General features: G+C 41.2%; 5 protein-coding genes across 9 annotated transcripts in view; 3 read left to right on the top strand and 2 right to left on the bottom strand.

Moving 5' to 3' along the window:
- The window catches only part of BLTP1 (bridge-like lipid transfer protein family member 1), a 55,357-nt gene extending 16,113 nt beyond the window's left edge, over positions 1–39,244 (bottom strand). Inside the window, exons 1-28 of the mRNA XM_040065410.1 lie at positions 39,159–39,244; positions 31,520–31,649; positions 28,684–28,800; positions 27,229–27,307; positions 26,532–26,596; positions 23,197–23,383; positions 22,011–22,092; positions 21,133–21,326; positions 18,760–18,839; positions 18,212–18,362; positions 16,494–16,650; positions 15,659–15,737; positions 15,278–15,369; positions 14,303–14,420; positions 13,381–13,536; positions 12,869–12,966; positions 11,731–11,909; positions 11,468–11,574; positions 9,219–9,427; positions 6,629–6,856; positions 5,927–6,064; positions 5,489–5,665; positions 3,705–3,833; positions 3,417–3,536; positions 1,539–1,816; positions 1,172–1,422; positions 477–735; positions 1–85 (exon numbers count right to left, since the gene is read on the bottom strand). The exon at positions 1–85 is cut by the window's left edge and continues 759 nt beyond it. Coding sequence (XP_039921344.1) covers positions 1–85; positions 477–735; positions 1,172–1,422; positions 1,539–1,816; positions 3,417–3,536; positions 3,705–3,833; positions 5,489–5,665; positions 5,927–6,064; positions 6,629–6,856; positions 9,219–9,427; positions 11,468–11,574; positions 11,731–11,909; positions 12,869–12,966; positions 13,381–13,536; positions 14,303–14,420; positions 15,278–15,369; positions 15,659–15,737; positions 16,494–16,650; positions 18,212–18,362; positions 18,760–18,839; positions 21,133–21,326; positions 22,011–22,092; positions 23,197–23,383; positions 26,532–26,596; positions 27,229–27,307; positions 28,684–28,800; positions 31,520–31,616 — 3,912 coding nt within the window. The 5' untranslated portion in view covers positions 31,617–31,649; positions 39,159–39,244. The remainder of the gene's footprint in view (positions 86–476; positions 736–1,171; positions 1,423–1,538; positions 1,817–3,416; positions 3,537–3,704; positions 3,834–5,488; positions 5,666–5,926; positions 6,065–6,628; positions 6,857–9,218; positions 9,428–11,467; positions 11,575–11,730; positions 11,910–12,868; positions 12,967–13,380; positions 13,537–14,302; positions 14,421–15,277; positions 15,370–15,658; positions 15,738–16,493; positions 16,651–18,211; positions 18,363–18,759; positions 18,840–21,132; positions 21,327–22,010; positions 22,093–23,196; positions 23,384–26,531; positions 26,597–27,228; positions 27,308–28,683; positions 28,801–31,519; positions 31,650–39,158) is intronic.
- Positions 39,245–67,114: 27,870 nt separating this feature from the next.
- On the top strand, positions 67,115–101,988 carry TRPC3 (transient receptor potential cation channel subfamily C member 3). 4 transcript variants are annotated; one of them, XM_040065636.2, is made up of 12 exons: positions 67,115–67,151; positions 76,425–77,196; positions 84,993–85,178; positions 90,108–90,272; positions 92,336–92,552; positions 93,639–93,872; positions 94,979–95,243; positions 95,759–95,954; positions 97,043–97,252; positions 97,773–97,856; positions 98,353–98,428; positions 101,435–101,988. In XM_040065636.2, the coding sequence occupies exons 2-12, from the start codon at positions 76,429–76,431 to the stop codon at positions 101,575–101,577; spliced, it is 2,544 nt and encodes an 847-aa protein (XP_039921570.1). In that variant the 5' UTR covers positions 67,115–67,151; positions 76,425–76,428; the 3' UTR covers positions 101,578–101,988. The 4 variants fall into 4 exon arrangements, with proteins under 4 accessions (XP_039921570.1, XP_039921567.1, XP_039921568.1 ...); XM_040065633.1 differs by lacking the exon at positions 67,115–67,151 and adding an exon at positions 67,505–68,157; XM_040065634.2 differs by lacking the exons at positions 67,115–67,151; positions 101,435–101,988 and adding exons at positions 67,505–68,157; positions 100,978–101,401.
- Positions 101,989–102,420: 432 nt separating this feature from the next.
- Positions 102,421–118,707, top strand: BBS7 (Bardet-Biedl syndrome 7). Its single transcript, XM_040065434.2, has 19 exons — positions 102,421–102,529; positions 102,686–102,751; positions 104,013–104,075; positions 104,905–105,080; positions 105,633–105,819; positions 106,499–106,571; positions 107,455–107,571; positions 108,377–108,507; positions 109,081–109,165; positions 110,576–110,678; positions 111,253–111,445; positions 112,417–112,491; positions 113,548–113,613; positions 114,496–114,635; positions 115,603–115,767; positions 115,844–115,953; positions 116,060–116,163; positions 117,601–117,724; positions 118,036–118,707. The coding sequence occupies exons 1-19, from the start codon at positions 102,494–102,496 to the stop codon at positions 118,167–118,169; spliced, it is 2,148 nt and encodes a 715-aa protein (XP_039921368.1). The 5' UTR covers positions 102,421–102,493; the 3' UTR covers positions 118,170–118,707.
- Positions 118,708–119,667: 960 nt separating this feature from the next.
- CCNA2 (cyclin A2) lies at positions 119,668–125,169 on the top strand. Its single transcript, XM_040065264.2, has 8 exons — positions 119,668–119,808; positions 119,907–120,141; positions 120,938–121,053; positions 121,385–121,608; positions 122,119–122,323; positions 123,053–123,166; positions 123,433–123,566; positions 123,979–125,169. Exons 1-8 carry the CDS (start codon positions 119,668–119,670, stop codon positions 124,028–124,030), a joined length of 1,221 nt encoding a protein of 406 aa, XP_039921198.1. The 3' UTR covers positions 124,031–125,169.
- A 2,108-nt stretch (positions 125,170–127,277) lies between these two features.
- Positions 127,278–132,105, bottom strand: EXOSC9 (exosome component 9). Of its 2 annotated transcripts, none has more exons than XM_040065262.2 (12): positions 131,982–132,105; positions 131,724–131,818; positions 131,026–131,145; positions 130,837–130,939; positions 130,277–130,414; positions 130,075–130,157; positions 129,784–129,916; positions 129,239–129,327; positions 128,903–129,049; positions 128,393–128,583; positions 128,041–128,119; positions 127,278–127,535 (listed from the first exon to the last, which is right to left on the bottom strand). In XM_040065262.2, exons 1-12 carry the CDS (start codon positions 132,045–132,047, stop codon positions 127,454–127,456), a joined length of 1,326 nt encoding a protein of 441 aa, XP_039921196.1. In that variant the 5' UTR covers positions 132,048–132,105; the 3' UTR covers positions 127,278–127,453. The 2 variants fall into 2 exon arrangements, with proteins under 2 accessions (XP_039921196.1, XP_039921197.1); XM_040065263.1 differs by having other exon boundaries at positions 128,393–128,574; positions 131,982–132,090.
- Positions 132,106–142,228: the final 10,123 nt, after the last annotated feature.

Here is a 142,228-nt window from a genome sequence, read left to right as displayed (position 1 = left end):
CGGGGACCTCATGGGAGACTGGCCCAGCGGCCTCTCCTGGGGGCCGGGGGACGCGGACCGGCCCTCTGCTCCTTCCAGCGCCACGCTGGGGATGGAAACAAACACTTCACTCGCTTGTTTCCTTACTAACGCTTCTCCTCCTATGCTGTCGCAGCTGTCAAATGCAACAGTGATCCTGTGACTCTCTATTAGCATAGCCATTGTTTTCATAATGCTGGTTATATACTGAACTCTGCCACTTGTCTACACACACAGGATGTAAACCCAAACATTTAACAGCAAGTGTCTTTACATGCTGGATTTTCTGCCTTGCTCAGGTAACCTTCCCCTATTAGGGATCCAAATCACCATTCAAACTAGGAAACTTATTTCAGCAGCCCCATTAACGCTCTAAAAACTGCCAAATCAAAGGATTTTCTTATATCTTAAAGCATTCAGGAGTTGAATTATATGCTTACCTGGACAAGAGTACTAACCTTCCATGAGCATCTTCCCTTTTTGCACAGGGCAGGAACTCCTTCTGTCCCAGGTGATCCTCAGCAGTGGATGAGGGGCTGTCCTTCTCCCCTGCGAGCAAGGGCAGGGCAGCACTGGAGCTGCTCGTTTCCTCCGAAGAGGAGGAGGAGCTGTGGGAGCGCAGTGGCACTTGGAGGCTCAGGTGTTGTGCTTTCCTTTCCATTTCTATCCCCACAGATCTGCAATCCCAATCTTTTCTTTTGACACCATTTGCTTTACCTAGGAGCAAGGGAGGAATAGAAAAACTGAATATCTGATAACACAACTGCAGTGGACTCTTCCTTGCCTTCTGAAATAAAAGTAAATTAAATAAAAGCCCTAGTTTTGAAATGCATGCACATACTAGCATGTTGTCCTGACAAAAATTATCAAAATCACATCAGCAAAACATCAGATTGTCTCAGCTGGCTGCTTTCTATATTAGTAGAACAAGACAAAAATCTCCTTTTTACTTAGAAAGGAGGTGCATGTTAATATAAAAATCCAGCACAGGAAAGCTTGCTCAAGCTTTGTCCGCTCTTAGAATGGGTCAGGCCAGAAGAGCACAAGCGGCTGTACTTACTAAACAGATTCATAAACATTACAAATAGCAACACGTTAAGAAATTATACTTTGGGGCAAAATAGAATAAAAACACAGTACAATGCATTCTCACCATCTACAATTTTAGGAATCTCCTTAGTAATAATCCATTCTCCTGGCTGCAGTAAAGACTGCCCATAAAACATATCGGATTCTGCGCTTGTGCTTGAGAAAGCAGAGCTGCTTGAAGGTGTCAGCTCCTCAAGTTTGAAAAAATCCAGTCCCGTTAAGGTGCCACCGAAGAAGCGACAACCACCGAGACAGCCACACTTGTTCTTGCTTCTCTTATTTCTCAAATTATCATCGGGCCACAAAAACCACAACCTACAAAAGGCAGAAGAGCAGAAAACAAACCATAAACAGGACCACGCTGAAGCTCAGTGAAAGCAAGACTAACAAATATCCCTCTCAGATGCACCTCCCTCCACCGCGTGGCTCACCTCTTGGTTCGGTTATCGTGCGTTTCCAAGAAATGCCTCTGCACCTCGTGTTTAGAAGGATGATCTGCAGCTAAAGCAATGTCGGCAGTGATGAGGCCCAGGTTGACAGAGCCAGCCTCCAGCCAGTATGCCCTCCTCAGTATTGGCTGGAGGCCAGTTCTGCAGTTGTTCACTTGCTCGACGTACTGCCTGAGCTGCAGGTCCTGGATGGCAGCGCTGACGCCTTCCCCCACAGACTGGTTGTGGAGGTTGCAGTTTGCAATGCGTATGGCGCCCATCTGAAAACAGAATTTAAACAGAAGCTCTGACTATTTGTCAGCGAAACAAAGGAAGAGTGGCCTTAAACCAGTTAACACATCCCATACTACAGCCCCAAATGTCTCAGTAAAATTCTCTCTGGGGAAGTGGCTTCATTTGCGGGTCAGCACAGACACAAAAGGAGGCAAGCTCAGAAACCAGTATCATCCACTTTTTACATAACAAAAAAAAAAATTTACTTAGAAGCATCCTTTTGTAAACAGATCAAAACAGAAAACAGCTGTCAATAGACATCGTCACGAAACTTTAAAGAACTTAAATCATTAAGTTCTTCGTGGTCATCTAAAACCCAAAAATCTGAAACTTTCAAACTTGTTTATTCTTCAAACTTCATATAGTCTGAAGACATCAAACCAAGTTTCCTGCACAGCTTGAGTCCTCTCCAAAATGTCACCACGAAGCACCTGGAATTTCAGATGGAGTTTTCCAACTCTAAACCAAGAAAAGCTGAAAGATAACCCAGCCATGGAAGAGCTACCCAGAGGGTTAATATTAAATTATTGTTTCTCATCTCTGTCACAGATTATAAAGGATCACTGAAAGCCTTTTCTTTTTTTCCTTTTTTTAATTTGAATGAAACACATTCAGGATATAATTTCCTAGAGTGGTTCAGGTTATTAAGCTGCCTTTGAAAATACTGCCACTCATAGTTATGCCTGCAGATACTGTTAATATTTATGATGGCACTTTTTAATATTGGATTCAAAAGAACTTGGAGGCTCAAACATATTTGTTACTGCCATAGGGCAGCAAGCCATTCAAATGATGAGATACCACGTCATTAAAAAAATGTTTAAAATAATTACCAGTGGCCTTTAGTTAGATTCTTGCTCATAATGTGAAATTGTGCCCAAAACTTTTAATTTTAAGTCTACCATTTACAACTGCATTTATTAACTAACAGCACAATTACTACTCAGTTACGTATGGCGGTTTTCTTCTTTTCTGTTGCTACCATAACTGAACTGTATCTAAACTTGTATTTTGCTACAATGAGTAAATTATTCCTTTTTTCCTGTGCAGTAGGATAATGAGAGGGACTATCAGCTCTTCTCTGCATAACGTTTTTGAACAGAGTATTCAGTCAGGCAGCAGCACAAACACTTCTCCTTCCTCTACCAAAGACACACCTAAATTCACACAAGAGGATCATGAGTTATCCAGCACTGATCTGTACGTGATCCGTATCAATCACTTCAATTTGCTGAATTATTAATTCACAGCACAAGTTCTCATCAACTCTCAGGCACAAACACAGATTTATATTGCCCAGGGTGCTCTAAATTATTTTACACCAACCCTGCAGCTTCCACTTCTATTTTGGGAGACATATACTCCTCCTTACCATTTACCAACATAATTAATGGAATTATTACATAGAAGCCAAATTGACCTACTCCTGGCCCAGTCCATGACGACCTTTCATCACATAGAGTTTTAGAAATTCAGCTTAATCCATTGCATGCAAGCAAGCCATCAATTCAGGTAGATGTTCTATCAAGAAATACAAGTATCTCTATTGACAAAGCTTTTGAATTGCTGGTAAGAGAAATATTTTACCTTGATATTGGTGGCACAGCCATGTTCTACCACATACAGATCTGCTCCATCCATGGCTAAGCGTGTCATCGTGTACTTTAAGTCATCCGACGTCGGGCACGGCCCAGGCACAGAGTTCGTCTGAAGGAAAAAGGAAAGAATAAAGGAAAAAATATATAAACATCTATTAGGAGCTTAATTGGTGCCAATCCTTTTATTTGTGCTCTGGAAACATTAAGGGTGGATTTCTGAAGTGCTCCAGATAACCTGTGCATGCCCAGTGAGCAGTAGGGATGGATGAAAAGGTACCTTTGGGTCACAAAAGCGGCGATCGATGCCGTGCTGGCACAGGATGACGGATTTGGGCCTCTCCAGCTCAAACTCCCGGCACACCACATGGAACACGAAGGTCTGACCCCATTCCAGAAGACAGGCGAGCTGTAAGCAAACAACAGCACGCTCTCCATCACCACCCACACAAAATGCACTTGTGCTGTTCCATGGAGAACGGAGAACAACCCCAAGGGCTGGGATGTGAGCAGGAGGCCTCAGCACACCCTCCCGCCTGCGGCACCTTCCTGCTACATAAGGCTGATTTTCATTCTTGGATGTACCACAACATGCAAGTCTGTACTTTTTCATGGAAAAGCAGGGTGACATTAAACATTTTCCTAAATTATTTCTTAATAAAAGGCAGCAGCTTTTGCTCTTACAGTGAGCAGAGAACCTTATTGTAAAAGCAGAGCTCCCCCAACTTTATCACAAAGAATAGCTCAAGGTACTTCATTACCATTCATAATTTAAATATCAGATTTGCTTCTATAAAAGCAACAAAGTTACATTTAGAAGGCACAGGAGGAAACTGGCTCAAAAAAACACTCCTGATTCTTGCTAGACCTAGTAATTAGCCTATTGTTGATTTAAGTCTTTTATATAGTTAGCTCGCTCATAAAGGAAATGATTCATGACTGTCTGTCTCTGCTATGGGAAGGAAATGGGTTTTCTTTAGCTTGCCAAAGGAAAGAGCATTTAAAATCAGCAGTAATTTGAATGGAATTTAATCTAGCTATGACTGTCCTGCACAAAATCTCTCCTCTTCCTTTCAGCGTAGTCCCTTCACAAATTCTTGCAATACATCACACTATGAAAAGAAAAAAAGCCAATGAACTTGAAACAGCAAATTCAAGTGCTGACAACTCAAAAAAAAAACCCCTACATGACGCATACAATTGAGAATGGCTTTGTAAGGGAAGAAAATCCTTCGGTTGCATTAAGCCTTAAGAAATGTTCTTTCACCTTGGAGAACTTTGAATCAACTAAGTTTAATTTTGAACCATCCCACAGATCATCTGAATCAGTGGCAGCATTTTGGGAAGAACCACCACAAATGTCTGTATATGTAGCAAGAAAGCCTATTCTTTAGATTTACTGAACTTGCTTTAGTAAATCTTTAGATTTACCAAACTACGCCTTATTTTATTTGCTGCAGAAATCTCCCAATGAAATATGCACTCAATCCTAGAAAATAATGCCAATTTTTAGAGAAACAAGAAGATGTAGAAGTGTCTCAAAAAATTAAAAACAATTAAAGCAAATAGTAACTACTAAACAGGATGTATGTACTTTTCTTGTGCCTTCTCTAAAGATCTGGCAGACCACAGCAGAAATAAATCACAAAGATCTGCCTTGTTGTATACTTGGAGCCATTCACCTAGGTGGAAAGACAAATGTAACACAAATGGCAAAATTAAAAGGGGTTAGTGCTAAGACTGACCTAACAAAGTGCAATACTGGGAAAGCAAACTATGTTCCAGTGGGCCCAAGGAGCAGAATTTATGCAGTGAGCAGCTACTCCTGAGGCCTGTCCATACCACACTCCCACAAATGATCTCGTTTGCCTCCTACTTTAAAACATGACTACGACAATGGCTCATTTGGCATCTCCTGTCCCTTTACAGAAGCGATTAGATTTTAAAGCTATAAAGTAAAGGTTACGTAAGGCGCAGACCACGCGCCTGCCAGAAACCCACGCTACGCCAGTTTTAGAAGGAAGAAGAGCACTTCAGCACTTCAGATTGGTTTCTAGATGGTACCTGTGGCGCTGTCACTTTGGCTGTGAGGCTTCCAGCCTGCACATCTATCAGCCAGGCGTATTCCAACGTGTCACTTCCCAGGGGCAGCCCTTCCGCAGAAAACATGGCGTGGGCACGGAGCTGCAGGCCCGACAGGCTGATGTGACCCTCCCGGAGCACCTCGTCCACTGCAGGGCGCTGCCAAGCACAAGGAAGTGGGAGGCAATTCTTGGAAAAGATGCAACACTGGCCTAATTTAATCCTACTTCTATTACCGACAAAATGGCAAAAAAAAAAATCTGAACAAAAATAAAGATTTTTACGAAATACGCATCAGTTTTTTCTTTTGATTCACGAGCCTTAATAAAACCTTTGCACAACAGAAAAATTCCTACCAAAAGAGACTTCAATTTTAAACACAACTTCCACAACACAGCCACACAAACATGGACTGACTACCTGATAATTGTCGTTCAGAAACAGATTCACTGGAGACAGTACAAGCTGAAGCATTGTTTCTCTAAATCCTTTCTTCATCTCGAAACACAGCCTCTCCAAGAAAGCTGTAGGGCACTCCGGACCATCTGGACTGCAATGCTGAAATAAAAAAGAAACTATCTGTTTCAGAGGCTGAAAGTACATAACATGGTTGAAACTTTACTATCAGTTGCAAACCTGCAAGCAGGAACTACGCCAGTTCTCCTCTAAGTGGATACTCAAAAAGAAGCCTGTGCAACATCAAAAACCTTTTGACAACTGCATAAACTGCAAGATTTGGGTGAACCCAATGTTTTATCTGGATTTTTTTACTCCTGGGGCTCCCTCAGAAATCAGGAGCGCAGAGCAGACTGCACCACTGTTAAGACAAATTTGCTAATAAGCAGAGAAATCGTAATGGCCAGTCAAAAATACCACACAAATCAGGTTCTGGCAATAACAAACATATTAAAAAATTATCCAGTTCTGCCTCCCAGATAAGCAAAATAAATTCTGTCTCAAAGTTGTTTAGCAGAGAGTGTCTACACATTTTGGTAAGCACCACCGCAACTGAATATCCCAGGGAGTTAAATGTGGATCCAGATTATGAAACTAAAAAAAAAAAACAAAAAAACCCCAAAACATTACATGAAGCAAATTCTTTTATGATTATAAAGTACTTACCACTGGCAATCTCCCATGCACTTTGTACAAATTAACAAGCACAGTGATATCCCACGGGCGTAAAGTAAGAGGGTGAACGGGCTTGACTGAAACTTCATTTTCTTTTTTGTCATTTTCCACTCCTACAGCTGTCCAGCCAGAGCTTGAGGATGTCGACAGGGACAAAACAGGGCTCGAAATAACCTCTTCAAAATCAGTGTACATGTCATCCTCCCCAAAATAATTTTCCTAGGAAAAAGAATTGTTAAGATCATATGGAAAACAAATGAAAAACATGCAGGCAATGAACTGAAATACAAATCAAAGTTTCTGGTTTTAATCCTCCCTAAAATAAGTGGTATAGCTAAAGGAACATAGATACTTTTATTTTATGAACACTGGACAGCTTAAATGTGCAAATTCAGGCATTGTGCTTTGCAGGAAATGAAGTTTTCACAGTACTGCTATTTGAGACACGTGCAACACAAGTAACTGTTCTGAAATATTATAACTGACACTTTAAAACAGATTTTGTGCTTTTAAAGGTACATAACAGAGTAAGAACATAAAAATCCTACAGGAAGTCGCCCTCATCCAACTTTCTGAACCTTTTTTCTAGCAAGCTTAAAACTCTTAAACATGCTTCTAAAATATTAGGTCATAAACATTTCTTGCTCGAGTCTAAAAGCCACTTTGTGTCTAAGCAAATCCCCTTCAATTATCTAAAGCCAAAGTAACACTGCCAAATCCTCCTGGGAAACAGAAAATCCATCAGGTTTCTGGCAATTTATCACATCTTCTCCCTTAAAAGAAGAATTTTCTTACAGTGATTTTTAATAAGGCAGACCCAGCAGAGGTGCTTCAGTAACTGACTCCTCACAACTCCTGCTGAGAATGCCAGGACCTATAAATCACTAATTTCCAGAGAGTAAATCCTTAGCATGGTGTGCTACACCAAAAAACTGTCTCCCAAGATTAGAAGGGTTAACAAAGCTGCACGGGTAATGCGTGTCCAGGGATCTCTACACCTTGTATTGAAAAAAGTTCAATGAAAATAAACTTGAAAACAATTACAAGTCAGGAAAACAAACATTAAAAAGCCCTCCTAGAAATCTTTCAAGAGATAATCCCAGCACAGCTGGACAAAGAGTTCTAAACAGAGTCACAAAAATGCTAAAAAGAGCAATAAATGCACATTTGCATAACCAAGCTATTAATCTAAATTTTCTCTTGAGAATTAGAATAGAAAAGCTAAATTTCATCTGAGAAATCTGCACCTAAAAATGAAATCATTATGGAATCAGGGCTCTAATGTAGCACTGTTTGCATTTACCTCCAGAGGCAAAAAACACTGAAAAGGTGCTGCTTTGCTTGAAAAGCCATAATTCCCTCATGAATTTATGGGCTTCAAAAGGAGGGTTCAAACAATTAAAACATGGGCTCAATTTGCTCTGTAGCAGGAAAAATCAAGTCTTCAAGATGTAGTACTGGCCTGATTTTAATCCTATTTTATCTACAACATGAGAAAATAATGAGCCTATTTGCAAATCCTATACTCTACAAAACAGTGTTCTCTGCTATTCCTTGCTCACATGCTATACCTTATAGAAATTCATGAAAATTACTGTTTCAGTGAGTCCTGATATTAATCACCTGTCTCAGAAAATTCCTCAACCTCTGCTCCAAAATGCCAGCCTCCAGAAGCATTACCTTTGTCTAGATCTGCACAGGTTGAAACAGATCTTCAGAGAAAAACAAGCAAGCAAAACCCCACCAAATTTAAAAAAAAAAAACAAAAAAAACATACACACACAAAAAAACAAGCACAAAAAAATCAACCAAAGCCAAAGCATTTTGCTGTTCGTCAAACAGAATTGACACATTCAACTGCCTTGGCTTTTGTCACCACAAGGGAGGGTGAGGGAGATGGGAAGGAATTAAGCTTAGACACTCTAAAAAAATCAGTTATGGAAGAGAAGATAGCAAAAAACCCCAAATCAAACACAAATTCTAAAGCATAGATTAATGTCTAGATTAATGTCAAGAAAAGGATGCATAATTCTTCTCCAATATTTACTGAAGAAGCTTTTTAAATTAAGCTTATTCTTATGTCCATCCCCAGTCCCCTCCATGATCTTAACTCCAGAAATGTCATGGAATCTAATTAAGAAAACACACTGCAGAACTTAAAATGCACTAAAGGCATGGGTTCTGGTATAACTTTGCATAAAATTCACAGTTTAGATAAGCTCGAGTCCTAATCATGGAATATTTTTGTATTTTACTAATGGAAAACTGAAAGAAGACATTTACTGCATGTGTCCAGAACATGTAGTATATCTTGAAAGAAAAATTACTCTGATACGGAGATATAGATAGATAGATAGATATAGATATAATGTAAGAAGCCTTCTCCCAAGCCTGGGACAAAACTCATCCGAGCTATACCAGATCACCAAAGTAATTCTGAACTAGAACTAGTGCCTACCAAAAACTTTCATCCAAATTCACATATTCTTCCGAATTTGAATTTTCCATTTCAAAACGAATTATTTTCCATTCCTACAAAGTGGCCAACCGTGAATTTTACGAATCGTGCTCCTCTGCCTACCTTTATGGAGAGAAAGGCTTTGAGCAAGGGTCCATACAGGGTTATTTGGGAATCTGGGGAGAGCTCCAGCTCCACGTGGAGCTTATCTGGGGGCAGCTCCGAGGGGTCCAGGGGAAGGCGCGTGGAAGCTGTGGGAGATGAAATCACACTGTCGGTGGTTTTCTGCGACGGCCTGAGCACAGACAACATTGATTCTTCCATTTCTGATACTTGGGAGCAAAATAAGAGTGGAAAACACATTCTGATTACAACTCGGGCTTCTGTTGGACAAAGTTCAGCAAACAGGAGCATGTATTAAATATACAACTTTCGGCACCTAACTCGTATAATTACGTTAGCGTGTCTATGCTACAGAACTGGTTTGTCATCTCCAGTAACTATGGGAAGACAAGAAAATATTGAGTATTTTAGTCAATGTTAATTACGCAAGAGAAAAAACAACCCCTCAAGTTCTGAAAAAAAGTATTCCGTGTATTTATCTTGCTTTTGAAGTTAAACAGAGACATGCTCTCATTTCAGCAGAGCAGATTTCCCACAACCACACAGCTACAGCAGGATAAACAAGAGAGAATAAACAAGCAAAGTTGTACTAAAAATCTATTCTGAACTGGTAGCTCTGGAGGCCAAAATTTTGTCTCCAACAACGCAATTACTCTAGTCACAAAACAGTTTGGAAATTCAAATCAAATCAAATTTCCTACCCCTTCCATCTAGTTGAAGTTAGGAACAAGAGAGCCCAAAAACTCTTTCTTAAGTGAGGAAAGGCAATGAGAAGGCAGTGAGTAACTGGAAGTGTTCTGGGGATGTGAATTGATTGCTGAGGAGTAGAGAACTCTATGGGAAAACCATCAAAAATTGATGCTCCAGCTGGAGTAAGATTTTAGGTGCCAGTTTAACAGGAAGAACTGGCACGTACAGAATTACAGACACCTGCAGCCAGAAACCTCCAAGGCTTGAACTCCCCATTATTGTCTACACTTCTTGCTGAGAGCTTGCACCATCTTATAAGTTATACATCAGCCAAATGCTGCAGTGAGATGACCATTTTTTATGGAAACTACATCTTTTGTAATGCAACATATTTCTCAGTTTTATGGACTGACTCAAAATAAAACACAGACATTGCAACAAACAGATCCCATCAGCACCACAGAGTAGGAGCGAGGTGGACTGCAGAATTAATCACTAGAGGAAGCTGCAGATAATTTACCTGTGTATGTACAAACTTGCAAATGCATATTTCAATTGCTATGATTAGGAGGAAGTGTTCTCAGAATGTGAGGAACGCACATTTGACACAAGCTGACAGTCCCACAAGAGCATTTAATGAGCATCTGCAAAATCAATCTCACCTTTTCTGCTTCATCCTTGCAAATTAGAGTTCTTTTAGATGGGAATTGTTGGAACTAAAACCCTAAAAATGTCATCCAGGTGTCTTCTAACACCTGCTGATTGTGGCCCTTTCAAATTAGCCCTCATTATTCTTCTAACATCTCTCCTCCATCAGTTCTGCTTCTAGAGTCTCAACCTGAAAGAGTTTTATGTAACTCCATAACTTCCTGCATACCTCCCTCTGCATTTAAATTAACTTACTTTAATCTCCCTGTTTAACTTTTGTTTTTGCAAGCACATACCTATAGGATATTTGTTATCTAGAAATATTTAGACAGTTAAGTTGAAATAAATTCTTAAGATACTAGAATTTGACTGGCCAGTCCAACACTTATTTCTGATAGTTCACTTTAACAGTGAACAATGAAATCTCAGTTTGCTATCCATAAAAGGAAGAAATATTATTACATCTCATATATAAAGTATTTAAACACTTAAATCATAAGATGAGATCACAACATCCAAAAGAAAAAAAACTTAGAAAAGCTAAGGAACATGATATGGCCAAAAATACTGTACCCTCTATTTAATATACTGATATTTTATACACCAAGTGATATTTTATCTTGTGCAACAACCCATTTAGGAGATCCACTTTGTAAGGACAAGGAGAAGTCACCTGCAGACAGCATCCCCTTTTTTACACAAGGAACTGGGACACATCCTGAAATGTAGCAGCGTGGAATGTTGTCAGGTTTTAACTCAATCCCAGTGTATTCCTAATGATCACATTCCCCTGAGACATAAAACAGCAATTCGGTTCCAAGCTCATCTCTGCAGATGGAAGCAGTGTGATCCAAATTCCCAGCAGCTTCCCAAATGAACCATGCTAACAAGGAAAAGGTAGTGCCACTTACATGACTGCTTTAACTGCTCATCTGCCTTCTGAGGATAAATTGGGTGCCAGGAGTAGTCAATTGTAAACACAACACTTGGGACCGTCCAGCATTCCACCCATCCAGCCCTTTCAAAAGGAAACAGCACCTTTTAGTTCAAGCACAACGCTTCCTTTAAATACCTTAAAAGCACCCTCAAAAGCTCATGAATCACAAACAAAATAAATAAATAAGAAGAGTCAACATAAAGATATATATATAAAAAATATCTCAATAAAACTCACTCTTCTTGAGTAATGTTCCTCCATTTGGGCTTGCCTGTTTTCTGACCACTTTGACATTCTGCCGAAATGCAAGACTCAGGATTTATTTTATTGGGCTGACAATCTTTTACCAGCATAAAAATGGAATATTTACTAGGATGGCAATCAGGCAGGTACAAATGAAGATCAACATCTTCTCCCTAAAAATCAAATATCAACAGATCAACAGGAAAGTTAGTTTACATTCACTTTATGCACAACGCTCACAATATTTTCATGTTTGTACATGCCAACAGCTTCATTTTACAGGCAAAAATAGGCAAGAAATCTGTTTTCCACCAGGTTTTAGTACAGTGCCAAGAGCTCTAAAGTTCTTACAACTTGCACGTAACCAGAGCAATCTATAAAACACTGGACAGCTTTTAGCGAATTCTGTTCTTCTGTTGTTCAAACCACACTGCTGAAATTAAATAACTAAACCAAGCTTACTCCACAACTCAACTAAATCACACTTTAAAAAGAAACCTATAAACATTGATTTCTTTGCTGTCAAATTATACCAAATTAGCAACATCACCATCAACTAGTTTTTTATTTTTAGCAGCAGTAGACAGCTTCTATTTTAAGGAAGACAAAAAGTGCAGTAACTCAAAGAATTATCTGCATCTGTTAAAAATACTTTGTGATCATTATTTACGCTACAGAACCTCTTAAAAATCTAGAAGACAGCTTTCCAAAATGGTTTGGGGGTAGCCAGTACAGTATTTGATTCGATCTCTGAACATACATTAGATTTTCACATTTCACAAGTAAAGGGGAACAGAATTCCAAATGATAAAACACATACACAGACACACAATTTAAGTATATATAATGAATATACATACTAAATGTGTATATATATATATATATGTATGAAGCATATGCACATCTGTATTCTTCAGAAATATTTTTATGTATATATAAATAAAAACAGCCTATGATTAAATGTTTCACACAAGCAAACTGAAACCATTTACCTCTGGCTTACTTTAAAGAAAAATTCTATGAACCGGAAGTGAAAAAGACTATTTTTCTTTCAGGAAAGAGTTAATTCAAATTTTCCTGATTCAAGAAGGTAAGGGAAGCGCTCTCCCATTTACAACACAAAAGATCTTACCCTTAAGGAGAATCTAGTATTGCATGTGGTTGGAACAAAGTCAGTGAAAGGCAGAGAAAAAACAATGTTCAGGGTTTCTCCACAAGCTGCTAGGTAAACTAGAAGGGAAAAGGAAAAACAAGCAAACAAATTTGTCAAAATTACTCCATATTTTGCTCTTAGACAAAGTATCAAACATACAGGTAGAAATTACTAAAAGATATTAAAGAACTCATGTCGCAGAATATTACTATTTAACTACACTGTACTTGGAGTAATAAAAGACTGTAATCAATTACTCTGAAATATTTACTTCCTACAGCTTGTTATTTGTAGGAAGACACTGTACTTAGCACAAGGAAATTGCGGGCAAACATTAAAAAATAACTCTAATATGTTGGCGCTTTTCTTGACTCACCAGGTTTTGGGTGTAATTCCATTACTTTCTCTCTATATACATTTATATACACTGTATTTTGTTGATGATTTTTGTTGTATATGCGACTTCTTCCAAATAAAAAAAGTGATCTCACCATTCTCCTGTTGCTTGGTGGAACAGTCAATCCAGTTATGTTGATTTGCTGCCCAGATCATTTCAAACTGATGGAACATGACTTTGAAGTTCCACATATATGGAACAAATGAAAAAATATCAGGTGCGCTGTCACTGGACCAGTCTTGGATCAAATCTAGACACACACCAAGTAACAAAAGGTGAGTTAGCAGCTATCAGGTGAGCGCTTTCCTAGGATTTGTGTGTTGGAGAAGTTGGCGTTTGCTCTGACCACAGCCGCAGCTTACACCGGGCGCTGTCGCACAACCCAGACAATGGCTCTGGCCTCACTCAGGGAATAACTTTATTAGCATGGCACCATGCCTGCACTAATTAAACCTTCCTCCCAGCAGGGCTAATTAGCCCAGGCAGCACTGCAGTGATGGGGCTGCATTCTTTCCATCACTGCAGCTGGAGCTTCCAGCAACAGTTGGGTGGTGCCAGACCGCCTTGCATTGCCTTCTTCCTCACAGCCAGAATCCCGAGGAGCAGACTACTTTGCCCCATCATGTCAGCCACAGAGACACAATCCAAAGCCCAAGCAGTTGAAAATGAGCCAAGTAAAGAGAGATATCAAGAGAAATCAGCATCATGGGTGACAAATACTAAGCAAATCAGTAGCCGTGATAAGAGTTCTAGTAAGAAATAAATTTAGGATCACTTAACTGCAAATCAAGTTTATTTTGGTACTAGAAAATTATTTGTATTTCTACTCCAGTGTAAGAATATCATGTAGTTGGACATTCTATAGGCATCAGGAACTTTGTCCTCAGAAACAATTTGTTGCCTTAAATACATGAAATCAGAGAACCTGACCTTGGCACAACTCAGCGAAGTTCAAAAAGAAATTTCAAAGAAAGAATATTTAATTTGACGTGTAACTTATTTAGCAAAGAGCTTACCTGTAAAGAAGCTCTTCTGAGCAAAGATGAAATGATAGGTTGCTTTATAAACCTCCAGCTCACACTGCCATGTCTGTGGCATGTTCCATATCCGGGGATAGCTGGCATTAACGTGGAACTGCGGAGAAGAAATTCAAGCATCAAGATTACCTGAAAAGATGACAATGCCCTACACCCTGTCTCCCAGCAGTTTTCACATATGTACCCCGCTGAATAATTAAAACTGTTTTCCTGCTGGGATGAACAGACGCTCCTTCCAGTTCCTTAATAATTTAATCTCTGTCTCTCCTTCTATGTTTGAAGGTCAAGTGTTAGTGTACTCATTTATTTGGAAAGGAATACTATGAGTTTCAGATACATCTGCTGCTGTAGAGGTACAAAGCAATTTAAAAAGCAAAGTTTCCATCCAAAGCATCGCTGTTCACAATACACCAAAAGAAAATCCCCCAGAACAGAGTAGTTTTTAACCTTTGATGTATTGTTCAAATTCAAACATTAAAAATATCACTTGAATAAGATCATTTAAAAACCAATAAGAAGGGTAATCTGCAGTACTGCAGAAGTGAAATATTAGGCAAACAAAAGAATAATGCGGCATTAAATCTGTCTCAAGTAGTTCAAGTACACTTGAGTGCTTTTAAGCACTTGTGCACACACTCTTTAGCACAGCTAGTGAGTGCAAACACTTAGTAAGGCAAAGCCTGTATGAACACTTGGCTACATAGTAAATGAGGCAACATCTGTAACTGCATAATTTATACACCAAGTTAGTGCTTTTTGAGTCACTAAAGGTCACAGACATGCACAATTATGTTGGTATATATAAATTCCTTATATGTTAAGGTCTTGCAAAACACATTTAAAAGGCATTTTCCTGCATTAAGAAACTAAAGACTGCTCCACAGAAAAATAAATATGGTCTTTATTAAAAATCCTCTAGAGACTGAAGCTTTGTGCTTATTAATGCACACTTACAGCCAGCATTTCTGCTTCCAAGAGAGTCCTGTACTGCATGCTGCTGGTGGCATCCACGTGGAGGAGCTGCCCTTTAATTGTAGGTGAATAGCCTGGCAAACAGAAGTTATCAAATGATCATTCAGACATAAGAATTACACGAATATTTCAACAATTTTTACCAGAGTTTTCAGCAATCCACTTATAAGAAGTATCCTGATGGATATTTGCCTTAATAACTTGCAGTGAACTGTACAAGGAACTATTTTCGTTCCTTTCCTTAGGAATATACATCTCAAGGTTATAAAGGAAAAACACTAACAGACATTCACACACGCAGGAATTAAGGAAACTGTTCAGGAGAAACAGTAGGGAAACAAATCAATCTTGGCCTTAACTCACCATTTTCACTCACTGTCATGGGAATATTAATTTCCAAATAGGATCCTGCACCAACGTTTACATGCACAGCATTCGTTTCCTGCATTGCGAGAAAGCAGAACAGTCCAAATGTGATTCCTAGGTTTATTTATGCCTCTGGCTGTCATTATCCACACATGGACTAAAGCACCTGATGATTAAAATCTTTCTTGCCTTCAGAAAAATCACTACTGAACTATCAAAATGCATTGATACAAAATGACATGGTTTTTAGGCCTAACAAATACTGACTGAAGGCCAGTTAGAGAAACAGCACAAAATACTCTGATCCAAGGCCTGGGAGGGCAGACTAAAATAAATTTCTAACACTACAATTCTAACCCTTGCAGTCCCCCCCAAAAAAGAACAAAACAGGTGTACAGTGAAGTGATGCTGTATCCCATTTAGAAGAGCAGCATCAAGGAGAAGAAAAATCCAAATTCCTACACATACAAGTTTTGTTCCCCCCAGTGTCATTTCTTCATTCAATATCAGAAGAAATTGTTTTTTCATCATGGTGAGCTTCATCAGAATTCAAGATTGCACAGGACATGCCCAGATCATGACGCCCCAAGACTGTAGGAGCTGGCGTGGCTTAAGATTCAACATTAAAGCTTAAAAGAAACTTAAAATAATGCCTCTCAGAATATATTCTCTTTGAGAGGTTTGCTCATAATTATAGAAGACTAAGACAAAAATCACCCAGCTTTTAAAACCACAGTTCTGTAATAAACAACTGAGACAAGTGAAACTGTGCACAACCAAAAAGCACAGTGCAACCACAGTAGACAAATCTTGATAAGGTTTCATTATTTACCCTGTTCTTGGTAAAAAGCAAATCAATGGTGGCATCTGCAATGATATTCATCCGCAGTTCAAAAGCAAGGATCTGTCTTGGTTTCCCAGGCTGAGCAATTTCTGAGACTTTCATAACTTGGTAGTCTGGTGGGAAGAAAAACTTCCACAAGCAATCCCTAGTGGGGAATAATAAGAAAAAAAGAGTTGTTTTTTGTTCACAGAAGAACAAAATATATGTGTATCTGTGCATCGACTTGGTTCATTTGACTATCTTCCTCTTAGCTGAGTCTTTAGACAACCAGTGGATGTGATAAACAAGAATGCTGGTAGAAAATCTTCATCACGGGAGCCTTGCAACTCATTGAAATCTCCAGAAGCTTCAATGGCAAGAAGTTAACTTTTGGACAAGAGCCATAACTTTTAATTCAGAAGGCAAACAAACCATGTTTTTCTTCTTATTTCTAACCCTTGGTTTACAAATTCTGCTACAAAAGCATAGTAGGAAGTCATCTCCTTATTCTTCAGTTTGGGCATAAAAAAATTGATGTAAGCCCAGAAATAAAGAAAACACAGAACTTTAGAACCTGAAAATGGAAGCCCCATTTCTACAGATTTACAGCTGAACCTGCCATGAAATACATGACAGGAAAGGCAGAGTGACAAAGCGCAGACAGCAAAGCTTACACAGGTCTCAAGGGGGTGGAATTCCTTCCTGCACCCAGCACCTGGCTGCTGTAGCAGCTTAAAAAAGTTTCCAAACTTCCATGCTCTATCCATAGCAAGATGCAAACGTGTTCCTAGTATGTATCTAGGAACTCTATGCACTCTGCACTAAATTGCTTTCTACTGAGCCAGTTAAAATTATAAAAAGCATTCCATTATAGGGCAAGCTGTCTTTGGAGTATTAAAAGTATCATTAATGATTCACTGACCTCGTATTTCTAGCAAAGGGCTCTAGAAAGCGACATTTTCTCTTAAATGCACTATCATATCTAATGACTACTCTTTGGGCTGCCATCCTCACACTCCTGAGAGACAGTAAATCCTAACAGTTTCACAGGAGAATTAGTGAAGGCCGAGTACCAGCCTGCAATTAATGGGGAAAAAGAGGGGAAGCACTGATTATGGCACTTCTGCTTAATAGTCCTTTACTCTAAACAATCCTATTGTCCTCACCAGAAATGCTCATGTGCAAAACATTCAGGGCCAAGTGAAGAACAGAAGAACTCTAGCCTAATATCTTGTATTAAAAAAACTAGATAATAAATACTTTGGAGATAATATCAAGAAGCTGATGATGCTAAGCAGGGATAAATTATTCCTTGCTCATTATTTTCATAGCCAGATTTCTGCTTCCCTAAATTTTCCTCATCAACATGCAGTTTATTCCCGTATTAGCTAACAGGAGCTTGATAAATCTAAAGATCATCAATTAAAAAGTTCAACCTTCGGGTACATGACATTTGATCAACAGTAAAAATACTTTGCTCACAAAAAGGGAACACGATCCATTAATTTAATAAATGAGAGTAATCCTAACTTCAGAAAGCCAACAAGATAAACACTGGTGAATTTACTAATCTTAAACCATTGTGGCAGGACTCTTCTTTCAGACTTGGTCTACCCTAAAACACATAAATCAGAAGTCTGAGCAACCACACAAAGCACACACAAACTTCAGACAGCTTTCTCAGTAATTCTGGATATTAAGCTCAAAGCTGTAAATCATGGTCACACCTCTGCCTATCAGCCCAAGGCCCGTAGTTGAAGTCTGTCCCTTTTCCACACACGATGTCCAAACCCCAGCATGGTGGCAGATCCTGTAATTTGCTGTCTTCGTTGCTGGCTTCTCCATCATTACTTTCCTCTGTCTCCTCAGGTACAAGACCTGTATCACATAAAATAATGAACACATTATTAAAGGAAGCTGCTTCAAATCAGCATGAGAAATGTTTGCTTAAGCACAAGACAACTGAAGTGTCCTGATGTCAGTTTTATTTGAAGGCCCTACAGTATGTAAATTGCAGACTTCCAATGGAAAGTCAAGAAGTACAACCAAAAATGATCCAAAATTGCCACCTATCCTACACCTGTACACACCATTATCAAATGTGTTGTCTCTGTTCAAAATTCAGGCAATACTTAAGGGCAGTCAGAGCAAAAGCATATTTATGATACTTCTACTGTCTCCAAAACATTGCATTAACTCTCTTAGCATTAAGATTTTTCACCACTAAAAAAAAAAGAAAAAGAAGAAACTATCTTTAAGAGATAACAGACTGTACCTGGTTCATCCATATAGTAATAGATATCAACATCATTGGACTGCATTACAACAAAACCTTCCCCCATCAGCCTCGGTGGTCTGCAAGGAAAGAAGGCAAAGATAAAGAGTAAAAATCCACATCCTAAGACTGATCTTTATGAATTCAAGCAATTTTAAATACAACATATTAAGCATAATGGATTTGCATAATGATTTGAGAAAAAAACCAAACTCTTGATCATAATGTTGCTGCTATTATTATTATTATAACTGTTACATTAAATAACTTTAGTTATCTCAAGTATGAAGATACCAGATTCTTCTCCACAAAGGCATTTCTCAGATATTCTAAACCAGAAGTAACTACTGAAGTTTTACTTCAGTGTTTCTTTCAGTCAAGAGTTCCTTTCTCCTTGTCCTATATTGTTCTTTCACCTGCTAATTGTTTTCTTACTAAAATAGCCCTCCATACCAAAGGGACAAGACTTTCAGTAATTAGAACATTAGTTAATAAAAAAAGGGAAAAAAAAGCTCAAAAAAGCTGTTCTGCTCAGTAACACTTCCCTCAATATAAAAGGAATCAAGTGATAAAACTAAGAGATTAAACATTTCTCCTAACACTATTACATTTATATATTACAATCCATTTCCCATGTTAATTTACATATTAATAATTCTGGATTTACTACAAAAGACACTATTGCAGCTTCTCAGCCACTTCCAGAAACTGTCATTTTTTGACAAAAAAAGACAATTCCTATGACAGTTGAAGAGTATGACCTGTTAGAGCACATTGCCCATTTTACCACAGCTCATTTTCAAAGGCAGGAAACCTTGGAAAACATGGAAGACAGCAGATGCAGAGATCATGTACTGCCAAAAACTCCTCAAAAACAACAGAGCAGGAGCCTTGAAACTAAGTTTACTTTGAGAGTAACAACAGCAGCAAAAGATCAAATACTTTAAAACTAGACAATGGCAATAAATTGAGATTATCATTATCATTTTAAAGTATTCCCTAATATCTATGCTGAACTACCACCTTGAGCCTCCTGCCTCCAAACAATTTCTGCTTTGACCTGCTTTTCCTAGCACCACTTTTTTTCTTTTCTGGAATTTCAGAGGACATATTTGCAAAGAGCGATAGAAGCGTTGAGATGGATGTTCGTAATACAAAATGTCGGTTTTCAAGGCGAAATTTTGATGTTTGTATTGATTAGTCCATCTGTTACAAATTTCATCAAGTCACTTGGCTGCTTTTTATATATTCACTACCTGCAGGAATTTCTGGAAGTTAAAACACCCAGCTCAAATTTTAAGCCAAAGCAGTATAAGAGGACAGGCTCTAATGAGTCAAGCATTCTCCATTTCCAATGAATTGGGCAGTTTTTTGAATTTGCCCAGTAAATTAGAGCATATTTTGTGCACAGATGCCATCCTTCAGCCATCAGGAGCTACCAAGATGGTAAGAGCAGAAAAAGCAAATACTCAGAGGAAGCAGGAGCAAAAGCTAATAGTTTGAGTATCTTAATCCTATTTTGTTTTAATCTTATTTTCAATATTAGTTGCAGAAATTTCCTTTGTCGTCATGTTGGAAGAGTAAGACTCTGTACACAGCCACAGAATGTTCTTTGACAAACATAAAGGCATGTTACAAACAGCAGTATTTGGCTGATAAAAAGCCAATTAAGGTACAAATGATGTACAGTTTATTTTATTACTTCATGCAAGCACTCAGGCTTGTGTTTGACTTCCTTCAGTTTGTTCAAACTGCCTAACCCCGCTTATGCGGAATACACAGAGGTAAAAGAATCAGCAATGTGTCTTCAAAAGATAACATGGTTTCCCCCTCTACTAAGTATTACACAGCTTTCGTGCAGTTTGGGGTTTTTTTTAATGTTTCCTAAACCATGAATCAGCTTTACAGAAGTCAACACCTTAAAATTTAGTGCTGGCAAATCCTGGGTATAGCTCTAGCACCTGAGAGAAGGAGAAGAGACCTTGGACACCAGGTGCCACATCCCTGGAAATATTCAAGGCCAGGCTGGATGGGGCTCTGAGCAATCTGATCTGGCTGAAGATGTCCCTGCTCATTGCAGAGGGCTTGAACTAGATCGCCTTCAAAGAAACCTTTCCAACCCAAACTACTCTATGATTAATAATAGAGAACATACACACAAAAATGCAAACCTAGAATAATGCAGAAAATCAGTGCTTTTCTCCATAAATGAAATTTGTTCAAAGATCCAAAATTAGAAACCTTTAGAGTGGGAAAAATAGCAACTGTCTAAACACACTGAGTAAAATAAAGGTGTTGAAGCACAACAAACATTCTCTGTGTTTTTAAAATAAATAATAAAATAATACGGATACAAAACCACCCCAAACTTACTCATCATTTTGAAGACCAACATATCTTGGACTTGGAACCAGCATGACTCGAACATTTTCCAATTTTCCCTTCACGATGTGCATGAACTGATCAAGGTGGCTTGAAGGTGGTTTTGTGGTGTATGTCAAAAAGGCATCATCAAAGTTAATGCAAAGTGTTTGTGGCTGATAATGATTCCCAAATGCCAAGCGACCCTAAATCAAAAAGCAAACCCAGTAATTCACTGGTAATCACTGATCTCTTACATTTAAATATCTATTTACACTGATCTCCTACATTTAAGTATTTATTTACCTACAAAAATGCAGTTGAACTAGCCATGTGCAAATAAAGAACGTGGACAAAAGTCCTGGCCATAATCTGTGCATATCTAAAAATACTACCTTATATGTTAAACTCTGAATTTTTTCTTCTATTACCTCAACAACAGTTTTTCTTTTCTGCTGTTGATTATATGGGTTTTTTGAGGGGGATGTGGTTTTGGGATGTAACATCAACTTTTAAAGAATGTGTCTAAATATCCCTATTAAAAGATGCAGGGGGAAAAAAAAAAAAGAAAACAACCCCAAACACCTGCCAAAAACCCAACACGCTCCACACTGTACAACACACACAATTTAATTACTTGGTGATGCTCTGGAAATCATTACTAAGTCTAAAGCAGGAGTATTTCCCAAAAGTTAGACCGTAACTGTTTTCACCAGCACCGGCGAGATTTGTGATTGTGTCAGGGGAATGCTGATGGCGTAACTTTAACTTTTTTAAAGCATGAAGGCAAACAAAAACTTTAAATAAAATGTGTAAGAAAAATGAATGGCAAGTGTCATTTTTAAGTAAATACTGATATACATTTTCCTTGTAAGGGTCTTGTCACTCACCGTGCTCACGTTGACTTTAATGACTGGAATAAGTGATCTCCATGAAGAAGAAGGGTCTTGAGATTCTGTTTTTACTTTAACACTAAATTAAGAAAAAAGAAAAAAAAAGAAAAAAAAGGAGGTTATTATTTTGTCTTTTCTGCAGAAGAACCAACCAAATTTTCCTTCCAGAGGTCTTCAGGGCACAGATCTTGGGGAACACTCCTTCCCAAGAGGGGTGTCTCCTGCAAAGGACCTGCTAGCAGACAACTTGCTAGGCTTCCCAAGCCTGGGAGAGCAGCAGGAAGCACATGGAGCTACACCTTGGTGCTGACACGGGTAGGAAACAAGTACACCTTGTTTAATTCAGAGCAATAGTTAAATAAATCTTCCTCAGGGGATCTTGGCCTGTTCTAAATACTCCTGTTGAGGCACGGGATTTCTCATTTCCCAAGACACATCCCCCTCAAAGGCAGAAATCCTTCCTGTGCCTGTCAATAAAGGCTTGAGATAAAACACAATGAGAGTGGCCGGGAGGCAGAGCCCTCACTCCAACTCAGGACTCGCCACAGCATCCTGCAGCTGCCCTCTCTGTAACTGAGTAACTGGCCAGGAGCAGTGGCAGGACTCGAGTCTCATTAGATCTCCTCTGCTCCTGACAGCAAATCAGTCTGGTGTGGTGCTGCCCAAAGAGAGGCTGATGATTGAACATCTGACTGCACTGCACGTAAGCAGTGCAAAACTCCTTACACTTCCACACCATGTTTTCTGGGAGACCCCAAAAAGGAGAATTAACAGAAGATAGTTTGTGTAGCCGTACACAAGACCATACAGACCCTCACATTTTGCCTATTCAATGTCTTGAGCAGCTGTTACTTCTACTGAGCAAAACCATTATTATTCTGCCAGCATAATCCTCTTCAATACATGCTTCCTCTCTGTACCGTATTTCAAATAGATTTTTCAGCCTGTCTCTGATCATTAAACAAGAGTGCTCGGTTTGTTTGGCTGTGTTTTTTAATTATTACTGGTAGGAAGTCTGAGGAAAAGGAAAAGATTCAGACTGTCAAGCTTGTCAGTGCAATTTCTCTCAGCTGCATTTCCCTTGTTTGGCCTCCAGAGCACAAGTTAACAAAACGCTCCCCAATTAGTTCAGCACTTTGCAGAACAAAGCATCAACGAAATAACAAAATGAATAATTATTTACCTTTCAAGATTGGCGTGTGTTCTCTGCCTCCCATTCACTTGTGCTCTCTCATCATCTTTCTTTGCTGGAATTATTGTGGGATCCAAGCCAAACAGTTCTTGAAGCTGTCCATAAAGCTCAGAGCGGTTGTACACGTGAAATTCAAAGTCGTTCACCATAATATACAGTCGAGTTTCTGCCTTTGGATCTAACCAAATAGTAGCAGAAGAGGTTCCAATTTTATTTCAACATTCCCTTGGAATATTTAGAGTTTCTCAAACATGCACATTTTGCAAAACCAATCCACACAGTACTGAACAGCTGCTGAAGTACATATTAAAAAGCACTAAAAAATTCCACAAAATAATTACAGATTCTAAGCAAATCAGTAAAACTTGGCAGATAAGACAGCTGCATACAAAATATTAAACCTGAAAGGCATTTCACCCCGAGGTCACAGTCCTAAAATAAATCCAGACAGAAACTGTACAAAATGCTAAATGAAATTTTTCAGTCTCATGTATGAAAACAAACATCCCTCTCAATGCATACAACAGAATCCTTGGTGAAAATTTCTGCTTTTTAGCACAGATATCACTGAGATCAATTCAGTCTCAAAACCCAAATGGTTTTCTAGCCAAGCTCCCTGGTACAGCACGCCTGGAGTGGGAAAAAGCTTTCTTTTACAGAGAAATAGAAAACAATAATATGTAGAACTAACAGGATCGTGCTCATCTTTCACAATCAGTCAACATTCCCATAAATTTAAAATTTCAACTTATATCAGCTTGGCTCTCTGATCCTTAAAACCTATTTTAACACCTGATGATCATATAGAGAGCTGATTGTGACATACTTTGACATACTTTTGCTTCAGAAAGTGTGACCTAGTTATGCAGATAATGTGAAGGAAAAGCTTGCACCACTTCCCCCTAATTACCCAGCTGAAAGAGTGCCCATTACACATTGACTCAAGAGACCTGAGCTGCTCTAAAAACCTCATCTGGTCTTTCTATGTCAAACAGACTTCAGGCAGCTGAAGAATCAATGGTTATTACAACAGTCCCCAAATCTGTAACTCAGGGGGTACAAACTGAAGGCTGCATTTCCCAAAGACACGAGAAATCCAAACTCAGAGCAAACATTTGTGGTCAGGGTCAAAAGAAGAAATGCAGATGTCCAAGATCCAAGATTTAGAGTCATCTGCTTGATTAAATGCACCCAATTTGATATAAAACTCACCTGCCCCCCAAAATCACACATCTCTGTGACGCTGTCCCAACAACAACCCACTTTTCCCCCATCACACCTAAAGGACCAGAAATTTCTACATAATTATAAAAATATATACATATAGAAATTTGTTTCCAGAACACATTGACATCAGTTTTCTTGAACAGGAGACAGAGAAAAGTTAATGAGCCAGCTTCAGTTCCTTCCTGTTTTCATAAAAGCACCATCAAATCCATTTGTTGCCAGCCTTCACTTGCATCAATAAGAATTGGCAAAGAATGACATGGACAAAGATCAGGATACACAACTGCTCACCCGGAGATCTCAGCAACATCAAGTACACAAATAAATATAATTTTTCAATTCCTGGATGCAAGCATTATTAGACTTCATTTACTAAATGAAATAATATGTACTAATTCATTTCTTTAAAGGGGATTTAAAGAGACACATATATCTTTTTCCTATCAACGAAAACAAGGTTTGACCTCCACACATCAATTTGGTTGGCTAAAACACTTTTGGAAAAGGGAAAAAAAAAGGGCAAGGAAAAACATACAAGCAAATCTGGATGTTATAATATTAAATGATTCAAAGAAGCATTTATGTAGGTTATGTTCAAGTAACTACCAGACTGTTTCACAAGTGAAAACTGATAACGGGCTGTGACACCTAAGCCAAGTCATTGGGGTGTGCTCTATCTACAACACGATCCTCCAGCTTTTGTTCCTAAACCACTTCCCATTTCTCAAGTATATAAAAAACCTCAAGCCCCAGCATGATTTAACACTTAAAGAGCATTTTAGTCATGTTACTTTTTTGTCAGACCTGGACACCTCTAACTTCTGTGGTTACTCAAGACTATTTGTCCAGTAATCATGTGGCCTTAAATGCCAGCAGAAAACCTTCAAGCCTTGCAATACTGCCAAGCAAAAAATGCCACCATAGAGGACAGGCAACCACCTTCACTGCATTAAATTCATTTTTTCATTCTCTGCACCAGTAGAGAAATATGTTTTAACTAGCAGATGAAGACAATCCTATGAAAACCTTTTGGACAGTAACCTTTGGTTGGCAAAAGCTAATTAACACTAAGACTAGGTTCCACTTTTTGAATTATTTCTTTATGGTATAAAGAATTTGAATTGTGCCCTGCCACCTCAGAGGGGGAGCAGTGCCTCAGTAAATAGAAATGAGCAGCTCTTCCAAACTCGTATCACTGCCCAGAGTGGTGTCTCACATTCACCTGACTGATTTTGCACGCAGTACTGCTGCCACTGCTGAGTTGGTACTGACACAGCAACAGCTCCACGAGCTTGCTGAAAAGTCTAAGAGGCTTCACACCAATAGCAGCCACTTCCAAAGGCAAGGGCACTGAAAAAAAGCCCTCCAAAGTTCAATGACCACCTCAATTAGTGTACTCAGCTGTAGACAGCTGACATTCTGGACCTCCTTAATGAGCAATGGAGCTGTGATGGTTCCAAAAGTCAAGAGAGGCAGGACTTGAGTCCCATTCAACAAGATTCTAATCCTACACATGATTCAGCACACAGCCCTAGGCTACTTATGCTTTCTCACTGTGTTTTCTGCAGATACAATTCACCTCTTGCATCTGTGTTAACCACCCATCTTCAGCCAGAGATAAGGAAGAAAAATGAATGAATTTTTCACACTTCCCCACTTCTATAACCACAGATGTCATCAAGGCACAGGCTTGTCAAATACTAAGAACATCCCTTACTGTAACACTTTAGTTAAAATACTGAAAGCACAACACCCACTGAAACTCAGATACTTGTATCACTTGCTGAACATAAGACATCTCTATTCATCACAGTTATCAATTTCAATACAGAGACAATTATGCCTGGACTCCAGCTAATGAAGGCTACTATTAAGATTAATGGTTTGTGTCAAGAAGATGAGTTCATGTCCCCGATAATGAATCCTGTATTTATTTCATCTACTCTGCAACCAGTGAACAAATCTATTACCTTCTGAGGATCCAGAGTACTTCAGGTACACACTAACAAAGCAACTGCATGTCTGTGATTGGACAAAGGAAGTGTGTGTCTGTAGGCTACTTGTAAATTTAGACTTTGAAATCTTTTCGGGAAACTTACCATGCTGCTTCTGCTTAGGGTTGTACATCTTCCACCAGCGAAAAATGATAAATCCATCTTGAATTCTAAATCAAATAAATTGGAATAAAACAGAAGTTGAGAGAGTGACAATTCAACATCCTACATGCAGTTTGTGGAGAGATCTGCAGCTGAGGCAGTGTACAAGCAACATGAAAACACAAAGCATTACAGCACACGGTGTATTACACAATTCCTGGTTTAGCTGCAATTTGTATAAAATCCCATATCCATGGCTTACTCCAGGCTTTCCAAATCTGACAGCAAGAATCAAAACTACAAACTATTTGCTGGAGTGCAGTTACAAAGCAAATTATTCTGAATCCCAGTAAATAAATGCCAACTACTTGGCTAACATGAATCTTCCCAACTTAAGGGCAGGAGCATGAAGGAGTCAAAGACATAAATGAAAAAACAGTTTTCCTTCACACTTCAAAGTGGTTTATTTGACAAATAATAAGGACAACTACAATTTTATCCAGCACTCATTTCCAAATGATAAGGCTAAAGTAGCAAATGAGCTCACAAGTATATGGGAGTGTTAAATACTAGCGCCAAATGAGACACCCTAACTCTTATAAATACACTGCTTATTTGGACGACTGCATTTTGATTTGTTCTATTTAGACCTGTATTTAAAATACTTATTTAGGAGGGGGACTCCCTTGGAAATCTGTACCTGATGGACATGTCCTCTGTGATGAAATAGATTTCACGCACCATGACTTTTCCAGACAGCACAGAGAATGAAAAGGAACCTAATTGTAAAAAAAGCGTTTATTAGCCTAAAGCTGTTGATTTTGTGAACAGAGAGAATACAGCATTAAATTATCTGAAATGGGTTAACTGGGTATCTTGAGTTTTCCCTTAGAAAGGAAGTCAGAGATTCAGAACACAAAGTACTCAACTAAGGGATGCTGAGTTTGGCACCACCCAACAATACAACCAAGCCCCTGAGGCACATGAGTCACTCGAAAACATCCAGGTGCCTTGCAGAGCTCAAAAGAGTTAGAAAAGCTGTTTTGAACATTTGGAGTCTCAAACCATTGTGTGCAAGACCATAATCAGAGAAATAAAGATTCCTAATGGACTGTTTCTAAAAATTTTAAATGGCTGTAAGGATTTGGGTCCAATTATTACGACAAATTATGTTTACAGCAAAAGGATTAATAACTATGAAAAGACCAGCAGGTAATGCAGTAGCCCAGATTTTTCCTAAGGCTTTTCACCTCACTCACAGAAAGTTAAGTACGCTATAATTTAAAAAATAAAAAAATAAAATAAAAAAATCATCAACATTAAACAACTGAAACCAAGCTGTAAATCATGGGATTTAATTAACATTTTGTCCTACTTACTGATGAGGTTTATAAAGAATACCACATATTTGGCCAGCCATATCAGCCATCCTTATTTAATGGCAATTTCACAAAGAAATTTTAATAAAAGCCTATAGATCAAGAGTAGCAGCCAGTAAGCATTTCATCTATTTTGCTCTTCAAAAAAGCTGGATTTGAACGTGGTTTGGAATACAGTTCTTCGATTCTTGAGGACATAAGCAAATGGATTGCAAAGGTGTCTCTGGCAGGCCAAGCGTGAGTGGAATTTTTTGGTTTTAAGTTTTCACTACATTTATGATGCATAGTTGCAGAAAAAGTCCAGAACTAAAGTCATTGCTATTCTGTGAAGCAGAGGAAGGCAGAGGAGCAAGTGAACAAAAATTAAAAGTGTGATCAGTGAGGTTGTAGGCTACAGCACTCTGTGACTCAGCACCAGATATTTTTGTAAGTGGGTGAGTGCCCAAGTGATTTGCACTGACCTGTTTTATTGAAAAAAGTTTAAAATATTTTATTAAAAAGTTAATGGATTTTGATGCAAAATGTTCTAGCCAGTATCAATTCTACACATCACAGTCCCAGTATGGATCAACTTGTGATTAGTTTTTCTGACAGCTTATTTAGAAAGCAAGGACAGTGCTGGAACAGGGACTCAAGGCTGGAGTCTGCTTTGAATCCACTGAATGTTTTCAAATCCCTCTAACAAAGGAACACTGGGTTCACTTCAAGTTTTTAGCAAACGGCTGCACGATCCAAAGCAGCAGACCAAGAGAGGCATTACATTAATCATAACTTACCAATATGTATGTAGCCATGTTTATATAATCTGTTAAGAACCAACGTTAAAATGAGTCCAATGTTCCGGGAATTATAGTAAGTTAGGTAGATAATCCATCCACAGGACAATATTGTTGCTGTTGAAAGATTACAATGAATTAAAGCATTTTTCAAAGTACACTGACCCAGATAAAAACCGTACCTATTAGGACTAGGAGGCATAGCAGCGCTCTTCCTGCTCTCCAAAAAATTTGAAACTGATGGGACATTTAATGGGTGTTTTCAGAAAGATGGTGTGAAGAGATGGGAGGAAAAAAGGGGAAATGGGAAGTCCAGAAAAATATAGATTCTTCATTGCTCTTCAATTCCCCAATATAAAAAAAACCCTGTCCTCCCAGAGGACCAGCAGAAGGCACCACATTATTTTGCTACATCACTTACCATCCATGAAGTTCGATTCTATAGACTGAATTGTAACATGCATTGTCCCACTTGGACATTTATGTCAGAACACCCTAAAAAACCCCAACAGCACCAAAGTCATACTACATCCCTTCCCTACTCTTCTCCAAATTGTGAACTGTAACTTAAATTTCTAATCTTTCCTGTATTATCACAGGGAACATTATCATAAATGAAACCATTTCTTACGATGCTGTATCCTGAGAGAAATGTACCAGCCCTTGGGTTAGCAGAAATACCTCAACAGTTCAAGCATGGATTTGATAGGAAAAAAAGGAAATAGCAATCCAATGAGAAACACATTTAAAAAAATATATATAGGTCTGTTAATCCCCAAAGTAATTTTTACTTTAGTTGATTAAGAGCTAGTAACCTATTTCTAATTACAAGGGTTCTCTAAGCTTCCAGAAGGACAAACCCAAAAGGAATGGTACTGCCAAGGAACGGACTAGTTCTAATTCACCTTACTGATAATTACCATTCTGTTTCACCCAAAGCAGTGTAGGGAAAAAACTTGAATTTTGTAACAGAAGTTTTTCATTTATGCAAAAAATGGAAAATTTTAATGGAAAATCTAAAGTGCAGAAAGGCCTAGAAGCAAGACACCTTCGCTTTTGTAAATTTGTTATAAATTTTTTTTGAGTAATCATCTGAACTTTTTTCAATGTGTTCTTCCACTGTTCCTTTATTTTTTCCAGTGGGATACTCCACCACTTCATAACAACACTGTTGAAAGAGAAGGTGCAAATGACTCCCATGACTTTCGTTGCTTCCTTACTGGAAAATGGATCCAGTGTGACCAAAATTCAAGCGGCTCATGTCCTTGGGCAATAAGCTGCTTGACACGTTAAACAAACCGAATTTGTGTGGGTGATCACACAGGAAAGAGCAGGGAGGACGGAAGCTACATGCCAGGAAAGAAACTCAGGCTGGCATCGAGGGCAGGCACATTCCCTCAGTGCTCACCTCCCCCTTTTCAGGTGAGTAAGCTCCTCACTGCTGGTCCTCTGTGGGGAGGGAGAAAGGTGGGATCACTCACACTCTGAGGGTCCACAAAGCTCAATTTGAGGCTAAAGTTCAATCAGACACCGCTAGACGGCTGAAGTCAAGAAGGTGCTCTCTTAAGGTGAAACATACTGAGATGAATTGGGAAACCGGTGCAGTTTCCAGTCCTGATCCATTGCCTCCAGCACTAGACTCACCTCTGCCACAAACGGTAGCCTTTCATTCACCAAACCCCATAAACTTCATTAATTTCATTATTATATTCTTGATTTTTAAAGCCTCTTCACTGAAACCAAGTTTTGGAAATTGCATTTCCATAGTTTTACTGTATGTGATTTCTAAAAATTATTCCAGAAGTGAGCAACAGCTCTTTGAGGAGCATGTTCATTTCTGGAATTCACCACCTTTAATGAGACCAGTAGTCAGTTGTTTCAGCATTCAGGAGAGGAAATTACTGCTATCTTTTTATGGTCCCTTATAACAGAATGCCATAGGTCAGCAGATAAAAGCAAAGGAGGAAAAGCTGGTTGAAACTGTGTCAGTTAATAAACATCACTCTAATGTGTTTCTATCCAAACCTCATAACAGGAAGCAAGTCAAAGCTTTTGAAGACAAAATTTTCAGATCTATTTGCATCTGTTTCACATTTTACCACGAGCTACTACCAGTGACTTCCCCTATTTTCATCTTGACTACACTGAGAACTCTGTTGAGTACAAACTTTCCATTTCAACACATTAAATGTGAAATAAATAACAAACAGTAAGCACCCTCAAAAAATTTACCTTTGTCCTTTCTATTTAATTTGGACTACTGAAAAATAATTCCAGTATGTCAATAGCCAACAGACTGCTTTAACTTGTCAGAAGTGAAAACAAAAACGTAAAGTTGTTTCTGTGTTCCCTTCACTCCAAGTCCAAGAGTCAAGGCTGGAAAGCAGGTCTTATCTACCTTTGGAAAAATCTGAATTCATTGCACACTTTTTGTATTCTTACAGGGACCTGAGTACAACTTCATATTTATTTTGCTGTCCTTGATCCACTCGTTTATAGATTGAGAAAATAAAAATACCTACACCAATATAAGCAATAGCACTAGAGCTATTCTAAAAAAATAAAAATCAGCAAACCTGAATCAGGCACGTTTACAAATCCAGCTCGTTACTGATTAAATGACAGCTTGGCTTAAAGGCTCTTTGTGGCACACGATTTAGTCTGGAAGCTGTGTCATCAAACACAATAGTCCTTAGATCACTTTCCAAACTACACCAGATTAAATGGCAGGTAGGCACATCTAGGCATAAGGAAGTAACTGTAGCTGACTGTCATGCTAATCCTTTGTTACAGTATCATAAAAGAAATTTAACCAAAACACAAGAGTTAACCTTACCTACTAACAGCCAAACCACATTGGAGTCATGTTCCGTCAGGAAGTCTTCCAGCTGAGTGATACTCGGGACAAAACTATCATTTTTTCTTTGATCCATTGCTACACTGTTTTTGCACCAGCACCTATAGAACTGAAGGAAAAAGAAAACCATTTTAAAGGCAAAATGAGTAACAAGCAGAGTACAGTTTGGAAAAAATGGACTGTGTACCACCTTACATCATCTCCAGCAGTCTGTTTCACACAAACACAAATGAACTTATTTTATTCCTTCAATAACAACTTCATGATTCTCAGCTACCTCTTCTTCTACTCCAGAGCTCCAGAAACACTTCCCCTCATCTCTGCTGGAACAGTTACTTTCCAGGCATGTGACTGCCCCAAACAAACTACATATCAACAAAATACCAAAATATGCTCTCCAAATTTAGCACCCTGAATGCCCTGTACAGCGTACAAAAGCAAATAAATGTCTAAAACTGTTGTGCCACAGCAGTAAGTCAAAAGCCAACTGAATATACAAGGAAAAATGAGGCTGTATTAAGCTTACTAACATGCAAAAATACAACATGAGGCTAAACCCTTTCCTTGCAAAAGAAAAGGCCAAAGGAGATACTTCTAGGAGTTACGGAAAATTCCCCAAACCTCCTGATCCACTGTTTCCATTAATTCTACTTAAGAATGGATTTGCATCATTTTGGAAAAACTGACTACCTGGTTGACCTGTTACAGAGAACAGAAAACCAGTCCTTCTGATCTTACATACCTCTGCAAATCACCCATAAATCACCTTGCAACTAGGTTATATTAATTAAACGCGATTAGCAGGGAGTTGCTCAACTCAGCAACAGCTGTAATTATACAGCAGCATTTTTGTTGCACTGGTTTCATTTGAAGTCTTCTCCTTTGGATGTTATCTGTCAAATCTTACCAAAAAAAAAAAAAAAAAAAAGAAGCATTAATTCTGCTTAATTTTCTATTTTCTAACACCTTCCAGCTCCTGGCAGCCTGTCTTCCTGACAGTATTCAACCCTCAAAAAATATGAGTAGACTTTATTCCCCTTTATTAGAAGTCTCTGCTGGTTTCTCTATTAAGGGCTCTAGAACATAAAACTATTATTTATGAGTCCTTAGTTTTCCAGCAGCATTAACAGCTTTGCAATAGTCAGTATTTGCAAATGTTAGCAATAAATGTAGCAACTCATCTTCTTTTGTTTTCCTTTAATACTCATACTACTCTCATTATTTTAACTGGAAGAAGTCGGAAAAAAACTGCCTTTAACGCATTTATGTCTCCTGTTGTACTCCCAACCAACAGCCTGTGTTTAGAACTACAACAGGAGTACAGTCTCAAGAATAAGTATTAATAATTAGCTCATTACTCCTTCTGCAAGCAGGAACAGAATGGGGAGGAAAGAACATGAAATCAGCAAACAGAAAAAAAGAAACAACAAAGAAACACAATGAACCAACACTGGTTCCCAGCAGGGATGATAAAAAAGCTACCAACTTACTCCCCTGCAAAGAGAAGGAATAAGAGGAATAAACATCACACACATGCACGCAGACTAAGAAAGGAGCCATTGTTTCAGAAGGGACTTTATAACAACAAATTAAATCACAAAATGGCACTGTGATTTGCTTTAAGACACCCACACTACCTTAATAAAACAGCCACATGTCAGTTTGTATGATGAAGCAGATGATGCCTCTGCAGGGAGCCTCCAGGAGCCTTTTAACCCCTGACTCACAGGGTAAAGAGAGAAAGCCAGATCAACATTTCCAGCATAAAAGGATGGAAGAACTTGTTCTCTCCCTTTTCACCAAGAGACAACAGAATCTGTTGTGACCAAGACCACCATGGAAATGTTGTTAAGAGAGGAGGACTGTCCATCTATTGCCTCATCCACCAGTATTTATCTCATCAAGGAAGCAAACCATGGCTTCTTCCTAAGAAATTATCACCAAAAATTACATGATACTGACCCATGATTAAAAATCATTAAATAAAATCATTTAATAGGACTGTGGCACGACAACTTGGAGACTGAAAGTATTGAATCTTGATACTTAGCTGCTTAAATAAAGATTGCGTTAATCTTTTTATTTTTGTCATCACTATCCATAACCATGACCTGGACATACTTTCAATTTTTTTCTGGGATACATTTGCTAGCTGCATGCAAATAAATTCAGGAATCCCCCATCACTCATCCTGTGTCAATACAATATATTTGAGCTTCAACGATGATCCTTTAACGCCCTGTCCCACTGACTCTTTATTTTTCCCCCACTCTTTTGTTAAGGTAGTTTTTGTTTTGATCAAGTTCCTTGAGGGAGGATGATGGCAATAAAAGTGTAACTACCCAAAACCAGGCAGCAGCAACACCTTCACTGGAGGCGAGTTCTCAAGAGTCTTCTCAGCGGAATCAGGCGCTTAATCCACTTAGATTATGAATTACTGTAACAGAAAGGGGATAAAAGCAGAGACTTAAGGAGTACACACTGCTCACAACATCCCGGTGCATTTATAAGGCCCAGAGGATGAAGGGACAGGATCTGGACCACCAGGATTGTTAAGAGGAAGAGATGCAGTCTTTTCAGAACAGATGCTTGCTACTTTCAATAACCAGCATTTCTTTCTGTCCACAGTCCTGCACCGTGCACCCCCTATACACTGTAACCCTTGGTTTAAATCCTGGACCTTGCAGCCTTCCTCTCCCAGGCCCTGTATACTGTAACCATAGGTTTGAATCCTGCAGGCCTCTCACTGCCCACACTCTCCTTCATCTACCCCTGTGTGCAAACTTAACTTTGTGATCAGAGGAAACTGCTGCACTCCCCAAGAACAGGGATCCATACGTTGCTGAGCCTGGAATGCTCTTTCATACTGCCTACTGTATTCTCTGAAGTAAACTCTACAAGGAACTACTCTTGGAATGACGAGACCCGAGAGGGTGAAACTGACTCTTGCCAACCATGCAAATACACAAAAGAAAATGTAAGAAAGAGGAACAGAAACCCAGAACTTCACATTTGTAGTTCTGCATTTATTTATCATTTTTTCTCAATGTCTCTGCTGTTCTGTGATAAACCGCTCAGTCAGCGTGCTGAAATATAGTCCAAAACCATAAGTGTTTGGATTTATTTGCCTTCCCCCCTGCCTTATTTTTTTTTTAATCGTATTTGTATTTTTACTTTTCATTATGTTACTTGTGGCTCTCACCACATACCGTGTTAATAAATAAAAAAATTCATTAACTTTCTCCTGGGAAGAAGACAGGAGAAAAGGAATATTCTGTGGCACTGAGGTGACAGAACACTGATACTCATATTTTATCTTCACAGCAGTCCTTTAGGGCATCATGTAGTCATCTTTCTCCAAATGAGTATCTGAAGCAAGGAGAGATAAAGGCCAAATCCCTTATTATGATGCCCAAACTGAAATACTAGGGGCCTACTTTTCAGGTTGTGCATGTTTGGAGCACTCAGCAGGCTCAAGGCAGACACTGGACTGCCTTAAATATATTGGGGTTCGACTTTACTGTCAGGCTGCACCTCGTGGTCAGCCAGGCTATCTTTATAGCAAAACCACATACTTACCCTACTTTAAAAAGTGAATTTTAATTACTCGTGTCGCACATAATCCATTCTTCACGGTACTAAAAAGAAGCAAGGGAAGTTATAATCCTAGGGGGATGCACTTCATTTTCAGCCTGCTTCCAGTGTTACAAACCCAACCTCATTTTCACCGCAAATATTCCATACCTAAAAATCAAACACTCAAAAGCAGTTGCTCCTAATCTTTACAAATGCATTTCAATCACATCAGATAGGTAAACTCATTTTAACCTCAGCCTGGCAAATTAACACCAGGAACAAACCTGTGCTTGAACGAAGTCATTAAAAATTTACAGGAGGCATGCATATATGCAAGTGCTGGCAGGAGAGAAACCAGAAACTCGGTGACCAGAGTGCAGCCACTTGGCAGGGACAGCTGCACCCACCTGTAAAAGGTCTGTCCTGCACCAACAGCCAAGCACAAAGGCAACAAATGTTTCACTCGGTGCCTGGGAGCATTAGGGTGATGTGGGTCTTGAGCTGGGCAAGAAGACGAGAAAGAAAGTGAAATGTCTGTTTACCACGTTCTTTGTAAAGCCATTTTCCTGGCATGCCCTTGAAGAAACAGCTGAATAAAAAGGGTGTCCAAAGGTGGGAGAAAAACTTGCACTTCATATTGAGAAGAAATACTTTTATATGGTCATGAAGCGGGTAGGGAAATAATGGACATGGCCAATTCCCTTATTACTGCTGGAATTCACAGGGGGAATAAACCAGGAGTTTAAATTTGCCAGACCTATCCCTCAGATCTTCACAGAAATCAAGTGCTTATTGAATACATGTTAATTGGTGTTATTAGAGGTTAACTACCATTCCAAGGATACTCCCAACTTCTACAGCAATTATTAATCAGTGGAGTTACAGTTACACCCAAAGCGTCACACTAAGTGACAGGAGGGAAATCCCCCATGTCTCAATAAATGCATGTAGACAATATGTCTGGATGCCTCCTCTCAAAAAAGAAGCCATACCTAAGGCAGCTCCTTAAAGGAAAGAAAAGGCATTTTTGCATTGCCCACTCCATCACTGCCTTTCAAAGGGTCTCCAGCACTTCTGCTATGAAATCAGAGGTTTAGATAAGTAAATGATAATATAAAGGAGGCTCACAAATGTAGACACGATTTTCCCCTCAGGATATTCTTACGCTATCAGCACCCAGAGGCACATTAAACACATCTCACAAAACAAAAAGCTGCCAACCTTGGCACCTGTCTCAAAAACTCTCCAGCTAGGTCAAACACTTCAAACCCATCACAGCACAGCTTAGGAAACTCAGCTACTCTTCAGTCAACAAGCAAAGGAAAGAGGAAGGAAGAGAAGGAAGGTCATTCTCAAAAAAACAAACCGCACAAAAAAACCAAGGGAAGTGACAGCACTCATAGAGCAATTCTGCCACAGGACAAATTGCATCGCCTTCACACCTGGTACCCAATTAAAATTAGCAGCTCTGAGCTTTTTTAAGAAAATAGCAAAGATTCAGTTCTATTTTCCTCCCTGTCTGCCAGTGCTTGAAGTCCCATTAGCAATAAACCGTAAACAAAATAAACTAGAGCTTTAATTATACTAATGAAATCCTGCTACAACCCCCAGCAGAAGCAGCTGCACTGAAAGCAGAGCGCAGCAGAGCCACACCTGGTTGAGCCAGTGTGTGGACAGCCTTAGTCAAACAAAATTTGCACTACAGTAGCTGAGTAAATAACAGGTCTACTTCAAAATTAATTAAATCAAAATTAAAGCATACTCAAAGGAACAGTAAGATACAAGAGAGAAATCATTCTCACAATAGCCTACCCAATGAGGCAGAGCTACACAGCATAAGCAGTATCTTTTATTTATCTATTTCTAATAGTACATGACATGAGTTTTCCTACAGGAGAGATCAAAGACAAGCTCCTGCTATGGCAATCCAGCATACAGTACTTCCACTGCTAGCCTAGGAATCCCTGATTGAATTGGGATGATTTTTCACTTAACTTTTAAAAAGTAAAAATACACTGCTCAACCTTGTCTCCCAGACTTCTTCAGGGGAGCTGGTTCTTTTCCTGCTTACATTGCCAGGCTTTGAGGCTACAGAGGAAAAAAAGGACAAAACAAAACGAACCCCAAAACCCACAAGCAACAGAACTAAAGGCTCACAATAGTAGAAATAAATAAAAATTTCCCTCATGCACACTACTCAGCTTAGAGAGAAAAATAAAAGTATTGCCTTTGGGGCCTTGGTTGTTGGTCTTGACAACAAAGCAATAACTTTTTTTTCCCCTCCCCTTTTTTTAAATTGAGTACAGCACTGTACCTTTGAAATACATTATGAAACTAAGTCACCTACTCCATACCTACGATTTTTTCTAGAAGTACGCTTCCTCTAAATTTCTCCTCTGACACGCCACCACAATTTGGGGAAAGCAGAAGTCTGCCATAAATCAAACTAAGAGTCAGTCTTGTAGCTACATATACCATCATCCTTAAGGGAACTACCTATAGGTTCACCCCAGCCGGGGCCACCACAAAGATTTCGGTGCAGCAGCAAGTGCTAGAATAAGTTGTGTGAGGAGATAAGAAATTACTAGGAGAAGGCATTACATGTCACAGTAAACACAAGGTAACCACACACTGCTAACCAAAAGTGTTAACCTTTTGCCTATTCCCCATGGGATAAAATGTTGTGAAAGAGCAATCACCAAACAGCAGCTGATGCACAGATTTCACATGCCAAAGTTCTCTAAGAGCATTCCCAAAAGGGTCAGTGACTTCACCACGCCACGCATAAGCATAAGAGCTCTCCCTAAATGTGTCCATACATCCACATGATGAGCCCAGACGACCCACCACAAGCAAAACCTACTGTCAGAACATGCAAATTCAGGCCATGATCCTAAACAAACATCCCTAAACACCCATTCAGAGCCAACTGCCTAACCCCTGCGCTCAGTACTGTTTTTATCGATGGCTGTTTAAATAACCTATTAACATACTTTTACAAATAAGAGGAATACTCCCTCCTCCACTCCAGTTTTTCTTCTCAGTTGCCAAAATTTCTGACCCCCCTGTTTAGCTGGTCACTACACAGAAACAGCGGGGGAGGGGGAACCCCTGTATGGCTACAATAGAAAGAACGAGCCAGAAAAGCAGAATTACTGGATTAAGTGACACAACAGAAGAACTCACATGGCAACAACTGTGGCCTTTTGAATATTAAACCTGATAAAGATACGTGGCAGCAAACTACCAGTTTGGGAAGTTTTCGCAAAGTTGAGCGAAGGCTGCTGTGGAGATGTGTCTTAGGATGGGAAACCAGTCCACACAGAGATTGTGACTGGGATATTTGCTACATGGCCACTTCCAAAACACACTTCCACCGTATCAGTGTTATGTTATGTATTATATCTGTTACGTACACGTTGTATTGGTAACTACATCGGGTTTTTTATTGCTAATGCAAAGTGCAAGCACATTATCATAATATCGTTACATATCATTACTACTATAGCTTCGGACACACCAGGAAGCAGGTGCACGTCCTGTTAAATCACTGCGCGTGTGTTAAACCCTCTTAGGACCAGAGACACTGGCAGCGATCGCCTTTCACCGCTCAGGGATCAGCACAGAGAAACTTCCCTCCCAGGCCAAACGCAACGGGAGGTGCCTGAGCTCCCGCCCCCTGGCCTCACACGCTTTCCGCACGGCGTTAACCCACGCCAAAGGGAAAACACTGAATCCCCGACACCGGAGGGGCTTCTCATGGCACCGCTCCCCCGCGGAGCGGCCGGGACCACGGGAAGCACGGCGGGACCGGCACCCGGGGGGTCACCGCACCGCCCTCCGGGGCGGAAGGATAGGCACCGGGCCTCCCCTCTGCCCCGGCCCGGCCGAGCCCCGCGCCGAACCGCGGCTCCTCCCGGCGCGGGGGCGGCTGCGTGCTCCCGGCAGGCCCGGGGCGAGCGGCGGGGCCGAGCCCTGCGCGCCGGGCCCATCCCGGTGGGAAGCGGAGCGCAGCCCGGTCCCGGCTCTCCCCCACACTTACGCCATCGCCCTCCGCGGCTTCTGCCCCGCGGACCCGGAACCGGCGGCGGCGGCGGCGGCTGGGGCCCTCCCGCACCTCACGGTGAAGGCGCGGCCCCGCCCACGGCGCCGCCGCGGCCAACCGAGAGGCGCCGGCGGCCCACGCGGCCAATGGCGAGGCCGTCCGCCCCCCGCGGGGGCGGGACCGAGGCGCCGCTCCGCCAATGGCGAGGGGCGGCGCCTGCCCCGTGTGTGCGCGGGGAGCCGCGCCCGCTTTTCGGCGGCGCGCGCAGGCGCGGGCGCAGCTGGAGCCGCCAGATGTGCGCGCTGCGCTCGGCGCCGCGGGCGTGGCCGGAGCCGGTACCTTGCGGGGCCGGCAGGCGCACGGTCTCGAAACTGGAGTCTCGCTAATGGATTCCGCCCCAGGCGCGGTTGACTGCTCGTTGCGACGGGAGAAGGGGTGCTGCCCGCCCGCCAGCGGCTGGCGGAGCGAGTGCGTGCGCGCCTGCGGCACCTGCCGCTCTCCCTCGTTCTCGCAGTGCTTAACTGCGAGGCACCGGAGGGGTTTGTTGGCCGAGCCGGCCGGTAACGGGCTGTTCGTTTTCCCGTCCGTTGTTCGTGCCCTCCGAAGGAGGGGAAGAAAGCTGGACCCCCGAAACCAGATAAAAAGTGAATTTTCAGGCATTTTTGAACACGTGTGACCGTGACTTGACTGCCAGGTGTAACCAGATATGATAAGTGCACACATTTCTTTAGAATTGCTCAGGCATGGTAAAACACCTAGATTTCTTTAAAATCACCCAGGCGTGCATCCTCCAGCCTTCAATAGCACACTAGAGGAAACCTAGTGACCACAGTGACTCCGTGTGTGTGTGTACATGTACCTTCTTCCATTAGGTCCTTGCACACTGTCAACCCTGGTGCTGAGCTCCATGTTCCCTCAACGACCCCAAGGTTTCCAGAAGCTGCCCCACGCCGTGTCTCCCAAGGGTTACCCATCCTTGGGCACCAGGATCAGAAGGCTTGGTACCTGCCAAATAAATGGCTGCGGGTGAGAAACACGGATTCCCTAAGTCATGGTGCTGCTCTCACTGGCCTGACAGTGAGACCTGTCTATGGGCTGCCTGGCTTTGCTTGGGCCAAAGTGAAACTGAGCCCAGCTGAGCAGAGGGCTCATGGCTCCTGTCTGTGAGCCTCGTGTTCCTGCCTCCTTGGCTCACGTCTGCTCAAGCACTGCGCACGGTTTTCCCTGCAGAGCCAACTTTCAGCTGGGTCAGCAAACAGCGAGCATGATCCCGCTCTCTGCACAAGGGCATGGATGCCCCTGGGGGCCAGGCAAGAGCTCTTAACCTGGCACAGAATGGCACTGGCAGGATTATCCCGTGAGCAGTGCCACAAACCGCAAGTGACCCCTGACCCCAGCTGCCCCCGGCACCCTGCTGGACAGGGCCGTGCTCAGAGCAGCTCCAGGCATCCTCCACCCAGCAGATGAACCACCATCAAAGCCAGACTTACCTAACAAAGTTTATCATCACTGTTTTATATTACATTCCCATCATACTAAGCATAGTAAGAAAAATATTGTTTAAGTATTCCTGGTTTTCATATTGAAGCCCCCCCCCTTCCACCTCCTTCCCAGCTGTTGCTTGAGCCGTGCACTCCAGCACACTTCCCTGACCTGCTGCGCTGGAATGGATGGAGTCTTGGGAGGCTCTTCCAAATGTTTTATCCACATGGTGCCTGAAGGCTTTAATGAGGTCCACGCAGATAAGTCACACGAAGAAATTTTAGCTCAAAGCTATCATTAGAACTTGGGGAAGGTGGGCCTCTGCCTGCTGTAAGAGATGGAGGTTTTGAAAAGCTTTAATGCTGATACAGGCCTGGCTGGAAAACTGAAATAGGGAATTAACACGAGGAAAAATATTTACCCCTGTATGCCTTTGAACTTATTTGTTTTCTAAAGGACACTAATATTTACATTCTCTGTAAAAGAAAAGTGCGCTTTCTTCTCACAAAAATATTTTTATGTTTGACTAGACTTATTTTTAAACTCTTATCAATACAGGGCAGAATGTGTCCCAGAACAACCAAAATAAGGCAAAGGGAGAAATTATTTCTATTCTTAGTGTAATACCACAACTTTAAGTTACCAGGTTTGAAATAGCAAAGCCAGGATAGCCGAAACTCTGGGTCTTATTCCAATTCCATTGGTGGGCAGAAAATGGATAGGCTTTAAGTCTACTTGTGCAACAGATAAAATCAAGCCCACTTAGTATTTTTAAGCAAGGGTCAGCTTAAGTCCAAAATGTTCATCTGAAAAATGAGCCCCTGTGCATATTTGTAACTTCTCTGCTATTTAACAGCTTCAGTTCACCTTAGGACAGCCAGCAGCACTGTAGTTTGCTATGTCTTTGTTCCTTTCTTTGTCTTTGCAGCAAGAACTATTTCCAAAACTGGTAACAAAGGGTAATTTTACCAATTAGTGCCAACAATTCATATAATTTTTAGATTAAATTTGTTCTGTTTTCAGATCCCTCTATTTTTACACTTCAGAATTATTTTTTTCAGCGTCATTTTACTCAGTTCAAGGAAATTGGTTCTTCTTGTTTTGCACATGGACAATGCAGAGTCACTGCGTCCCAGCCTGGGGACATGGAAAATGGGTGCCAGGATTTTCTCTTTTTAGGTGGGCTTTTGGTGTTATAGGCAAGTTTCTGACCCCTGAGTGCAGCTCCCTGGAAGCAGGGGTGTTGCCTGGGTGTGACAGGCACTGGAGCTGGTGGCTGCTGTAGGTTAGTGTTGACGTGAGCTTTGTGGATTCTCACAGCACCCCTGCCTGATTGCCTGCTGCTTTTTTGAAGATTGCATTTTTGGGATGTTTGCCTCTGATGCTGATTTCCATCACCAGCTTCATTCCTTCCATTGCCTCCCATGACCTTTTGGGGGAGTGTCTACAAATTAGCTCCTGATATTTTCCCCCTGCTTTCTTTTCATTCTCTCTCTTCTTAAAGGAGTTTTTCCTTCATTTTCTTTCCAATAAGGAATGATGGCAAATCACTTTTCTCAGCCCTCCCTTCTGTACGCTGATTCCAGAAAATAAAATATATTTGAAATTTATTTGTAGAAACTACTTTTCAAAGGGTAAACTAATAATCAAAGCTTAGCCACACAAATCTAAAAGCTCATGTCATAGGAGAAATGAATTGATAATTACCTTTGTCTTCTGTAACCCCATTGATGACTCAGATCTGAAGCATCAGGAAAGCCTCTCCTGACACATTGAGCCATTCTCGAGGCAGTTTGAGATTAACAGATGAAATATAATGCACTGCAACACAATTCCATACCTTTAAAGCAGAGTAACAAAACTACTGTAATATCTAGATTCACATTTTGCAGGGCGGGGCTAAATCAGGGGGTTCTTCCACTCCTGTCTACTCTGTAACATACCAGACACTCATCTCCTTTTTGGGGGAAAACTGGCAGCTTCTGATGGTGTTATGTATATGCACACAGCACGGATGGCCCAGGCTTGAATGTTGTCTATAGGGTGCAACTTTTCAATCTTACCCAAATTTTTCTCATGGTCTAGAAACAGAGAATATTTCATCCTTAATTCTTCCCAGCACGTGATGTTGCGTCTCTGGTTATCAGCATGGCAACTGAAAAGAGATTTTATAAATGTTATCTCATCATATAACTTTCAAGTTAAGGAAAAGTACATCCTATATGCTTAAACTTGTTTTACATTGAGTGGCATTCCCATTTACCTCGGTATGTTTATTTTCATGCCTGAAATTCCAAGACTTTCTTCGTAAGCAAAGAGGAGTAGTTGAGTAAAATCCTTGTCTTTAAATTATTTATGCCTCTTCTGCTTTGCAGTGAAAGATGCTTCCCTGAACGTTGTTCTAAAAGCTCCCAAGTCATTTAGCCCATTGCTTTATCTTTGGGTGGTGCCATCCAAGGGTCAAAGACAAGCTGATGTCGAGGCTGCCAGAATTTTTTCAGACAGAACCAGAAGCTGCTGGGAACTTGACACTATATAACAAAAGCAAAAATATGACTGTGAATATTCATAGTCTTTTCTGGGACTTAAACCATTTACCTTGTTGGGGCAGCCCTGGCATTTTCCAGGGGAATGGAGCAGTCACTACCCAACTGACATTAAATGACACTCCCTCTAGAAATCCTGCAACAGCCCAGTAAGCAGAACGAGGCATTCATCATCATGGAGCTGGAAGCTGATTCACTGGTATCAGTTACTTGAGGAGACAATTCATTTAATCAGGAGGCTGTAAAGAGCCCTTCCATAACCTTATCAGATGGAAAAGCCCTTGTCAGGCAATCTTCTCGCAGGGAGTTCTCTAAGAATACCAGGGAATTGTTTCCCTGATGCTGCATTTGGTATCAAAGGAGGCTGCAGGGTACAGACACGGGCATCTCACGCCTTCGGCGGACCAAGAGCAGCATGGTAATAATCAGCTCAGAATGCTAAATATTTCCCTCTTGCTCCCAGCTCTGAAACAACAATAGCAAATAAATAGGAAAGAAAAAAGCACATTAATACCACTCTGTGTATTATGAAACTTAATTTTGTTTTCAGCTCTGCTTTATTGAGGGGTTTGAAGTTGCTGGAGCCGTGAGGATATCAATGGTTGATTTATGCTTCCTCTAAACAACATCATATTTACTATAAGAGTTCATTCTAGATTACATTAAAAACAAACAAACACAGAGCTCACAGATAAAGAAATATAAATATTCCTTATGCAAAATATTCACAACACTGTGAAAACTCACTTCAACAAGCCAGAAGCTGCTGGGTCAAAACACCCACATCCTTTAACTTCAGGGCAAAATCTTAAATTCCTTGGCTCTTTTCATCTGAGGATAAAATCACAGACACTTAGTTCAGAAAACAAACAAATATTAATAATTTGTTTTAAGTACATAATTTGCCAGAGCTGGAAGTCGCTTGTTATCAATTACAGAATTAATTTATTCCATACTTGACCTTTCAGTACTCAGTGTCTTTTTAACTTCCAAAGCATATTTATTCAAGGAGTTTCACTGAACATTGCCTGTCTTTCAAAGGAGTTCCTCATATCGTGGTGCACCCAAAAACTGATTCTCAAACAGGTTCCTTAACTGGGGAAATCATCCTTGCTCCATGAGTAATTTACTGGTGTCTGGATCTGTGCACCCAGATCTTACGTGATTTTAAGAAAAATGAGAAAGATCGAGGTATTCTTCATTCAATCCCTAAACAAAATGCAAAGAAAAATATAACTTACCTTACATAAAGGTTATGTTGTCATATTCCTCCAAACTAAGCAAAATAATTTTCACTTTGATCAGCAGAGTAGAATATGAGAATACGAACAACACATGTTCATTTTTATTAGTTTATTCAAATTATCACTTTCGTAAACTCTTTTCTTGTGGTGTAATTAATGTGTGACTGTAAACCAACGCTGATAATAAAATCTTCCTTTTAGATACAAGTGCTGTTTAGCCAGATTCTCATTCTGTGAGAATCTGTGCTTGTGCCTCTCATTCAGACCTATTGGACGCAAATTATCCTATGAGGAAACAGGCATTAAATACATAAAATTAACAGTGATTTCAGCAAGCCCAGGGTATAGCTTTACTTCTTTATTCTTAAGAAAATGGTTCCTGTTGTGTTTTCCTATGATCTGTTCACTGAACCCACTAAAAACCCGTGCCTGGCTTCAGGGCAGTACTTAGAAGTCCCTAAAGATCATGGATATCCTCCCAGCTCCCTGACATGGCCCCAGTGCCACTGTCTGCACCACGGGTGACAGCAATATCCAGTGATGTAGAGCTCTTTCTCCCCATCTTGTTTCTGACCAGTTGCATTCTTGATTTTATACTGGATTTTATTGTGTGCCTCCGGCCCTATAAATAGTTATCTGCAGGGTAACTGGAAGCAGCTGTGTCCATTCCTCCAGTGTTCATATCTTACATTTCACACACTGCGTTTTATGCTGTTCTGCTGGTAATAAATGGCGTCAGATGGTAGGTTAGCTTTAGGCTTTAAAATTTCTCTTTTTTTTTTTTAGTTATTCCGGCTCTCAAAAGAAGTACATTATACTGAAACACACTATTATTAGACTTTTTGTGCTAGATGTATAGGCACATAGTATAAGCCTTTTGTCTAGGCAATCTAAAACCATTCTGAACATATAATGAGAAGCATTTACCAAGTAAAGTTTCTTTTTTAAACTAGAGACCCCATCCCTGGCACTACTAATTATCTAGAAGAATGAACTGCCACACAGCAAGTGGGTGTTACACTCTGTTGCCAGAGAAAGAGGTGCAAGCACATTCTTTTTGGTGGTTCATGACTATTTTTAACTTTAATTTCCTTTGTAATTATTTCGTTTCCTGGATTCATAAATCTGCAGTAGCCTGTTATATAAATCTCAGCTATCCCGTGTTTACAAATAATTCTGGCTTATACTCCATGTTCTTTGCACTTTGGAAGTTCCCACAGACTTAAGTTTGGGTGTACAAAGACAGACACAGGTATCACCCCATGTTTAATACCAGCTCTGTACAATAAGCCTTTTTTAATAGCAAATATCCACCTACATTTCTTTTAAACCTCCTCCAGCGTTTTTGTTGGAGAGGCTACTTTTCACTTGGTGTCTCAATGACTGCTGTGTGGCAGGACCATACTGAGACTTTGTGGGAGTTTATTCCTTTCATTACTTGTTCATTTTTTGGCTTAAAAGTGAAAGGGATGGAGGAGTCCAACAGTGAATTCTTCATGCACAAATATAACGTGGATTTTAAGGGGTGATATAATTGTGCCACTGAGGGAATAATGATGCTTAAGTGCAGAGTTTAGGAAAATGGTTTGGAGGTGAAAGAAGAGATGTAAAGGTAATAATTGTGGCACAAAAACCAGACCAAAGGCTGCCAAAATTGTGCTTCTGGAGAGCCATTAAACACAGGGAACAATGATGGTTTATTATTGTAAATTACTGTGTAATGCAACTTACCTGTGTTCAGTGGTTGAAATGCTTGTGCCCTAAGTGACCAAGGGCTTTGGAAGTTGCCGAGGAGATCCTCTGGCACAGTATACACCTCGAATGTCATCTTTTCCCAATCTTTTGTGGACAGCTGCTTGGCAAGATTACTTCGAGGCCGCAGAAGTGACCACACTCGGCTAGAGCAGTGCCTGCTCTTGTGAGTGGGTAAAGTGACTTCTTTACAGGCATTTTTCAGGTCTCCTGTGTTTTCCAGGGTAAGTGGGAAAAATACAGCATCAACAAAGCTGTAAGGACAGTGTCTTAATTCACTGTGGATATGTCTACTTCCAAAGTCTACAGTGTCGAATTGCAAAGAGCCTGCATCTTACCTTCCAGGCTCACAACACTCACAGCGTGAGCGAGGTGACTTTGAAAACGTCACTAAAATGACAAGCAGCAGTAGAAATAGAAGAAGAAAGGCTTCAAGACATACTGCATCCAGGGAATGAATTAATGAGGTGTCAGCTGGTCCACAGGGGAGCTCCCAAGCCCTCAGCTTGGAGCGTGGGATCGTGCCAGGGGAGAGTAGAGCAGCATGTGTGAGGTTTGCTCTTGTTCGCAGTGAAATTGCTGGAAGTTTTGACCACGACATCCACGGAGGCAGGGTGCATGCCATTAATATTCCCCAGAGACTCAGAGGAAGTGTTGCTGACACTTTCAGAGTGTAATCACTGCAGATCCCACCTGGGTAGTGCACAAAGCAGTGCCAATAAATATATTGTAATTGGTAATAAAATATGATGATGAACACTGGCTGGTGGTAACACTTAGCATTGCTAATACACAGCTCACAAGCTTGGAGAGATACGATTTTGGCGATTTTAACTAATAAATACTTCACTAATTATATTTACAAGGAGTAATTTATAAACAAGTTTACCACATTTGCATTCATTAAACTAAGCAGCTTCCTTGATTATAATCTGACAACTTTTCCGTTTGACACCCTGCAAGAGTGAGGTGGTTTTTGCCTTTAAATAAAATCAGCTCCTCATCTTTTCCATCTCGTGGGTAGCTGGCAAATGACAGCTCAACATTTTCTTTTTGCACAGTGTGTCCTCTCCGTCTGCCTGAGCCATCCTTGAAAACAGTCAACACCAGCAGGTACCCTTGAACTATGGGCTGAAGTTACTGAAACTGTTGTTGAAAAGAGAACACTGGTCACCATTCCTGTGCTGCCTCAAAAGCTGTTATCTGAAATCCTGGATGCTTCCTATGGCAGTGGCCAGAATAGGGAGATAGGGAACCACTATCTTCTGGCAGAAGGAGCTGCAGTTTCCCTTTCAGCCTGCAGTTATCCCACTTCCCTGGCTCAATACACGCACAGGAAAGAGTCTGTTGATAGTCTTTGAAATGTGTTTATGGAGTTTGCACTTTTATTTTTATTCAATTTACATTTGCAAGAGGCAGGGAAGGAAACTAAAAATCAAACTTACTATGGAAAGTGTTTTCAGTATTAACTGTGCAGTGTAAGAAACTCTGCTCCTACCAGATTTTACAAGCGAGACTTCAAAATCTTCAGAAAGAAGGGCTTCTGCTAAACTGACAGTATTCCTTTGACTTTGACCATATTAGTCATTACTTTTGCAGACTTAGCAAAAAGGAAAACTGCTGGCTTTAGCACCAGCACTCCCACAAAAAAGCAAGCCTACTCTCTTTTGCCCTACTGCAATATAGATGCCAGCTTAGTATTTCAATCTAAGAACAAGCATCTCTTGTCAGAGTAAGAGTCAGCCCTTCCTGGCAGGGAGCAGCCCTGGATCAAATGGAGTCCCCTAGGTGTATTTCTCTTTGTTATTGTCACCCACAGACACATCCTCTGAAAGCAAAGGGCTCAAGAGTGATGCAGCTGACTGCTGAGCAGGGAGCACCTGCTCAGCACCAAAGCACCAAATGGCTTTCAAGCACCAAAATGGCTTTTGACCAGCCAAACTCCTGGAGCCGTTGCTTAATCAGCTCTTTTAATACTTTGTATTGATTACAGATCTAATCTGAAGCCCACTAAAACCAGTGAGGACAGGCTGTGTCACAGGGCTCTGACAATGATGACAAAAGTGACGGATTTAGTGTAACTATCTACAAACACAAAATCCTCCTGAATAGTGATTTATTTTTTTACTATTTGCTCTCAAGTTTCTACATGTTTCCCTCTTTGACACTGGCTGCTGCATCTCCCACCTGCCCCTCCCCAGCTCCAGAGCCCTGGGTGTATTTATGCAGAGGGATGGAGGAGGTTTGTGCAGATAAATTGGAAAGAAGCAGGGAGAGCAGGGACAAGGAGAAATTACACACTAGCAGAGCAGGGAGCTTCTGACAGAGTGACTTGGCAGCTCCTGCTCCCCTCTCCAAGGTGGATACAACTTCTGCAGAAGCAAGAGGAGAGTAGAGGAGAAGAGTTATGATGAGGGCAGGGAGTTCAGAAAGGGCTTAGAAACTGTACCTGGATGCTTTCCAGCTGTGTTGTTGATCTTTCTTCTGAACAAACAACCCCAGACTGGGACCTTGACACGGCCTTTATGGTATTAACAGTTTTCCAGCTCCTAGGACACACAGGCCTCAGTGGGGGTCTGACAGGGACTTAGAGGTGATGCCTGCTCTGCCTAGCAGGGGCACGTGCTGAAAACTTGCAGCTCTGATCTACCAGTCCCAGCTGAGGGTATCACCAGGAGTGCTGGGCTGAAAATACCCCAGCTGCCCTCCCAGAAAGGCTGTGTCTGGTGCACAACTGAGATGAGGTGTGAGCACACACGGCACAGCCCTTGATCTCATAGTTGAGACCTAATCACCTTGAGAAAATGAGCATTGAGCTTCTTTCCTACTTCCCCAGTCACCTGTGATGGTCACCTCTGCCTCAGCCCAGCCTCAGCAAGCACAAAGATGGAAAATCACTTTAAAATAGAGCTCTTGTCATTTACAGCAATAGTGAGTTCATTGGGTGTTTCTCTCTGGGAAAGGTGTTTTCTTTCTGCCTGGAAAAGACAGTGATCTAAGAGCTGAAATTGAGCATGATTTTACTTTGAGTGAGAGAAGGGGATAATAAAAGCTGATAACAGCTGTAGGTAACAGCAGAATTCAGTACACTCAGAAGGGCTGGTGTTTGGGGTTGAGGGTTATGGTGGGTATTCATTTGAGGGTGTGTGCTCTGTTTACATTTTAGACTCAGGCAAGGGAGTCCACTCTTGTGTCTGCTGTTTTGTTTTTCCTTGCCTGAACTGCAGTGCTGTGTATTTTAAATTCAAAAAGTGGAAACTCCAGCATGTACTTCAAAAGATTATCACGCATTGTTTTACATTCTGTGCTGGACCTACAAGAAAGTATCAGCTTTCTCTGAGCTGTGGGAGTCCTTCCTCAGCTCCCCTGGCCCAGCTCCAGTAACAAAGTGCCTACCAGAACCTTCTGTTCAGCTAAGAACTTCCTAAAGTTCCTGATTGAACTTTATCAATGCCTTACTGTTACCCAGGTCCTGTAAAAAACAAAGACATCCAGTATTGAATTAAACATGTTTCTTTTTCTTTTGCATGTGCAATGCTAAGGGACAATTGCTCAGACAATTTAATTTAGTGTTTCAGTAAGAGCTTTCATAATAAGCTCCAGTGTTGGTGGACCTACATTGCCTCGAACATCAGCTTTAGGCTTTTATGCTTTTCAAGCTTTTAAGATGCTGCTTCTGTAGAGTCTCTGGCTTTGCCCAGACTGATAAGGAGCCACTAAAGCACCTGGTGTTGATTCCAGCCTGCCAAAGGTAGCACTGGCAGCAGCATTAGGTGTCCTTCAGATGATCTATGCAGAAAGTCTCTCCTATTTGTCAGCAGCAGCTGCTTGAAGGCAGTTCTATCCCCACAGTTCAGCCAGGGAACAGATTACATGAGCTCTCCTCAGCCACTCCAGTGTTAAATCAGCCGAGCTACTTCAGGCAGCCGCAGCAGCAGCACAGATTAGATGGGCTGACTTCTGCAGTGGTGTTGATGAGGAGCACTCCAGTGATCCATTCCCCTGGCTGAATTGCCGGGGTGGGCTCTGGCACAGCAGTAACAAGCAGCTCTGTGTGTCTAGAGCTGCCACCACCTTCCCAGCAATGATTGTCAGAACACAGCCTTAAGACAGGAAATGCTAAAATTACTGTTGGGATTTAAACCCTGGTTCACCTTCTCAGGGGTACATGATGTCATCAAAGTGCACCAGAGCCTTTTGTACATGCATGCCCCAAATAGTGAGTCCTTTAAAAGGCAAAAGGTTTCTCCAATCCTCCAAGAAGTAGAGGACTCATTGCCACTAACATCACTGGCAGGACTTACTTTAGACTCAGATGCAAACTCATAATTAAACTGAAGAACAACGCTGCAGTCCTCTGTGCATAATCCCTAGCTCATCATTTCTTCTACAAAACTGACTCTTTCCTCATTAGATATGAACAGAACTGGCCCAAGTTCATTTTTTGCACAGTAACTGAAAACTTGTGATAAACTCCCAATATATTTGGCAGTATCAGTAGGTAAGCAGGTCTGCTGGCACTTTTGTGCTCCCAAGCAGCATGTGGCCCTTAGATAGGACTATCTGGAAATGAGCTTTCCCACTGCAGTACCTACATACCACACTCCAGGCTGGCAGAATTTGCTTTCCCTTCCAGTTTCCTGGTTTGTAAATTCTTCTCACAGCTTCTGACTCTCACAGGATCGTACACACCACTAGGTAGCTTTTCTTCTATCTGTAGCTATACTTTTATCCTTCTCACCTGGTCTGACTGCATTTTGTAGGTTCAGCTCATTCTCTTTGCAGCCTGTGAAAGAAAAGCAAATGCAGAGTCCCTCATTCACTGTACCCCAGAACTCCTGAATGTGCTGGTCTTTCATTAAACCGATCTGATTGCAAGTTCAAAAGAAATAAAACTACACTGACAAAAGTAGAAAAAGTGTTTTTTCACATTTTTAAACTTCTCATAAGTTAATTACCAGTGTCAATCTATAATCAGAAAGAAGGAGGGTAAATTGTCTCTTGTTCTTATTGAACCACATACAAAGACTGAATTTTGTTATGATACAAAAGGAAAGAATTTGTCATCATTAACTGTAATGTTTTCGGGAAGGAGGTTAGATAGGAGACTTAGCATCATTAAAGGTTTTTATCTAAAGATTTCCTGCCTCAAGTAATTGTTCTGAAGAAGTAAACACACACAGAGATTATGTCATTAATTCTCTTTAATGAAGTTCTGTGGTAAGTGTTGTTTTGTAGGCTCATTTGAAGAGTTTTTGAAAAAATCTCTGGGGTTTTGGTTTTTTTGCAGATGCTTTGCAAAACTGTGACTAAATAATATATTTTGTGTTCACTGTATTGCTACTAGCTTAGTTCTTTGAAATCAAAGGGGGTGACTGGTTATGGGGGTCCTTTCCATAATTACCAGTGGAGCCTCAGGAAGCTAACACGGATACAGGATATTTGGTTAAAAAGACGATTTTTAAATTATCTTTTATAATACTCATTTCTAAGCATAAGCATTTGGTTAAACTGCTGCACATGCTATAAACTGCTGTACAGTGTTATAATACTGTGTAGTTTATACAAAGTACCTGTCAAGGATCACCTTCAAAATACCTGTGATGGATCAGACATTATCAGTATTCCTTGTTTAATTCTTCTGAATATTCCTCCTGCTCACTGGGCAGTTTCTAATTTTGCAGTGTCTGCATTTATTTTTGTGAGTTAATCCACATCGTACACATAACCCTGATTTAGGCAATTTATACTTTCTGGGTTCCCATTGCTTGAAATACTGAGCAGATTAACAGAGACCAGTTCCTCAACATTTCAAATATGTATATTTTCAACTTTTATGGGAGACTACAAAGAAATTTCAGTAGGTACTCTTCCTATCAGCAAATCCACAGCACTTTTAACTTTGTCTTTTTATCTGGTAGTACAACATTCTAATTTTAAAAGCAACTTTAAAGAGTTTTCCCAGAGAGATTTCCCCTCAGGTCCCTCAGTAAGACGTTTTTCTCAAGGAATCTCATGAGAACTTGTTGCCTGTTCTTGTATAGCAGGCATGGTCCATTAGAAATTAATTTAAAACATTTTCCAGAATGGAGCTGCATTCTAGCAGCTATTGGCGGTGTTAGCAATGCTCCATTGTGTCACCAATGAAGTGTCTGATTATACAATCATTTTCCCTTTAGTGCAAACCTGACCCCCTAACAAAATTTTCACCCTTCTTAATTTGTGGGGCACTGTAAAGCCTGTCTTTACTGAATTCATCATGATATTACTTCTCACCTGTAACTCTTTTGGAAGTGTGAAAAGTGAGGGGAGATAATCTGCCATTTGCTTTCTCATTGCACTCTTCAGTGGAATTTCTGGTAGGAAACCTGTGATGCCAATGATTTTTCAAGTGCTCCCATCTTTTTCAAGATTTCCACGGAATGTGGGAGGTTTTTTTCATCACATACATGTGCAGAAGACTGGGTAAAATCTGGTGAATGAAATAAAATTGTGATGCAAAGAATTTTATCACTTTGGAAAATACCTGTTTGCCAGATTCACATGAAAATGACACCTTTCTGAACATTATGACAAACCCCAAAGAAGGCATTATCTTTCCATACACCAGCGTAAAGAATATTATTTTCACCCCCAAACTTACACATGCCTTAAGGGAATGAATAAAAGCAAAGAATTGTTTTATTAACACTTTCTGTTCCCAAGTACCTCTGCAGGACCTGCACCACTAGTGAGGACTTCATGGAAGGGCTTGAGTGAAGGAGGTCAGAGGAGCTGTATAGCAAAGGCTGCATTATTCCTCCCTTACAGAAGCTCTAAGACTATCTGCTCCAATTTCAATTTTCCAATTTTCCTGCTTCTTTGTTCCCAAAGGCACATTAAAGAAGAGGGAGCATTTGTTCTGCATCTGTTTCTTTCTGAATAATGAGCCATCATTTCTGTTATCTGATTAGGGCTTGCTACATTCCAAATTAATTAAAAATTAAAGGGGGAAAAAAAGGAGGAAAATAATTATTTTAGCATTCTACAGTGTTGAATACCTTGGACAACACAGCTGCTTGGCTGTGTGGTTTGGGACAACTACTCTTGCTGCTGTGGGCATGTGAAGGATGCCTCAGCCATGGTGCTTTGAAGTAAGCAAATTATCACGATAAAGCCTGAGAGTTTTATCCTCCTCAGGATGAAGTTGGGGCAGTTTCTTGGGAATCAGAGCCAAGGTACTGCAGGTCCTTGTTCTCTGAGGTAAGGCTCCTTTGGAACAGTACTATGTGCTCTTTGAGGTGTTTTGTTAATAGCATCCAAACACGCAGGTAGGACGTAGCTCTCCTCCCACAAAGCAAAATTACAGGAACAATTAATAAAAGGTCTCCAATTCAGGGGATTATTCTGCCTGTGACTTAAGCTTGAAGAGGATCATTATCACCAGCCAGCAGAGGATCTATAAATAACCCACGGAGCTGAGTTTAAAGTATTAGTTTAGCCTCTCAGGGGGAATTCAGAGCATTGTCTCAGTGTGGTTTAGGCAAATATTATCGTAAAGCAACTTATTGTTTTGCTTCACAGCGGCGAGGAAATCAGCATTTCGTATTATCATGACAACTGACATTATTCCAGCCCATCACCAAGACTTGTGGCAGAACAAGGAGAAAGAATGAAGCAAAGCTGCAATTCCCCAGCAAGCACCTTTTCTCAGAGAAGGGGAGGAAAGGATACCCTAATTCTGAAAATGCTGGCTGACAGCTGTGGAAATAGGCCCAGTCCACCCCTTCATGGGCAGCTAGAGCAGGAGCAGCAGGCAGGCTCCTCTTCCACACCAGGTTCTGCAAAAATGCTGTTTTCATAAAAATTTCTTTCATGTGTTCCTATAAAGGCTGTCAAACATTCTGTCTGGCCAAGTATTTTGCATCTCCCTCAGCTGGCTGGTCAGGAGATGAGGACTTGCAGACTTTATCAGATGGTGAAGTTATCCTGTTAATTTAGTTTGTACATTCAACTTCCTGCCTGGTGATGTGGTCCTCGCTTTAGTGAAAAAATGTTGCACATATGGAAAAGCAAAGCAGTCCAATACCATGCTGCTGGAACTATCATCCCTTAAAAATAATGCTTGAGTAGGCTAGGTCTTCTATTTTTATCAATTCAACATTATTTACTTCTTATTAATGGCTACAAAAAATGTTTTATTATTCTTAAGAACATGCACAACCTCTCTGTTTTATCTAAAGATACTGAAGCAGCCTGATACCTCCTTTACTTACGAGATGAGTTGCAGCCAAGGGGTAACTGGGGAGAAAAAAAGGAGCCTTATAAATGGATGCCCCATTTTGGAGGGCTTGGAGCAACCTGGTCTAGTGGAAGCTATTCCTGCCTACCGCCGGGGGTTGGCACAAGCTGATTTTAAGGTCCCTTCCAAACCAAACTATTCAAAGGTGCAAAATACCTTTTCCTACATGTCAAAGCTATACCACTCTACCTGGAAATAGAAATATAATAGTCCATCCAGGGTGAAAATAATTATGTACCAGCCTATGGAAATAAGTGAATAAAGCACTCCCAGTGTGTGGTCCTTGTAGGGAAACTGTCCTTGAAGCCTATGATTTTCAAAAGATTGTGATATTAAGGTGCTATGGCTGCGCTCAGAATAGGTCAAATTAGGTTAGAATGGTTTCAGTCAAAAAATCCATTTTTGATCTATACATTGCACAATGAAATTAAAAATTAAAATAATAAGGGGAAGAATAGGAAAATAAGTTCGCAAGAGCCAACCATTGTCAGGGCCCTGAGTGCACCAAGAGAACAAATTACAGAGTGCTGATTTTGTAAATTAGATCTACTTTTTCATGGCAAGAGAAAAATAATTGGAAAAAAATTAACTTTTTAACTAGATTTTAGCATTAAGGAGACAATTTCCAGAATTTGTGAAATCTGCCTCACTGGGCAAGCCTAAGAAAAGGCTACACAAATATCTGTGTGAGTTACTACACCTGATCCCAGAGAACAGAATTTATGGCTGGGATTATACGCGGTCCTACGTATCTGTGGTTTCACAGACCTCTATTGCAGCAGAGCAGACTTTCATTTAAATGTGGTATCCCCTAATCAACACCTGCCATATTATATTATTACCTTAATGGTTCTGTAGGTAAGAAAGCTTGATGCATAATTTATAAGTTGTTCTGTACAGAAGTAATGGATGTGTATGAATACACATTTTCCACAACCTGAGTAAGAAACTCTCCTCACATTTGGCCAACTTATTGACCTTGCTGCCTCAAAAGGCAGGTGAGGAAATGCACTTAAAAAGCAGCCAGACTAAGTGGAGTGACCCGTTCAGTACATACTCAGTATTTCATAATCTGAAAGACCAGTTGTATTTACTGTTACTGCAATCACAACACAAAAATGTATTCCCAGAAGCATTCTCTGGAATAGAGCACAGTGACTGCTAATACATCAGCAAGATGGCCAATCCAAATTCAGAGCAAAGGAGCTGGGCAATGACCCAAATATATTTGCCTGAGCTGTGTCTTAGTGAATGAGAAACGAACATTTTGGTTGGTTGAGAACAGCTCTTGCACAGAATGTTTTATTTGCCTTATCCCCAGCCTGGCCTGATTTTAGATGTATGTCAAAGTCCTTTTTTAACCCTGAAAATTAATGAAAATTATTTCATTTCTCATGCACAGATAAAGAGGTATGCATCTTTTATATCAGCTACTATTTTTTGCTTTTTTGCCAATGCTTTACTTAAAAGCTCATAAAACTAATGGGTTTGTTCTAATAAAAAGGAAAGCCCTTGAGACCTCATATTCCCTGGCTGCACAGAGCTGCACAGATGAGAGCAAGCTTCTCATAAATCCCTTCAAGCCAAAGGTTTTACTGTGTTTTGGAGGCCAGAAGGCATTTGCAGGCATCTGCAGCATCAAGGGACATACCTGTTTACCTCCATGCTCCAAAGAAACACCTTCAGAAAGCAGCAGGAATCATCAACCCTGGACACTTGAGAAGAAATCTCTTCATGTAACTGTCTTGGCTTATTACCCTCTATCTTCTTTGCTACCTCTACTTTCAGGGTTCTCAGAGATGACTTCAGTTTATGCCCAAGCTGTCATCAGTATGAAAAACTACTACTTGGCTCATCATTTTCCAGCTCTCACAAAATCCTGCCTGTCCTGTGACAGGGAAGTTGTTATTTGTGACAGCTTGTGCCTTTTCAGTGTCTTCTCTGGCTGCTGTAAAGGGAAGAAATTATCATCATCTCTTCACAGCTGTCAGCTATGACTGCCTTTGAAAGCACTTTCAAACCTTTCTAAGGTACAGGCGGATCATCTGGCCCTAAGCTTGTTATGAACTTAACAATTTGAGTAGTGGGTACACCATAGCAATTATTTATGTTCTTTAAGCTCTTTGGAAAAAAAATGAAGCACTCTGTAAGCATTAAACATCTGTTCATATGGCAACAGGAGCATTCCCAGGCGAGTGCTTGCACAACGCTGAAAGGTTATCTAAAATGAAAACACTTTTAAGAAGCACAAAATTCAGGTGATCTCAGGTCTCCTTTCTGCACTTTGCCCGTGGGCCCTGCTAAGCAGTGCCCACTTGTCATGTTCACATCACTCTGACAAGTGAAGCTCCCCGGATGAGTTGGGATTACCAGGAAGGAGGAAGCTGAACACTGCAAGCTTTGCATTGAAATCCAAGGTGGCTTTCATACTTGTGACCTTTTCACCTTCTCCCTAATGTCCTCTACCTGTGTTTTCCCTACATCCTTCCCCAAGGAAGTGTCCAAGTCTGATAGGAATCAGAAGAAATCTTACAGTAACCCTTTTGGCGTTTAAAGCCCCGCTTTCAGCAGCAGATTCTGGTAGGTCTGTTGTCTCAAAGTTCCTACTATGCTTCTAAATGTGACTGTGATAATACAGAAAAACTTAGATAAAGCTGGCAAAGCAATCCCTTTCAGAGCTTCCCCTTTCTGACCATAATGTACCACCTGACCTCAGGGACCAAATGTAGATGGCTAAACTGGAAAGCCAGTTAGATTCCCTTGTTACATTCTCTAATGCAGCCATTTAGAGTGACTATTTGGAAGAGCTGCTGTTTTTCTCCACTGATACATAAGGGAGGTAGGAAGGCTCTTAATTCATTACTTAATTTCAAAGTTACACAGTATGATGGTCTTCTCTGCTCCTGCTATGGCTCACTGCAGGATATTCACCTGAGCTCTGAGGCAATTTAATAATTATGATGTGAATTGGAGGGAGATGGATTTTAAAGGCTCTTTGTCTTTAATACTGCTACAGTTTTCTAGCTTGAAAAAATGACGCGCACAAATTCACTCGGTTGCTACATGTAGTCCCCAGATAACAATGTGTTCAGCCATGGAAAATTACTTGGACAAAGATGAATGGTTCTAGAGTAGCTTTCTAACAAAGGACAAGACAAAAGCAGGTAAAACACCTAATTGCTTTCAAGACAGTCCCTTTAGATTTAGGGAGGGCATTTTGTAGCACCAATGGGCACCCAATGCCCTGCCTTGCCCTTTTTCTAAGGGTGTGGACCTGCCACAAAGAGGACAGAGTGGATGATGATGTCATTCTGAGGTACTTATCCATTCCAGCCCTGCCTTTGCCTGTAAAAAGATTTAAATGGTTTGTTTTGGTGGTAGGGTTTTTTTGTTGTTGTTTTGTTGGGGTTTTGTTTGTTTGTTTGTTTTTAATTTCTTAATTCTGGCTTAATTCTGATAAGAGGTTTTATGGCTGTGGGCTAGGTAGGTTTGTTGGATTACACTGGCTGAAAGGTAATAAAGACAGGCGTCACTGAATTCTCTCTCTGGTTTCCCAAGACCATTCCCTTCATTTTACCTAGAAGTACTTCTGCCACAAGACCACCACACTTCTCAGCCACACAAATTTTAACACTTCACATGATTATAATATAGTAATATAATTAATAATGATATTAAATCGCGTCTCAAAAATAAACCTGTAAATCAGAGTGATGCAACAAAAAAATCAAGCTACATAAAATTAATGAGTTTTAACAGAAATTATGCAGCTTGTAATATTTATATATATTTTTATATTTTTATATATATATATATATATATGGAAGGTTCTAAGAAGAATGTATACATTTACTCTAATACCAGATTGGTGTCTGGAACAATGCCCTCTGCCAGTCAGTTTTAATAGAATCATAGGACCTGCCATGCATGCTCCATTAAGCCCATGATCCATCAAGTCCAATACTGTCCCCTCTGCTTGGCAAATGCAAGATGCTTCAAAGGAAGGCAAATTGTCCGTCATGCACTTGGCCAATTTTTCAATTTGAGTAGTCCATTGTGCAAAAGCCACTCCATCCTTCATGTCAAGTCCTTGTCCCATGTGGTTGCAAATGTTAAAGTAATCAAATGGCACGAATGACCCGATGCACTGGTTTAATATTTTAATAACATTGGAGGCTGTGTTTATACTCCGGTTGGGTCTGTTTCTCTTGAACTGTCAATTGTTTTTGTGCACAATGCTGCTCACATTCATTCTCATTATCTCTCATTTCTATTTCAATTCAGCAGTTGAATAAATCAATAGTATTCAGAAATCTCCATAATTCTGTGCCAGAATTAAAAAATCACTTCTAATTTTAAATAGATATTAGAGGCTATTTCTATTAAACAGCTACAAACAGGATGCACTGATCAGAGCCTTGCAGGAGTGCTCCACTGAATTTCCTTCATTTGAATCATATTCTGTTGCTGCTGAACTGGGTCCAGATGCCTTAGTAAGAACTACTGGTAATTATTGCTGCATTGTGTGGGGACGGCAGCAGAGGGAAAAGAGGAAAGATAGGCAAAGTAAAGGAATATAAGCAGGGAACTTGCATGGGAACAAGCAAGCTTTATGTAACCCTTGGAACACAAAATTTCCTGCTTATTTTTCTTCATGCAGGCAGTTTCTTCATGGGATGTACAGTCAGGTTTAACATCTCAGTATGTGACAGGGATCATTCAGTTCCTGCAAGTCGAGGGCATCCTTGTGCCTTGTATCTGGATTTTATTTGTGGTTTCCACAAAACTGGATGCTAATTATTTAATTGGCTCAGCATATCTAATCTAATAGGGCTGCAGGGAGACACTGCTGAGGACAGTGCCTAGCAGTCCCTTCAGGATCTAATGAGCTGAGTTGTGTTAATTGTGGGAACGTCACAGGGAGAAAAGGGCAAAAATGCACTCATGCTTCCTTCCCTCTCAATACCTACCTCCTTTCTGTGGTGATGTCATCTCTGAAGATGGCCAAAAAAAGCTCTTGCCTCCTCCTCAAAATATTTCAATAATTTCCTAATTACCTCACTGGTTTGGGGACAAGTCACTGTATCATTCATGGCCTTTTTTAGAACTTTGCTCCTTTTCACAATAATTTTCACACTCTTCTTTTTACAATGCAAACGTAAATGTTAGAAAATTTAAGTGAGGTTCTTGAAGTTGTTTTTTTTTTAATCTAATACTGCAGTTTAGTTTATTTTTTTGTTGCTTACATGTGTAAAAGGGATTTTGTTAATTTGAGAATCCAATTTTGACCACAATGCAAAATTTTAAAATGCTCCTGTAAGTCTTTCAACATACTGGTTTTACATACAGGATGTATACTTAATGTATATTTAGTCATCTGATTTTAACAAGCCCTTGAATAACCTTTGGATCTCTTCAAATGAATTCTATGCCCACATCAAAGCCCACAATGTGCAGATTCCCAGTTTTCCAAAATCTCTGACTTGCCAGGCACATATTTCTGTCAACAGCTGTTCCATCTCATAAGGAAACCATTTGTATCACTTTTCCCTTATGGACTAATTTTGATGCTTAGGATTTCAATTGTTCAGGGTTTACTCTACCTCTGATTATTTAGATGAATTTCTTTTGAGCTCTCTATTGGTAAAAAATCCCTGTTAGCTGAACTTGGAAGCTGAGGGGGTGGGATTCCTAGACAAAGCCCTCATTGTTGCAGACAGTTTCCTCATAGCAGCTCTGGTAATGCAATGAAAAATACTGAGGGAGACGGAAATACCTCTATTATAGGCATATAAGTGCTTTCTGCAAGAAAGACACTTCCTTGTGTGTGTCTGTCATATTATCACAAAATACTTGGCCTTCTACTGAAGCTCTTCTGCTGAATAAACAACTCAGGTCTCATCTGAGTGTTAATGGGAGCTGCAGTTGCAGTTTACTCCTAAAAACCAGGACATAGATGTTTTAAAAATTAATGCGTGTGAGGGTCACCTGAGTTTCACCTTTTCTCCTTAATTTGTCTGAGGTACCAGTCCAGCTGGGCTTGGCTCTGCTCTGAAACCTTAGGAAAATTTCTCCCAGCTTTTCATTTGGAAAGTGAAGTGGGAAATGTGATGTCCATACCTATGTGTCAGCACCTGGTCACACATGCTGGGGTACCTCACGGACCAGTGAAAGACAGGAGTGCTGAGGCTCTTTTTCCTTATTTTTACCTGTAGAAACCTCTTCCTTCCCAAAATATGTATTAATTTAATGGGACATTGCCTGTTATTGACAACAGAAGAGTTATGCTAATTTTCACGGCAAAAGATTTTGTATCTTCAATATATTCCAAACTGCCTGCAGGGAATTATATATAATAATGTCATATTTCCCTTTTGCCACACTTTCTCGTCTTCTTTGTCAGTTGCTTCCAAGATTGTTACCAGCAAGTGTAACAGGAATAGTCTTTTCCCAAATATCCTGTTTGCTCGGGATTTTCTTCTTTTTGTTATTGAGCACCTCTCAATTGCTAGAAATGATGGCATTTCCTCACTCCTTTTTATGAAAACTTGTTTTTCTTACATAGGCAGGAAAACTGTGACAAAAGTAAATAGAGGACTTTTATTTTCATTCCATAACACAGAATATGGGATCCCTAACCTTAGAGAACACCTGAACTTGCCATGAATTAAACATGCTCTGTGTGACGGAAAAGCAGGGCGTTGTCACCTGTGGCTGCTTTAATCAGACTTCAGGCTTCACCATGCCTCTGATATCAATTTTGATTAATTCCTAATGAATGTCTCTGCATCTCAGCTCAGAGGTGAGATGTGGCCTCTTTATAAAAACTTCATTACCGGGAGGCTTAAGACTTACCCACCAGTCACCAATATCAACTCCCGCTCCCCTGGGAATGATGATACTCAGAGTGCTCAGCACTGAACAGCATTTTGAGGGTAGGAAGTATTTGGTAGAGCCGAAACATGATTTTTGCTGTACCAGATAATGAAGCTTTTTCCCTCTTGGCCCCAAATGACTCTGGAGCTGCGCAGGAGAATGTGTTCCCACTCATAGCATAACTACTTAGCAGGATCTTCCTTTGATCTTTTCCCCCTTCTAGCTGCCCATCCCCATGGCGCAGGATGGAAAGCAGGGGTTTGGGATGACCCCCTGAGTTGCTGTCACTCAAACAGAGAGCACCTCTAGTGGAGTGTTGTCACCTGTTCCACAGCAGCCCATGGAAGGAGAGATTACGTTTTTAATCAACACTGTGCACTGTGGTATTTACTCCTCTTCCAACCAGAGTTTAATGCTCTGAGGTACAGCAGGTAGTTTGGACCAGATGGTATTTATCCAATGATGAGACTTAAGGAAAGTAGGCTCTGAACTATGACAGAATCAGGCAATCTTTCAGTCAAAAGTGCCAGACACCCTGGACGAGGGAGCTCAGAATGGTGCCAACCTGGATGAAGGATTTTTTCCTCCTCAGGGAGCCACACTTGTCAGTCAGATTTGTCTTTCATACCTGTGAGCTGCTGTTTAAAGTTCTTTCTGCTAAGGAATCACAAGTAAGAACGTGTCTACAAATTAAAATACATTACAACACAAAACAGCATGGAAAAAGCCACTTGTTTCTGGGCTTAAAAATCACCGTGAACTGTTTTAATTCACCACTGGACGTTTTTGCCTCTTGCTATTATTTTTATTATGTCCTACTTCCCCTGTTCTGATCCCCACAGTGACTCAAATCCCCCAGTTAGAGAAAGATCAAACTGTGTCCAAAAATACTCAGAATTAATTACTTGCACAGGATGGAAATCATCGATAACTTGCTAAAATAAGAGCTAGTCTGCACTCCACACATCCATTGCAACCGTCAGCCTCATTAGTTGAAACACTGGAAATATCCATGCAATAACTCTTGCTATCAACCAGCAAGGGGGCAGGAGGGCACATTGCACTCACCCACCCATATCCGAATCACTGTCAAGAAGAAAAATGATTTGTTAAAGATGCTGGCTTGTGACAATAAATTTACTTATCACATGGTTCCCAGCACTCAGCTGTAGGCTAAGGTTCATGTTTACATTTTCAAGGAGTATTGGCTGACACAGGACAGGAAAACCAATCTAAAGAAAAAGAATCCAGCTTTTATATGTAAGTAATAAGTAAATCTTAGGGAAGCAATCTTTATAGACATTATAAGTTACAAACAGTCCCTAGGGCAATGCAGAGATAAGGGACTACTGATTCTGTAGTCCCTTTCCAAGTGGCACTTTTGCTAACTTTTAATTTCTACTAGTAGGATTGAAAAGAGAGGAATGAAACTTAATTGGCAAGGCTCAGGAGCCTGGGGATTTGCTCAAAAGTGGATTGGATTTGTCTAAAGATGTACCTGGCTTGCCTTAGGAAAAAAGGACCTAATAGGTGCAAATATGTAAATGTACATATAGTTGCCACTTAATGCCAAAAAAATAAATAGCATTTGTCCATTTTCTCTTTGAAAACATAGCCAGTGTCTATCTAATGGTACCACTAGCACTTCAGTAGCCTTCTATTCTTATAAAGTAGACCACATAATACCATTGCAATGCACAGCTCTGAGGGCCTGGTTTGCTGTAGGTGATTTGACAGCATTTTATATCCACTCACTTCGCATGGGCCTGAATGGCTGCACAGGGTGCCTGAAATTACAGGCTCAAGCCTCAGGAATGTGTCTTTTCATCTCATGTAAAAAGCCTTAAACCATAATATTAGTTCTGAGGTTGAGATCTGCTTACAGATCAGTGACATCACATCGCTCCTTCTTTTTCCTTCATGCTGATTTAACCTGTTTAGACTTTCATAGAAGTCCTTGATGTAGGCGCTAAATGTCCTTGAAAACACTGGGTTCTTGGCAAGTAGGCAAATTCCCAGTATGAGGCAAAGAAGGCCAATTTTGCTTTCATTACACTGTTGCTATTCCCACCAACTTCCCAATTTTTGTGAAAGTAGTACACTCACATTAGAGAAGGGTTCAATGTACTGCACGACCTGGATTCTATTTCTAGCATTGCCATGAGTGTCTTCTTGCTTCTCTTCACCCATCACTTCAAGCAAATAAAAACCAGTTTTGTCCCTTGAGGGAAGGTACTCATCTTTGGTATTTTTTTTTTTTTGTGTGTTTTTTTTTTTTTTTTTTTTTTTTTTTGGTTTTTTTTTTTTTTTTTTTTTTAAAGAGAGAGAGTAGGAAAATAATAATTTGGCATGTAATATACAAAGTTGTTCCACAAGGGAAATTGTTACTACAAGTTTCTTGCATGTTGCTTGTTCTTAAATCGAAATCACTTGGTTTCAACAAGGAGGTCTTAGTGTCTACAACACAATCTTCAACAAACGGGTTAGATTTATTTTCAAATTAACAGTGTTAGTGTTCAGGTAAGGGATAAGCCCAGGGATTAATTCCCTAAATGATCTTTTTTCCCATCACTTTTCCCAATCTTACTTGAGTGCATATCTACTTGTTTAGGTTCCTCATACACCTGCAAGGTCTTATTGCTATGGTAGTTTAGTCAAAGAACCTGAATATGTTTCCTGATATTTTGTTATAATAAATGCTAGCTGTGCTATCTGTTTCCGTATTTCAGATCTTCATTCATTCAGCTTAAAGAAGCTGAAAAAGAATGGGAGAGAGAAATAGAGAACTCACATTTTTGACAATATTTCAAGGAAATGTATTGCTGTGGGTTCTTACGAGACACTTTGTTTCACTTTAGAAAATATATTTCTTGATCATTCCCTTCCAGTTGAAGAACACTGCCAAGGGAAATTTTGAAATCTGGATTGTATATATCTCATCATTTTGAGGAGGACACAAAAATTCTGCCAGAGAGTAAATCGACCCATATAAACAAAGCCCTGTCCCCCTCCAGTGGGACACCTGTCTTGATCAAGTCAGTCTGGCAAAAAGAATGAGGGATTGTCTTTTGACTGCAATTCCAAAATGAACATGAAATAGTTATGGCATTAAATCCATGTTCTAAAAGAAAATGATGAATAATCTAGCACCTTTGCTAATAAAATACCACACCAGATATATTTCTGTATAACAGAAAGAGAGCTGTAACTCTTGGGGGGTTTTCTGCTCCTGCTCTGTCCTCAGGGTAGTGTTCCTTTCATTATTTCGCTCCTGGCTAAGCAACTTCCAGGAAGCATTTTTCTAGATTAAAATGACTTCACTTCCAAACCCTGTAAATTCAAGTCAGCATTCACAAAATGTACTGGATTGGCAGCCTTTGACTGTAAAGCCTTTCCCCAGCTGAATCTACAGCCAGCACAAGCTTACCTGCCTTGCTCTGCCTGTTTCAAATTTATTATTTATGCTTGCCTGTTATTTCAAATTTATTAATCTTTTCTCCCTCACTTTCTTCAAGTTGGCTATGTTGACATTTATTTGATACTGTGAGAACATGAAATATTTTTAAGTATTTAGAACATTGGCATAAATGAAATTATAAATGTTTTCAAAAACATGAGCCATGAACAGAATTCAGTTTTCTGGGACTTTCAGCCCTGACCAGGATTTTGTAGGTACAATTTCAGTACTTTTAGATTTCTCACTTGTCCTGCTGTTTCAAAAGTGCAGCTTCATTCATTTTACTTGTCTGAATCTGCCACTTCAGAGCCCCAACCATACCACCAAGGCACAACAATGATTATTAAATTCTTACTGTCAGGTAAGGCAGAGATGGCTGAAGTTTAATCATACAAGGATTCTCAGATCCCTGTTCCAATGGTAGCAGCCTGACACTTCAAACTGTGGTAAATTTTCTATAAACCATTTCACTGCCACCAAGATAACTACCCTACACGTTCCAGTTAGAAGTATGGATTATTTCTGACACTATAACCATACAAAGTACATTTGAGATTTGCAGTGGATTCTTTTGTTGCCATGCTGGCTGGTTTTAGGCTGGATCTCATGGAAAGAAACAAAGGGGAATATTACATTTAATCCAATCACTTATTAGGAACCATGTATTTCAGCTTGGTGGCTCTGTAACAGGATGGGGAGAAAGAAAAAAGGATTTGGTAAATTCTTTTTTACATTACCCTTGTCCTTCACTACTAAGATTACCCGGGGAGTTCTCATCTTACCCCTCAAAATGGAGAGATGTAACATGAAGGCTTCTACAAGGATGACTTCCAAGTCATCCTTCCAAGGATTAATTCCAAGGTATTATCAGTGACCTGGATAACAAAATAATGGACATGACCTTTCACTATAGGAACAGCAAACCAATCTCTATTATGCAATACTCAAATTATGAAAAAACACAGCACACAGAACACAATTCAAATTAGTGACAGGAGGTGCAATGGAGATAGCAAGAATAAGACTTCCTTAAAACTAAGAACGAATATTAAAAATTTTTTCTATCAATTTCTGAAAAAAAAAAAAAAAATCCCAAAACCCTTGATACGTGAACATGCATTTGTGAGGCAAGAGCATTTCTCATTGACTTTCAGCTGTACTTTTATGTTTTGTTCTCAAGGGAAATACTCAAGGCAATTGAAAGTCCATTCCTGTAGCCCCCTGTAATAACAGAGGACTTCTTTTTTTATAAAAGGAACACAATATGGGCAGTACCAATTTTTGAGTCAAAGGATCCCTGCAAGAATACAAGGTCTGATGCAGACAGATTGCTTCACGGCTGTGCTGTAAAATGTGTAACACTGATACAGATGTATAATTAGGTTAGACACCTAGACTGTCTTAAATTAATAACCCCAAGCACTTCAGAGTTACAGTAGCTACACAATATATTAGTTTCTTAGAGAGCAAAATGTGCTCTATTGTGCACATAATGCCACTGAAGCTCAAAGGGCTTTTGCATGTGATGAAAGACATAAAAAACCCACTTCCCTAAACAGTTCAAGATGCAAGTTAATTAAACTGACAAAACCAAAGCCCAATTCTTCCTTTAAAGCTGTAGCTGAGTAAATTATCTCTGTGAAACCTTTGGTTGGCTTTTCCTGTGCTCCAAAAGGACAAGCTTTGTACATACTGAAAACAACAAAAGCAAAACCAGGGATGGCCCTGAAAACAGTGTAGCTAATAAGTATTTTACGCTAAGACTACTTGATGATGGCTCACAAATGAGAATTTCATCTTAGTGGTGAAATGTGGATTAAAAGTCCACTTTCTCTGAAGTAATTGGAAAGCTTACATAAATTTCAGTTTCAGCAGCACCTGAGTGCAGATTTGGAATGCAGCTTCATGGAAATTTATACTGATACTGCCCCAAAGAAGTTTAAAGCAAGAGAAAAAAGGCATCTCAACAGCATGTAGACAAAGTAATGCCTTTATTATATTTAAATTAACACATGTACCCTATATGTACCTACCGTTCTGTATGTTCTGTATACAAAAGCACATCAGCTCTGCCTTGATTTTAAAGGGGTTGCCCTCCTATCACAAAATAATTTTCCCTGTGAAACAACACACGAAAAAAATAAAAATCTCAGAATAACTGAGGCTGTAATACATCTCTGTACAGCAGGAATTTTTCTGACTGGGGTCTGTAGAGCGTAATTAGTTCTGATTACATGCCATGGGCGTCTCAGCATCCTCCCACTGCTTTTCAGCTTGGCACCACACAGAACTAAAGTAGTCAAGCCTAAGGCAGAGACATCTGGAGCACGTAGGGGAACCTCGGCTCTCTCGGTAAGTCAGTCAAAAGCGCCTCTTTTTCACCTGAAACTTTAAACTTCAACTCTTTCCAGTGTGAGGCTGGGTATTTCTCTAAGTACCTGCCGAGCTCTGTGCAGGTTTGGCCGGGCTGTGGGCCGCTTTTGGGCCGTTTTGGCGAGAAATCCCTTTCTGCTGGCAGACCCCCGCCTCACGTTGTCACCGGGGCCAAGGAGCTCGGGCTCCCACAGGAGCGGGCGCCTCCTGAGGGCTCCCCTCACGGCCGGCTTGGCGGGAACAGGATTCACCTCAGACCAGCAGCGGCGGCGGAGGCACATTTGTAGCGCTGCCTCCCCCTCACGCCCCCACCTCTCCCGGGCCGTGAGGGGCGGAGGTGGGACGGGAGCGTCCCCTCCTCTCCGGAGCGCCCGCTGCGGGAGGCGGGTGCGCTCGCCGTGGCCCCGCTGCCTCCGTGACGATGCCGTCCTAGCGAGGGATGATGACAAGCAGAGGAGGAGGAGGAGGAGAAGGAGGAGGGGGACAGAGCCACCGCCGGGAGCCCTGTCTCTTGCTCGCCTCCCCGGCACTTCCCGGCTCCCGCTGCCGGGCTGCGCATCGCGCCGCCTTCCCGACGGGCGGCGGGGTGACCGTGGTTTCGTGGTGAGGGGTTTGTCCTCTTCAGGTGCTCTGTCCCCCGCCGGGCAGGGCTTGCGTCTCCCTCCTCCTCCTGCCTCCTTTCCCCGCCGCACACGCTGCCGGACGAGGCCGGCCGAGAGCGGGAGCAGCGGCCGCCGCCGCCGCCTGAGGGGACCCTGACCATGTCGAGCAAGAGCAGGAAGAGCAAGGAGCAGGGGAGAGTGACCTTCCCTCCGCAGCAGGAGGAGGAGGAGGAGGGGGCAGAGGAAGAGGAGCAGCAGCGCCGGCGCCGCGGCTGGAGAGGCGTCAATGGGGGGCCGGAGCCCCCTCCGCCGCCGCAAAGAGCTGTCAAAACCCTCCGGGAGCCCTACGGATACTACCCGCCCCCCCCTTTTGCCAGCACCATGTAAGTGGGGCCCGCCGGGGGGGGTGTTCGGAGGGGGCCGCCCGGCAACTTCCCCGGAGCGGGGATGCGGCTCCCGGCGAGTTTTGGGCCCGGGGGCGCGGCCGGTCCCGGCCGGCCCCAGCAGCGCGGGCGGGAGCGAGAGCGGCCGCCGGGCGCGGAGTGTCCCGAAGGCATCGTCCGGCCCCTGCCTGCCCTCGGCCCCCTCCCCAGCCCCGCGCCTTGGCTTCTTCGGCGACAAGCGGGGACAGCTATGTGTCGGGGCAGAGAAGATTCCATCCCTTCCTTTCCCCCTTACCCCCCTTTATTCCCCCCTCCCCCCCCCCCCCCCACCCCCCGATACAAGCGTAGCTGCCGAGAAACTGCCCAGTTATTGGCTCAGCAAAGGTTTAGAGAACCAATTCATAATGCTTCCACTTTATCCTTATATATTTTTTAAATCTGCGCTGAAATAAAACCAAATTCCCCACAGAAATCTAGGACACCTGTGCAGAAAAGCCTTAGTTCTGAAGATGCACCTTATCCTGTTTGGATGTGCTCTCCCAGAAGTTCCATTATTTTCAAAGATGCAATCATAAACGTCTGTCTGTCTAGATATATAAAGAGATGCTGCCCGTGCAGCTAGATTTACTGCAAGATAAATGCAGTCAATTTTACTAGTAGGGATGTTAACTTTCTTTTCCCTGACTTGCAAAATATAGGTTGTCCGTGAATTATTCACAAATTTTTACAACACGCTGCAGTTTAGGTAGGCTTAACCACAGAGGATTGCTTGACTATTTTATATTTTCAGGACAACGTTTAGTTCTTCATTAAATATTTTAATTATCAAATAGCAAGCACTGAGTTTTAAGATAAGATATTCAACATTTGTAGAAGCCTTAATTAAAATCACCCCAGAGACAACTGTAAAATACAGAAATAATTAGGATAGTGCTTGGAATGGGATAACTACAAATAAAAGTAGGGTTTACCGTGCCTGTACAGAGATTCTTCGCAAATACCCAGTGCCCAGCGATTTTCACTTTGAGTGAATTGGTCTCTCACATGTCTTCAGCTGTCAGAAAGTTAGTTGTGTTTGAGTTACTTGTCTAGACTCCCATGTAGATGATGGAATGGGACAGGAAATAGCAGTGGGAAAGGCAGCATAGTCATTTATCTTCTTTTTTGGAGGTGCCTGTCTTTATTTGCCATAAAAAGAGACTTGGACACATTATTTTTAGACAGTTGAAGCTGGTTCAGATGAATTGTAAGCTATGAGTCCTCAACTTCTCGGTCCCAAGTGTCCTTCTAGAAAGGTTGACATATTCCTGGTTTTAAGAAATGCATAGTACACCACAGGGGGATCAAACTGGGGTTCAGTTTACACAGCTATAGGTGTTTGAGCGTGGAGTGAGCTCTGTCTCATGGAATTGCTCCCTGGTAGATAATCCTTGATATCCTGGGAATCTGTGAGCCCAAGGGACTGACAAAAGGGCTGACATGGATTAATGTAGTAGGAGTGTATTGAACTGTTGGGGCATAGAGGCAGAAGACACAGAACTGTATTTTCCCTGTTATGTGCCTGTAGTCATCCTTGGCATAGCAGTGAGATTTTTCTCCCGGAGTAACATTCTGTGTTTGGTGCTAATACCTAAAATCATTGTGCATGTTAACAAGATAAAGATGAGCATCAGCTTGCTCCTAATGTGCTCAGATTGACACGTGTCAGGCTTTGGCAGGCACAGAGTGAGAATCCTTGGCTGGAAGGATTTATAGTCCAAATATTCAGCACAAGATGTAAGGGGAAAGAGGCAGGAAGATGTGAAGTAGTTTACCCAAGCAGGCAGACCTCGTTGGGTTTTTCAGACCTCTGAAAGCAGTAGCCTGTGCAAGGTGCCTGTCAGTGTACAGCTGGCTCCCTCCTGTGCCACATATTGCTGGGAAAAAAAGTAATTAACCTAGGATTCCCAGTAAGATTGCAGACTGGATGTAGTACTTGTACTGTATGCCCCAGTGAGAAAAAGGTGGATAAAACCTGTAAATTAAATGTACTAGGCTTCAGATACCTGAATTCCTGAGTCCCTCTGAAAAATCACAGCAGTTTTCTGGCTGGAGAGACAGAACACAAAGAAAGGACTAAGTTTCGAAGGAGCTTTAGAATTCTTTGTTGGTACAGCCCTGTTAACTTGGTTCTTTCCTGATCTGATGTTTGCCTTGTTCTGTGTGTCTATAGGTGCCCTCCTGCCATCAATATATAGTCCTTTTTTTTTTTTTTTTCCTCATAGGAATTAAGGTGGTTGGTATTTTCCTTTGAGGAGTTAGTGAAGGGTAATGGTCAGAAAAAGCTCTGCAAAGTTTTATGGGGCAGGAGTTTGTTCCATCCCCTAAGTGCATGTACACCTCCTCCTGATACCTTACTGTAATTTTTTCCCTTTTTTTTTCTTTTTTTGGACTAAATCTTTCCTGTTTGGAGCCAGAACTTCTGTGAGATGACACGAGGGCATTTTGAATGATGGATTATGTCATTTCAGACTAAAGGGAGAGCACAGACCTCAGTCAGATCTTGCAGCTGGCCTGATTTATGTTCTGCTGTACATCTGAATTAGCCTCTCTCTACTGGAAAGCCCAGGCAGTAGCTCACAGAAGGGAAAAGGAAGCTCTCATTTAATGCATTTAGGATTTGGTGCAGGGAGTCCCAAATTTTTTTGGAACATGAGCCAACATGCATGAAGGAGACCCTGGTTTTAGTGATGAAGAAACAAATTTACTAGTGGCCCATTCTGACACCTGGCTGTAGCAGAGCTTGGAGAGGTGGGAAAGCCTTCCTTTGGGAGAGGCAGTGAGGATGGGGATTGCTCCTCCAGCACTGCCTGTGGCTCTGCTCAGAGCCAGGAGCCACTTCCTCACATGAAGGAGCTGTTTTTTTCTGTGACAGTAACAAATAAAACATTTGAGATCGCTTAGTTTGAGAGATCTCAGGATTCATTAGCTACAACGCTGCTCTTATGTATGTGTATGTCTGAACACTTCTGTGAGGCAATTACCAGTCTCTAATTTTGAAACTGGGACCTCAGAGGTGACTTTTGGCAGAAGAAGAGGCACAATCTGCATCTCCTGCTTGGCTGACTCCAGTGTTGTTGCTTTTGAATGCTGCTGGCATTAGGTGCTTATCAGATCTCTCTGTTACCACTGGGCTGCCTTTCCTTTTCAGGGCTAGAATGGAATCGGGATCACTAATGTACTGTAGTTTAGCAGGGGGGTAAACTGCTTGTAAATTGTTGATGCCATCTTTTATCACATGTGATAGTTCAGGGAGAGTAACAGCCCGTTCTTCAGCACAAATTGCTCTACAGATCTGGGAAGGGCCAGGATGAAATCTCTGTTTCTCCTTTTACTCTCCTTTCCTTTACAATTGCTTATGCTGCGTGCAGTGTTAAAAAGTAGACTTAGAAACAAGACTGTAAATCTTTTAGATTGCTGTGGATAGTGAGCAGGATAAGGAAAAAGGAATTCTCAGGTCAACTCTTCATCCCACATATCTTTTCTGCTGCGGTTCTAGATTGAACATGAAAAAGGATAGGTAGAGTAACAGAGTAGAAATCTGTCATTGAAACAGCCCATGGCAGAAGCAGAGGGGTTGTTGTGCTTTTTCCAGCCCTTTGCAGTTGCTGTGCTTGCTCAAATGTCTCACTTTGTACATTCCTTGTAGAAATAACTGACCAGGCAAGGATCTGATGCAATGTAAGGTGATAGTAAATGTGATGTGTGCAGAAAACAGGACACAAGTGGGCATTGATTGTTCAATAGAAAATCTTTCTTTTAATAATTTTTTATTTCCCATATGAAGGTCATACATTTTAGATTAAGATATTTGAGGTAAGCATAAGCATGTTATAATGTAAGATAGGTTTTTGTGTCTTATTTACCAGGTCTGTAATGAACCAATTAATTGTTCAGAGTGCACATAACATTGCTCTACCTGAGAGCTTGTGATACTTACCACTAGGTAAAGGTCTTGAAAGGTGCTGTGCTGCTTTAGGAGCCTCGGCCTCACTCATGTGGGAGTTCTGCTACAAAGCAGAGCTGATGAACGGGTGATTCTGAAGGTTGTTGTACAGTTCTTGAAGTTCTTCCTTCTTTCCTGTGAAGTTTTTCAGTTCCTCAGAACAGCTGCTTAACTGCTGCAGGCTCGGGGCCAAGTGAAACATGTCCAGATGTGATGGTGCCAGGTGTGCTTCAGTTAACATGACTGATCTCCAATTCCATCCCTCTTTATCTCTGCTAACTAATTAATACAGAATAATTGGGCATTTTTCTTACTTGGGGTTTTTGTGTGTGTGTGTGTTTTCATTGGCTTGGTTTTTTGTTTGTTTGGTTTTTTTTCTGTGCATTCTACAGATATTTTTATATTTTTGTGTGTGCGTTCTCTCAACTATCTGGAACAGTTGGGAAGAGGAGCATCACGATTCCCATCTCTCCTTCCCTCTTTTTTAAATGTAGGTTGTCAGCGCCTTACAGAGGCTGAGTATCTGAACTTTAGAGGCTTTGGAAATAGAACACAAGTAATTAATGCACACTTAGTTCTGTTTTAATCATATTTTTAAGCCAGACTAATGATGTCAAGAGATGCAACTTGAGATTTTGCTGGTTTGATTATTTCAGATGGCAAATAATACATACAAAATATGCTGAAAATGGTCAAACACTTAAAAATTCTAAGTATTTTATTCATACTTTGGGATAGCTAAAAATATTAGATATAAGAAAAGGAAAGCAGAAAATGGAATAGGAGACCTTGTACCTGATGTTGCATGCATTACCCTGACCAGAGCTATCCTGGCTTCCTTGAATTTGCTGAGGGAAAAGTGGAAGAAAAGAGGGGAGAAGTGTGGATGAACACAACAGCCTCATGGCCCTGTGGTCCTGCGTCAGATTTTTTGCTTTTCATTTTTTGGGGGATGTCTTGACAGTGTTTTAGTCATTAAAGTATTGCAAATCGATTGCACATAAGATGCATTGCACATCCTTATTTTGAGAAGTCACTTCAGATACATCATTTCTGTCACAAGGTTTACAGTTAAGGGTATCTTCTTTATTAGGAAGCCACTCTTGAAAGGACACTTTTGAAAGGATATGTATCTCTCTACAGAATTCAGATGAATCACCTCAGTGATCACCCACATAGTGGGGTTTGAAAGGAAGGTAGATGAAATGAAAATAAACGTCGTCTTTCAAAATATGCTGAAAAATTGTACAGAATATATAAGGACAAATGCATTGCATGTTTCATAAAAGATAAATGAGATTCAAAGTGGCAGTTTAGAGTCTTCTTAAAGCAAGAAGTCAGCATGAGTCAATATGTTTTGGTTTTTTGCATTTTTAATAGCCGTAATTTTTTTCTTCATAACATTACAGTAGACACTACATTTCTGCACCTGTGTGATTTTGGATGTGGAGGAAGAGTGGGAGTATAACAGCATAAAAGACAATAAGATCTCGTGTAAAAAGAAACTATGAGAAGACAATGTATCTGGTTTTACTTGTGATTTTGTTGGGGAATAAGATAGCAGCGCACTGTGGCAGTTCACAGTGTGCACTCTGGGCTCAAGACTTTATTTCTGAGTACTCTTAAGTGGGAAATATGCCTGAGGTTTAAGACATTAAATCAATTCTGTGTTTAACAGAGTTACAAATCCTCTCTGTTATGCAGCCTTTTTTATAGATTTAAAGACAGAAGTGAAAAAAAAAATAAAAATGAAAGGATGGATCATGTCATGTTTGCCAGAGCAGTTTTGCCACATCTTTCAAAAAGCAAATGGTAGTTAGCATTGCTTATACTGCGGTGCCACTCAGGCTGTTTCAGGTAGTCCAGAAATGCCAGCCACAGATATAAAGGTAAAAAGATCAAATGCTTCATCCCAGGAGAGACCTGCCCTTGCTAATGAGTTTCACAGTCTCTTTGCTTGATGTGCAACTGAGCTGCCCATTTGTGCTCACTGAAATGCTCAGGGCTTGGACTGGGTTTTAGGATGTTTGTAGCTGTGATAAAGTGATTAAGATTTTACATTTTGATGTAGATAGCTGGAAGGGCAGGCCTACCCTTACAACCTGATTGGAATTAGTTACGCCCAATGAGAACTCCTAGGGCTGGCAGAGCTGCAACCAGTGATGGCAGCGGGCGTACTTTGGGCAGTGTCAACCGAGCAAAGCTCGTTGAAGGATCCCACCCACAAAAACCAACCCCCACCAGCAGTTAGGAGGCTGTTCTCTCTCTGTGCATTTGAACCTGCATCGGTTTGGATATTTGCCTTTCGAAGCTGCTCGTGCAGGTGCAACTGTGTCCACTTTAATGCAGAGCCCCTGCATGCCCAAAGGTGCCCGGGGCATTTTTCGCTCTCTTCTATCCTTTTTGCAGACTGACGGGGTTTGCTTAAAAAGTGTCTGTTTAATATTTTGGTTTGTCCTTGGCATTCATTACATGGTCTCACATCTCTTCTAATGCACTGAGAGTAGAAGGATTAATTTCCTTTTCAGTTTTTCTCTCTGGCCTTTTACTCCTGTGTCTGAGTTTTTCAGCAAAGTGAAAAAAATTAATTTTCACAATGCTCCTGTAAAATGGGAGCCAACTGTTCTTTTTCTAAAGATGAGGAACACTGGCACGTAGGACCTAAGAAACAAATATGGAACATAAAAGATTTCTTTAGCTCTGTGTAGTGTGTGTATATATATGTGTGTGTGTGTGTGTGTGTGTTATATGTATTCAAAGCACACCCTCCATTAAGTCATACTGTTTATCAGCAGCACTTGGTGTCTCCATGCCCATCAAATCATCTCAAGTGATCTCTGTCCCTTGAGCTACTAGATTAACTGATACAACTGGAGGCTGCCTTCCTCACTATTGAGTTGGACTAGAAAAGGCAAGGGAGATTGCTAGCTGGTTTCATATTTATGTGCAGATGATGGGAAAGGAAGGTTAGGGTATCCTGAGTACATTTTCAGGCCTTTGGCCTCTGCTCTGGCAGCTGCGACCACTTTAGCCTGATTCCATCCATTATGTTATTTCAGACCTTGCCAGGCAGTTGTCTCCTTCTGCTGTTTCCTCCAGCTAGGCAGTGTCTGCTCCTCAACCCCTCATCCTAAGTCTCTTTTCTTTGCAATTTCTATCCAGTCTCACTGCGCTGAACCTCCCCGCCCCTCTCTTGTTTCCTTACCTTGCTAGATCCAGCTCAGCATCTAATCTGCCTGTTCTCTCAGCCAGTACCTTCAGTGGTTCACCTTCACTGGTTCATCATTCCAGTTTCTGTGTTTGCCAAATTAATTTGCTCACCTGTTCTTTTCACCTGTTACCCTTCTCTTTCCCCCGTCTTCCTTCTTTTGCAACTGGTTTCTGTGGAGAGTTCATGGAATCCCTGGTTCTCATTTTCCTTTAGAACATTTTACTTTTCCACACCCAGCTTTCCTCTTAACTGCAGCAGTTATCCCAATTTTCATTAATTAACTCTTTGACTTTCCCATTTTTTTTTTATTATGGTACAAGAATGTATATGCAGAGCCTCTCAGCTCCTGAAATGGGTGATGTAGAAACAGGCCCAACACAATCCACAGCATTGCAGGAGTCCACTGGAGGGAGAGCTGATCTCAGTCTGTACTGGGTGACTCCTGGTGTCTGGAACCTGTGAGCAGTTTAGTTGCATAAAGTCTGCTGAATCTGTATGTACTGTTGTTTTCCAAAAATTTGTAATTTGACCAAAGTGACTTGTGAGTAGAAGCTTCCGGGTTTAATGTTTCTAGTAGTAACACGAGAAGCTGTGATCAGGTTTCATCATGTGTTGCTTGACATGATGTCCTGAAGATAATGTGTTTTCACCTCACTTTTATGTGATCTACAACGTGGTAAGCATTAAGTATTGCCTTACTTACACCATCGGCTTGAATGCCTGTGATGGATAATATTAATTACCACTGAAAGCAGTATAGTAAATGTGTTTTCATTTTATATATGTGGTAAGTGAGCTGGGAGGGATTTCTGAAGAGGAGTGATGTCTTAAAAGAAATGAAAAACATTAATAAATCTTGACCATACTAAGAGAACAGCAATGGCCCGAGGTGTCGAGCCTGTGAGTGCCTTCAGATTGCAGACAAGCAAGAGCAATCCCAATCCAGGATACTGCTTGTCAGTAAATGTGCAAAGGACAAGGGACAAAATAACTTGTTTTAGCCACAGGATTGGAAGTTACAAATTACCACCATAGTGAAGATTTGTTACCTTTTCCTTGTTTTCTCCGTAGGTACATGGAAGAGAGCCCGTCCCTAAGGCGTATGACCGTGATGAGGGAGAAGGGAAGGCGACAGGCCATTAGGGGCCCGGCCTTCATGTTCAACAACAGGGGCACAAGCCTGACGGCCGAGGAGGAGCGGTTCCTGGATGCTGCCGAGTACGGGAACATCCCCGTGGTGCGCAAAATGCTGGAGGAGTCAAAGACGCTGAACGTTAACTGCGTTGACTACATGGGCCAAAACGCCTTGCAGCTTGCTGTGGGGAATGAACATTTGGAAGTGACAGAACTTCTGTTAAAAAAAGAGAACTTGGCACGGATCGGAGATGCCCTGCTGCTCGCAATCAGCAAGGGTTACATTAGGATAGTGGAAGCAATTTTGAATCATCCTGGGTTTTCGGTAAATAAGCGACTGACTCTGAGCCCTTGTGAGCAGGAGCTCCAGGATGACGATTTTTATTCCTATGATGAAGACGGTACCCGCTTTTCTCCAGACATCACTCCAATAATTTTAGCTGCCCACTGCCAAAAATACGAAGTCGTGCACATGCTGTTGATGAAAGGAGCGAGGATAGAAAGACCTCATGATTATTTCTGCAAATGTAATGACTGTACAGAGAAGCAAAAACATGATTCTTTCAGTCACTCTAGGTCAAGAATAAACGCGTACAAAGGACTGGCCAGTCCGGCTTATCTGTCCCTGTCTAGTGAAGATCCAGTGCTCACTGCTCTAGAACTCAGCAATGAACTTGCCAAGTTGGCCAACATTGAAAAAGAATTCAAGGTAATGGTGTTTTTGTGTTTCTCTGTCTTTGTTATTGTTTTAAAGTTGCTGCTACTTCATGTTGTCCTTACATGCTAAAACGATTCCCTGTGCTTTTACTTTTTCAATTACAAATACTCTCATCTTATTGTCTCTTTTATTCTTGATACATAAACCTTGAAAAAGAATTTTTAATGAAATGAAATTGCTTTTGCACCTGCTGTGTTTGGAGAAAATTGGTAAAATTGGAAACTGGGAAAAGCGGGCATTCTGATAACCTTGCAGCAGATGGAAAATAATTCTGGTTGCTGCAGCACACAAGGATCGTTCTTAGTTACAAATGCTGAGTAATATAAGTGCAGAAAGCAGAAATGTTTTGCTTTTCTTGAGGGTACTGCAGCATTGACCTTATTCCGTCTTTGTACTGATTTTGGCTGATGTCTCCTAATTGTTAATTCACTCCAAGGTGAATTTTTTTGGTTGCGCCTTTTAGGAATGTCACATGTTCAAAACGAGCTGTTAGACTGCTTACAGATAGATACTGGGCTTCTTATGTGGTTTTCAGCTGTATCTGGTTTTGTATGTCAGCGCTGTGACTTCTTTATATATTTCAGACAATTAATGGCTTGGTTAACTGTTGCGTTTTTTTAGTGCTTTTTTTAGTGATTTTTCAGTTCAGTTGGATACCTGGAAAAGGATCATAACAGCCATCTTTCCTCTTGTCCCCCGTTCTCCCCCTGCAGCCTAACCCCACAAAAATACCAAACCCCAGTAGACTGCTTGTAATGAGAGAAGCTTGGCTTGAGGAATGGCAGATTGCTCTCAGTGAGTAAAGTTATTCACAGCATTCACATTTATTGGGGTTCTGCAAGGCCAGTCTTGGGTACCACTTGCTTGTTTAATATTTTCAAAAATAATCTGAGAGAGACAAATGATGCATTAACCTCTCCAAACAGCCGCAAGCACTGCTTACCCTGTGGAGTACTCAGAAGGGATATACAACAACCTGGAGAAAGACAGGCAGAAATTAATAAAATGAAATTTAACAGAAGAGGAAGAAAACTCCTGAGAAAGAATAGGTCCATATTCAGCTGAGTGAGTTAAAATAGAATTTAAAAATAAATTTTCAGAAGGATTAATGTATTATAACACACACTGATGAAGTGTGAAATTCATCTTAAACCCTTCCTCCCCTTTCTTTGCTGAAGGAACTCACTTGTACCACTCATTCTGTGTACTGTGTAACCTGGAAAATTAGTTGAATACTTCCTCAATGTATTTATTCAGGGAAAAATGTCAGATTTTTCTTTTTCCTCAGATGAGAAGGTACCCAGCCACCAAAAGCTAAATTAGGGCAAGCTGCATTGTGTTTTTATTAGGCAAGGGTGTAGATGATTAGAACTGCATAGAAAATTTGAGTGGAGATAGAAATTCATGGGAGACTCCCATCTCACAGGTACTAATACCATGCATACAAATTTCATGAGAAAAAAAAGTAGCTTGAAATTTTGGAGGAGAAAAGGTGAAGTTTTTTTATTAAGCTTCTAATTTCAAACCAGAACTTTAAAAAATTATTTCAGTTCTTAAAATGGTAATTCCCTGTTGTTTTGTGATGCTTAAAACCCCAAGAAATTCACAGTTTTCAAAGATTTCAATATTTTTGGATAGCACTTGCATGGCTACTAACCTTGCCAGGTGTATCAGGTGATTCAGTTTTGGCACCTACAGTAAAAATTGTTCCTGACTCCTTGCTGGCATGGAAATTCCAGCTTCTCATCAATGTCAAAACATTCCAGTGAAATAATTACTCTCCTCATTGATGTCACATCTCTTTTTTTTTTCTTCTGTTTCTACCAAGCCTGATAGGAGAGCTGAGTGTTTTCCTGGAGTCCCTCCCATCTGTAACTGCCTTTTCAGTGCTTTCTTCCCTACAGATGTGTCATCTGGAAGTGCTTTGTCACATCCCAGAGGAGAAGGCTTCTAATCCAGCATTAGCACTCCTGCAGACCTCTGCTGCACTCTCCTCTAGCATCATCACTGGAAATGCTCGGGTATTCCACTCAAATTCAGTCTGTAGCACAGCACTGAGCAGAATTGTTTCAGCGTGGAGAAAAATGGGCAAAATAATTCATCTCTCTCACAACAAAAAAAATGGACAAACCTGTTTAAATCATGATTTAGTCCCAGTATCTATGGAATATTAAGGCCCACAATGTTTCCTGTGCATGATGCACTTCCAGGATGCAGAGAACTCCTAAAGGAAATGCTGTTCTGGGTGGTTTTCCCACAGAGAAAGAGCATAGGCTGAACCTGTTTAAAAACACCTGAGGGCCAAGTTTCCTGGTAAATGCTTGTTAAATTGAGCCTAACATCCATTGCATATGCAAAGTCCAGTCTGCCTCTGGTGCTTATCATTTACACTAAGAAATTCTAGTGCACAAACCAGGGTTTGCACAAGTGAATTAGAAGTTCTGGTAGAGTGACATAGGCCATTCATTCATGACAGGGCCTCAAGAAAACCTGATTAATTACACTGATTTTTAGGGTTTGGTTTTATTTTCCTTTTAGAAGTAAAGAAAATGGATTCAAAGAAACCACAGAGCCCTGGTTTTTCTTGGAAGATGCAAGACACATAGCCAAAACAAAAGTACTGAAAATTAATAAAAGTAGATGAGGAAACTGGAGGCCTAAAACCGTTTCATTCTACTCCTTTCATTTCCAAGCTTCCTTACATCCATTTGTAAAGTCCTTGTTTCAATCAACCTACTGTTTGTTCTTCTGCTCTTCATCTGTTACATTTATTTCCTCTTGACACTTTCACTCCTTTTCGATCTTTGCATCCACTTGTCATCTTCCTATGTATTCTTCTGTTCAATTCTCTCTTGGCCAGGGCAGGAAGTACAGTATTTCTCTGACTTTACTTGGTATTCCTAGTCCCCCTAGTCTGCTAATTCCAGTGATTACCTGCAGGATTTCATATGACATCAGGAATTTCAGTTTGATCTCAGTCAAGAATGCTACCAAATCGTAAAAACTGGAACTGTATCTTGTCTTAATGTAAATAAGTGACCATTACCATAGTTGGAGAATTATCTTTTCCTGTCCAGTAGCACCGCAAAATACTTTGCAATAGAAATATTCCAAATTTTTATGTTTTCCTGTTCTCCTATTTTTAGCAGACCATGGCCACTGCGGCTCGGCTTGGGGAGTGACAGGTTTGGGTTACTAAAGTTAATTGATACTCACCCCCCTCCCTGAGAACGTTAAAGCTGTTTCTGCCCAGGGAAGGGAGGATTTCTGGAACAGCCAATGGAACTTTCCTTTGGAGTCACTGCAGGAAGGGAGAGGACAAAGTAGCTAAAAAGCCCCATGGTTATCCCTTTATACCAGCTTTCAACCAAATAGCGTCCTGTGTAAGCAAGCTCAGTTCTCCCGGCTGAAATTGCTCTGGTAAAGATCAAAAACGTTGGAGTCCTGCTTTCTATAGGATAAATCCCTGCTCCCAGTTTTGCTAAAAGCTCCCACTGAACCAACGCAAGATGTGGACGTGCATCTGAAAGCAGAATCTGTCAGTGTTCCAAGTAAATTTACATAGTGTTATCTCAGCTGAACTAACAAAAAGTGTTCAAGCTTGATCTAGCTTTAGGCCCAGCTTTTGAAAGGACAGGGCCTAGATACATAACCGTCAGTGCAATTATGTGCTTGATTTGCATATACAGTTACATGTGCAAACTCACCATATATGTGGTTTCAAAGTGGCCATTTACCAGATAATAACATAAATTTATGATTCAGTATAATGACTGAATTAGTTGTGCAGTACTCACGAACTTTGGTGTTTGCAGGAGCGTGGCTCCTGTAACAGAACACAGATCCCTACATTTTCTTTGACTGCATGTGATGGCTCAAAATAAATTTCCTTTGCAGTGGTTACAAATCTTGTGTGAAATCAGCTGAAGGTTTTCTGTTTGTGTGCTTCGTTCTTTGCACACAGACCGATACATTCTTTGTCAAGACTCCAGGTGAATTCACAGGACAGTGCTTGATGTTACGAGTGAGAACAGGATACACAAATCTGGGCAGGCTGATATCCAGCCTTTGATGTGTGCCAGAGTCCTCTAAAACTGCTTGTGAGACACAGCTTTGCAGTTCCAGTCGTCATCAGTTGTCCTGTATGTACTGGAGTTAGCTGTGAAACGTGGGAAATGCGGGGTGTAGACTGATATTTTTTGTTGTTACAAAGATGTTTGTGCAACTGTTAGTGTTGATCTGGTGGCTTCATTTGTATGTTCTCAGGAGTGAGCAGAGGTGATTTGGATGACTGGGACCACAGATTAAAATTTCTGATATCCACACAACGCCCTAGAGGTAGAAGGTTGTTTGAGAATTGGGTACTGTTTGTCTGTTTAATTCTGTAAAGCAATCAGATAGACTGGGATAAATTTGATTTGCTAATACATAGGTAAATAAAGACCTGGAGAGGGAAATCTAACAAGTTTTCCTGCTATAAGATTCAAAGCCAGAGTGGGATATTAGGAATGCACGTACTGGTTTTCAGTTCTCATAGCAGCATTTGTGAGTAATGTAGGCTGTATTTAATCCTTAAATTTGGCAGAATAAAACCTCATCCATTATATCGTTAACCTTCTCTGGCAATAAGCATAACTTGTATAAGCATGTGGTGTATCTACCAATAAAGAAACATGTCATTCATGTTTCTACTGTTATTCCACTGCTATTAGAAGAAATTTGGGTAACTCTTGTGGTAGGCAAACATGCAAAGTGTGGAAATAACTCTTGTTATTTCCTAATTATTAGATATCCACTATTTCTTCTATTTCTTCAAAATTAGCAAAAGAATGGGAAGTCACTTTGTAATTGAAGCTTCTCCCTGCAACTGGACAGCCCGTGTTCATTCATACAAGGACAAAATTTGGGTTGTGTTATGTCGTAAAGCACTTGAATAATACAAAACCATCTAAACTAAACTTTATTAAACCTTAATAAGATACCATTTTAGACTGTGGATTGGATACAAATAATAGTAAAACAAATACTACTTTTTTTTTCTTGGGAAAGTTAAAAGTGCCTGCAAATTCAGGCGAGAAAGAATGTAGTTTCTCTTTTACTTATGTTGTATTATTACTGAAGTAATGCATGAAGCATATCCTCCCATGCACTTTGAATAGCAGATTTACAGCTACTTTAAAGTATTAGAGAAAAGTTTGTTATCAGTCTTGTTCCTGTTGAATTAATGTTAAGCTGTGTGTGATGATTTTCATGGCTTTTGCTCAGCCACCTCCTTTAATAAATACTTTCTTTAGCTGTAGTGAAATGTGCAAGCACCTCCTGCTTTAAATTAGATACTTAAGGAAGAGTGTTTGAGTTCTCACCGATGTTTAGGAATTCTTTTGTGGAAACAATATAAACAGCATAGGACTTGAATAAACTGAAGGCATGGTATTGTTTTTAGCTTTATTAGATTGTCTTCAGTCACTCCTTTTTCTTCAGTGAATACAATCCCCATCTTCATTTTACATTGTGTCACCTCCTTGTGCTTTGTTTAATATTGTCCATAACGTGAATTCTAGCAGTTTGTATTTAGAGTTTTGGGGGGGGTTTTTTCGTTGGTGTGGGGGGTTTTTTGTGGGTTTTTTTGTTGTTGTTTTGGTTTTGTTTTTGGGTTTTTGGGTGTTTTTTTGTTTGTTTTGTGTTGGTTTTTTTTTTTTTTTTTTGTTGTTGTTGTTGTTGGTTGGTTGTTTTTGTTTGGTGGTTGTTGTTGTTTGTTTGTGGTGGGGTTTTTTTGTTTGTTTGTTTGTTTGTTTGTTTTGACTGCTGTTATTTTCTAGCCCCCATCCTGGAGTCTTCTTTGCAAGGTTTTTATCCTTGTAATGTCTGAGATCTAATCACATTTCATGTAAAAGCATTCATCTGCATTCAGATCTCCATGTTAGCAAGTATATTTCACTGCCTTGATTAACTTTTCAATGAGACTTTGCCTTTTTCAAAGTCCTAAATCTTGATCACACATAAGCTTGCTTATCCCTTCACTGAATTTAATCATACATCTCAGTATTATTTTTATAATTGGCTCTTCTGTCCTGTTCTCCTTGGTTACCGAAAACAAATCTAAAATAACCTTACATCCTGTTGCTTCACTGACGAGTGAATTAATTTGTCCTCTATGACCAAAGGAAATCACAGGATCCTGTTCAGGGTCTAGGATTAGGACTGGTTGTTTCCAAGTCTGTATCAGGGATGTTAGTCTTGTGTAATAACACAACTTCTCTAGGAATATTTGTTTGTCTCCAGTAATGTTTCATTTTGATTCATATCTGAATCTGTCCTAAGGGCTTGATGGGTGATTCTTGAGCTTTTCCTATGCAGCCTCTTTTCCCATCATTTCCCAAAATAATTTGAAACTATTGAGAGCTCATTAGTTTCTCTGTCCCATTATATCGGTGCTAAGTTGGAAATTTAACAAAACTGCCAGTACAAGGAGGTAAAATTACTTAGGAAAGGAGGAAAAAGTGAGGGTTTCAGAAAAAGTAAAAAAGATTAAGTGGGAAAATGATGAGGGCAGAAGCACTAAGGGAACATTTTTGAGAAGGGAAAATCTGCACCCTCCAAAAGGAATTTTGAAAAAGCAGTGTCTGAAAATGAACAGTAAAACACAAAAAAATGGAGAGGTGGAGGGCTCAAATTAGTGTTTTGGTGGCCTGATGGAGGAAAAAGAAACCTGAAGAAAAGCTATGGAGTAATTGAAAAAGGTGGTTGTGCTGTTTCTAGTTGGTCACTGAAGGTAAAATTGGCAGATTCAGTCAAGTTTCCTCTTCCAGCTGTAGCCTCATGTGAGGAAATCAGGGGCCACATCTCAGATATGGAATTTCTAGAAATCTGTCTGAGAGGACATGGACACAAAAATGAAGACCAAGGTTTCTGCTGAAGCAGAGATCAAGATAAGAGTTTATAGGTAATATCACAGAGGTGATGGGAGACATTTACAAGCATAAACTAAAGTACAGACAAAATTTCAGATGTACATGTTTACAAGGTTAGCTAAAAATTCTGAAATACAGTCACAAATGTTTTGTCAGAGGAGGAAGATTAGGGAGAGGCAAATATTTGATGTTGACATATATGATAGTCCTTGGAAAGACTGAGCAGGTATGGAAGATGAATTCTCTTGTTCTTCCCAGAGCACTCTTACAGGAAATTTGGGGCATTTTTCCCACAACGTTGGTGTCCAAGTTTATCCTGCCATTGCTCTATGCTGTTACTTTGTAACCGACTGTACCAGTTGTTGGGTGTGAGACATTCCAAGGAAGGTGGGAAGCAGGGGGTGGAAAAGAAAAAAGGGGGAAATGTACCTGGTATACATCGGAGTAATGAGTAATCAGCCACTTCAGCAGCGCAGAAAGAGCTAAAAGGTATTTGTAGCCTCATAGGCAATTATTTCATTAGTTGTCAGCAAAGCTTTTGTGAGAGTGAGATTACTTTTTTGACAGTTCTGGTCTTGCTTTGTTTGTGAAATTCTTAAATTTTCAGCTGCCCCTTTTTGCCCATCCAGATTATTGTCATCACACTCATGTCATGTTCCCACGCTGTGTTAAACTGATGCTGTTGGATGTTCACCTTGCATCAGACAGTGAAGGATTCTGCTGTACAAAAATGCTGTAATATCTGTTACACTCCAAACTTGACACAGTAAAAATCAAACACTTCATTTTAAGCAACTTGTGCAGGTCCTTTTTTCCTCACGGTTGACTCTTGAGCATGTTTGTCACGGGCCGTTTTCCGTCCCCCTCCCATTCCAGAACGACTATCGCAAGCTGTCCATGCAGTGCAAGGACTTCGTGGTTGGTGTCCTGGATCTGTGCCGGGACTCAGAGGAGGTGGAGGCCATTCTGAACGGGGATCTGAACGCGGAGCCGGTGGAAGCGCAGAGGCACCGAGCGTCCCTGAGCCGCGTGAAGCTGGCCATTAAGTACGAAGTCAAAAAGGTAACCCCTCACAGCTCTCAGACACCGTGGCAGGAGGGCAGCGCCACCTCCTCCTTCTGCAGGTGTTGTGAACCTGTGGTCAGATGCACAACGGAGGCGTGGTGCGAGTAATCAAGATTCTCACAAGGCGGAAAGGGCCTGTAATGAAAGAGTTTCTTTTAATCTACTTCCCACCGCTGAGAAGTGGCAGGACATTGCAATGACAAAAGTGAGGGGTGTTAGCAAGGCACAGTTGGTCAGATCCTTCTCCTGATTAACCCAAAGGATATTTCAGTAGAGCCAGATTTTCACTCATGACATTCAGGCTGTGTCTTCCTGTCAGTCAATGCAATAATACCTAATCCAAAGAGAAAGTTGTGTTGGTGAAAGTGTTGATTTCAACCTAAAATATTTTAAAACTCAGTCCTGGAAATGCATGGAATGTCTGTGGCTGCTTGATCAGTTCATTTCAGTTCTTCACCTTTGTACCTATGTTTATTGGTGTTTTGGCAAGCGTTTGCAGTAGATGCCTCTCTCAAAGTACTTTGCATTATGTGAATAAATATTGTGTGTTGAGAAATGGAGCTGTGCATCACATATTTGACATAAATACATATCCTTTCCTTGTAGTTTTTATTGTATTGCTATATTGTTCTCCTCAAGATCCCATATTAGGCTAGCACAGAAGATAGTTAATATTGTGTCCTGTTGTGAGAGGAACCAGGAAATACAGCAGTGCCTATGCATTATTTACCGCTACCTATTTACGTGATTAGCATCACATTCCTTACAGCCATTATAGTTTCATCATCTCCACAAGAAGCCTTGAGTCTCTCAGAATAAATAACCCTGTGCTCTGTGGCCACCTCTTGAGCCCATCTGCCATATAAAATTAATTGTAAGGACCCTGCCAGAACAACTGGGGATTACTGGTGTTTATGACGGCCCCAAAAGACTGAGAACAAAAATTGTAAACACAGGTCCCAAGCAGCAAATCATCATTTCCAGTATAGAATTGATCTACACCAGATATATGCATATCAATTACCAAAAATCAAGATAAATATATACAGGCATTAAATTAGCTTAAAAGACTGCAACAGAGGAAAAAGATCAAAGTGCGTAAGCATGCTATGGTGTCTAAATATAAACATTCTCTACTCTATTGCAGTTTAATGTGTACGAAAACTTTGTTGAGGCTGGTGTCTCAGCTTTCACGCTGAAGGCTGTGGTTTTATTTTATGAATTGTTGTCACTGATGAAATTCAGTGTTGAGCAAAGGGCCACACAGATCTGTTAAGAATAACAGAATTCTAAATAGCGGGAAAAAAACCAAAACAAAACCAAAAGAGAATTCCTCATAGCAAACTTGTTCCCTTCTCTTGCAAGAGAGAAACTCAGAGTGCTGGCTGCAGTTCATGACAGATACAGCTGAGAACCTACAAGAGGAATGATCCTGGTGGGAGGAAATAGATGGTGCAGAGTTGTGTGCTATATTCATACATGTGCAGTTCCCTGTAAGTGACCATTACACGGGGCATAGCAGGGATGGAAATGTCTCTGCTGTTGTGGTCCTTTGATGCTGGGATTTGCTCTGCCAGAGCTACGACAGATTCTAGTGATGTCCTGGCTGGAACAGGTTCAGATGTGGGAACTCCACATGGGATCCTTTCAACCCTCTCACCATAGGAACCAAACAAGGATGTGGCCTGTTTTCTTTAGCTTTCCATATTTCTAGCTGTGCTTCCAAGTCAGGTCCATCAAGGTTAGTTCCGTCTTGGCAGCAGTGCAGCCAAACAGAGCAGCAGGTCCATGAAATAGTTAATGAGCCTATGCCCTGTCCAGAGGGAGGAGAGGCAGGAAAAAACATATGACAAGTAGCAAATGTACTCAGAACTTCACTGCTAGGGAAAGGGAGTTTTTAATTCTATTAGTAATGAAACTCTTGCACTTAATGCCCTAGAGGTACTGCACCAAAGCGGAGCCCATCTTTTAAACATGATGTGATTTTGAAGCTAAGGGTCAGACTGAAACTGCAGCCTCAATAGAGAAGGATGAAGGGAATTAAGGGAGGGGGGGGAAAAAAAAAAACAAACCAACACAAATAGAAAACAAATTACTCTTGCCCTGTATGCTGAATTACTGCTGTAGTAGTGCTTTTAGTTCTGTGTCTCAACTCTGTCTTTAGATTGCCAACAAAATTCCAGAGAAGAGCTGACACCGGCCCAACTAATCTGCAGTTCTTGCTGAGAAAAAAATCAGGATGGAATTTCCAAGTGAAATCAATAAGAGCTGGAATAAAATCACAGGAGTTAATTTTCAAACCCTGAAGTGTTCAACTGATAGATAAGAAAGAAGATGCAAAATTCTCTTTGTATTTTGTGCATTAGTGTATCAGAGTATGCCAGGATTTGTTCTTGCTCCATCTAAACCCAGCCATTATGATGGTAGAAATAAATAACATAATCACTCTGAGTCATACAGAAAAATATTTACATACTGATGATTTGGTTCATGGTCATGAAACTGAAAACATCAGAAGTGTTACTGTCAATTATGCTTGGAAAAGCAGCTACATTAAAATTGGGATATTTTTTCTTTTAGTGACCAGATGCTGTTCTCATGCATCATTTTTGTTCACTGGGGTTCTGCTTGGAGCTGAAGGTATTAGATACATGTGATAATAAGTTCAACATATGTAATGAAAATTGAGAAACTGCATGGAAAATAGAATGAGAGGAGAAATGCAGGAAGAACAAAGTTGTAGGATGATGTGAGCAGTAGTAAAATGTGATGTGATCCCACTGTCCTTGGAGGAGATGAAGCTGCAGGCAAATACAGGTAATACAGACACAAATGTAACAGGGGTGGGCATAGTTTAAAGTTGCTGAAAATAAAACCATCATAATCATCAGCTGAAGTATTTCAGTAAAGACTGAGAGAGGAGGGATGAATTTCAGAGCTTTTAGGGATGAGAAGTGACACAACTCGCTGCGAGGGCTTGGAAGTGGTGCATGCTGTGCAGTTGCCAGCAGTTAAATAAGTTTCTAGGATCCTATCAAGAGCCTTTAGACTCACTGCCAGAGAAGAACTTGCCCATAACCCTTATTTTGTCTTATTCACTAAATCTTCCTCTTTTTTTAATTATAGCAGATCTCCTCCTAGTGTCAGATCAAAAAGTTGACAGATCTGGAGAATAAACCAGCACAGAGGTCTGGATGAGGTGCCACAGGGCCCATGGACTGATTCCCACCCCTGGGTAGACTTCCTTAAAGCTCCTTTACTGTTTCTTCCCACTCCCTGTGGTAACAGAAGGAATTATGTGGGTGTTTCTTCCCTCCTCCTCCCTACAGTTTTGAGCCTGCTTTTAAAAATATCTTTGTAATTTGAAATAATTATTTACTTTCCTGCCTTTGTCCACAGTTAATCTGCTGTGGGATTCATCCCTTTGATGTCCTGAGTTGACAATGAAATTTATCTTAGTAAAATAAGAGGCTGGGGGCATATATAAGAATGCACAAACAAAAAACCCCAATCTATTCTTCTCAGATGGGCCAGGCTGGCAGTTTTTATGGTGTATAAGCTTCAAAGGTGACAACCTAATAAAAAGAACAGAAGCAGTTTGAGTTGACATTAATTTCTTAAAGGACTTTTTTACAATCTCTTTATTTATTTCTCTTGGCCACTCCACTTTATGTACAAACTGCATTAATATGTGAAGTAACCGCTTAATGCATCACACACCAAAATGCTTAGGGACTTTAATTTTACAGCAAAGTAGATTAAAGTATGAAGATTGCTTCCCCTTTTAAAGTTCACGCAGCAGTTTCAAATTGCTCTTCTTGAGAGGCTTCAGGTTCCCTGTTTTCAATGCCAATGATTTAATTTGATTTTCTTTAAGAAGTCTGTCCTGTTGTACTACTCTATGCGCTTTTTAATGAGATTTGGGATATTGATAGAGTTTTGCAAGCAAGACCTGGCAAACAACAGTGTGTGTAGTACGTAATGATCTCTGCAGAGTACAAGGGATAACAAAATGGGCATCCAAGGTTTACAGTATTTTAATTCTTTTTTCCAGAGTATACCCAACTGATAGCAAATCTCACTCTTAACCCAACGCAAATCATTAGTTATCAGATTTCTTTTCAAACCCTTTTTTTGTGAAACACCTAGCTTTCCTTATTCCGATTCACTAGTTACTGGTAAGTGTATCACCAGATTTCTTCAAAGTGCTGTGAAAACCAGGCTGCTCACCCTTGTGCTTAACTGGTGTCCCACATGCTCTTGTGATGTGGTGATGCCTTGGGAAGGCTGACCTGGAACAGAGACTGGGCAGAGCTAGAGAATAAACTAGATATTTACTGAAAGGCCTTTAGGATACGCCTTGGGGAGGACAAGAGCCTGACCAGAGCTACACCCAGGGTAGACCTAGAATGGTCACAAAATGGACAACTGGTCACAAGGTTTCACTTTTATAAGTTTGGGTCCATTTACATTTTGGGGTTTAATTGTCCAATTATAGCTTCAGATTATGAGATCCCATCCTTCTTGGTTTTTTTTCTTCAGTCCACCATTTTTTATGCTTTTGGGCCTGAAAACTTGTAACAGTTGTCCTTGCTCTCCATCTGGAAAAGGACTTGCTTTGTCTACCTACTCTGTGAAGAGAACTGAGTAACACTTCGTATGAGGCTCAGAACTGCATCCCTAGGCAGCACAGAATCTGAAAAACATGAAAGCTAAAACTTAAGGCATCAGTGGAGTTTCTTCTTTATTTATTAACCTTTGCTTTAAAGGAAATGAGAAAAAAAAAAAAACAACAAAAAAAACCCCATGGTTCTTAAATATCTGGTGTTAATTTAGACCTTAAGGTGATCACAGTTGTGCATGTAGCAGTTACGTAACTCTTATTAATGACAGCATGTCTCAGTTTTTCTTTCTTTTTCTTTGCAGTTTGTGGCCCATCCAAACTGTCAGCAACAGCTACTGACAATCTGGTATGAAAATCTCTCAGGATTACGGGAGCAGACCATAGCTATCAAGTGTCTGGTGGTGCTGGTTGTGGCATTGGGCCTTCCCTTTCTAGCCATTGGTTATTGGATTGCACCATGTAGCAGGGTACTCAATTTTATAAATTATGTGTCTTGTGCTGTTCTCAGAGCTGCTTTTCCTTTCCTGGCAGTCAACATGCAATTTCTGCTGCTTCCAAATTTTAACTAATTAATGATATTTTTAGCCATCTCTAACCTTGAGCCAAGAGATGCTAAGGGGTTTCTTCTTATTTGCACTGTAAAGAGGGGACCACAATGATGAAGTATGAATATAAATTAGCATTAAACTGAAGGAAAGAAAAACAACCTTCTCTGAGAGCTTTTTTTCTTTTTTAAATTTCCCTAGGTTGTGCTCACCTCCCAGTGTCTGCTGTGTAATTTATATGTATTAGTAACACGGATTTTTTGAAAGTCACCACTCAGATTCTTTATTAAGTCTCCTCTGGTGGCATCCTAAGGTCTCATGCTGTTCCCATATAAACCATTAGCAGAACATCTGTTGACTTTACTGATGCAGAACTTAATCTTAAGTAAAATATTTGTTATCCCAGCCCTAGGAGGTCTGTTTGCCAGCTGAACCATAGAGCAGAAATTAAATTAAATGCATCATTCTGACCAAGCAACGGGATATATTTGTAAAAGAGCATAGCTGTAAACTCTTACCTTTTAAAAATATGTGAAAGTGTAAGAGTGCTCCCACCTTTCTTCCTGACCTCACAAGGAAAGGCATAGCAGTTTCTTTGAAATCCTGATGGTCTGTAGCACATGAATTGTTTGCAAATCAGGTATGTTGATAGATCTTCGGTAAATCAGATGAAAGATTCATCTGTTGCATTAACATTTTAAAAAAATTACTCCTGTGCCGAATACAGTCTTTCGATTTATTTCCTTAGCAATTGTAAAGCAAAGAAATGTGAGGGTTTTTTAATATTTCATTCTTTTAGTTTATCTCAAAGAGGATAGGGTTTTTCTCATCTACATCTTTGAAGGGAACCTTATCTTTTCTCTGGGTGAAATATGTATTTATTTAATGATAAACCTTTATGAAAATAGTGTAACTGTTACTCTCATTATCCTCTGAAGTGTCACTTTCCGTTAATATCTTTAGTAAGTAATATTCCTCACAGCTCCATGTAGTAGGAACATACTAATATATTTTTAGCTGGTGTCTAATATGGAAAAGTGACATTTGTCCTTGAGCTCTAATTCCCAGTAGCAGAAACATCTGATATATTTCCTCAGTGCTCGTGTCAAATAAAAGCGCTATACATTCAGGTCAGTTGTTGGATCTTGCAATTACAAAATGCTTTCTAAAGGTCAGGAGAAGGAAGGAAACCTGAGATTGTTTGCCCAGGTAGTAAATGCAGTTTAATGTGTGCTGGTTTGCTTAGTTCACAGTAGCTGACCCAAATTTCAAGGAAAACAATTCCTTGAAATAAGAAAGCTCCTGTGGTCTTCTGGAAGCAGCTGATCTCCTCTTCTGCTGCAGACAGACTGACCCTACTGCTGCTTTTTGTTCTTTTACCAGGTGCAGATGTGAATTAAACCTACTGAATTTATTTTAAAAATCGCTAATATTTCTGATCTTATTTCTCCTAGTCTGTTTTGTGGAACAGTCATTAGTTTTAATAGACACAGCTGCTTATTTGGCACTTGGAGCTCTGAACATGTGTTCTGTGGCTGGATTGTAGTAACCAGAGATAAGAACACCAACTAATTTTTCCTAGGGCTGTAGTTATAGAAAAGTTAATAGTACGCTCTTGTCGTTAGGGAAAAGGTTTTGCTGGAGCTGGAGATTTTAATAATTTATCTTTCCCTGGGCTTGCTTTACAAACTCCTCCTGGTCACTACCATTGTATATTTGCAATTCCTTGGAGTGTTTCCCCTCAAACATTGCCACCTAGAGTTTATGGAGTAACATGAGCACTCACTAGCAGGACAACAAACTCTGTGCGGCTCCCTGTGGGAGCTTTTTGTCCGAAATGGCGAAGCATGGCGGTTGAGTGCTCTTGGAAGAATATCCTTTAAGAATTTCTGGCTCTCCTGAGCTCTGAGTGCCCGTTTATGCTTCTGGAATGCCTGGTGTTTCTTTGAGAAAACTGAGTGACTGCTTTCATTCTGCCTTTGCAGCTTGGAAGAATTCTTCGAAGCCCATTTATGAAATTTGTGGCACATGCAGCATCCTTCATTATTTTCCTAGGCCTGCTGGTGTTCAATGCTTCAGACAGATTTGAGGGCATAACGACGCTGCCGAATGTCACTGTTACTGATTACCCCAAGCAGATCTTTAGGGTGAAGACCACCCAGTTCACCTGGACAGAAATGCTGATCATGGTGTGGGTTCTTGGTAGGTATATTGCCCCTTCATCTTCCTGTTTTCCTGCAAATAGAAATTCTGAAAGGGAGCAGAGAAGCCCAGGTCCCAGATCTTTGATTCAGCAACTGTGTGCAGCAGCTAATGGACCTTCGGGCAAGATAACAGGGCATTAGGACAGATTTTGAATCATTTGTATCTCCTGGTTTAAGCACTGCTTTATCCTAAACTGTGTCAGGGTAGGGAAATGAGTATCACTTGCTGCCTTTTGGGAATTCCAGCTTATACTCTTTATTTGACAGAAGGCAAGGACTGGGATTTCCCAGTCCAGTGTGTGGCTGCTCTGAGTGTGGTTGGGATGGCAGCAGCAGCAGCCGCTTTGAGTTACACAGCCAGGAAAACAAAAAGAAGTTTGTGGGGTTGGGATTTTGTTATTTGTTGGGTTTTTATTTTCCCTAAGAAACCTCTTTGAATCAAGCAAAAAGTCTTGATTCACAGCAACTGCATCTCATGGTTATGATGAGGCTGTGATCTGGATGAAATCCACATAAATTAATTTCTGAGGGGAAGTTTGAGTAAGAAATCTGAATTACACATAGCATATTCCACTTTCTAAGCCAAAAAGTGTCTCATTCTGTAAAGTGAAAAAACTGTAGTATAATTGTGCTCTTTATATTTGGTCATCTGTGTCGTTGGGTAGTTGTGTTCTTGTGGTGAAAATACCCTCTCTGATTCAGAAGTGGCTTAGGAATGTAAATGGTAAGAAAGTAAGAGGATATTTTTTCCTCATGATTTATTTTTCCTCCTTTGGAATTACAGAAGTTGTTTTGTTAGGCCACAATACTTTCACTGCAAAATCAAGACTGTACCCTACTCTCTGTGGGGTGATGTCTGAACTATATTTCCATTAATTAATCTCAATTAATACCTTGCTATTTGATAATCCCAGTTGAAACTAAGAGAGAATAAACTTAGTGAAGGGGATGATGCTGTGATACTGCAAATAAGTGAATCTCTGCTCCACTGGTATCACCTGCTTCCATTAAATGGGAGAATGTAGGGAATTTAAATGGCCACAGATTGGCAAACACTGCTGTGCTTTTTCATTTCTTGTTGCAGGTATGATGTGGTCAGAATGCAAAGAGCTGTGGCTGGAAGGACCCAGGGAATACATCCTGCAGTTATGGAATGTTCTGGATTTCGGGATGCTGTCCATTTTCATTGCCGCTTTCACAGCCAGGCTCCTGGCATTCCTTCAGGCCACAAAAGCACAACAGTATGTGGACAACTACATTGAGGAGAATGACCTCTCCGAGGTCACACTTCCTCCAGAAATTGAGTATTTTACTTATGGTGAGCTTCGTTTTTCTGCCAAACAGATCTGAACGTAGGAAAGCTTGAAGGATGCATTTAGAAGCCTCTCTTCACCCTAGAGCTAAATTTGACCCCCTCGATTTTAAACATGTGGAAGTCATATTATATTCTTGGCTAATAGCAAAACAGATAAAATGTTGATGTGATTTCTTTCTCCTTTTTTTGGTTCAGTCGTTTGATTGTTACTCATGTTCATAAGCATGTATCAGCATTTCCTCCTGAAGGAAGGATGCTGGCCCTGTGAAGGTCTGCTTAAATAGAATAAAACTACTAACTGCTTATTGCAGTGCAGAAATTGTCAATAAAGGTATGATTAATCTGTATTTGCAACACAGGAAAATGCTCCTGACAGTGTATTTTAGGATGGGCTTCAATATATTGTAACAGCAGACTTGGTTTTGTTACTTACCTTAACTGCCATATAACCAATCTGAACTTGTGCATACGTAAATACACATTTAGAAACACAGGTTATTTTGATATGAAGCATGTTTTAATTCAGTGTTGCTCTTCTAAGATGGTGCATGAATTCACATAGTAATTTATGAATTTCTGCATAACTCCATTGTTTCTGTGCACATTGTGTGTAAAACCCACAATCCTATTTCTTTTGAGGCAATTTGCAAAAATCTTTATGGTCACTATGGGAATTAGGCTATATCCTGCAAAAAGCAAAAGCTTGGTGTGACTAATAAATGAAATTGTTCATTGGGCAACACTTAACTTCCCATCAATAAAACACCAAATAGGAATAAATTTCCCAGCTTTAGCATAGTGCTTGTTAAGATAGCTAATACAGGCATGTCAAAAATGCAGTAAGGAATTAGTTATTGTCTAGTTCAGGTTAAACTGCAAACTGCAGAAGAAAATATCATGTTTCTTCGAGTCACTTTTCTTCTAACAGAAGGTAATGTAACTCATATTCATAATTTGTGACCGAAATGAAATAGGAATAGAGCAGCAACTATTAGACTCTTCAAGTATTTGTCTCAACTAAATTCAGACATGTTAATGGAAAAATCCTATCATGGTTTATTCCTCAAGATTGTGATAAATGAGTAACCACTGTATTTCATATCTTCCAGCTAGAGATAAATGGCTCCCATCTGATCCTCAGATAATATCTGAAGGCCTTTATGCAATTGCTGTTGTTCTCAGCTTTTCTCGGATTGCATATATCCTGCCTGCAAATGAGAGTTTTGGGCCCTTGCAGATCTCACTTGGAAGGACTGTTAAGGACATCTTCAAGTTTATGGTCCTTTTTATCATGGTATTCCTTGCATTTATGATTGGAATGTTCATACTGTACTCCTACTACCTTGGAGCTAAACTAAACCCGGCCTTTACAACGTAAGTAAGAGATTTCATTGTAAGTAAAAAGCCGATCAAAACTTTCAGGTTTTTCACTAAGGTAACAAAGTCCGTGAGATATTGTGTGCTCTCTCTTAGCATTAAAATAAAACTGAAGACCTCAGAAAGCAGAACACAAAAGACCAATTGTTCCCTGTTTGTATAACGGAAGCTTTCATTTCAGCCTGAAAAAATTTCACCTGATTGAAAAAAATTTCAATCACGCAGACTTGTGGGCAACCAATTGGAAGAGAATATTCCTTGATATAAAATGCCTTTCTAGTTCCTGTTGGTCTGCATGTATTGTTACAGCTCTATTAGCTGTGATGGATAGGTGGAGCACAGGGGAGAAATGGAAAGTGCTGTGAAAAATGCACCCTTGCGTGTTTGTTGTTTTGATCAGTGCTCTGATTCACAGACAAATTAATTGAGGTTGTTTATCAATCACTGTAAACACCACTTACATATTTCTTTGCGTCGTTACTAATAATGCCTTCCTCTCTTTTTCCCTACAGAGTGGAAGAAAGTTTCAAGACCTTATTTTGGTCGATATTTGGCTTGTCTGAAGTAACGTCTGTTGTCCTCAAATACGATCACAAGTTCATTGAGAACATTGGTTACGTTCTTTATGGCATATACAACGTAACAATGGTGGTGGTTCTGCTCAACATGCTGATTGCTATGATCAACAGTTCATATCAAGAAATTGAGGTGGGCTCTGTTCTCAAGCTGTTCTCTTCTGTTAGCTGAAAAAGGGGCAGAGTTAATAGGAATTATTTCTGCGATATGCAAAAAATGCAGAGAAGAGGAGGATATCAGGAAAGGATATCACAAAATGTGTAAAATACAGCTCACTTTATCTAACAACTCGGCCAAGCTGAAGAACCTCCCAGGATGTAAACAAGTTTATCTAGTGCCATGTACACATTATATTTGGCATCCAGCTCCAATTAAAAGACAAATCAGAAAATGTGGAGTATTGAAGATACTTGGGTTTCAAAAATAAATCTCAGGTTTCTGAAATGAAAGTAAAAGCATATTTATAGTGCCAGCCTTTCAGACCATGAGTTCAAGGAGTACTACATTCATACAGATGCAGGCACATACCCACGTGAACAGGAAAAAGGGTTATCTAAGACATAATGTACAAATGGTTATGTCATTCCCAGACTTTTCAATGAGTTCTGGGAAATGTTAGGGAATTCAGCAGGAGAAAACTATTTATAATCCAGCCTTGGAATACTTCAGTAAGAATGTATTAGGACAAAATAAGTTTGTCAGTATTTAATACAATTTCTTCAGGACCCTAAAGTTTGTATTTTCTATACTCCATTTTAAATGAGAGTTGCTTGTCCTGGATATGTAAAAAGCTGTGAGCACTACCATTTTAAGCAATTTTTTTCCTTGAGTCTAATACTTCAACACTTGTGCAAGCAGCAAACTCATGTGACCACTTTAATAAGAAAAACAAGACTTGAAAAACCCCTGAAAGCTCCACTTTAAATAGCAGGGAGTTTATATGTTGGCTTTCACTTGATGCAGAAATTATGCTTGTTTAAATGCTTCATGTGCTTGAACTAAGCATTCTCAATGAAATGTTGCCATAAAGGGACAACTGAAATTTGGTTAAAATAGACTAAGTGAAGTGGTTGCATTTTTTCAGAACTGCTGGAAGTCTTACTAGCAAGAAAATAACATTTTATCTAAAACCTGGAAGATATTTTGAAACAGTTTCATTAGAAAGAAGCTTTGCATTTCATATAAACCAAGAGCATCATGTGTTTTACTTCCTAACACAGGATGACAGTGATGTAGAGTGGAAGTTTGCTCGTTCAAAACTTTGGCTGTCATATTTTGATGATGGAAAAACATTACCTCCACCCTTCAGTCTTGTACCAAGCCCCAAATCTTTTTTCTATTTCATCATGAGGATCATTAACTTTTCTAAGTGCAGGAGGAGACGGCTACAGAAAGACATTGAAATGGGAATGGGCAACTCCAAATCAAGGGTAGGTTCTGAGATCTTTTCATTGCAGTGAAGAAATGTGTGTCCATTCCAGCAGTCTTCTTTTCAGTTTTAGCCTATAATCCATGCTTCTGATGATAGTAATTAATCATTTATATCAATAAATCTCCATTTCAGACTGCCTAAACATGCTGCATGAAACAAGAAATAGACTTGAATTTTGTTAGAACAACACATCTGGTGAAACAGAATTGAAACAAAAATTGATAAGCATTCAAAGATGCAATTAATTCCCACAAGGAGTTACTTGAATATTGGTTAAAGATACTTTAAGCCTATTTTCTCAGAACAGGATGGCCAAAATTATCAGCATTTTTATATATATATATATATATATATTTATTTTTTTTTTTTCCCAAGGGAATCTCATTTTTTAAAAAATAATACTCTGATGTAGTAAAAGATGGAAAGATCCCCAACATGTCTAAAGAAAAAGAATAATGGAGCTGAATCCTAAATGTGAATTTCATAATTTATTTTGATTTTGTCTTATTTCTTCCTAGTTAAACCTTTTCACTCAGTCAAACTCCAGAGTTTTTGAATCCCACAGTTTTAACAGCATTCTCAATCAGCCAACACGCTATCAGGTAAGTACATACAGTGATCACTGTCCTGAGTAATAGAACTGTGAGAAGGTTCTAGCAGAATTTTGTGTTTCAAGTACGTTTTGCCTTCACCAGAGAAAGAAAACCTCCTGTAGAAATCAAACTGTAGGATGTTACTTGAAAAAAAAAAAGACAGTTATTGTCCAAGCCTGTTATTTGAAGCATTTCAAAACTAGCTCATGCAGTACTTAAAATGGGTCTCTGATGTCAGTTGGGAAAGTGTGAGGGGCAAACATCTGGAACTGGGGAAGGAATATCTGAAATGGGTTTCTGGGTAAGGGATGTGAAAGCTGACTACGTTGGCTGTTCCCTTACTTTCTCAGCATGCCCCCAGAAAAGCCCATTTGAGGCAAGTGCTTCATCTGGGGCTGTTCATTCTTTCTCTTAGACAGACGTGACAGAGAGAGCTGAGTAAGAAAAATGAACAATGTTTAATTATATAATCTCACCTGATTATATAACTGTTTTAATCTGGCAGCAAATAATGAAGAGACTTATAAAACGTTATGTTCTGAAAGCACAAGTGGACAAAGAAAATGATGAAGTCAATGAAGGTAAGAAAGAGACTGCAATATTCAGAGGCTTTTTTTTTTTCATGTTGTATTAGGGACCAGTATTACAATGATGCATGGGGGTTTTGAGTGAAAAGAGGGATTATTTCTATTTCACATGCACTGAGGCTCAGATAGTAATTGAAGTATGCCCATGTCATCAAAAAATGGAAAAGTAGGACTAAAGAAGTAGAACTGAGAAATATCATGGGCCCCATTTTACAGGCAGAAAATGAGAGCACAGAGACATAATGCACAGAGGAAATCTGTGAAGGAGCCACTAACTATGTTCACACTTCCAGAGTCCTAATCAAAGCTGCAGGATCTTCCTCTCTGTTTCATTCATCTGAACACACAATTACACAATTTATCACTTTACACCATGAACTACTTCTCTTGCCCTCCTTTATAAAGCTGTGAGGAATAATCACCTGTGAGGCTGCCCATCGTTAAACAAAGCTTGACAGTCAGCTGCATGGGATAAAAAATGACAAATGTAACCTCTGTTTTAGTTGGTGACCTTTTGAGAAACAGTGGATCTGAGCTTGCTGCCAGATGTGAGAGGTGCTTGCTCCAGGTGCACGTCCTAACTTACCACTAGGGTGAGATTGTGGCAAAGATTGTCCTCCTTCCTCCAGCCTTCCAGGGATGAAACACAGGCCTGCAGTCCAGCAAAGAAACTCCTGTGTTCTGGGCAGATCCCCAAACAAAAACTAGCTAGAATCTTATCAAGCAATAGCGTGATGCATTGGGGTCAGAAGATATTTTACTGGCATGGCAGGATCAGGCATCTGCGTGCACGTGTGATGTGAGGGACCTGAAAGGGCTGCTCAGCTCTCAGCTAAGGCAGCAGAGCTTCTGATTTGCTCCTTAGTTGCTTTCTGCTCACCTGAAACTCTGCAGCGAGACGCAGGGAGCAAAAAAGATTAAATTAAATCCCCTTCAGTGCCTTCAAAAGGCAGCATTGTGCACTGACTTTTATCCTGACACTTCCCCATCTTGTATGGCTGTAGAGAGCTGTGATAGTGTCTTGGTTTAGAAGACAGGTATCTGCTAGGGAGGGGCGGGCCTCTCTAGGAATGGGGAATTCCAATCCCTTCCCTCCAAGTTATTATAATTTAGAAAATTAAAGGGGCTTTTTCAGTCAGAGCTATGGGGAAAGGAATAATAGTTCTTTACTAGTAAGTATAACTAGGCAAACAACAACTACAGCATTAATAATAAACAGAACCAGGAACCTCGAGGGGCTTTGTTTCACAAAGCCCGGGGCACTCTGATCCCTTGGGATTCTGAGAGCACCAACCTGGAATGATGGAAACTCCCGGGCTGGTGGCTGGGACAGCAGGATGTTCCCGGCGGGCAGGGGGATGTCCCGGCAGGCAAGAGCAGTGCCGAAGAAGCTGCGACTCCCGGGCAGGGCTGGCCCCGCTCCAGCAGGCAGGAGAAGGAGCTCAGAGTTCCTGGGCACACGAGCAGATGATGATGGTGTAGCTTCCAGGACCGGACTCTCTGTTGACGGTGGACTTCTCCCACAGCAAAAAAATAAATAAATAAATAAATAAATAAATAAAAACCCAGCCTGACTGTCCTCTCCGGTGCCCAGAGCAAAACAGAACCCCCAGTTCCCCTAGCCTTGTCTTTTTTCCTCCCCAAAAAACTCGTGTGATCTTCCCCCTCCTGACGTCTTTTGTGTTGGTCAAGCATCCTCTAAGCACCAGCACTTTGTGTCTTAGCAACTTATGGGGAAAAATTCTTTAAGGCAAGAAGGAACAAACCTAACCTCCAACAGATGGTGACAGAAGCAGAAAGGCTCATAAAAGTGAATCCTCTCAGTGTACTGCTCTCCTGCTTTCCTTCTGTTCCTGCTCTTTGATGTAGGAAATCATCTATGGGTGACTGATAAAAAGACTCGTCAGTCACCAGCAGTGCCAGCCCTTTCCAGGTCCCTGATGCCACTTTGGTGTTGGCAGAGATGTGTTTAAATTAGTAAGACGGTGCAGAAGAATCAGGGTCTACTGACATCGTGGTTCTGGCTTTGGCACTAGGTTTTGTAAAGGAAAGTCCACTTTGAGCAGGGCAAGTGACCCTTGAGTTGCATTCTTCAGCTGCACAGCCAAGTGCTCTGTGTGTCCTGAGCATCACATTGGTACCCAAAGTACAGTCCCAGCCTCTGAAGACACAATTCTTTAAGTCTGCTATACCCTAAACAGAAAGCATTGGCATTTCTGTGTACTTGAACAAAAGTCTAGGTGCTTTCCCTGTTCTGCATCACTAGAGAATTTAGGTGTCTCTTCATACTCTTTTATTTCATACATGACAAATCATTTCCAGAGGCAGATACTGTGTAAGAATTCACATCCCTCACACTTGCTGGAAGAACAGTATTTGAACATTTTTAAAAGCTTTTGCTCTTGAACTGAGTATCCTACAAGGAAAAACATGCTGCTGCTTATTACGAGCCTGGCCTTGACAGCTGTCTTTGTTTAAATGTGTTTTTTATATTTGTGTCAAATAACTTCATGTTAAATTGGTTGACTTTTTCTAATTCCAAGGATGTTGGTAAGGAAGAGGAGAGATACTCAGAAGCTGTGAGTTTTACTGCCAGCTCTGTCACACTTTTCCTTTCTGATTTTGGCACATTCCTTCAGAAAAAAACCTCTTTTCCTTTTCTCCCCAAAAAGGGGATACTAATATTTACCAGCTGTTCAGCAGTGTTGGTGTGATTAATTCATTAACCTTTGTACAGCCTTTTGGGAATCTTTGGTGTTCTGTATACACTGGAGCACAATGCCAGACCCTAATGGACTGTTAAAATTCCTTCGGTACTATTTAGGGATGGAGACGCATCTTACTGAGAATGAAAAAGAGGTAAATCCTCCTGACCCATCCTGTACCTGCTCTCATGAACATTTTGGGATGATAAACTGAAACGGGCACTGATGCGACTTAACAGAAGAGTATTGACTGAATGTTAAACTTTGCTAATGAGTGTTTCCATTATTAATGCAGGTGAATTAAAGGAAATCAAGCAGGACATCTCCAGTCTTCGCTATGAACTGTTGGAGGATAAGTCCCAAGCAACAGAAGAGCTGGCAATTTTAATACATAAACTCAGTGAGAAACTAAATCCTAATATGCTGAGATGTGAATGATTCAACAAAGGAACCATGGCTTCGACTACAGCACAACTATTTATTGGCAATAATATTTCAGTATCTTATACTTGAAAAAAATGTATTGTAGATTTTTAGCATTAAATAACTTTATGTACAGCTTCTCTGGAATTTAGTCTTAGGAACTTTTATTAACTCACCACAAAAAGATCGCTCTCTTCATTCTAATTGTCTAAAAGCCAGAACTATCATAACATTTTTTTTGCATTTATGCATTAAAAAGGTATAACGGTATCCACTGCTGATATTTTAACAGGTTTATGATTACATATGGAGAATTCTTTGCACTAAATTTGCAGGACAAAAATTAACAGATACAGCGTAATACTCTGTTCCTTGCAGTGTCCAGGTACAAAATAGGATTTTTCATACTACAATAAACCAACTAGAGATGAGTGGAGGATTACGTGAAATCTTTCTTTATTAGCGGTGCTAGTAACGCGCGTAAGCCCAGCACTCACGGTTATGACCACAAGGAGTTGCTGAGAACCAGGTAAGTGGGAACGTAATGGCAGCGGCGCCGTTTAACATGTCTGTGTACACACGTGCCCGCGCCGACTCTTTCTTAATTCAGGATTTGTTTTGTAAACTCAGTCTCCGCGCAGGGCTGGTATTTTTGGCGTCGCTGTTGAATAAACCGTTCCTCCCGTACGGCTCGGCACCGAGCCCGGGCTCCCCTCCAGCGCCGCTCCCGCCGGAGCCGCCGCGGGGCGCTCCCGGCTCTGCCCGCCCCTCGGCGCTCGCCCCGCCCCCGGGGCATCTCCGCCAATCGCAGCGCCCTGCTGGCCGAGGCCCCGCCCCGCCCGCCGGGAGGCGGGCTCGGCGCGGAGGTTGCCGCGGTGACGGGCGGCGGGCGCGCCGTGCCCGCGGGGGAGACGCGCGTCCCGCGGGAGCGATGGAGCCGAGCCTGGCGCGCGTGGATTACCTGCAGGTAGTGCCGGCGGCCCCCCGGCGGCATCCCGGCACCGCGGCGAGGCGGCACGGCCCGCCCGAGGCCGAGGGGCGGCCGTGCGGCGGGGCCTGCGAGCGGCCCGAGGCGCGTCCCGGCGCTCGGGGCCCCGCTCAGGAGCGTCTCTTCCATCCGCAGGTGGGAGTCACGGCGCAGAAGACGATGAGGCTGCTGCCCGCCTCCGGGAAGAAGGCCACGCAGAAGGTACCGACCGCCTGGCGCTTGGCCGCCTGTCCTGCCCTGTGCCTCATCCTGTCATCTCCAGAGTTTGCTTAGATATAGGACGTCACAGGGAAAAACCGTGCGACCCCATTTTGGGGGTTTGGAAAACCCTTTTTTTTTTTTGGAAAAAAAAAAAAAGAAAAAAAAAATCTGAATTTGTGATTGGAAAACTTCAGAAGCGGGAAGGAATTTTTGTGGTTTACGGCATTGCTGAAACCACAAGGGAGTTCTTCCATCTTTCTCTGTTTTGATTTTACTCACACTTAAGACTAGAGGAAATGGCCTGAAACCTGAGACAAGGGAGATTGAGATTAGATATTTAGATTAGATATTAGATATTTAAATAAATATTTTACTGTTAGGATGGTCAAGCATTGGAATAGGCTGCCCAGGGAGCTGGTGGAGTCACCATTCCTGGAGGTGTTTAAGAGGTGTCTGGATCTGGCACTGGGTGCCATGGTTTAGGGGTTACAATAATAATGACAACTTGATGGTTGGACTTGATGATCTTAACGGCCTTTTCCAACCTTGCTGATTCTATGAAATAGTTCTGTTTAAGTTTTTCTTAATATAAGTTCAAATTAAGGAAACTTTGTTAGGGAAACTCAATAAAAATAACTGCTTTTTTTTTTTTTCCTTCAATAATAAAGTCTTCGTGTGAAAACACAGCTCTTTCCAAATACATTTTCACCTCATGGTTGCCAATATGTGTAAGTAGAGGCAGGAAAAAGATTGTAAATGCCTGTACTTGAACTGCTGTTCAATGTCCTACCTATAGCATTTTATCTAGATCTTTAAACTATACTCCCATGTGTAGTTAAGTTCTCTAGAATTCTGAGTCCTTAAATATATGAAACTATCATTAATTTTTTAACATGAGGACTATTTACAATAGCCTGTAGGACAGGACAAGGGGGGATGACTTCGAACTGGCAAGAGAGTAGGTTTAGATTAAATATTAGGAAAAAATTCTTCGCTACGAGCATGGTGAAGCACTGGCACACATTACCCAGAGGAACTGTAGCTGCCCCATCCCTGGAAGAGTTCAAGGTCAGGTTGGATGGAACTTGAGCAGCCTGGGATAGTGGAAGGTGTCCTTGCCCATGGCAAGGGGTTGGAGCTGAGTGGTCTTTAAGGTCCCTTCCAACCCAAGCCATTCTGTGATTCTGTGAATACAGGAAGTGCATTATTTAAAAACAGTTGTGTGTGTAATCAAAAATAACAATGTATTGTACTTTTGAAGGTGGTTGTTGGAGATCAGGATGGGGTCGTTACATGTTTTGGCATAAAAAAGGGGGAAGCTGTGGTAAGTGGAATTGTTCCATTTAAAATTTTATTTTTGAAATGTTCTTTCAAAGTCCAGTTTTTATTGACATGGCAAATAAGGTGCCTGTGGAAGGTGTCTAGGTAGAGCTGTGGACTGATGCCTAACTGTGGTGAGGGTTTGCTGATCTCATGCCTGGTCAAGCACAGATTCCTCCACAGTCACAGAGTCAAAAACTAATGTGCATCATCACCAAAAAAAGTAATTTCCACACATTTTGCAGTTCGGTTAAGTTGGGCTTAAGCCTGGGCACATACACTGTTATTGTAATGGGACAAAAACTGCAGAGATCTGTTAAATCACCTTAGGGATTTGGACAAACTGATTGCTTTTTATGCCCAGCTCAATGAAAAATTATTTTCTTTCATGGATTTTCTCCAAGAAGTTCATGGTTAGCTCATAAGTATTCTATAGCAATACAAATAAATCAACATAGACTTCTGGAATAAGAATGTAACATGTGAGAGAGAGGGAGTGTGTGTGTGTGTTGTTCTTTAAAATAAAAAACAAATTGCAAACAAAACAGCTGGCAGCAGTACTGAATTTTCCCTATGGATTAATAAATAATACTGAAGTTATCAAGTCTTAATTTATTATGTTTTAAAGCTTTTTGTATTTATGTATTTATTTACTGATAAAATTCTTGGTTGCACTGTGATTCTGAAGATAAATTTACAGATTATTTTTGTCTGTGTACAATCCCTTCTATCTTAGTTTTGACAGAAATTGTAAAGTAATCTCTTTTCCTTTATGTTAGAAGATTACCATAAATATTATATTGTGATGATGAAAATTGCTTTCCTGTTGATAGCCAGTGTTCAAGACACTGCCAGGACGAAAGATCTCCAGACTGGATCTGGGAGGAGCTCTTAATACACCACAGGAGAAAATTTTTGTGGCTATAGGATCTGAAGTCAGAGGTTTCACAAAAAGAGGGAAGCAGTTTCTTTCCTTTGAAACTAACCTTACTGAAAGCATCAAAGCTATGTATGTATGATATTTTGCATTTTTGAGAGCTGTAGCAGATTGTTAGTTTATGATTTTATGCGGTAATTTTGAGCTTATTGTGTAGATGACACTAAGTGCCAGTCCAGACTCAGCTTGTGCTGTGACCTGTAGCAGGAATTTGTAATATTATGGAGAAGTTTGGGAAGTGTAGGGGGAATTGAGAATGGTCTGCGGGCACTCGCAGCTGTGCAAAATCTATGTGAGCAGAGCTGGGGTTATTGCCAGTGCGTCCTGTCCACATAGCTCCTGGGGCAAAATCTGGTTTGGATTGCGTTGTAAGCTGTTGCCATAGACAAATCAGCATAAAAAATATAGTAATGAAATTTCTATAAAGATATTCTTACCTGAAGACAAAGTAGAAATGTGAGAGCAATCGAAACCATGTGGTTTTAATATTTATAAGGAACATTAAAAGCTAGAACAGCTTGCAGGGCCCCACAATACCTTGGAGCTGCAAGCATAGTAAGGTGTATAAACATAAAAGACTCTTGCCGCAGCAAGATGCTATAGGAAGTGTTTCCTTTTCCTCAGGTACATTTCAGGAGCAGATCTCTTTCTCTGTGCAAGCTACATCTATAACCATTACTGTGACTGCAAGGACCAGCACTACTTCCTGTCAGGAGATAAAATCAACGATGTTCTCTGCCTTCCTGTAGACAGAGTGAAGTGCATCACACCGGTGCTTGCGTGTCAGGACAGAGTCCTCAGAGTGTTACAGGTTAAAATGCTTCCTTCTTTATGTTTTATGTATGGATGCTATGGATGCTATGGAATTGGACTAATTATTCGGGGAATATATATATTAGTATGGCTTAAACATCATAAGGATCAGTGTATTGGGCCTCACTTGGCAGCATTGCTGCTGGTGCTTTCCCTTTCCGTTGTTTTTTTTAAAGGAAAATCAATATCGTAAACTTGCAAAAAATGAGGATTAATAGAACCACTATAAAACAGGCTTTGGAATTCGTAGGTGAAAGTCGGTGACAAATTGGTCCCTTCTAACTAGACGTGCTCATATACACATCTAACTTCCTGAAGTCTTTATCACTTTGGGAATTCTTGCTCTCATAAATTGCTGTTGCGCCAAGACTTAAGTGCTGCTAAGTGGTTTAACATATTAAATTGCCAGATAAGTTCCTGGATCATTTTTAATGATAACAACACGTTTCAAGAGTCTGTTTTTTATTTCTACAGACTTCACCCTGGTTTTTGGCTTAGAAATGGTTCTGCCATAGAAGTTTGAATAAGTAAATCTTACCTTTTAGTATGAGCCACAATAATTTTGTCACTGTGGGGCTTTGATTTGGGATGTGGCTGGTGTTTTATTCTTTTTTTGTTGTTTTGGTTTTTTGGGGTCTTTTAACAAATTAATTTAAGATTGTTCTCTTTGTCTTCAGGGATCTGATTTGCTATATGAAGCAGAACTTCCTGGACCACCTACTGTTCTTGCTCTGAGCAATGGAAATGGGGGTAACAAGATTTTGAATATACACATAATTAATAATACTATTTTACTATATTTTAAAGATTTTGTAAGTTGTCTTTGTTAATTATTTTATCTTGTTTTTTAAGCTGATGTTAAAAATGCAGCAGAAAAGTGACTATGTGAGGTAATTTTTTTGCATATAAACAGATACAGAGATACGACTGTTTTAGACAGTTCCAAATTATATTCACATTTAATTAAAGGCCTCTTACAATACCAGTGAGATCAGAGGAGTCTCATTGTGTAAAAACAAACTGGACTTTGGGAGGCCATGTCCTGGGTTTGGGTGTGTGTTTCTCTTACACATGGATTTCCAAAACGGGAATACATGGATGGACAGGAATATTGAGTAGAGCTAACAGTAACAAAGACTGAAAGGTTCAAACTTAAAATAGTTTCATCCTCCTTCTTGCTAATCTTCTCTAGCCTCACAGAAATAGCTTTAGGGTGTTAATCTGGTGCTTAATTTAGTGTCAGTTAGATTGTGTGACAAACATCCAGAACTGGTTTGGGAAAGTAGTTCTTAATTGCTGAAATTTTGGCACAACAGTCACTGCTGAGTGTGCATTCTGAAAGGATTTCTCTGCTTTTCTTCTGTAAACTCCATTGAATAACCTCTATACTTCAGTTTAACTTTGCTGAAATATGTAGTAATAAATTCTGACTAGTTCTTAGGCAGAGCTCCAGTGCAGGAATGCAGCTGAACACAGAACAGTGGCAGCCACAAGGAAATTATAAGGATGGGTGCAGTTTGCATGGATTTGTTTTGGTGTTTGAAGACTGACATGGCTGCAGAGTGTAACTGCACTACATTTTGAAGTTGGTCTGCTTGATTTTTTCAATTCTAAATTCAGTTTGTGTGTTTAGGGGATTCTGGGGAAGAAATTGTGTATGGGACTTCTGATGGGAAATTGGGTCTCACCCAGATTACTGGTACCAAGGCAATACCAAGGTGGGAAATTGGAAATGAAAAGAAGAGAGGAGGTATGTGTCTCGATTTCTCACTCTTTAGCTTTCCAGCATACCCGAGGCTTTGTTAAAGAGTAGGGTAATCAGGAAATCTTATTCACAGAAAACTTTGGAGGCATATTGTGATTATGTCATTATGTGATACTAATGTGACTAAGGTCTCATTCTTCGGATTTTCTGACAAATAATTTTTATGTGTTCATATTGGTTCTAGTATTTTAGCAAGCATTTGTTTTTACACTGTTTTTAAAGACTTTGTAAAACAGTGTTGATTCAAGTATGATTGATTGAGATACTTATAATTTTTCTGTTTCTAAGTGTATGTACATTTGGCAAATATACCTGCCAAATTTACCAGATGTTCAGTGGTTTTAAGGTCTCTAAAGAGTCATAATAAAGGGTTTTGTCGGAAGGTGGAGTATGTCTCCACAATAACTGATCAAAACTTTCCCAGTTTTAACCTTGGTGTGCTGCTTCTGGACCATCTCTTAGCCCATACTGCTTTGTAAATGACAAGGTCAGGAATGGAATGTATAAATACTTTTTTATTTAATTATAAGAGTTATCACCACATTATTTTCTTAAAATGCTTCCTAGTGTGTCCTTAGTCTTTTTATGAAATATGGAGCTATAAAAGTTAACCTTGAACCTGAAGCACAGGGGAGGGACTTCAGCCTCGACGACTCATCCAGAAATCTCATTATTAACACCTTAAAAGCTGGCCAGGAGTCTATTTTTGTGTAATTGAGCATGGCCTGTGTATTATTGTATCATAAACTAATAAAGATTAAGCAAATGGCTTTGTTTTCTTCTTCATTAGGTATTCTGTGTATTGATAGTTTCGACATTCTGGGAGATGGAGTTAAGGAATTACTTGTTGGACGAGACGATGGAATGATAGAAATTTATAACTTTGAGAGTGCTGATGATCCTGTCCTTCGACATGATTATGTAAGTCCTCATTCTTCAGACTCTGCTGGAAAAAAACCCATTTAATTAAAAATCTGTATTTCAAAACTTACGCGATCATTACTGCTAAAATACGTGGTTTGTTTTTAATTTAAGAGGTTTATAACGTTGACGATATGAACTTGAAATCAGTATGGTAATATGTAAGAGCCAGAAAGTGAAGTAGTCATGATTTGAGCAAAAATCAATTTAATGTAGAGAGGGTATGTTAAAGTTTTGGCTTAGTTGACTGCTGGGTGAAACCTAATACAGAGTTGCTCTCTGAGTGAAAAATATGAGTGTTGTGTGTAGTCTGTGATTTACAGATTAATAAGTGGAAGCTGCCAGGGCTTCACTGAGCATAATTACTTGGGTTATCAGTTGTTTAAAATAGTAATTGGGTCCAGAGGGATATTTCACTTCAGTCAGATTGCTAATTTCTGCTGGAAAAACACTGTCTCTCAAGTGTTTTGCTTTCAACTTTGCCATGTGTTTGCTATGTGCAGTAGAATCTTCTAAAAACTCCTAAAATGAGTGCAGTGATATTTCCCTCTGCTTGAATGTGTTTATTTGAAGGCTTTATCAGAGAGCATTGCATCAATCCAGGGTGGCTGCGTGGGAAAAGATGGCTATGATGAAATTTTAGCAGCAACATACTCAGGTAAGCCTCATGTCACTGACACAATAAATGCAATGTGTGGTGAGGTGGAAAAATGAAGTAGGTTATGTTGTTAGTGCAACTCCCATCTCTTAAAGTTTTGTGTTGAAAAGATCCCTTCTGATGTAATATTTACACTAAAAAAAAAAAAAGATTCCTACACTTAAACTCTGGGGATTTTATATTTTAAGATCCTCATCATGTGTAACACAGTGACTGGCTATATTTTGGTGTATATTTTGTATTGTGATGAATTAATGAAGATGGCTGAAGGAATTAGTTATAATTTTTTAATATATATGAAAAATGTTGGTATACAAGCGTGTTTTTCTTCTATTTTTCTGTCTTTTATGTATTTTCATTCCTTTTCAGCTTCACAATGCTTTAAATGGGGTTGATTTTGATTTTAGTAGGAAATAAAGCTCCCTCCATGTGAGGCATCTCAGCAGCTCCTCTGTAAGACTTGAGCTATGGGCCTGTCTGTGACAGAGGCCATGAGAAACATGCTGCATATATCAGCTGCTGGGAGCTAAAAGATTGCTAATTCTTTCTCTTTAGTTACCTTCAGTGCTAAAGTTTAACCTGTTGAAACTTCTTGTAATGAAAGTCATGTCATTCGCTAAGATGTCAGTTACTGAGAAATAATGGTGCTCCGAGTACCTCTTTGAAACCTTTTTGAGCAATCAAAAGATCCTTACACCTGACCTCATATGAATTGTTTTGGTATGATTGACCACAGGACTGTTGCAGCCTAAGCCCTTTGTGGCTTCTTTGAGTGGGAGTGTTGTAAAGATCCATGGGTCACAGAAAAAGGGGAAGGGTGATAGCCCGTGTTCCGCTGTGGGCTTTCAAAGTGAACTCTGGTAGGCACACTGCACTGATTTTGGCAGGGAACCAGAGCTATAAACACCCATTTGTGTCTGCATATCATGCCTGAGGTATCAGAGTATAATCAATTAGTGTTGGCTTTTATAAATAAATGTAATTTAGTAAGCAAAAGTATAACTTTTTTCAAGCAGTAGCATCCAACTTCTAAGCCCACTGGGCAGCATCCAGTTTGCTATAAGCACATTGCACAGCTTTTGTCTTATTTTCAGTACTGCCAGTAGTTCAAGGTTTTGTCAGAAGCAGAGAGGTGGGAAAAGAATCCAACTGCTCAGTTAAAAACAGTTAAAGAGAAATTGGTTGCTCAAAGCACTTAATGAAAAAGAAATGTAATGTTTTCCAGTTTAAGAATGAAACCCGTAAAAAATGAAGCCCAGTGTCTAGGATTAATCCTACAAAAAAGGATTAAATTGGGCTCAATTCTCTCTACCTAGTGTGTGGAACAAACATCACTCCACACATACAGTAGCTGAGTGTAGAATTTTCTTTTTAGCTTATAAGGAATATAAACTTCATATATTGGTTTAGGCTGGCTGACAGGACTGACTACAGAACCTGTCCATAGAGAAGGTGGATCAGGTGAAGAACTAAAATTAAGTCAAGAAATGCAGAGCAAGATTTCATCCTTAAGGTAATTGTGCTAGAAAGAAATTTAAATGGAAGAATGGGAATGTTAAAAGCTGAAATGTCATCTCTCCTTCCTATCTCACTGGATTTCCTTTATCATTAATATGTCTAGAAGTAGAATCAAACCTTTTCAAAGTAGAAATGAAAAGCAGCCTTATTTCATGGTCTTTCTCTATCTTGCCTTCACATTATGATGTCTTAATACTTTCTGCCTCAGTATCAGCAAGACAAGATTCTTTCTTCCTTGCTGCTCTGTAGCTTCTAAATGATGGCAGGAAAGAAGTCACTGCCGTATTATTCAAAATGCACTGTATTCTTGAAGGAAAATTATTGTCCTTTCCTGTGTCTCAAAAACCTCTTTTGGCAGGGAACATGCAAAATTCACATGGCCATGCGATAGAGTTTATATTTTATCTTTGCTAAGTATGTCGAAGGCGAGTCATCAGTCACTTCTGGCTGGAAAATTGAGGACAGGAGATAAACATGATTGCCTTGCAAGTTTAAACTTCTTCATTTCTAGGGTAGTTCTATAGTTGCCTTTTTAAAAGACATTTAAAGAGAAGGTTTCCCTTTTCTAGGAATGAATTGGAGCAACTGCAGATCAAAGTACTTCAGGAACGGGACAAATACCAGCAGTCCTCTCAATCCAGCACTGCAGTTTCCTCAGTACCTGCCTTCAGTGTGAATGACAAGTTCACACTGAACAAGGATGATGCCAGCTACAGCCTCATCTTGGAGGTGCAGACAGCCATAGATAATGTGCTGGTGCAGGTCAGTGGGGCTTTGTCCTTGTTGGCTTTCCTGATGCATAAGTAAGAGACTCAGAGACTTTCTAGTTCAGAAATCCAAGTTACAGCATCTTAAGGACATGCTTGTTAGGGAACAAATACAACAAATTTCTACTGAGCAGAGCAACCTTACCTTACCAAAATAGACCAAAGTGCTTGCTGTAACAGAAGATTTCTTTGTAACTTTGTGGATTTTTTTGGATGTCCTTATTTAAACACCAATTAAATGAGGTGCCCATCCTCACTGGCCAGTTAAGTGCCCTCTTGTAGTGGAAAATTAATTTTAGAATGTTGTGGGCCACCTGTTCACTTTCAGTGTGGAATAGCATCTCATTTGTGTGCAGTTGGGCAGAAATACTCCTGCCCATCACAGCAACCTTAATTAATTATTCCTCCTAGTGTATCAGCTGAAATTAATGCCATCTTTGGTAGTCAGAAAGAGTAGCAGTACTGAATTACTTTCTTTTGGGAAATGCATGAGGAGAAAAATGTGACAAGGTGAGTTTTCTATAACAAATGGGAAAGAAGTGTTGTAGGATTTTATTTTTCACTTCTTAATAAAAATCCTGGTTTTATTAATGATGCTACAGAGCAATGCTAAGCTACAGCTAATTTGCCACTGTATAAATCAGATGTTTCCATAGCTAAATGAGAAATAATGAAATTGTTTAATCTACCTTTCACGTCTGAAAGACAGTTACAGATTTTACACTGAGGTTGTGGTAAGCCAGCCCCCCAGGAGTTCAGGACTCTGTAAGGGAATAAGAGAAAGATGATCACGTTACTCCAGGATTAAGTAGTAAGCTGCATGTCTGTTAGGCTTTTGCCTGTGAGATGAAGCAGTCTCCTTGCTTCTCCCTTATTACAAGGAATGATCACAGTTAGAGGATAAATGCACTTGGAGCTACTCGGGAACGTAAGCTCTTCATCTTTCCTTCCTCTTGTGTTCTGCAGAGTGACGTCCCACTAGACCTGCTGGATGTGGATAAAAATTCTGCCGTTGTTAGTTTTAGCAGCTGTGATTCTGAGGTGAGTGGAACAGAGGAGGTGATGTCTGTAGAGATGGCATGATGGAAACTCTTACTATTGTGTAGTAAAAGTAGAACTTGGATTTATAGATCTCTGATTTAAAATACAGTTGGTTAAACTACGCACCTAGTCATTGTGGAGAGCACAGCTTCTTTAGAGATACTGCACAGTTAGGAGCTAAAGGCAGGTCCTGGCGTAAGGCAAACAAAAATACCTGCTCTCTTCCTTTTTTTCATTCCTGAGGCTTGTGAGAGACACATTGAGTATTGCTCCCTTCTCTGGGTTTCATAGATTCGTGTGCATTTACTTCCAAGTAATTTAGGTGAAGAGTGTTACATTTCTTACTTAGTTAATTTCTAAAATACATCTTTGGAATGTGACAGTTCTGCTGCGTGGGGAGTCAAATGTTTGCCTGTCTTTTTTTATATATAACAACTAAAGAGTGAAATAGTTAGGGAATTACTATTGAAACTGAGGGCTGGGGAGAAAAATCCAGAAACTACCTTGGGATTTATGAAAATCTTCTGTAAAATCTTTTCCCTTCTAACAGTCCTTTATTTCAGTTTTAAGAACTGAATTCCCACATCATTGTTCTGCCCTGGAACTCCCAGAAATCAGCTTTTTATTTTAGTTTTTGTGCCATTTATGATGATTAGTTTAGCGCATTTTGGGGTGTATTTTCTTACTGATCCTGCTTTAGTTTTTGAATGTTGAACTACTTTTGCAGATGAGTGGGGCAGGCTGATGTATTTTTCAGATGAAAAGTAGGTATCTATGTAATCTTTGTAGAAATATGAAGGAGTATAAGAGGCTTTGGTTGTATTCTCCTTATAGAGAGATTTCATTTTTTTTAACTCTGTCTTAATTAAAACTAGTGGGAACATTCAGGAGAGCCAAGGATTGCTTTTTTGTATTTAACTCTTGTAAATAGCTGTACACGCACTGTAACAAGTAAGTATCTACAGTTAAAACAGACCGGTAGAAATTTTGTGAATCCACAGGCCTATTTTGTATTATTTTCCTGCTTAGATTCCTTTTTTCTTTCCCCTTTTTCAGCCAAATAGCAACTTTCTCCTTGCAACTTACAGATGCCAAGCAAATACTACAAGACTTGAACTTAAGGTAAAATGCTCAAAAATATGTTCCATGAAATTAATGGTTAGTCTTGCTTTGGATTGGAGAGTTCTCTGGGTGGATCAGTCCAGTTTCTACTGCTGTTGTTTTTCCTGAGACCATCTAATCGGGGGGTTTGTTCCTCTTTATTTGTCTTTAGGATTTCTAAGGGCTTCTGAAAATATGTCAGAGGAGGGCATTGGGTCTTTTCAAGTGTCCCTAAGATGAAAGCAGTGGGGACACCACAGATTGGGTAAATACAGGATTCTGAAGGCAATGTGTGGAACTTAAAGCTGAGGGAGGTGTGGGAAAAAAACCTCTGGCACAGTTTATCCTCTGAAGTGCTTGAGGGAAGTTACATTGGGAACTGACAAGGGAATATAGACTCAGTTTGTATTTTAGAGAGGAAGAAAATCCTGTCATCCCATGCTTATTATACTTAAAGGTATGTGGGTGTTTTGGAGTTTTTAAGGATCCACCAAATTCACGCATATTATGGCAACCACCACAGGAAATAATGAAGGAAATCCCCATCAGGAAAATACTCAGCTTGCACACAGGCATGAGGTTTTCTCCTTTTTGCTGTAGCCTACTAATCTGATATGTGTAAAACTCTCAATTTTGAGGCTTTTTATTTTAACTGATCATAAAATGAGTTAGAGGGTGTTATTTTATTAATATGTAATTAATCTAATACGGCAGCACTTCACTGGACTGTATTCTATTTAGTTTTACAACTCATCTCTTTTATTTATAGTGGCACTATCAAGTAAATATAATACTCTAAATACTAGAGCCTTTCTTTAACATACTTTTAATATTCATAAATTTCCAAACAGTGGTAAAATAATATTTTCTTCTTTTCTGTGGGTCCTTCTTTCCTCTCTGCAGGTTCGCTCAATTGAAGGACAGTACGGGACACTTCAGGCATACATAACTCCCAGAATTCAACCAAAAACCTGTCAAGTTCATCAATATCAAATTAAGCCACTTTCACTTCACCAGAGAACTCATTCTATTGACCAGGACAGGTATGTGCAATGAAAAATCCATGCCTTTTTTCACTTGGAAAAAATGACACAAGCCAGCCGAAACGTTTGCTCTGTAAACTTCAGTATAGAGTTTCTAACCCTTAACCTACACTTTTGAGCCTGTAGTTCCATTTCATGGATTTCTTACTAGGAATTATGGATTAAATGTGTTCCTTGCCATTCTTGTTTTGGGGCTGTGTTTCATTTTACTGCCCTGGGTTATAGTTCAGCCCCATGTGTTAGTAGAGCTGAGGGTGTGGTAGAAAGGAAACTTTCCTCTGTAGGTAACTGTGCTGTGTCTTTTCAGTTTCAGCCTCATTCTCTGCTCCACCCTTTTCCTCTAATTTTTTTCTCACAGCTAACTTGGCCCCAAAACTGAGCCAAGACTTTTTTTACCTTTATCTCTCTGTTATAGGAGTTTAGTATTTTACACAATTTCTGATGAGTTTTTGCCCACCTTTAGCTAACATCTTGTATTGCCTCCAAGGATCTGCTTGTTCAAACCAAAACTGAAATACCAAAAGCTTCGGTATGCAAATGAGTTCCACTATGCCTTGTTCTTGATAAAAATGCCACATCTGGGGTTTACAGCACAGGAGGCTCTTGAGGCTCTGTCTTACTCATATTTGCTCCTGTCAGTTATTTACCTTTGTCCTAAATCTTAGGTTTAGCAACCTGCAATGGGACATCAGAAACTTCCAGGTTTGTTTTTTTTTTCTAGATCTGACATGCCCAGTGGGAGGTAAAACTTGAATGTGCATTGTGAATGCAACTTTGCATTTTGAAGTACAGAAAAACAGCTGTGATCTGCAATATGGATCTGTACTTAGGGAGAGAGCTGATTTTTTTCCAGGGTGCTGATTAAAGGGAAACCACCACGTGGAACTAAACTTTTTCTATGTGGACAGTGTCCCCCCTTCTTAACTATTAACTGTCCCTTTTCTCTTTTGATTTCACAATGTCGCAGGCCCATGAATACGCTGATCCTCAAAGGCCAGTTCAGTTTCGCTGAAATTCACTCCTGGGTTGTGTTTTGCTTGCCTGAGGTGCCTGAAAAGACTCCTGCTGGAGAGTGCATCACCTTTTATTTTCAGAACACTTTCCTGGGAACACAGCTTGAAAGTACCTACAGGTAAAATACAATTACTAAACCTAATGTATGCTTGTGTGTTCAAGTTTGTTTATTTAAATTTTTTCTTCTTTTATAGAAAAGGTGAGGGATATTTTAAATCTGACAACATCTCTACAATATCCATCCTCAAAGATGTGCTTTCCAAAGAGGCTACCAAAAGGAAGATTAATCTCCACATATCATACGGTAAAAATCCTTCTCTATTTTGTTGTCCTTCAGTTCATTGGTTATTCCCATAAATGCAGTATGTAGTACTCATTTGCTTGTTGGGGTTCTTTTTACTCTCTGCTAGATGTAAATGAAGATTCTGTGAGGCACACATTACAGCTTATCCACCCTAAATTAGAGTATCAGCAGCTGCTGGCCAAGAAGGTTCATTTAATAGATGCCTTGAGAGTAAGTGTCTGAACTCTTGGGGTTTAATTTTTGTGGGGGGGTTACGCTGTCAGATACCAAACCATGGCTCAAGTCAGGTGTGTGTGTCCTGTGGGATCTGTTCCCTTTCTGTTCCCTTAAGTTAAATTAAAGCATGCATTTTAAGTGTCTAGGAGACAAATTTCTTCAAGGAAAAATCTCTTTTTTGCTATACATGTAAGTAACACTTAGGATTACTGAAGATGCTTAAATTGGATGGTAGAAGGGCAGCCAGCTTTATCATCTAATGTTCTCTCCTAGCCTGCTGTTACTTTCAGGCTCCTTCTGTCCCTCTTTCCACTAACATTTATAGCTTTTTAGGTCATCCAGGCCAGATGCAACTTCTTTGCTTTGGAACTTCATCCCAGTGTCTCACAGTTTCTGAATCATCTGCTTTTGAATCTTTTGCTTAATACCCTCCTCAATAGCCTTTGGGAGGTACCAGTTAGGCAGCTTGTCTCAGTTCTTGGACTTCTTTTCCAGCAGCCAGGATTTTCCTGTCAAAAGCTCACCATCATCAAGTTGGTATTTTTTATTTAATAAGAGGGGAGGTGAAAACATTTAACCAGTTCTCTCTTGTCCTTTTGGGGGAACCAAATACTTGTCAGATGTCTTTAGATAGTAGAAAAGCTGGCTACCAATGAGAACAGTGTGAATCTTTATTAACATTAAAAGGATTTTATTTGGGCTTGGTTTGGCAAACCAGGCATGTAAACAATAATAGAGAATTTATTCTTAATGCCTATTGTGTTTGTGCAATAATAATGGTGTTGTACATCTTGCTTGTTTTAGACAGCAAATCTTGGACAAATTTTTTGGTCACTCATTTTGTCGATGATAACTTAATGACAGGCAGTAAAATAATCAAATGATTGATAAAAGCTGTTATCCCCGCAGACTCACAGTGCATAACATAATTACCTCTTGTCTAGAACACAAGTGCCTTTCTCTGGAGGATAAAAGGATCTATACTATCAACCATCCCAAACTGGTTTTTTAGAAACTGAGGCTTTTTAGAAGAGGCCTTCAGTACTTTTTATGGTCACAATTTGAGTGATACTTTCAGAGCTTACTGGTACCTTCAGACTTCACTGCATGCTACACTTCTTTTAGGAATTCCCTTATTCTAAAAATGAGGGTATGGTCAAGGCTTGAGTCTGTATGGTGTGATCCTGTTCTAGCTCAGAGCTGGAAGCTGCAATACAAAGGATTTTGAGAATCCAGTCTATGAAGTGACATATGGCATTCCATTAGAAGACTAGAAAATCAGGCACTCTGAAAATAACACTTGCTAGTTTAGGAGGGGATTATCTTCCCTTTGAAGTACTTCCTTGTGACATATCTAAGCTTAATTTCTTCTTACCTGCTCTTATGATACTTATCTGCTGTTGGCTCTTACCATTTTAAACTGTCTTTGAGGAATTACAAGTTCATGAAGGCAACGTAGACTTCCTGCTCCCAAAATACCGCAGCATTTTGGAAGAGGCAGATCAGCTGCTCGAGGAATACAAGAGACAACCTGCACATCTCGAGAGACTTTATGGTTTGTTGACAATTCAGCTTTATTTAAATGAGGCTTAATGTCCAGAGATATGGCTGAAATAGACAGCTGCTTATATTTAGATGATTCTTGTTTTGTGGACATGCTTAAAGATGGTGTTCAAATTCAGAATGGCATTTAAGAATGTATAAAAGTTAAGTGGCTTGGATTTGTTTACAAGTAAACCATTGTTTAAAACGTGAAGTTTAAAAAGTCTTCTAACAACTGGACTACTTGGTACATAATCTTGAGTTAAAAGTAGAGATACCTCCTACTGAAAATAAATAGTAATTCCTGGAATTTTACCTTTACAGGTATGATCACAGATCTCTTCATAGATAAATTTAAATTTAAAGGTACCAATGTGAAAACCAAAGTTCCTCTCCTTCTGGAAATTCTGGATGGCTGTGATCAAGATGGATTGATCGCTTTTTTTGATGCTGCCTGACAAGGAAAAAAAAAAGAGTAATTTTTCTGATTTTAACCAAGGCATTTCAGTATCAAGTCAAAACCACTTTTACACTTTTGTTGTACAGTCATCTCTTAGGTTTTATTCCTATTTATTATCATATTGGATACAGTAGTAAACTTCATATAAACCGTTGTGTATGTTAACTCTGTGTAGAGGTTTTATGTACAGTGTTAGTAGCTCAAGAAGGATCAGATGTAAATACCAAATATCCTTTTGGCAAAGATGTTTTCACTGCTGTTAAAGATGACGTGGTGTAGCCTGTCCCCCAGCTGCAAGAATGAATAAAGAAACTCGTTTCCAGAGACTTGGATGGATTTGGAAGAAATCCGTGTTTAATTTGTACCTAACTAGGTTTTTCCTTTTGTGCTGAGAACGTGGTGTGAGAATCTCGCCAGATTTGATGTAGCTGGTGTGTGCAGAGGGGGGAGAACTCTGAATTTAGACTGATGACAGCTCCATTTAAAGCCACATTTGTTTAGGAATGGATGCCATTAAACTTCCTCAGTGCTTCTCCAGCCTCCCTTTACTTCATTTCAAAACTCCATCTACTTTCTCCCTTGGTTTTATTTAAAATTAGAAGAAATTAAACAGCCAGTGGAGACAGAGATCTGTTTGAGGGTAAAAAAGATCAACACGGTTGGAAGTGACATAGAATCATTAAGGGTGGAAGAAACCTTTGAGATCATCAAGTCCAACCATCAGCTTGTCACTATCACTATAACCCCTAAAGCCAGATCCCCCAGCCCCATACCCTTAAACACCTCCAGGGATGGTAACTCATGCTAAGAGAGATAATTGTTTTCCTCATTGTCTCATCTGAGGATGGTGAGGCCCTGCCACAGGTTCCTCGGAGAGGCTGTGGCTGCCCCATTCCTGGCAGTGTTCAAGGCTAGGTTGGCTGGAGCTCTGAGCAGCCTGGAATGGTGAAAGGCGTCCCTGCCCACGGCAGGATGGTTGGAACAAGAGTACCTTTGTGCTCTGCGATTCTCCGGTAATCGAAATCTCCCCTGTCTCTTCCCGAGGCCATTTCCCCTTGTCCCCTCGCTCCGTGCACCTCACTACCCGCTCCTTTCAGTGATGAGGTCTTCCCGCCCGAGCCTCCTTTTCTCCCGACTAAACCCCCACCCCCTTGCCGGGACACGTTCACCACCCCGGCTGTGCAAGCTCCGGCACGTTTCCCGGCGGGAACCCCCGAGGCTCTTCGTCCCTCCCTCGGGCGGGCGCGGGGCCCGGTGTCCCCGGCGAGGGCGTTCGCTCCCCGCGGGCTGCCCGCCCTCCGTGGCCGCCCGTGTCTGTCTGTCCGTCCCTCTGTCCGCCCTATCCGGCGCGGCCGTGACGCAGCGCGCGCCCATTGGGCGGTTCAAGAGTCGCGGGCTACTTGAACGGCGCGGGCGGCTCCAGGCGCGCCCGTCCCCGGCCCCGCCGCTCCGGCCCCGCCGTTCCCTCCGCCGTGCCCCCCGCTCCCGCCGCGGCCATGCTGGCGGAGCAGGAGAACCAGGAGAACGTGCCCCCGCCGGCGGCCGGCAAAGCCGCGGCGCCGCCGCCCGCCGCCGGCACGCGCGTGGCGCTGGGGCTGCTGAGGGGAGCGCAGCAGCGCGCCGGGGTCCCGCTGCAGGTGAGGGGCGAGCGGCGGGAGGACGGGGAAGGGGCAGCGCCGGTTGGGCGCGGCGGGAGCTGTCAGGGCCCGGGCGCTGACGGCCGCTCTCCCCACAGGCGGCGCGGGGCGGCTGCGAGGGCCACGGAGCGGCGGCGGGGCTGCAGCAGCCTCAACATCAGCCCTTCTCCATCCATGTGGACGAGCCCGATGGGGAGCGGGAGCCGCGGCGGCATCGGGGCGTCCCGGCGGGGCAGAAGGAGGAGGAAGCGCTGGGGCTGCGTGCGGCCGTGTGTGCCCTGGGGGAGCGGCGGCCCCTGGCCCCCCTGGGCAACGCCATGGAGCTGAGCTTCGGTAGGTGACACCCCGGCCCTGCAGGCCGCGCCCCACCTGCTCCCCCTCAGCGCCCTGCCTCCGGGGAGCGCCGAGGAGCTCGCCCACGGAAAGACTTCCAGAGCCAGCTGCGGGGCTGTGGGTCGGGACACGGCCGGTTTGGTCCCTTTGAGCCTGCCACCGGGATGCAACAGCTCTTCAATGCAGCTGAGCCTCTGTGTTCTTATGCCCCGCTTTTTTAGGCCGTTTTATACTTTGTAACTTAAGCTACCAGTACCTCATGAGAGGGACCAGATTACAGACAAGGTCGACCTATAAAGCCTCGCCCTTTGCTGCCATTACAGAGTTAGAAGGGGGCTTTACCCAGGCAGATCCCAAGATGTAAAAAGGTTTTTCTCCCAGGTAGTGGTGCATGTGTTTTGAGCTCTCTCCCAGTATGTGAGAAATGGGAACTGCCAGATCCATTTTCCATGGCACACGTCAGAATATCTGGGCTGATTTTCCTGTGATCTACTTCTGCGGGCTACAAAAAGCTCTGGTTAACCCCTGCCTTGTTTTAAACTACGACCTAAGCTTACAGGCTCTCCATCTATGTAACAAGGTAACACAGGGTGCGCTGAGCGCTACATAATTGCAAGAGTGTTTCGCGGGAAGAAGAGAAAGGGGAAGGGGCAACTTCCCTGTTGCCCTAACATTTGACTTCTGTAGAGCCTCCTCGACTCCCTGTCCAGCCGAGTGAGCCCGCACAAAGTTCCCTGTGCTGTGAGGGAGTAATGCGATGGTGCCCGTTTTAACGTGGCTGTTGTCCTCTGCTTAGATTCGCCCAGTATTATGGATATTTCAATAACATCAGAAACAGAAGAGAAAGCACCAAACGTTAATAACGTGCCAGACTATATCAGCGAAATCCACACGTACCTGAGGGAAATGGAGGTGAGCTGCTGTCCCTTTTCTTATTTGCATACAGCCCATGGGGGAAGAGTTTGGGGCGGAGGAATGTATCTGAATGTGAGTTTCTAAGACAGTGACTAAATTAGAGCTTGCTAGAAAGGGAGAAATAAGAGCATGGGACTGGTTTATTGTGATAAAGTTGATTGTGCCATGCACAAGCTGGAAAGCAAGATTACAGAAATAGAACTTACTGATCCTAAACTCACCAGTATTTGCTTCTGATTTATTAAACTGTGATAAATGAAGTTTAAATAGTTGCTTCCCTACCAGCACGTGGTCCAACCCCAACTTTCTCTGTCATCTAAACCTACAGGTGAAATGCAAGCCCAAAATAGGTTACATGAAGAAGCAACCTGATATCACAAACAACATGCGTGCTATTCTTGTGGACTGGCTGGTGGAAGTTGGAGAAGAATACAAATTACAGAACGAAACCCTGCACTTAGCTGTAAATTACATTGATAGGTTTCTTTCTTCCATGTCTGTTTTGAGAGGAAAACTTCAGCTTGTGGGTACTGCAGCCATGCTGCTGGCGTCGTAAGTGAAATTGCTTCGTTTCAAGTTCCACCTGCTAGTTTCATACACATGAAAATCTTGTGGCTGTTCTGTTGCTTTGAGCAGGAGAGACTTGGGAGGGCTTCACACTGGAATAAAAATCAGGAGTTATCCACCTAAAAGCTTGGCAGATATCTTTGAGGTTTGCCCCTAAAGTGAGGATCTGTTATTTCCAGCAGCTGACATCTAAACTGTACTTGAGGGAATATGCATAAGGCATGTGAAAAGCAAGTTGTGCTTACCCCAATTACTAATTTAGTGGGTTATTCCGGAGTTTCAGTGACTCCAAGTCCCAAATCCCTTAGTCCTGAGTTATCATGCAGTTGTAGCTCTCTAATTTCAAATCCTGCTGATTCAAGAGCTACTGAACCAACTGCGGCAAACTTGTTTGGCACCAGCTCCTCCCCAAGACAGAATTTAAATGAGCATTGCATTAAATGTTGGTGGTTTTTTAATACTCTATTATTTACTCATAAACACTTCTCCTGGCAGAAAGTTTGAAGAGATCTACCCTCCTGAAGTAGCTGAGTTTGTCTACATCACAGATGACACCTACACCAAGAAGCAGGTCCTAAGGATGGAGCACTTAATTCTGAAGGTTTTGTCGTTTGACTTGGCGGCTCCAACAATCAACCAGTTCCTCACCCAGTACTTCCTACACCAGCAGACAGATGCTAAAGTGGAGAGCCTGTCAATGGTAAGTAAGAATTACCAGCTCAGCCCATGTAATTAGGGAGCTTTATTGCAGATGTTTATTGCACATATATATATGTTTGTATAACATATAAACACTTTATGAATTGTGCACTCCTCCAGAAGTAGTGCCCCACTGCAGGAAATTAACACTCCTATTGCTACTTTCAATTTGGGATACTCCGTGCTTCTCAGAGGCTGGCACTCGGCCTGGCTCAAGCATACACCCTTACTCAGAGCAAGCAGAGATTAATAAACTTTAAATTGGGGCTTGTTGCACAGCTAGACAGACGTTTCCCTCTCTCTTATCGACAGCTGCCACACCTACCCCCACAAACACTTTGGCAAAAAAGGACTTTCGGTTTGGATTTCCCCTCAACCAGCAGCAAGCTCTAAATTCAGAGGCTAAAGCAGAGCACAGATAACATTTCACCTGAAGTTATAGTAAATCCTAGCTGTATGGTAGGTACCAGAGGTCCTAAATACAATCCTTTTGACTGAGCAAAGGTCAGACCTGGCTACACTTGTCCCTCTCGTTCTTATATATCCCCAAATATCAGATGTGCTGAGAAAGCATGTGTTGGGAATGCTCTTTGATAGTAAAGAGAGAGTAAACGGAAACTAATAAAAAGTGTCCTTCCAACTGATGGCAGGATTGGAAGCTCAAATTAGGGTTCTAAAGCAACTGTTAACTCTTGGAAGCAGATGATTCTCTCTTTTGTTTCCCTTGCAGTACCTGGGAGAGCTGAGTCTAATTGATGCTGATCCTTACCTGAAATACTTGCCATCAGTTATTGCTGCTGCAGCATTTCATCTGGCAGAGTACACACTCACTGGACAAACCTGGGTACGTAGCAGTCCAATTGTGAGCCTTCACGGCCCTCTGTGTGTGTTCAGTCTATTTGTACACAGTTCTGAGTGCTGGGCCTGGGCTGCAGGAATCGTAGCCCCTCTGTGCTCCTAGGCTGTTAATTAGGGGTTGCTCCCTGTGGCAACTGAAAAATAGGATGGGAAGGTAAATATGTTTCAACAGGAAGCTAAAACTCCACCAGTGATCAACATAAGTGAACAGCAACATTCAAATGTCCCTCTCCCTTTCTTTTTTCCCCTCAGCCTGAATCCCTGTGCAAAGTAACTGGCTACACCCTTGAAGACATCAAGCCTTGCCTCATAGACCTACACAACACCTACCTCAAAGCAGCCCAGCACACACAACAGTCCATAAGGGAAAAGTACAAGAGTACCAAGTGAGTATCTGTGGCGGTGTTAAGGTATGAGCTGTCCAAACATGTAACTGCCTGGAAGGGTGTGGGTGTGGGATGTATCTTTTGAGTCTTCAGGCAGACTCAAGGAACCAAATTCACTTCTTCAGTGAGATGGTGACAAGACTCCCTGGGCTTTTTGCATGGTTGTTGGTCAAGCAATACTTGGTGTTCTGTTGCTGCCTGGACTGTCAGGTAGAAACTGGAGGAATTTTCTTGACATTCCTACAGTTGGTGATACCTAATGCTCCTAAAAATCTGTGTGGGGCATGGCAGCCAACAAGCCCCAGAATGTCCCCTGCCTGTTGGGAAATGTACTTTGCTGCAGTTATGCTGCTCTTTGTGGCAAAGAGCACTTGAGCAAGATGACATCCTGCTTCTTTTGTTCCCTCTCTAGGTACCATGGAGTATCACTCATTGACCCACCAGACACACTAAACTTATTGTAATAAGCAAAAGACTGATATTTTTAGGAGATGTATATTACCAGGAAAGGATGTACAGTTTTAAACATGGTTCAGGACTCTAGATATGATCACTCAGAATATGAATGCAGGCTTTGACTTCATAATTGAAGTTTAGTTTCATGTGGTTTTAATGTAAATCTCTTGTACATGCAATCTTGTTAAGAGTTTTAGCTATGTTTTTATCAAAATGTTCTCTTCAAGCACAGAATTAACCATGCAGGCCACATGATGTCTGACTGCTTATCTAATTATAGACTACATATTGATATTAGCAGTGAATTACTATAATAGGGCTTTCTCTCCTTCTGGGTAAGAAAGACTTGGTCACCACAGAGTGTCAGTAGCATTTTTATACTGTCTAGTTTAAACTGAGACTTAGCATAGATCCAAAACGTGCCTTGATGGCTACAAAACTGGAAAGAAACTCTATGGCCATGAGGAGAACTCCTTGCTGGAACTGACTCATGAGGCTCCTTAGGATGTGCCCCAATTGCTGTATAATCTGTAGTGCCAGATCTTCATCAGAATGATGAATGCTCTGCTGCAGGGACCGCACAGTTAAAACCCCTGCACCAGTTCATACCTCACGCTTCTGCTACACAGAAAATGGTCTTCCTGTCGGTATTTTCTAGTCCAAGTGTAAAACTTGTACTAATCTAAACCCATGGACTTCCCACTAATGTGTTGGCTATCACAAAAGTTCATTGATGCCTACTGAGAAAAGCAGTCCTCAGTCTGCTTGCCTTGTACCTCTGTAGGGATGGTGGAGGGATTAAACTGCAGTGGGAACTGCTGCTCTGTGCCCTCAAGGGCAGGGAAAGTCTGGCATGGATGGGCTGCGTGTAGTGCAGCATGAGTTCTGTACACCCCTCACGCTTGGGAGGAGTTCCTCTGTGGCACACAGCAAAAATGTGCCTTATTTTTCCTTAGTTCTGGAACTGTTACATAAGCAAACTGGCATTCAATCAGCATTAGATCAAGCAGACGTTTACCTTCAGCCTGTGTAAATGGAGTGATGCCGTCCTGTACCCGCTGTTGTTTGCGTGTAAAGCAGTGAGTGCATGGAAGTGGGATGAATTGAGCCATTTCCAGGTTGGCTAATAAACAGTTTTTGTATCTGATGTTAGTGGTCTTGCCAATAGCTTAAAATCACCGAGCGGTAGAGTACTGTCGTCTTAAACTGGCATTCATTTCTAAAGGCTTTTGGCAAGGGCTGTCCTGTGAAACCTGTGCCTCTTGGACTTGAAGTTGAGTCAGTGCTGTCTCTCTGGTTATCTGGGCACCCAGCAGCATGAACTCCTCCTCACAGATGTCCAACAGCTGTTAGGGTGTGGGCTGTATGAAATAATTTTTTTTTAAATCGTCATCTCTCCGTCAGGCTGAGCAGCAGGTGTTAATGAGATAAGAACTCTCTCACCTCGGCAACTACAAAGTTACTGCTCTGCCCCACCCTTGTGCTCCTGCCAGAGCCTTCCCGGTTGAACCACCTCAATTACTAAACCAATGGAGTCAAGCAGTGGTCAAAAATCTGGTCGAAATGTGCAGCGGGAGTGGCCTTTTTGGCCAGTCTGAGCTTCTTAGGAGGCACTTGGACCTTTATGCGTGTTCTTATGGTTAACGAAGAACCACGTTTTATTGGCCAACAGCCTTGATTAGTATTAATTTCAATGGGCTGCTACTGAAATGCTGAGACAGATTAGGGACAACCAGCCTGTGCAGTGTATCATGCCTGGTGCTTGGGGTTGGAAACACTTTAACCTTGCAGGAGAGCGAGTTTACATAGGGAGGAATGTGTTTTTCACTGTGACCTTGGAAGGGTAACTGGCAATGCCGACTGGCAGCAATTACTTGAAGATAATAAGCCACAGCGCTCTTCCTGGGAAACTGGGTTCTGCCTTGCCCTTCCTGTGGTGTATTCCAAGACCACTGAGAAATATGAACATGGGAGGGGTAATTTAAAGGAAGCTTATGAATTATTTTCTCCAGAAAAAGAGTAAGTAGCAGTACTTAGGTGAAAAGACTTCAGTGGGTTTTAGTATTAATTTATGCTTAATCAAAGAGCTGTGCTCGAGTTTCAATGGAACTTGTTCCCTTACTGTTCCCAAAGCTCAGAGAAGAATTTTTCCACGCTCACTGAGCTTTATTATCATGTCATTATCAACATGTCTTCCTCTGCAGCCTAATAAAAAATCTCCAGTCAAGGGCTGGCATCTCTGCTCAGCATGACAATGTTCCTCCTTCCTCAGGGCAGCTCTTGCTTCTGCTATTAAGTGCTATCTTTTTCCACCTTTGCATTTTCTGAAGTTAATATGGGACAATTCCAGCTTTTGCTTCTAAGTTTTGAACAAAATATCCCAGGCTATAGTGTACTACTGTTAAGCCTATCCAGGTTAACTTCTAATCCATTCCAACTAAAGTCTCTAAGGAACATAAGGATGTTATGTGTGAAGAAGAGAAAAACAGCAGTGCAAAAACCATTTTTTTCTGAAGAAATTTATAGTCTTGTGGTACTACAGAACTAAGAAGGAAATGCATCTTCACCCATTTTGGTACTCAGGACAGTGACTTTGGGTTGGAAGAACTGACAGTTCTGGTTAACTGTCCAGCACTGGTTAACTCCTGGAGAAAAGAGGGTTTGTGTGTTTTTCCTTTCCTGAAAGAGCTTAACTTGATTCAAGCTTTGCCTGGCTGGGAGCAATTTTATAAATATATATATATATATGGATTTGGGGTTTTTTTTACATTAAGTTCTTAACCTGATTTGGGGACAGTAAAATCTGCAACATAGCTTCACTCCTGCTCACAGCTCATGTAACACTGAGGTCACCTGTAAAATAGCCCTACTTCACTCTGTAAATATGTGTGTGTTTCCAGTGTCACTTGTTTGCAAACAAAGTGCGCAGATCAGATATTTTGCAATCTTCCTTGTCTCTCTGTTTTGCCTGATCCTAAATTCAGAGCATAACTCCTCACCTGTAGTTGAAGAAGCATTCCTGTCTGTTGCATGTAATATTTAATTAAACTTTTTAAGAAACTCCACTGCTGAAGTTCTGTGTTAGTTTGTTAAGTCCGTGCACTCCAGGTGATTTTCATACAAAACTGTTTGAGTACAAGGTAAGGTGTGGAGTAACAGGGGCAAGAGGGTTTTACTCACAGCACATTGATTTTTCCCCTGTGAAGAAAGCTGAACTAGGTGAGTTTCTGCTGCAGCTCGATGTCAAACATAGGATTTTGGTTACAGGCACCATTTTTTTATTTAAATCTGTGTACATTCACTTTAACATATATGGAAAAGCAAAACCAGATAGTGGGAGGGGAGGAAATAAAATTATCTACAAAAATAAGCTCAGAAATAATACACCAAAATCCATATTATACAGCATTCCTGCAGGGGCGATGATAGCTTCAACGAGACGTTCTCTTCTTTCTTCTCCTTTTGTTAAATGCTTTCTTACTTGGATTTTCTTGTTTGGAGCTGCTCTGTGTTCTGTGAGCAAACAACAGTTGTATCAGAAAACAGACTGAAATAAACAGGCTGATTATCCATAACTTGGCAACTGTCTGCCAAGCCTAGGGCCAAGGTATAAGTTAATCTTTTGAAAGTGCACTACCAATATGGGTTTCTATGGATACAGCATTAATATATTAATACACTGCTTGGAGGTAAAACTCAACATCAGCTCTAGTGCAGTACATAGAATCGCTGCAGCAGCTCTAAGGAGCCACTGACTGAGATCTACTTTTATACTCTTACTCCCTCTGGAAGGACTAAAATCAGTCAAATAGCCAAAACCATCTCAGACAGCTGCAGGCCAGCCAGACTCTGGCCTCCTAGCACAGAAGGACGGAGATTTAGCCTAGATTTCAACTTCCTTGGTCTCAGCTGTATCTACGTTCCCTTTGATCAACTGAAACCTTTGCCAAAAATCTTGTCCTTCCTGGAGATACTCCTTACAAACTCCTTTCCCCTCCTAATTCCACTTGCTGGTCACCTTGTTTTCCTTGGTAGTTCCTGTGGTTCCAGAATGACAACTTCTTCCTCCTCACTGTCAGACAATACAATGGGTTCACCTAAGAAACACACAAACCCCAAACTGCTGATCAGTTTTGTACAAACAACCCCTGTAAATAATAACCACAGCATTTTAAAAGAAACATTCATTTGGAGCCCTCCCTATACTGCAGAAATCAAGTTTTGAAAAGAACTGACCAGCTCAAGTGGAATTAGCAAATGTGTAAAGTGGCTACAAAGGCTCTTCCTTCCTAAGGACCATTCACATTTTAATTCTGAACTGTTGATAAAGTGATACAATAAGATCTAATATTAGGAAAACAAATACTTACCACTCTTAGTTTCCCTCAGTGTACTTGTACCCTCAGTTTCCACTTTCTCACATTCAAAAGCAGCTGCCTCACTTTCAGCTTCCTCTTCTGCTGCTTCTTCCTTCTCAGATTCTTCAAGGTCTCCCCAGGAGCTCTCTAGTCCTTCCCCAATTTGGGCTGTCCCAGGAGTATGCAATACTGGACTGGCAAAACTGCAGGAGTTAAGAAAAACCTTGGAGTTTGCTGGTAAAATTCTTTGTACTCTGAGAGCCAACCAGGTGGTTTACAAGCTGGGGAAAACAGCCCTGAAGTGGAGTTCAGAGTACCACTTCTCCAGTCACTGTAATAATCACAGTTCTGACCTCAGCTTTGCACTTCAGGCAAGGAATTAAAAGCAGACTGAACCAAAACCAGGATGATGATGATGATGATGATGTTTCCTCTCAAGGTCATGTGGCTACCTAAGCTACGAGCCATCTCAGATGTGTGTTTAGCCTGGCTTTCCCCTGAGTAATACCCTGGAAAAGATACACTTCTGCAGGAGGGTCAGCTTTAGCGATGATTTCTCCAGCCTGTTCTTCCACGTCGCTGGTGTCCACAGCAGCACTCTCCATTTTGAAGGTAGTGATCCTTTGGTTGGGGATGGATTCAGCGAAGCCGAACTTCCTGCCTTCTTTCCTGGTCATTCAGGGACAGACAGTATTTCAAGATAACCCAAAAATTGTTTCTTCAAGTTCAAACATACAAAGGCTTGCTATTTATAACAAATACAAGTGAAGACAATTTGCTGCTGAAACCACAAACTGACATTACTTTTCACTACATTTCTTAAAAATCCCCATTTCCGTCCCTTCCCAAAACACTCACCTGGCTTTTTGGTCGTTTTCCAAGGCTTTCTGAATCAGTTCTGTTATTTCTGAGACCTTAACAGCTGTTATTTTACTGCATCTCAGAATCTGTTTGTTACACATAAAAAAAGAAGCTTACAACCAGGAAAGCGAGACGTTTTTAACTGAAGCTGTAGAACATAGTAAGAATCACAAACATTTAAATTACAGGAATTACAAACACTTAAAATAAAATATGGCACCTTAGCATGAGGGACTGGATTCACTGAGATGCAAAAAGTTAACAGCCTCCGAAGCGCAACTGGAAAAAATTTGCAGGCTTTCTCACAGGGCAAATAAAAATATGCATATCTGACCAAAAACTATGCATTTCCTATATCCCTTCTGCAGCATGGTACACAATACTATGCTCTTCCACTAAGACAAAAAATACATAATCTTATCCAATAAAATCAGACAGTTAATTGATTTCTCAGCTTCCTAATGTCATGGGTATTCCCACATCAAGACTGCAGAGCAGGAAGCAGTTTATACACCACAGGACTGGTCAAGGCCAAGGCTCACCTGATCCTGCAGCAGCATGACCACTCCACTGGACTGGATGGTACAAATTTCATGGTGTTTATTCATGGCAATGACAAGGAGCCCATCCATCACCCGCTCCTCACGTTCAGTTGGATCCACCAATAAATAGGTCCTAGAATCAAGGTTTGGAATATGAGGCAACACTAGAAATTCCAGGCATCTTACTACCCTTAAACACAATTAAACAAAGGAGTTGGCCTGCATATTAATAACTATGGGTACACAAGATTTATACACCTTATATGGGTACGTAAGACCTCAAAATCTTACCCTTGATGGAAGAAGGCAAAACTGACACAAATGGGCATGTGGTGGATACTCAAGGGGACAGGATCCCGTTCCTCAGGAGTGTACTTTGAAAGGAAATTGGCCCAGAAAAGTTATTTATGAAACTAATTTGATTTTAAAATTACAAAGACATTTAAGGAAATTAAGGGAAAAAAAAAAAAAAAAACCACAAAAAACAACTTACCACAGTTACTTCTTCTCCTTGCACAGACACATCTGGCCTGCGAAAATGACACAGAGCTACAATCCCTGCTATGCTGGCAGCATCAGTGATGTTGCCGTCATGGTTTAACAGGTGCATATCCAGCCGAATTTGCCAAACCTGAGAAAAATACAAAAAATACAAAACTGTTTGATTCTTCAGAAGTCTGTTTGGGTTTTTTTTTTCCCAAAACTAGTTCATGTTTTTGAATCATAAAAAGAAGCAGTATGTATGCATTAGGTCTTTGATTAAGAAGATGAGAGATCTTGGTATATTTCAAGATACCCACTGTGCCAGATTTAATTATGACAAAATATGTAGTACTTCAGCACAATTTAAACATAATTCTGTAGGGTCCCAGCTACTTCAGAAAGCCTATGCAGACATGCAAGTTGAAAAGACCTCTCAAATCAGATGAGTGGATCTTTACATTAACCTAAAATCAGTACTTCTACTATCCAATACAAGACAGAGACCAACTTCAAACTGGACTACACGTATCTTTTTGTTTAAACCCACCAGAAATTAAGAAGTTTTCCTACCTTTTCACCAGCAACAATGCAGAGAGATTCGGTGTCAATGCATTTGGAATCTCTGAGGCATCGCTCCAGTAGTCTGTTCAGCAACACCAGTAACTCGGACTGTCTGTTGGAACAAAATTAACCTAAACTTAATATGATTACAGGGACTTTGATGCCATCCTTGTTTAGTCCTTTTAAGATATTAATTACCTGCCAGGCTCCAGCCCAGGTGCAGCCATGGGTGAGAACTCCAGATTAAAGAAGAGCACACCTTCCGTGGGCCGATTTGGCTTAGGGGGAACGAGTTCACAGGAGACCTGTGCGAGAACCCTGCCAAGGCAATTAAAGCACCAAGTCACAGAATGTACCAGAGAAAATCTAGAAACAAAACACATACTCGGGGAAAAAAGCATGTGGTTAGGGTTTTAGTTTGTAATTCTCACTCCTGACAGCTTCTTGTTCAATGCCTGTCATACATATACCATATTTATGGTAAATAACTGAAAGAACCAAATGTAAGAACTAGAACACACTTATTTTAAGACTAAAAATTGACTCGAACACATGAGAAACTGCAATAAAATACTTACGTAAGTGCACATATTTCCCTTTTACACAAGCATAAAACGGTCGTTTGGTTTGAGGAAGAATGCAAAATGCGAGATCAGTGAACAAAGGGATGAAAACTTGGGAACAACTCTGCATTTTATAAATTGTTTGTAACTACAATAATTATGGAAACCCCATCCTTTTCTCGATACCTTTCCATCTTCTCCTCTTTGGTCCTACCCTTGAAAGACTACGACTTTAAGGCTGGAAAGGTTAAAACCTGTTTACAGCTATCTCTGCGGGCTTGGGATCCTCAGGCTCTATTTGACCCGGGGCCCGCGGCCGAGGCCCGCGCCCACCTGGTTCTGCCCAGCTCCACGATGCAGCAGCCGCGGTCGGCGCCGAAGGAGACGCGGATGTTCCGGTAGTCGTAGCATTGCCTCCCGTCCAGGCGCTGCGGGAACACACGGACACGGACACACACGTGCAGCGGGTCAGTGCGCCACGCCCGGCACGCCATGCGACCGCGCGGGGGCGGATCCCGGGGACAGCCGCGCTCCCCGAGCGGCGGGGAAAGGGATGGCGAAAGGGGCAGGGAGGGGGATGCTGGCGCTCACCTTCTTCTCCTGGATGGCGCGCAGGAGAAAGCGCCGCTCGCAGTTGGAGAGCGGCGTCGCCTTCATGGCCGCGCCGTGAGGGGACGGCGCGCGCGGATGACGAGTGAGGGGGCAGGAGAGGAGCGCGCGCGTCATCGCCGCGCGCCGCGCGTGCCCAGCCCGTACGCGCCGCGCGTGCCCGCCCTCGGGCGCGTCCCCTCACGGAGGGCGGGGCCCTCACAATCCTCCTGTACCGGCGGCCCGTGCGGAAATCCTTCTCCTGCTCGCCGAGCTAAGCTTGCCCCGACTCAGCTTCGCGCTGTTTCCTCCGGTCCTGTCCCTGGTCACCAGAGTGCAGAGATCGACACCTGCCCCTCCTCTCCCCCCTCGCCAGGATGCTGAGGTCTCCCCTCAGTCTCCTCCAGCTGGACGGACCAAGGGCCCTCAGCCGCCCCTCACACGGCTTCCCCTCCGGACCCTTCAGCATCCTCTCCAACAGCTTAATGTCTTTTCCATATTGTGGTGCCCAAAACTGCCCAGGAGAAGCCGCACCACCTCAGCCGTGAGGTGGCACATGGGAGACAGAGGCAGCGTGAGCTGGTGCCGCAGTGCCGCTCGTCGGGGAAGCCCTCTGGAATTCTGAACAAAAAAAACCCAAAAAAAAAAAAAAAAAAAAAAAAAAAAAAAAAAAAAAAACACACAAAAAAACAAAACAAAAAAAAAAAAAAAAACAAAAAAAAAAAAAAAAAAACACAACCAAACAAACCCCACAAAAAAACAAACAAAAAACCCCCGTGCATACCAGACATTTCGAGCGGTTAACACTATTGTGGTGCCCAGCCCTCAAGGTGCGGATGCACCCGCCTGGCTGGTAAGAGGAACGCGGTGGTCATTGCTGCAGGCAAAAAATGTAGCCAAGACATCCAGTCTGCCAGAAGAACAACCCTCCCTGCTGTTCTGAAATGTTGCCCGTAAGTAAAAAGGCCTTTACAAGTGGCTTTTATGCCTAGTTTGAGCTAAAACAAGAAAATCGGTTGTCTTTCCACCAACATTAAACCCCAGACACTGGCATTTTCCACACAAAAGTGTTGAAGTATCTGTTACTCTCTCTTTTCAAACCTTGTTAACAAACTACAGTTCTAGTACAAACGAAAATGTAAGTCGTGTTTCTGAATCTGACAATTTTGTACGAGTGAGGACAAGTGCTACCTGATTTTCTCGTGCTGGTTTTCTATTTTCAGTTTAGGATGAATTACTATCATCACAAATATTCGTTGTAATACAATATTAATGAGATTATAGAAAGACACTCCTTCTCCAAGGATAAAAAATAAGCAAATAGCCCTTAGAGTTCTACTGGCAATCTTTATGTGGAAATTCTGATTTTTACTTTTTTTCTTGTGTGAATTTGGTGACAATATTCATTAGTGATGGCTTGGGGCTAAATTCTCTAACTCTACAGTTTACTAACAGCAAATTTGGAAGGGTTTTAATTGCTTGTGTCCAAACTACTTTACTCTTCATCAATTACAGAACAAAAACAAACAAACAAACAAACAAAACCCAGACCAAAACAAAAAAGTTACTTTCAGCATATGTTGAGATTTCTGCTTGAGGTGGAGTGGGAAAAATTCCTGTTCCTGCTCTCTCAGTGAACTGTTAGGTGCCTCAATCCATCAGGCTGGTGGCAAAGCACCCTTTTCAAAACAGAGAAGATGGTGATGATGGTGAACAGGGGGAGCTCTATGTAATTCCAGGGGAAATAAGTAATGTTTTGGGGCTGGAAATTAGCTGTGTCCCCTTTGATCCATGCCATCTTCTTCACACAAAGGCTACTTTGCGGATTTTGTGTTCGCACACGTGCCAGGAGGAGTAAAGAATTTCATGGACAAATTAAGGAGGCATAAAACCACAGTATTGGAAATCTGGAGGAGGAGGGTGCATAGAAAATAAGGTCAGTAAAAATGGTTAATGAAATGGAAACTGAATAATTTCTGTGTTTCTGAGCAGCAAAGGGTAGGGTTACAATGGTAATGAAATAATGGAAATACTCTTGAGTTCAGGAGTGAGTGTCGCACCCTACAGAGTGAATAAATGAGCAGGAATTTTTAGAAAAGCAGAAACTTTTAGAAAGAAGATCCTGATGCTCTACTGTGCCCACATGGAAGGTTTCTTCTTTTGTGCTGAATGCTCTGTGGGCTGAAATGCTTGAATTGGATTATTTTACTGAACTGAGCCTGGAGGGGAAATCACATTTGAGGACTGGAGAAGAAAACCACACTGCATCAGAATCTCAGCATCTTGACAGCAAGCTGCCAGCAATTTTTATGGCCTAATCAAAATAAATAAGAAATTGACCTTCTCTTTCCATGGCAGCCTTAACTGCAATGTGCCTTCGCCTTGGCTGCAAGTCCTGCTCGTTTACACATCCATGCATGACATGATGTATGCAGTATTGCAGCTGATAAGGTTATTTGGGAAGAAAGGCTCTGCCTAGATGTAATAATGTAATTTGTGATTTGTTTTTATGATGAACAGTTCCACGGGGGGGTGGGAGGATGGGCAATCCTTGCACGCAGAAGTGAGGCATGAACGGCATGAACAGTACCTCCTGCTGAGAAGAGGAACAGGGTATTCTGGCCAGGATCCAGGGAAGCACTCAAACAAGCTCTTTATCTGAAGCACAGATAAGAACCTTTGTCCCTTAGGTATTAGCAGCAATGTGCCACAGCTTCCAAGGCTGACATTTAGGAAAGTAGTTGACTGGTATATATGCGCAAATAATTTTGTAAAAAAAAAAAAACAAACAAAAAAAACCCCACAAACCCAGAGCTACCAAGAAATTATCCAAATACCAGTTTAAGGCAAGTTGGTAATAACTGCTTCATCTACTTGATGGATGCTTGTTTGATCATCTTCCTTAGGCTAGATTTCAGAGTTCACCCCAAAATATTCTTGCTGTTTCCACCTGTACTTAGCTTTCACATAATCTCTTGGGGTTTACTGCTCTCGTGAAAGAATTTTTTTGCTCTAAAGGGTGCTGCCAGAAATTCTGATCCTGTAGACAGTGCTGCACTGAACACTTCCCTGCTCTCAGCAATCCCTTTGGGAAACTGGGAAGTGTTTCCAAGGCTGGATGCCAGGCAAGCAACAAAGTCAGAGGAAAAGAACTGACACCCCTCTATTTTTTGTCTCTACACCCTGCAATTTCCTTCTCTCCAGGCAAACGCTCTGCATGATTTCTATGGATTCAAGTGAAACCAGTTGTTAAGTGTTATGCTAAGCCAGAATTGTTACAGGTTGAGTCAAAGGCTTTGAACATACAAAACCATTGTCTGAGACTTTAGCGTGGTTTAAGATTTTCAAACCTTTTAGAAGCATCTTCAAATTCTCTTAAGAAGCAACAAATGTCCATGTTTAAAGTAGAAATTGTAATTTCATTTCATGGGGAATAGGCAAAAATAACCCAAAATCGTTGCCAGAAAAAAAAGCACTTTCTTATAGCCGAATCTTGATACATGGGTTAAATACTGGCTTGATGCAAGAACTCGGGAGTGTGAAAATTAATATCTATTTGGAAACTGGGGTTTTTTCTATTTGAAAATTTATATGTGGCAGAAAATGTTCGCTGGTACCACGTATTGATAGTCCTACAACACAGAGGAAATCCAGAGTACTGACAAGCTTATGAGTCACATCTGATCCCCAAGAGTTGATCGTACATTTAATAAAACTGGGGGATAATCAGATAATCAAGTTAAACGATTAAATCAAAATAGTTTTCTTTCTTTTTTTTTTTTTTTTTTTTTTTTTTTTTCAATTATTTCTCCTGCTTATTCAGCTTCCAAGTATCTGTTAAAGACCAGAAATTAATCTTGACTGCCTTGAAATGCTGGAAGTCATAATCTTTCTCAATCAAGCATTTTTGTTGTTCTGCATGGACAACCTCTCTTAAAATCTTGATACTAAAATGCTCCTTTTAATACAGGGGGTGCATATTTTTGTTGATTAGGCTGATTTTAAATGAAATTTCATTTTTACGGTTGTATCTTCAAATGCAGGTGTTGTTAAGAGACAGGAGTGTGGTTGAGAAATGCCTCCTGTTGTGTAGAACAGCCCCTCACCAATGTCTCGTGGACAGGAGCAGACTGTCTCACACAAAGTATTCTCTGTGTACCACATGTAACTGTTAATCTCTCCCTATTTCCCAAAGCACCCAATTCTTCATTCCCTGCCAAGAAATGCTTACAAGAAAACTGTTGTGAGTAGTTGAATTCCTCGTAGTAATACAAGAAAAATGGGGAAGTGCCAATTATTGTGTCAGAGACCCCAAAGCCAGGATGAGCCCTGGAGAATGATGGACACTGGCCTTGCCTTTTTCCACCAGGTAATGTCTTCTACAGTGTGGGTGAAGTTGTTCGAATGATGTTTCAAGAAAAGGTAAATGATCATTTTCCCAAATTGCCCTAAATTGTGATATTGAGCTTTATTGTGAAGTATTATTCAGAGGTCCAACAAGGATAGTTTTGGTGTAAAATCGTAACTCAATACATATTTGTCTCCTTAGCTCAGACTTAGGGTGATGCTGCAGTTACGTTAAGAATTTGGGAGGCTTGATGAAGTAGAATTTATGAGGTTTTTTTTAGTATCTATTTCTTCCAAAAACAGTAAACTTTCTCTGGCCCTCACAAAAATTGCAGTGTATGCAGCCGTGCTAATGTTCCCTCTGTGAAATTTCACTTCCCTGGTTTATAAATCCATGGAAGCTTTGGGAACATGACTTGAGTCAAGACAAATGCAGGCAGGTGGACAGATGGTACCATGAAAAGCAGAACTCATGGTGGGTCCATCACAATTGTGTGGTTCACCATAATCTGAGTCAATCAGCCAAAACTGGGAATAACTTTCCCACTGCCATGGCAATACCTGAGTGTTTGTGCTTCGGGCCAGGGGCAGGGTTCTCAAATGTCTTCAAGGAGAGAGACATTTTCTGGTACCGCTGGAGGTCGGAGCTGTTCGGCCTGTGCCGGGGTTCGGTGACGCGGGCCGGGGAGGCAGGGAGGATGGGTGCACATGTGGGCATTTCAGGCTGGATGGGAGGCTCCGACTCCAAGTGAGCCACCCCAAGAGCTTCTCCTGCCGGTGACAGGTGGTCTCGGAGCGTCGTTGCTGTGACAGGGCACCTGTGCGCAAGGAGCAGGGACAACACCCGCCAGCTCGGAGCAGCGGCGCGGTGCAGCCCCGGTGCCCCCCGCACCCCCCGCCCCGGTACCCTCCTGCCGCGGGGCTGCCCCGGCGGGAGGTGCCGCAGAGGCGGAGGGTGAAGGCAGGACGGGCTCCGCGGCCCCTCCGCCCGGTGCTCCTCTCCTGCCGCAGGGGAGGAGGCTCGGCCGCCGCCGGCACCGAGCGGTCCGCGGGGAGCCGAGCCGCGCCGTGGGCGGCATGGAGTGGGAGCTCAACCTGCTCCTCTACCTGGCGCTGTTCTTGCTGCTGCTGCTGCTGCTGCTGCTCCTGCTGTGCCTGCTCCTCCGGCAGCTGCGGGGCTCGGCGGGAGCAGCCCCGCGCCGCCTCCCGCCACCTCGGCAGCCCTGGGCTGAGTGCCGGGAGCCGGGAGCTGGAAGCCGCCCGCCGCCGCCGCCTCGGGCCGCCCCCAGGTGAGTCCGCGACGCACGGGGAGGGCTGGGGGCCGCGCCCGCCGCCGCCTCCGCCTCTCCACGTCCCCCGGGGAGGCACGGGCTGGGTGCTGCTCTGCCAGCATCCCCTGTCCCCCGCTCTCTCTAGAGTAGCTACGTTTGCCATGTAAAATTCAAGGGAAATTTGAAGGTGCGCTCACTCTGCAGCTTTCACTCTGTAAGAAAGTATTATAAAATTCTCCTCAGGCTCTCTTTGTGGAGGAGGTTATACTGCCTTTCCTTTGGCTTATAGAGATCCAAATTTGACCCGATTAGAGAATTTTTAAATGTAGCGTTTTCCAGTGCAGAAGACACTCACCTTTTAAAAGAACTTATTTTCCACCCCTAACCTCAACCACATCTAGCTCAGTTTTCCTCCTTTTACTCCACTGGAGCTAAAATCATCTCCATCATATAGCTAAAATGCCAGGTTTCACTCCCTTTAGGGTGGGAACAGACCAGGCAACAGCCCGTGGCTGACCCTGCCCCATCTCTGATGTCCCCCAGGGACCACTTTGGCCCCAGCACAGCAGCTGCTGCTCCCCAGGTAATGCCTGGGGCTGGTGTCGATGTAGTGTGGCTGAGCAGCCGCCTCCTGGTGACAGCCCCCATCCTGTGCAGGGCATCAGGGGTGGCACGGACAAAGCAACTCGGCCGCTGGGCCTTTAGGAAATTAGTGCATGAGACCTTTAGGAAATTCTGCAGACCTTTGGCTGCAGACCTTTCACAGCATGGACTTTTGATAGCTCTCTGGTGGAACCACGGTGTCTCTCAGAGAGCAAGCTTAAGCAAACATGAGTTCTGACCTGCGCTCACTCTGGTGAGTTTCTGTACCATGGCAAAAGATGGCCAGACACCAGTTTGTCCCTTCAGGAAAGACCTGTGGGGAAGCTAAGAATAGGTGCTAACAACTCTGCAGTGAGTGTGATAAAAAGAAATTATTTTAGTGCTGTAGGGCTGGTGGTTTTGTTTAAAATTGTGTTTAAAAGTGTGGGGTTTAGGGGTCCTTCCTTAGGCCACATTTAGATGGCAGCTGTTGGGGCGGTGTGGCTGCAGGCAGCCAGGTCTCCAGCATTGCTGTGGGGTGTATTTTTACAGGGCAGGTTGCTGCTAATTCAACAAGTGCCTCTCAGTACACGATCTGCCTTCTTCACTCCTGCTGTGCATTGCTCTGTTACAAGGCAGCGTGCTGCGAGCACGAGGACACTTGTTAGAGGGAACATAGGATATTCCAGCTCTCCAGCCCTTGCTGCAGTGATCTGAGCTCTCTTCTCCTGCTTGCTGCTGGGTAACTTGGCATGGGGGAAGAATCTGCTAATGGTGCAGGGGTAGTTAAAATCAAGTAGAAGAGGCCCTGCTCCAGAGGGTGTTGGCATTGCTCTGGCCCTTCCTCCAGCTGGCTCACTATGGCTTTTTATTTCAAGCTTTTGAAATTGTTGCACACTCTGTGATTTAGGTGAGGTCTTTTATTTGCATCATTACAGATCCATCATCTCTTATACAGACTGTTCCAATGTGCAGTCCCGTTTGGCAGGGGCTTTGCAAGACACAGGACATTCTATGCAGGGTACTGGTCCTGGAGCTGATGCCATGCTGCCCCAAACACCTCAAGCCATGAGGATTTGCTGTCTTTATCCCTTCCTAGTGCCTGATGCCCCAGCTGCCTTTCTTCACTCTTGTCTGGTTTTTTCAGTGATGGGAAAATGATGAGAGAAGAATCCAGTGTAGGTTTCTGTTACCATATTATGTGAGCTTTTGTAAGATGTTTTACAGCTCTCTAGCTAAATTCTCGCAATCTGTACTGTAAACATCATGTTTTCCACATTTCTTTCTGATGCGAGTCAACTGATTGACTTCTAGCCTGGCCAGTGGGATGGAAAGGTGGTAACCTTGTTCTCCAATCCCTGGTCATTGTTCAGAACCTATATAAGCAAGGTTTTTGTAAATAAAAAAGCTTTTCAGCCTTCATCTTCCTGGAGTCTGATCGGTGAGTATCTTTTGTGTCCTCTAGTGACAGGTTTCCCTGCCAGTGACCCCTCAGACTCTTATCTCTATGGTTTTCTTGCTCTTCCTCTGTGAAGATGGTGGGCATGATTTTGGCCTCACGTCAGTGATTAGAAAGAAGGTGACCAATGGTTTTGGTCAATTAGAATGAGTAAAACTGCGACACATATTCTGCATGAGCACCAAGAGATTACCCTCAGAAGGTGACTTCATAGATAAGTAACCCTGAAGTGTTTATAATCTTGGGAATGATTGGGTCACTTCTATTGACTTGTGTTGCAAAAGCCCTTCATTGCGTGGAGCAGAGAGATTCTCATTTTTGTAATGACTCTTTACAAGCATGACTGACAGGGCACAGTTGCCTTTCTCTGGAAAGTGTAAACTAGTACATGATTTTTCTCTGACATGTAAGCATTTTACACCAACAGTGCAGGAGAAAAGTTTGTGGTGGCTACTCAGTGAAACATCTGCAGGTCAGAGGATTATAATCTCTTTGCTTTGTCTTGTTTTGGTACTAGTACTGCATCTCAAATGTTATAAGTTCACAAATACCTGCAGTGTAGGAATAAATACCTCAAATTCACAAGATGAACGCTCTTTTTAAGTAAGCTCCATGTTTCAGTGCTGTCATCCACAGTGTAATTTGGAAGGACAAGCAGGGGAGTTGTTTGGCATCACACGCCCAAGAGGTATCAAACATCTGCCCCATTCAAACAATTTTCCATTTCTTGATGTGTGTTTTAGGGCACAGCTGTGGAGACAGCACTTTCCCTTCTGCTGGTATGGTCACAGGGCAGGAGGGTGCATGGATATTCAGCTCTTCTGTGCTGGTGTTATAGGTGCTATGTTTTCCCAAAGATTGATGCTGTCAATCCTTTGATTGACCCTTTTGCTCAGGAAGGAGGGCAAGGCTACCCCTTGTGCAAAGAGCCTGTCCCACTGTCCAGCGATCTAGGAAATTTCTAAATCCCCAGTACACCTCTCAACAGAAGGTGTACACCCTTTTGTTTAATCAGTGATGAGAGAGAGAAGTAAGCCAAAGGCTCTAAAAGATTAGCCAGATGAACCATCATGGGAAGATGTAAACAAGCTGCAGGATGAGAGAACTACAAGATGGAATCATTATTAGGAAATTACTCCTGAGCCCTGCGTGTTGCTGAAGTGCACAGGCCCAGGTATCCTGTCCTGGCAGCACTGAGGTGTTGGGACACCTCATTACTGGGCCATTGCTGGCAACACCAGAGGGAAGTCAGGTAAGAGCCGTGAAAAGCCTTTGGGGAGTCCAGAAGGAAAGAATAAAACAGTTAAATATGTATGCTTTTGTTAGCCAGCAGCTATAGGGTAACAATATCATCCGCAAATATTTGAAAGAGCCAAACTCTGAGGAAGAAGATTATTTATTTAGCATGATCTGTAACTGGGCATAAGAGAGTACAGATGGGGACTAGTAACACTAAAGGCACTAGAAAGTATTTGACAAGGACTCAAGAATGATCTCCCAGGGAAGACACACAAAGTTCGATGTTTGCCTGTTGAAAATTAGACTGTCACTAGAGGGAATAATGCTGTGCTCTCATGAAGAGGCACTATATTGTCACCTCTTTTCCCCTCTTCAGATTAAAAGACACAAAGGCTCATTGGACCAGAACAGTTCCCAGTGAGGCCTGAAGAATTACGCCAGAAATGTCCTAATTTGGATATTTACAAATACTCTAAACCAAACACAGCAATCTGTTTCATCTGGTGGCTTTTTTTTTTTTTTTTTAAGTGATTAATCTGGTGCATTTTCACAGTGACAAGTAGTAGCATAGCTCCACTCACAGCCACAGCATGGTACCTTTAACTCCTGAGAAACTCTCTGCTATGTTGCTTCCCTTCAAACGTTGTTGCATCTCTCAAATTCCACTTTGAAAATCCACCTCTTTGAATTGCTGTCAAAATCCTGACAGTCATTTAAGATCTGTTTTGAGGTGCCTTGGGGAGACTTCAGCCAAAGCAGGTTTTCTGTTCAGGTGTATAGGCACATCTGAGCTGACAAAGCTTTCAATGCAGAATATGATGGTCCATCTTATTTGGACTTAAAGAAGAAATTTTTTATTTTTATTATTATTATTATTACTATTACTATTACTGCTACTTTGATATTTTACCACATGGTAATGACTGCAAGTTTTAGAGAATGGGGAACGTATTGCTTCACATAGTTAGAAAAATTGAAGTATTGATCAGTTCTGTGAGAAATCTATATAATTATTGGAGGAAATTTATGGAAAGCCTCACAAATCTGAATGTTACATGTTTTCAGTGTGACTTTCAGTGAAATTCAGCAGCATGTGCTTCAGGTGATTTCTCTCTGAAATGCATATCCTGTTTTTGATTTCAGAAAAACCAACACCTTCAGAACAGATCTTGTCAATAGCAATGGTCTTAAAATGGTATTTTGCATTTCCTGAATATTTTTTTTAAATAATCAGGGATAAAATGTACACCCTCAGTCTGCTTAGTTTATTATTTCTGTCTTTATGGGCGTAGGTTTTTTTGAATTTAAGAATTTAATTTTGTACTTTTCTGGATCTGTGTTGACAGACGGCA

The sequence above is a fragment of the Hirundo rustica genome, chromosome 5 (assembly GCF_015227805.2).
Source record: "Hirundo rustica isolate bHirRus1 chromosome 5, bHirRus1.pri.v3, whole genome shotgun sequence".
In the NCBI taxonomy this organism is placed as follows: Eukaryota; Metazoa; Chordata; class Aves; order Passeriformes; family Hirundinidae; genus Hirundo; species Hirundo rustica.
This window is presented reverse-complemented; position numbering and strand designations above follow the sequence as displayed.

Coding starts and splice junctions, on each gene's coding strand:
- EXOSC9 (XM_040065262.2), bottom strand. CDS start 132,047: ATGAAGGCGACGCCGCTCTCCAACTGCGAGCGGCGCTTTCTCCTGCGC. Junction 129,917..130,074: donor TTTGCCTTCTTCCATCAAGG/GTAAGATTTTGA, acceptor CCTTGATTCTAG/GACCTATTTATTGGTGGATC. Junction 129,050..129,238: donor GAAAACGACCAAAAAGCCAG/GTGAGTGTTTTG, acceptor CTGAATGACCAG/GAAAGAAGGCAGGAAGTTCG.
- TRPC3 (XM_040065633.1), top strand. CDS start 67,934: ATGTCGAGCAAGAGCAGGAAGAGCAAGGAGCAGGGGAGAGTGACCTTC. Junction 92,553..93,638: donor GATCATGGTGTGGGTTCTTG/GTAGGTATATTG, acceptor TTCTTGTTGCAG/GTATGATGTGGTCAGAATGC. Junction 95,244..95,758: donor CTAAACCCGGCCTTTACAAC/GTAAGTAAGAGA, acceptor TTTTCCCTACAG/AGTGGAAGAAAGTTTCAAGA.
- BBS7 (XM_040065434.2), top strand. CDS start 102,494: ATGGAGCCGAGCCTGGCGCGCGTGGATTACCTGCAG. Junction 113,614..114,495: donor CTACAAGACTTGAACTTAAG/GTAAAATGCTCA, acceptor TCCTCTCTGCAG/GTTCGCTCAATTGAAGGACA. Junction 115,768..115,843: donor CAGCTTGAAAGTACCTACAG/GTAAAATACAAT, acceptor CTTCTTTTATAG/AAAAGGTGAGGGATATTTTA.
- CCNA2 (XM_040065264.2), top strand. CDS start 119,668: ATGCTGGCGGAGCAGGAGAACCAGGAGAACGTGCCCCCGCCGGCGGCC. Junction 121,054..121,384: donor CGTACCTGAGGGAAATGGAG/GTGAGCTGCTGT, acceptor CTAAACCTACAG/GTGAAATGCAAGCCCAAAAT. Junction 123,567..123,978: donor GAAAAGTACAAGAGTACCAA/GTGAGTATCTGT, acceptor TTCCCTCTCTAG/GTACCATGGAGTATCACTCA.